The 144,179-nt window shown below is 37.3% G+C and overlaps 2 protein-coding genes across 3 annotated transcripts; one reads left to right on the top strand and one right to left on the bottom strand.

The window, feature by feature from the left end:
- Nucleotides 1-50,251: 50,251 nt before the first annotated feature.
- On the top strand, nucleotides 50,252-62,166 carry TTC14 (tetratricopeptide repeat domain 14). 2 transcript variants are annotated; one of them, XM_088838871.1, is made up of 12 exons: nucleotides 50,253-50,575; nucleotides 51,025-51,149; nucleotides 51,249-51,448; nucleotides 52,357-52,441; nucleotides 52,532-52,661; nucleotides 52,960-53,115; nucleotides 53,539-53,610; nucleotides 54,014-54,133; nucleotides 54,239-54,361; nucleotides 56,577-56,694; nucleotides 57,608-57,717; nucleotides 58,532-62,166. In XM_088838871.1, the coding sequence occupies exons 1-12, from the start codon at nucleotides 50,415-50,417 to the stop codon at nucleotides 59,445-59,447; spliced, it is 2,316 nt and encodes a 771-aa protein (XP_088694997.1). In that variant the 5' UTR covers nucleotides 50,253-50,414; the 3' UTR covers nucleotides 59,448-62,166. The 2 variants fall into 2 exon arrangements, 1 of the variants encoding a protein (XP_088694997.1); XR_016038066.1 differs by lacking the exon at nucleotides 58,532-62,166 and having other exon boundaries at nucleotides 50,252-50,575; nucleotides 56,577-57,164.
- Nucleotides 62,166-119,425, bottom strand: CCDC39 (coiled-coil domain 39 molecular ruler complex subunit). Its single transcript, XM_088838869.1, has 20 exons — nucleotides 119,216-119,425; nucleotides 113,496-113,615; nucleotides 110,006-110,152; nucleotides 108,156-108,314; nucleotides 107,272-107,364; nucleotides 107,047-107,175; nucleotides 104,356-104,547; nucleotides 91,850-91,953; nucleotides 91,405-91,537; nucleotides 88,760-88,954; nucleotides 87,758-87,922; nucleotides 84,834-84,971; nucleotides 81,017-81,225; nucleotides 76,875-76,998; nucleotides 68,356-68,515; nucleotides 67,806-67,912; nucleotides 65,938-66,078; nucleotides 65,618-65,797; nucleotides 65,391-65,476; nucleotides 62,166-62,421 (listed from the first exon to the last, which is right to left on the bottom strand). Exons 1-20 carry the CDS (start codon nucleotides 119,303-119,305, stop codon nucleotides 62,268-62,270), a joined length of 2,826 nt encoding a protein of 941 aa, XP_088694995.1. The 5' UTR covers nucleotides 119,306-119,425; the 3' UTR covers nucleotides 62,166-62,267.
- Nucleotides 119,426-144,179: the final 24,754 nt, after the last annotated feature.

Raw genomic sequence — 144,179 nt, 5'->3', positions numbered from 1 at the left:
GATAGTATATTAAAAAGCAGAGACATTACTTTGCCAACAAAGGTCCGTCTAGTCAAGGCTATGGTTTTTCCCGTGGTCATATATGGATGTGAGAGTTGAACTGTGAAGAAAGCTGATCACCGAAGAATTGATGCTTTTGAACTGTGGTGATGGAGAAGACTCTTGAGAGTCCCTTGGACTCCAAGGAGATCCAACCAGTCCATTCTAAAGGAGATCAATCCTGGGTGTTCATTGGAAGGACTGATGCTAAAGCTGAAACTGCAATACTTTGGCCACCTCATGCAACGAGTTGACTCACTGGAAAAGACTCTGATGCTGGGAAAGGTTGGGGGTGGGAGGAGAAGGGGACGACTGAGAGTGAGATGGCTGGATGGCATCATCGACTCTGTGGACATGAGTTTGGGTGAACTCCGGGAGTTGGTGATAGACAGGGAGGCCTGGCGTGCTGTGATTCATGGGGTCGCAGAGAGTCGGACACGACTGAACTGAACTGAACTGAACCTTAACCCTGTATAGGAGACTGCAAAAGAGACATAGGTGTATAGAACAGTCTTTGGAACTCTGTGGGAGAGGGTGAAGTTGGGATGACTGGGGAGAACGGCATTGTAGCATGTATATTATCATATGTGAAATGAATCACCAGTCCAGGTTCGACGCATGATACAGGATGTTTGGGGCTGGTGCACGAGGATGACCTGGAGGGAGGATATGGGGAAGAGGGAGGTGGGAGGCGGATTCAAGAAAGGGAACACATGTACACCCGGGGCGGATTCGTGTCAATGTATGGCAAAGCCAACCAATATATTAATGTAAGGTAATTTGCCTTCAATAAAATAAATTTTTAAAAAAATGGTATTCTACAATAGAAAATAGGAATTAATATGCACAGGCAACTTAGGAAAGGGAACACATTTTCTTAAATTAATTAAGCCAGTATTGCTGACAGTATGATCTTACAGCTCCTTGTATTACAACCAGAGAACCTATTAAAATTCTTATTCTAGATGTACTGAATCAGCATCTTTGGGACTGGTGACTTCTAACCTGCATTTTAAATTAGCTCCTCTAAGTTAAATTAATGTACACTGAAGTCTGAGCAGAAGTCTGAGAACCAGTAAACTAAAACAAAAGTAAATAATACCAATATCGGGAGTATATCTCCTTAGTCAAGCAGGTGTGAATCTGAACAGAGGGTAGAAACATGAGACTCTGTATACTGAAATCAAAATTACAATATCTTTATCTGTACTCACTGATTCTTCAACTATGATAGACAACATTAGAATGATGTCACAGATTTAAATAACAAAACAACAAAGAAGCAAAGACTTTCTTAGGGAGTTACAAGGAAGGGAACAGTTTGTTTTTTTGAAGTGTTTTATAGAACTTAAAAGCCTGGTGTGTCCTGTGTGTAAAAATGAATAAAACAGAAACCGCAACTAAGAGTCAGGAAGACAGAAGGGGGAGCTATGACAATAGAGACCAAGAGAAAGATGACTCTCATCTTGCCTGGCAAGAGGTCAGTAAATGAGTTACTGTCACAGCTCAATTAAAAGCCACTATACTTTGAACTTTCAATTCCTCTGATGGACTCACTGTTTACTACAGCCCTCCCAACTTCCTTTATCCCCTCTTTGAGATGGTTATCTCTTTGTTGTACAGGGATTTGCACTGTGGTTCCCCATGGAAATTGCAATTCTTTGTTGATCCCAAATAAACCCATTTTGCTGAAAAAATATCTGGCAGTCTATTTGGGCACAGTCCCTTGGCATTTCCATCTTTGATCAGTCAGTCCGAACTCAGAAATAACTTTGCATTATTATACAGTGCTTATATTTAATTTGAATTGCTAAGTAACTTCTAACCAGGGCCACTCAAGATATTTATGCTTTTCTTCCCTGAAGATTTTTGTCTTATGTCTTTGAGAATGTAGAGTGTCTTCCTATGGACCAAAAAAAAAAAAAAAAAGCTGTATATGTAGAAAGTGTCAAAAGAATTAAAAGAATGCATGAAATAATTTTTGTCTCTCTAGGAACTATATTTCTGTCAAAAAATAAAAAGGAGAGGAGGAAAGAAGGCTTATAATTGAAAGCAACAAAATATTAAATAGTTTAAAATATTGTCAGTAATGCAAAAGGCTTAGTATTTACAAAGTCTTTTCCACAGCCCCAATATATATCCTGTAAAAAGGATTCCATAACACTATGATTCTAATATGTTTCATAGTCAATGTGGCTTGAGTGATAAGGTTGATTTCTCTCTTCTTCCACTTCTCTAATGTCTATAGTATGCTTTCATCCTGTCTTTTCTGCCTATATGTCTACATTTAACTCTTTACGTCCAAATAAAGAACGCTGACTCTGATTGGAACTAAGAAGAACAGTTCCTTTTTCAAAAAAATTCTAGTTTCATAGATAAACTATAAAATGATATCTGTTAGCACCTTTTTAAGTACTGTGAATAAATCTCTTTGGAGTAATTATCTAGGAAATGATTATTATCACTACCTACTCCAGCCCTGGGTGTTTCATACGCATGCCATATTCCCAGGTTCTCTGGGTTCAGAAAGAAGCAGCTGCCTGAGAAGTATGGGAGTACAGTCATCTGTAGCACCAGACGGAAGGAATGGATACAAGAAAATCCATGAGGGAAAAAGAGCTTTCTGGTCTTCCTGGCTGAATGGATAGGAGAGGTTAGGGAGAGGTGGAAGGGTACAACTTGAATCAGAGGTTTCAAGCTGGGTGATAAAGAAATTCATGACACCACCAGCAGAAATAGAAAAAATAAGAATCGGTTTTGAGAGAAAAATATTTCAGTTCACTTGAGACAGAATCTTAAAACTGATGACTGTATATTAAAATAGAAATGTCTAGCAGAAAACTGCTGATACATTACAGTTAAACAGGGGGCAGGCCCAGAGAGGGTGATTTATCATTTTCATTTATGCAGTGGTTATGGCATTAAAATGGATGAAACATCTCAAGAGATGGAATAAAGAAACATAAGCAAAGCACATGGATGGAACTTTAAGATATGAAGAAAAGAAGCCAGTGAAAGGGACAAAAGAATAGTAAACAAGGGAACTGGATAAGAATTTTCATGACTCAGAGTTACAGAGGTCAAGGAAGGAAGAAAAGCAAGAAAGTGGGGATCTCAGTTTTGTGTTACACAAGAAGAAAGACCAATGACCATAGAAAGATAATATGCACATATATAATTTAAAATTTTCTAGTAGCCACATTTTTAAAAAGTAAAAAGAAATATATGAAATTAATTTTAAGAATATATTATTTATCCCAATTTCAAAAGTAAATTGGAAAATGTCAATACATGATATAAAAATTATTGAGAATTTAACACTCTTATCTTTTGCCATCTTTTAAATTTATTGTGTATTTTACACTTGCAACACATCTCAATTTGGTTGCTATATTTCAAGTGCTTAATAGCCATACATGAATACTGGCTTCCTTACTGGACAACTCAGGGTCAGAGAATGTAAATATGCTCCAGGCAACACAGTGAAGACAGGAATGGGTTATGGAAGCCAGTAACCAAACGTGCAAGTGGAGATAAGATAACCTATAGGATTATCTGAACCTCAGATAAAAAGTGGGATAAGAGTGGCAGTTAAAGGTCCTAGAAATTGGGGAGTAAGGAGCATATCTCTGTCATGTCTAATACACTAGGAGGAAAATGAGAAATGAGGATGAGGCCACTGAAAGAGGGTCAAGGGGAAGGTAGTCCTATTGGGATAGTTATATTTGAGTCATGTTGAAGGAAATATTTGATTATGAGGAACAGTGCTGCTGCTGCTGCTACTAAATCACTTCAGTCGTGTCCGACTCTGTGAGACCCCATAGAAGGCAGCCCAGCAGGCTCCTCCATCCCTGGGATTCTCCAGGCAAGAATAGTGGAGTGGGTTGCCATTTCCTTCTCCAGTGCATGTATGCATGCTAAGTTGCTTCAGTCTGTCTGACTCTATGTGACCCTATGGACAGCAACCAACCCGGCTCCTCTGTCCACAGGATTCTCCAGGCAAGAATACTGAAGTGGGTTGCCATTTCTTTCTCCAATGAGGAACAGTAGTGTGGAAATAAAGATCAACCAAATTAAAACAAGCAAAGGCTATTTATGCAGAACCTGCTATAAAAAAGGCCACTATCACTTGCATTTTGGCAGAAACTCAAAGCAGGCAAAGGAGTGGGGAAAGTGTTGCAGTGGAAAAAAGGAAAGGTTTCAGGTGTTCCTTAAATGGAGGCTGTTAGTGTGGAGAAGTTGAAGATTGGCTAACTAGAAGTGGGACATCCTATGCAATTAGTTAGAAGTACATATCTGGTTGGTCCTAAATGGGAATCAGGGATAAAAATTAGGGAAGCTGTTAATTATTAATTAAGTTCTAGGCATTTGGAGCAAATTGTAACAGGGTTATTATTTGGTTTTTTTTTTTTTTTTTTAATTGTTACTAGATGTAGACCCCTGACTTCCTACCAGTCAGATTTATAGCAAGCTGGATTCCTCAGCTGCTTACTATAGACAATGAGTCAGTCTCCTGGGTAAGTTGCTGCAAACTGTGGGCCAGAGTTCGATTCATATATATGGCCTGGCCATTATCCATTTGTATATTTTGTCTCTCACTAGTCTTGCTTCTGTTATTCATTGTAAAACTGTACTTTTGAATTTAGTGTAGCTCAGGAATGTCACATGTTAGATGTCAAAAAACCTGAGTCATTATCTCCATTCTTTCACAATTAGTAGTGTGACCCTAAACTCATCATTAAACTTTTCTTTACCTCAAATTTTCTTATCCACAACTGAAGAGAAATCAAAAGTTTTCAGCTGCAAAAAATACAAAGAGAAGACAGAAAGAAAAAATGAAGGAAGATGGCAACCGCAGAACAGAGAAAATTAACAACGTTTCCATATAAATAAAATGTAATTAGACAATAAATTATAGATATAAAAATATTAAAACTCAATCTAGAAGTGAACAAGGAACAGAGAAATGCGAAGTCATAATTAACCAAACAATGGGAGAAATTAGAAAAAAAGTATGTCAACAATTAAGACTAAATTACAAAATGTCTACATACCAACACAGGGAATAGGTGAGAATCAAACAATGTCATCTGAAAGTCATAAACTAAACAAAGGCCTAAGTAAGAAAAAGTGGTACTGAAGGGTATTATATAAAGGAAATTATTAGAATTAGTATAAAGATAACCACTGGAATAAAAATACAAACCTTTCTAAAGCAATATTAAAAAGGACAAAGGAAACATAATAAATGTGAATGATAAAGACCAAAAATTATCAATAATATTAACTAGCTCAAACTCATATATTACAAGAAAAAGTCACTTTAGCTTATAGAGTACAACCCCCCTAACCCCCCTCTATACCATATATAAGAGAAACCCCTAAAACAAAATTATTCAGAAAGTTTAAATATAAAGAGATGGACGAAGGTATACCAACATAAAAACAAACAAAAAGAAGGAAGGAGTAGTGATCTTAATACCTGACAAACTAGAATTCAGTACTTTAAGCATTAAAATAAATGACATGTCATTATACAAAATAATATGAATATATAATAATGTTGAATACTTATGTGCTATCACCTCATAAAGCAGAAACTACAAGAAATATAGGGACTTCCCTGATGTCTCAGACAGTAAAGAATCTGCCTGCAATGCAGAAGACCAGGGTTCAATCCCTGGATCTGAAAGATCCCCTGGAGAAGGGGATGGCTACCCACTCCAGTATTCTTGCCTGGAGAAGTCCATGGACAGAGTAGACTGCCAGGCTAGAGTCCATGGGGTCACAAAGAGTCAGATACAACTGAGCAATACAAGAAATGTAAGGAAAAATAGCCAGAAACACACAGTAATGCACAATTTTAATATTCCACTCTCAGTCCAAGATACTTGACAAAAAATAGAGGTATAGAAACCCTAAACAACATAAGCAATAAAGTAAATTAAATGAATATATATCAAACTTTGCATGCCAAATATATCTTCAAGATCCCATAAACATTCATGAAGACAGTCAATATATTATGGTTCAGAGAAAATCTCAATGAGCATAACAAAGTAGAAATTATACAAAAATAATTATCTCATATTAAAAACACAGAAATCAACAACAAAATTAAAACATAAGTAGACCTTTCCATATAAAGTTAAGTAATGATTAAATAACTCAAGGCAAGGAGGAACTGAAATTTCAGAATTATTTATAAATAAAAATAATAGAAATGAAGTATTATTTATCAGTACCTATGAGATACAATCAAAGTGAAGATCGGAGAAAAAATCATAGCTTTAAATGGTTATACAGAAAAAAATGAAAGGATGGCAATAAATAAATATCCACTTGAATTGATAGACATTTCTTGTTCTTAAATAGGACTCATTTAATACAGAGATGTCAATTCTTCACCAGTATATACAATTTCACTTGGGAGTAATTAAAAATAAACAGAAAATGAAAAAAGGCAATATTAGAAATAATGGCAAAATAATGAGTTATAAATATAAAAAAGAATAAATTAAAATGTTCAGTTTTAGAAAATATTAGCAAAATAAGAATCAGCTAGCTAATTAATCAAGCAAAAAAGGAACACAAATATACAAAATAAGATGATAAGAAAGTAACCATTAAACAGAAACTTTTTTAAAAAAATCATAAGACATTGCATGGTACAACTCTGCTAATAAATTGTAAAACCTAGATGAACTATATACATTCAGAATATTAACCCTAGTGTATATAAAATGTCCAACAAACTAATTTTCATAAAAGAAATAAATATACTTTTTCACAACAGTAGCCCACAGAAAGCACAAGGCCAAAATGGTTTCACGAGGGAATTCTAGCAAACGTCCAAAAATCTGCCTATCCTCCTCCTGCTGCTGCTGCTGCTGCTAAGTCGCTTCAGTCGTGTCTGACTCTGTGCGACCCCATAGACGGCAGCCCACCAGGCTCCCCTATCCCTGGGATTCTCCAGGCAAGAACACTGGAGTGGGTTGCCATTTCCTTCTCCAATCCTCCTCCTAAATACCTCTTTAATTATGATCCATGCCCAGTACCATTCATTGCCTGAGCTCAGAGCTTCATAATCTTTTTCCTGGATGGTCCATTCTTTTTCCTCCATTTTTTTCCTATAATCTGATGCTGAAGTACTATTTTTGAAAATGAAAATATGATCACAATTTTATTTACTTTTTCAACTTTAATGTACTGGTAATTGAAGTCATAGGTGTGAAAATTACAATGGGGCAAATTCTGTCATCATCTCAAACACACTCTAATAAATCTTATTATCAATATACTTTCTGAGTATGTGGGCTTAAGGTACCTTTGGTACATTCAGATTGTTTCTTTGGAAGACATTAATAGTAAATAATCCACCTGCAATGCAGGAGATGCAGGAGACGTGGGTCAGCCCCTGGCCTGAGAAGATCCCCTGGAGGAAAAAAAGGCAACCCACTCCAGTATTCTTGCCTGGAGAATCCCATGGACAGAGGAGCCTGGCAGCTACGCTCCATGGGGTCTCAAAGAGTCGTACACAACTGAGCGACTGAGCACACTCACAGAATTGAAAACACAGGTAAAGATGGAGTTCTAGATAATATATCAAAGGAAACTAAAGGAGAAAAAAGGGGGATTTAGTAGGGAAAAGTTGAGGGCATAAGACACATCTTTCTAGTGATTTTATGGCAGTCAGGTAAGTAACCATTTCAATCTTAAGAACCTTGTCTCAGGATATTTAGTCAGGGTCATGTAACTAGAATATGCTATAGCCAGGACTAAGGCCCAGATTGCAGCCATAGCCAGCATTCTGTAAATACTGTCTTGGACTGTGAAGAAAGCTGATCGCCGAAGAATTGATGCTTTTGAACTGTGGTGCTGGAGAAGACTCTTGAGAGTCCCTTGGACTGCAAGGAGATCCAACCAGTCCATTCTCAAGGAGATCAATCCAGGGTGTTCATTGGAAGGACTGATGCTAAAGCTGAAACTCCAATACTTTGGCCACCTCATGCGTCGAGTTGACTCACTGGAAAAGAGTCTGCTACTAGGAAGGACTGGGGGTGGGAGGAGACAGGGACGACAGAGAATGAGATGGCTGGATGGCATCACCGACTCTGTGGACATGAGTTTGAGTGTACTCCGGGAGTTGGTGATGGACAGGGAGGCCTGGCGTGCTGTGATTCATGGGGTCGCAAAGAGTTGGACACGACTGAGCGACTGAACTGAACTGAATAGTCCTCCACATATCTATTCTTTGAAATGTCAAGATTTTTTATACTACCTATATAAAAAGTATACTTTTTATACTTTTGATAACTCACTTCTCTTAAATTTTATTCTCCTTAAGCAAGAAACATATTTTATGGTACCCTTTAATCAACAAGGGTGCTTAGCATAGTGAAGCACTAATTCATGCTGCTTAATTCTTATATATTATTAACTATTATTAAAAAACGTATTTTCTTAAATCTTTTAGATTTCTGTGAAGACTGGTACATGCTTTTAATACAGTTTTGAAAATGTCAAACAGTAATCAGTATTGATGCTGCAAAAAACAAAGAGCTTTATTTGGGGGTCTTAGGAATTGCAATTTGGGGACTTCCCTTGTTGTGCAGTGGAAAAGAATTCTCCTGCCAATGCAGAGGACATGGCTCAATCCCTGGTCCGGGAAGATTCCACATGCTATGGAGCAACTAACGCCCATGTACCGTAATTACTGAGTCTGAGCTCTAGAGTCCATGAGCTGCAACTACTGAACCTGTGTGCCACAACTACTAAAGCCCGAACACCATAGAGCCTGTGCTCTGCAATGAGAAGCCACCACAATAAGCCTGCGCACCGCTATGAAAAACAGCTTCTGCTTGTCACACATAGAGAAAGCAACAGCAACAAAGACCCAGCACAGCCAAAAATAAATTAATTAAAAAAAAAAAAAACATTTTAAAGAATTGTAATTTGGGAGACACAGATTCAGGTGAAACCAAAAGACTGCTCTTTCTCGAGTTAGGAGTTTAAAAAGACAAAAACCAGAAGGATGTTAAATTGTGAGAGAATTGTGATTGACTCTGATGCAAATAGATGGTGAAACAATGGAAACAGTGAAAGATTTTATTTTCTTGGGCTCCAAAATCACTGCAGATGGTGACTGCAGCCATGAAATTAAAAGATGCTTGCTCCTTGAAAGAAAAGCTATGACCAAACTAGATAGCATATTAAAAAGCAGAGACATTACTTTTCCAACAAAGTTCCACCTAGTCAAAGCTTTGGTTTTTCTAGTAGTCATGTATGGATGTGAGAGTTGGACTATAAAGAAAGCTGGGTGCTGAAGAATTGATGCTTTTGAACTGTGGTTTTGGAGAAGACGTCTTCTGCAAGGAGATCCAACTGCAAGGAGATCCAACCAGTCAATCCTAAAGGAAATCAGTCCTGATTATTCATTGGAAGAACTGATGCTGAAGCTGAAACTCCAATACTTCAGCCACCTGATGTGAAGAATTGACTCATTGAAAAAGACCCTGATGCTGGGAAAGATTGAAGGCAGAAGGAGAAGGGGATAACAGAGGATGAGACAGTAGGATGGCATCACCAACTCCTTGCACATGAGTTTGAGTAAGCTTTGGGAGTTGGTGATGGACAGGGAAGCCTGGCATGCTGCAGTCCATCCGGGTTGCAAAGAGTGGACACGACTTAGTGACTGAACTGAACTGAACTGATGCAAGTCAGGGGATATTTGTCCTTAAGGAATCACGAGTTGTTTTAGGGTAAGGATTCAGTAAGTAGATAGGCTGTCACAAGTTTATATTAGGGTACATGATGGATAAGTATCTTGGGTAGGATGAAAAGAATTCAAAAGGTCAGATTCCATCTGGACTGAGAGGTATATAAGTCAATTTCCTCAGTGGCTTCTCAGTCTCCATTTTAGAAAGCTCTCTTAGCTTTCTTAAGTCAGTCTTAGCAATACTGACTCTATTTTGATTTTCCTTTCACAAAAGAGATTAAGAGGAAATGTGTCATGCATAAAACACTGTACACATAGCAATCGTATGGCTTAGATTTTTTTTCCTTAAACCAGGGACAATTTCAAATATTTTTGGTCCATTATCACAATAAAAAGTTCCAAAAAATATAGCAGCCATATATTTATTATTAGTTTGAACTGCTGTTGAGTGTAAAAATTGTGCTGTAAATGAAGTCAGGAAAATCTAGATGACGTGGAAAAATATCTTGATTGATTTAATAAAGTATTCTCAACTTAATATGTAAATAATATTTTTCTTAATCTTGACTACTGAATATACTTCACACCCTCAGGCTAATACTGAATATCTGAAAGAAGTGTGAAAGTATTAGTTACTCAGTCATGTCCAACTCTTTGCAACCCCATGGACTAAAACCCACAAGGCTCCTCTCTGCATGAGATTTTCCAGGCAAGAATACTAAACGGGGTTGCCATTTTCTTTGCCAGGGGATCTTCCCGACCAAGGGATTGAATTCAAGTCTCCCACATTGCAGGCTGAGCCACCAGCTATTAATCCATTATATACATTCAATAAGGTTAATTTTTTAATATTATATCAGGAAAAATGCTCATCAGTGCTCATCATTCAGACTAACTAAAGAAAAGGTTAATGTGGTAAAAAAGTTTGAGAGATGTATTAAAGTAAACTTACTACTTAAAATATACACAATAAATACATGATACCTAGCAGCAGCAGTAAACAAACTGCTTCAGTCAATACTTGGAAATTAGCATATTTACAACTGTGTCTTTCTGAAGTATAAAAGACCCACGGAAAGTTTGTTCTCTTAAGTAATTTTTAACATAAACACGCAAATTTTATTAACATTGTTAATTTTCTTAGGAAATCCTTTTTACATAGATGGTACAAGACAATTTTAAGCAAATCATGAGTGTAAATTCACTAGATGTAAATGAATATTTATGTGCATATAGATTGCTGCCATTTAATTTGGTGTGCATTTCTAGATTATTTCTTTATTCATTTTTATTCAAAGAAATTCAAGTACCCTTCTTTTTACGACCTGAAGAAGTGAAAATGTAAGTTTGTGAGAGCATTGTGATGCTTACTTAGAGCTACTATGGATAACAAAGAAGGCTCCCATCGTGGCTGCACTAAAAGGTAGTTTCTAGAAGTGACAGACTAGAAAAGAATCCAAAAAATCTTAAATAAGCCCCAGCTAATATAGATGCCAACAAACTTGGAAAATTCTGAAAGAGATGGGAATACCAGACCACCTGACCTGCCCTCTTGAGAAACCTATATGCAGGTCAGGAAGCAACAGTTAGAACTGGACATGGAACAACAGACTGGTTCCAAATAGGAAAAGGAGTGCGTCAAGGCTGTATACTGTCACCCTGCTTATTTAACTTATATTCAGAGTACATCATGAGAAACGCTGGGCTGGAAGAAGCACAAGCTGCAATCAAGATTGCCGGGAGAAATATCAATAACCTCAGATATGCAGATGACACCACGCTTATGGCAGAAAGTGAAGAGGAACTAAAAAGCCTCTGGATGAAAGTGAAAGAGGAGAGTGAAAAGGTTGGCTTGAAGCTCAACATTCAGAAAACTAAGATCATGTCATCTGGTCTCATCACTTCATGGCAAATAGATGGAGAAACAGTGGAAACAGTGTCAGACTTTATTTTGGGGGGGTTCCAAAATCACTGCAGATGCTGGCTGCAGCCATGAAATTAAAAGATGCTTACTCCTTGGAAGGGAAGTTATGACCAACCTGGACAGCATATTAAAAAGCAGAGACATTACTTTGCCAACCAAGGTCCATCTAGTCAAGTCTATGGTATTTCCAGTGGTCATGTATGGATGTGAGAGTTGAACTGTGAAGAAAGCTGAGTGCTGAAGAATTGATGCTTTTGAACTGTGGTGTTGGAGAAGACTCTTGAGAGTCCCTTGGACTGCAAGGAGATCCAACCAGTCCATTCTAAAGGAGATCAATCCTGGGTGTTCATTGGAAGGACTGATGCTAAAGCTGAAAGTCCAATACTTTGGCCACCTTATGCGAAGAGTTGACTCACTGGAAAAGACTCTGATCCTGGGAGGGATTGAGGGCAGGAGGAGTAGGGGACGACAGAGGATGAGATGACTGGATGGCATCACTGACTCGATGGACATGAGATTGAGTGAACTCTGGGAGCTGGTGATGGATAGGGAGTCCTGGCGTGCTGTGATTCATGGGTTTGCAGAGTCAGACACGACTGAGTGACTGAAGTGAACTGAAACATGATGTCCTATACTGAATCACATGCCTATTCTTAGACTCAATAGTGTAAGCCACACAAAGCCTAAGGACAGAGGCTTTGGGAAAAGGTGGGTAGTGTTACCAAAACTAGTAAAAAGATAGGCATCCGAAAGACAGCAAATGACCACAGAGGCCTATTTGATAATCTAGTTCACATCTCAGTTCTAATTATTATGACATTCAGGACTATATGAATCCACCAGTGTAGGCTGACCATTGAGCATAAGAAAAATACGGTAAAAACTTTCACTTTTATTTCTACATCTGATGCCAATAAAGCCATGGCACACTTATTAATATGTATATATTTATGTATACATATATGTAGATATTGCTATATATAAATATGTATATAAAACTTTTCACTTTGGCAATAATTTGAATTGTTGTGGTATTAAACATTTATATTAGCTTTCTGGATGTATAAGCAGTGTGCACACATAAGCATTCTCTTTAGGACACCAATTCTTTTTTTTTTTTTTAAGCTACTTTGATGTAGATTTTATTTATTTATTTATTTATTTTTTCATCCCACCCTCACCCTCTCCCACAAAGTCCCAAAGACTGTTCGATACAACTGTGTCTCTTTTGCTGTCTCATATACAGGGTTATATTTCCATCTTTCTAAATTCCATATATATATGTTAGTATACTGTATTGGTGCGTTTCTTTCTGTCTTACTTCACTCTATATAATAGGCTCCAGTTTCATCCACCTCATTAGAACTGATTCAAATGCATTCTTTTTAATGGCTGAGTAAAACTCCATTGTGTATATGTACCAAAGCTTTCTTATCCATTCGTCTGCAGATGGACATCTAGGTTGCTTCCATGTCCTCGCTATTATAAACAGTGCTGCAATGAACATTGGAGTACATGTGTCTCTTTCAATTCTGGTTTCCTCGGTGTGTATGCCCAGAAGTGCGATTGCTGGATCATATGGCAGTTCTATCTCCAGTTTTTTGAGGAATCTCCACACTGTTCTCCATAGTGGCTGTACTAGTTTGCATTCCCACCAACAGTGTAAGAGGGTTCCCTTCTCTCCACACCCTCTCCAGCATTTATTGCATGTAGACTTTTGGATAGCAGCCATTCTGACTGGTGTGAAATGGTATCTCATTGTGGCTTTGATTTGCATTTCTCTGATTATGAGGGATGTTGAGCATTTTTTCATGTGTTTGTTAGCCATCTTTATGTCTTCTTTGGAGAAATGTCTGTTTAGTTCTTTGGCCCATTTTTTGATTGGGTCATTTATTTTTCTGGAATTGAGCTGCAGGAGCTGCTTGTATATTTTGGAGATTAATCCTTTATCCGTTGCTTCATTTGCTATTATTTTCTCCCATTCTGAAGGCTGTCATTTCACCTTACTTATAGCTTCCTTTGCTGTGCAGAAGCTTTTGATTTTAATTAGGTCCCATTCATTTATTTTTGCTTTTATTTCCAATATTCTGGGTCTTGGAGGATCCTGCTGTGATTTATGTTGGAGAGAGGACATCAATTCTTGAAAAAAAAAAAGGAGCCATTTCTTTTTTAGCTAGTGTCACTTCTTTGCAAACTATTGGCATAGAAAGATGAATTAATGAGTCAATTTGGGGCTAATAATGATAAAATTACACTTTGGGATAATTTTCTCTGAAAAGGAAACATCTTTACTTTCAAACATAAAGCACACTGTCACAGAAATTTAAAGCTGGAAAGGCCTGGATTATTTTAGAAACTGAGAACCAAACAAGTTTAAAGTGACCTAAAAACTAGGTAACATTTTAAAATCAAATATTGAAGAAAGGAAATTCTGTGTCCTATATAAATTAACCAGGGACACTATATGAACTTGCTGTCCACAGTAAATTAAACCATGTGAGTGGCAAGTGACTATTAAGGCTGAGCCTGGATGTATATTCCCCTTAAATCAACCTGTTTAATGAAGAAAAGCTCAAACTAGGTAGACACAGAATTTAGTTCTCTCAGATCACATTTATAGGGTAAATGGAGTTTTTTTTACTGCAGCTGTGTATTTGCTGATAAGACAAAGTAAAGAATGCAAGTACTAATCATCACATCTTGAAAATGATACAGAAAACCATCTATTTTTAGCTGTATACTGTGCTTTTTAACCTTTCCTCTTAATAATGTATCTACATATTGTTTTGAAATTGCTTACCTACACAAAGCACATAGCTTCTTATAGGTTTATAGGCTGCTGCTGTTTATAGGCTGGCTTCATGTTTATTCCTCTACAGAAAGATCACATCTCTAAAATTATCCAGTAACAAATCTAAAGCTAGATGATTAGAAAAGCAACTGGAAAGCAGGAAATCATTTTCTTTTAGCCTGTTTAACAATAAACAAACTAAGATGTATCAAAATGAAGACTCATTCCTATTTAAGACTGCTTTCCCTTTCTCCTCTTCCTCCTCCCTGTTGAGCTGGGGGACTTAAATATGCCACAATGATATCTGGGTACAAGGGCTATCCATTTTGCATTTTAATCAGTCTCATTTTTGGAAAATGGTATCCTTGGAGATCATGTTTCACCATTGTGTTGTTGATAATCCATTGAGATGTGGCACCACCCTCTTATCCTCTCCCATCTCCCTAGGGTTCTTCTTACCCAGGCTGAGAGACTGGTAAACCTCCTGCCAAGTCTGCTGAGTCTTTCCTTCTCACTTATATTCTGGGCCCTTTCTTGTGAATACAGAGAAATGTTCACTGTTTGTTCATACATCTCTTGGACCACAAAGGTTCCATGGTTGCAGCAGGCACTTGCTGTGACATACCATCTCTAGAGAACGCTCTGTTCCGTAATGTTCTCTTGTTGTCATAGTGTGGTAAACCTCAGCAAGTCTACCAAAGTCCCAGAGAGAAACAGTGATTCACAGAGAAACCCATCAAAGTAAGAGGGGGAGGATTCATGACCATTCTCTCCTCTCCCTATGCGTGCCCCAGAATTTATTCCAAGGGAATTCATTTCATTTACATAGAAAATAACAGTTATTTTTTCTCTATCTCCATTACCATTCTAAATCTTTATATATATTTATAATAACTGCTTTAAAAGTCCTTGTCTATTAATTCCATCATCTCTTCATTTCTTGGTCTATTTCTATTGATGGATTATTTTTTCACCTGGCTATGGGTCACAGTTTCATGATTCTCCATGTGTCTAGCAATTTTTTAATGAATGTTTAATATGAAGAATTTTATTGTTGAATGACTTTTGTGTTTCATTAAAGAGAGCTGAGTTTTGTTCTGGTAAGTAATTAATTTACAGGCATACCTTGTTTTACAGCATCTCACTTTATTGTGCTTCATAGATACTGTGGTTTGTTACCATTTGCATTGTCAGGTGATGGTAAACATTTTTTTCAGGAATATTTTTAATTAAGGTATGTCATTTTTAAGGGTTTTTCAGATTGCATACTTTATAACAGACTTCAGTATAGTATAAACATAACTTTCACATGCATTGGAAAACCCCAAAATGCATGTGACTCAATTTATTGTGATATTCACTTTAGTGCAGGGGTCTAGAATGGAACCCATAATATCTCTGAGGTATGCCTACACCTGAACTATAACATGATTATTTTGAAGCATCTATTTTAACTTTATTAAGGTTAGTCTAGAACAGATTTTACTCTAGAGATAGTTTTAGCCCTTCTTCTTAGAAGTAAAATGAATGTCATATCTATTTGGGGATCTTTATTGAATTCCCTGAGCATGAACAGGCCTTTCCACCCAATTGGTCAGAACTCAAACATCTACCAACCCTGTGAAACTCTGATGTTTTTTCAGTTTATAGCTTTCTTATAGTTGCTCCTGTGCTGGTAGTCATTTGTCTTGTGGAGTTGCACCTCATATATGTACAACTTGTGGAGTTCTTGTGGAGTCTCACTTCATATATGTACAGCTTAGTATTCAATCAAAAGGCTCAAAGGGACATCCATACAAATTTCTGGAGATCTTTCCCTACCTCCCTCCCTTGATTTTGGCCCTCTGCCCCAAACATTACAGTTTTCTAAGAGTCTGATGCTAGGAGGGATTGGGGGTGGGAGGAAACGGGGACGACAGAGAATGAGATGGCTAGATGGCATCACAGACTCGATGGACATGAGTTTGAGTGAACTCCGGGAGTTGGAGATGGACAGGGAGGCCTGGCGTGCTGTGATTCATGGGGTCGCAAAGAGTCGGACACGACTCAGCGACTGAACTGGACTGAACTGAACTGAAAGCCTCTCTGACTCTGTTATTTGTCTCTTCAGTTTAGAAAGGCTGCCATGTTTTGTCTGTGTACCACTTCTCTTCACCACTGTCTGTCTGTGAAGTGCTTCCAGCCAGAAAACTGGGAACTGTAGTACTAATCTAGCTTGATTTCCTTCTCTCAGACACTGTAGTTTTGTACTGCCTGTTGTACGATCTCTGAAAATAGCTGTTTCATAAGGTTAGTTGCCCAGTTTTCTTTTATTTATTTATTTATTGTGGAAGGATGAGTCAAGGCTTGTGATCATCTCATTTATACAAATATTATTGACAACCCCTAAAATAATGGATATCCTTCTATGTAGGTGCCAACCAAGAAGAGGCTCACCATTTAATCATTTATGCCAGGAAAAAAATCAATTAATAATTTATAAATCATACTATTGCAACCAACTCTAAATTTCAATAGGTATATAAAATAGATTGTATAGTCAAATTTTATTATTACTGTAATAACTATAATTTAGATATACCATGTAGAGAGATCAGCTAGTAGATTTATTCATAAAACAGAACAAAAGAGAAGTTACTAGAAGCGAAGAATATGAGAATTAAAAATGACTTCCTGGAGAACAAAGGAAAAGCAATTTCCTAAGGAACAAAGGAGGGATTAAGTTCTCCTCTTTTCTAATAAAATTGAAAAGTTTCAGAATTTAATAATATGAGTTTGAAGTAAATGACAGGATAGAGAACAGATGTTTGTTCACTGCATGGCCTTGGGATAATAAAACATAACCCATTAGAAGAGGGCAAATAGGAACTTAAGTAAGGAATATCTAAGAGGATTTTCATGGTCCCCTCAAAAACCGAAAATGTGATAAGTTCAGACTAGCCTTAGAGCAGACATTTTGGAAAACTGGGAGAGTGTATGACCTAAATGACGGAGAAGGCAATGGCAAGCCACTCCAGTACTATTGCCTAGAAAATCCCATGGATGGAGGAGCCTGGTAGGCTGCAGTCCGTGGGGTCGCTAAGGGTCGGACACAACTGAGCGACTTCACTTTCACTTTTCACTTTCCACTTTCACACATTGGAGAAGGAAATGACAACCCACTCCAGTGTTCTTGCCTGGAGAATCCCAGGGACAGGGGAACCTGGTGGGCTTCTGTCTATGGGGTCACACAGAGTCGGACAGGACTGAAGTGACTTAGCAGCAGCAGCAGCAGCATGACCTAAATGAAGCAGAAATAGATGTTTTTCTGGAATTCTCTTGCTTTTTCCATGATCCAGCAGATGTTGGCAATTTGATCTCTGGTTCCTCTGCCTTTTCTAAAACCTGCTTGAACATCTGGAAGTTCATGGTTCACATATTGCTGAAGCCTGACTTGGAGAATTTTGAGCATGACTTTACTAGCGTGTGAGATGAGTGCAACTGTGCAGTAGTTTGAGCATTCTTTGGCATTGCCTTTCTTTGGGATTGGAATGAAGACTGATCTTTTCCAGACCTGGGACCACTGCTGAGTTTTCCAAATTTGCTGGCATATTGAGTGAAGCACTTTCACAGCATCATCTTTCAGGATTTGAAATAGCTCAACTGGAATTCCTTCACCTCCACTAGCTTTGTGCGTAGTGAGGCTTTCTAAGGCCCACTTGACTTCACATTCCAAGATGTCTGGCTCTAGGTGAGTGATGACACCATCGTGATTATCTTGGTCATGAAGATCTTTTTTGAACAGTTCTTCTGTGTATTCTTGCCATCTGTTCTTAATATCTTCTGCTTCTGTTAGGTCCATACCATTTCTGTCCTTTATTGAGCCCATCTTTGCATGAAACGTTCCCTTGGTATCTCCAATTTTCTTGAAGAGATCTCTTGTCTTTCCTATTCTGTTGTTTTCCTCTATTCCTTTGCATTGATCACTGAGGAAGGCTTTCTTATCTCTCCTTGCTATTCTTTGGAACTCTGCATTCAGACGTCTATATCTTTCCTTTTCTCCTTTGCTTTTCGCTTCTCTTCTTTTCACAGCTATTTGTAAGGCCTCCGCAGACAGCCATTTTGCTTTTTTGCATTTCTTTTCCATGGGGATGGTCTTGGTCCCTGTCTCCTGTACAATGTCACGAACCTCCGTCCAGAGTTCATCAGGCACTCTATCAGATCTAGTCCTTTAAATCTATTTCTCACTTTCACTGTATAATCATAAGGGATTTGATTTAGGTCATACATGAATGGTCTAGTGGTTTTCCCTACTTTCTTCAATTTAAGTCTGAATTTGGCAATAAGGAGTTCATGATCTGAGCCACATTCAGCTCCTGGTCTTGTTTTTGCTGACCATATAGAACTTCTCCATCTTTGGCTGCAAAGAATATAATTAATCTGATTTTGGTGTTGACCATCTGGTGATGTCCATGTGTAGAGTCTTCTCTTGTGCTGTTGAAAGAGGGTGTTTGCTATGACCAGTGTGTTCTCTTGGCAAAACTGCTTCATTGACTATGCCAAAGCCTTTGACTGTGTGGATCACAATAAACTGTGGAACATTCTGAAAGAGATGGGAATACCAGACCACCTGACCTGCCTCTTGAGAAACCTATATGTAGGTCAGGAAGCAACAGTTAGAACTGGACATGGAACAACAGACTGGTTCCAAATAGGGAAAGGAGTACGTCAAGGCTGTATATTGTCACCCTGCTTATTTAACTTATATGCAGAGTACATCATGAGGAATGCTGGACTAGAAGAAGCACAAGCTACAATCAAGATTGCTGGGAGAAATATCAATAACCTCAGATATGCAGATGACACCACCCTTATGGCAGAACGTGAAGAGGAACTAAAATGCCTCTGGATGAAAGTGAAAGAGGAGAGTGAAAAAAGTTGGCTTGAAGCTCAACATTCGGAAAACTAAGATCATGGCATCTGGTCCCATCACTTCATGGGAAATAGATGGGGAAACAGTGAAAACAGTGTCAGACTTTATTTTGGGGGGCTCCAAAATCACTGCAGATGCTGACTGCAGCAATGAAATTAAAAGACGCTTACTCCTTGGAAGGAAAGTTATGACCAACCTAGATAGCATATTAAAAAGCAGAGACATTACTTTGCCAACCAAGGTCCATCTAGTCAAGGCTATGGTTTTTCCCGTGGTCATGTATGGATGTGAGAGTTGAACTGTGAAGAAAGCTGAGTGCCGAAGAATTGATGCTTTTGAACGGTGGTGTTGGCGAAGACTCTTGAGAGTCCCTTGGACTGCAAGGAGATCCAACCAGTCCATTCTAGAGGAGATCAATCCTGGGTGTTCATTGGAAGGATGGATGCTAAAGCTGAAACTCCAATACTTTGGCCACCTCATGCAAAGAGTTGACTCACTGGAAAAAGACTCTGATGCTGGGAGGGATTGAGGGCAGGAGGAGAAGGGGACGACAGAGAATGAGATGGCTAGATGGCATCACCAACTCGATGGACATGAATTTGAGTGAACTCCGGGAGTTGGTGATGGACAAGGAGGCCTGGCGTGCTGTGATTCATGGGGTCGCAAAGAGTCAGACACGACTGAGCGACTGAACTGAACTTATGACCTAAATAGGACAAGCATGCCAAAAAGACGTGTACCCCAATGTTCATTGCAGCACTGTTTATAATAGCCAGGATATGGAAGCAATCTAGATGTCCATCAGCAAATGAATGGATAAGAAAGCTGTGGTACATATACACAATGGAATATTACTCAGCCATTGAAAAGAATACATTTGAATCAGTTCTAATGAGGTGGATGAAACTGGAGCCTATTATAGAGTGCAGTAAGGCAGAAAGAAAAACACTAATACAGTATACTAACGCATGTATATGGAATTTAGAAAGAAGGTAACGATAACCCTGTATGTGAGACAGTAAAAAAGACAGAGATGTATTGAACAGTGTTTTGGACTCTGTGGAAGAGGGCGAGGGTGGGATGATATGGGAGAATGGGATTGTAACATGTAAAATATCATATGTGAAACAAATCACCAGTCCAGGTTTGATGGGTACTCGGGGCTGGTTCACTGGGATGACCCAGAGGGTTGGGATGGGGAGGGAGGTGGGAGGGGGGTTCAGGATGGGGGACACATGTACACTCATGGCAGATACAAGTCAATGTATGGCAAAACCAATACAATATTGTAAAGTAAAATAAATTAATTTTAAAAATAAATTTAAAAAAAGAAGAGGTAAGGCATCAATGGTTGGAAAAAAAAAAAAAGTTGGCTTGTAAATAATGAGATTGCCCAGAAAATTTCAGCATTTACATGCTATTAATTCACTTAGTATTTCTTATACAAAGTGCAATTGTGTTTAATCATTTTAAATAGAATCTGTCATAAGAACACTTGCTCACAATTCCACATTCTCTCTCTCCACGAATGCTGGGAAAGGGGATTATGTCAATTCAGAATATTCCATAAAATAAATTTCCTAGTAAATGGTATAAAAATTTCAATTCCAATAATTCAGTTCTTATTCCACTAATTCCAAGGATCCTACAGATACTCTTTTGCTATATAGTTCAGGAAATGAATTATCCTTAATTTAATAAGAGCCAATGACAAAGACTTGGAAATATTTTAATTATACAGAGATAATCATTATAATGGCATGTTACTGTGAAATCATACCATACTATTGTGAGTTTTATTCATCTCTAAATCTTAAAATTTTAACAAGAGTGCTAGTCCTTTTATTCTGTATAACTGATAAGACCTATAGAAATAATTCACTTTTGTACCCAGATCCATAGGTTTAGAATTAAGGAAGATTCATCAGGATGAAAGCAAATAATTAGCAATAACCATTCATGCTATCTCTTTCAAATATGATATTTCTATGACTTGTTCATCATTGAATTCCCAGCACCTCGAGATGCTTGGCACAAGTAGATATTTAGTAAACACTAGGTGAATGAATGAATAAATTACAACTCTTATACCTATACTACTCACCATGATGCCAATAATGAATATGATAAATTCATTCAATACAAAAAATGAATACATTAAATTCTGGACCAACAACGAATAAAAAGTCTAAGTGTCACAGAAAAACAACCAAAAAAAAACAAAACAAAATCAAAGACCTTTCCTAACATAATGGTTCTCGGTTTTGTTTATTATTTCTGGGGATGGGGTTGAAAGTGCCCACAGAAATGAACATGAGACAGTTTATAGTTAAGGTTGTTACAATAAGAAGAGATGTTTTATTGCTGCAAAGGGAATCACCTGGGGTCAATGATTCCCAGGCAGGGAATCAAAAGGCAGAAATATTTTTTATGCAAAAAGCAGAAAATGTTTTACTCAAGGCTCAACATGGAAGTTATTTTGCAGAAATCAGAAGACTGAATTAGAACTTCTTAAGTTCTAGATCTTGGAAATAGCAAAATAAAAAACTACAAGCGTAGAAATTTTGTTGATAAAAGCACTTAACTGAAATTGAAGCAATTTCAAGCCAAAGAACAGTGAAATGTCTACAACTCATACTATAACTCTGGTATAAGACGTGATGATTCAACTCAGAAAGATACTGGGTATAAATAAGTGTGGAACCCAGTAGGCCAAACAACGCAGAATTTCTAAACAACCCCTGTCCCTTCAGTTGTTCTTCACATGACATTGTGAATAGCACAATAGACTGACTTCCCTCAAGCAAGAGAGAATTCTGCATTTATACTTGAACTGCAACATCAGAGCTTCCTGGATCTCCAGCCTGATGGCCTTCAGACTTGAACCGTAGCATCAGCTCTTTCTGCCTGCAAACCCTGCAGATTTTGGACTTGTCAGACTCTATAATCACATGAAGCAATTCCTTTATATATATACATATATATATATATAAGTATATATTTATTTATAAATTTATATGTAAATCTCTCTATATATATAAATAGAGAGAGATTAACACAGAATATTGCAAAGAGATTATTCCTAGTCACTCTCACCTCAGAGAGATCAGATCAGATCAGTCGCTCAGTCGTGTCCGACTCTCCGCAACCCCATGAATCACAGCACGCCAGGCCTCCCTGTCCATCACCAACTCCCGGAGCACACCCAAACTCATGTCCACAGAGTCGGTGATGCCATCCAGCCATCTCATTCTCCGTCGTCCCCTTCTCCTCCCGCCCCCAACCTTTCCCAGCATCAGAGTCTTTTCCAGTGAGTCAACTCGTCGCATGAGGTGGCCAAAGTATTGCAGCTTCAGCTTTAGCATCAGTCCCTCCAATGAACATCCAGGATTGATCTCCTCTAGAATGGACTGGTTGGATCTCCTTGCAGTATAAGGGACTCTCAAGAGTCTTCTCCAACACCACAGTTCAAAAGCATCGATTCTTCTGCGATCAGCCTTCTTCACAGTCCAACTCTCACATCCATATATGACCACGGGAAAATCCATTGCCTTGACTAGACGGACCTTGGTTGGCAAAGTAATGTCTCTGCTTTTTAATATACTATCAAGGTTGGTCATAACTTTCCTTCCAAGGAGTAAGCGTCTTTTAATTTCATGGCTGCAGTCAGCATCTGCAGTGATTTTGGAGCCCAAAAAAATAAAGTCTGACACTGTTTTCACTGTTTTTCCATCTATTTCCCACGAAGTGATGGGACCAGATGCCATGAGGACAACCCTTAATCACAGATAAAATGAAATCAACAAAGATTAATACAAGATAAAGAACAACAACCAAATGTAAACCAGGAGGAAGAGAAAAAATTACATTTGCTCTTTTAGTTATCACACCTTTTAACTCATAATTGAGCTAAAGGGGGAAAAAAATCTCCTTTAAAGTTTTTTAAAAATAAATCAACCCATCTGCTTCTGGAGTATCCAGTTACCATGCTCCTCTCACCTTTCCAGAAAGTACTTTTTTATTCCACATTAAATCAATAATGTGTATCACTTTTTTGAAATACCATCTTTTCTTTGTTGCTATAACTTTCAGATGACATGTTTTGTTTGCCATGGCTACCTTGCAAGTCAAGAGGTGGTATCATGGCCCATAATGTGAAATTATTTCCAGGTCCTCTTCATGGTTAATTAAGCCTAACTCAACCATATATGTGACATATATGACATGCTGTGTCCTATCACTTACTCTGAGTGGGTGTGATATCTACATGTAAATATTTGTTTATTGTTATTCATTCACTCAAACATATTTCTTTAGTACCTTATATGGGCCAGACACTGAGCTAACTATTGAGTACAAAGTCCTGAACAAGGGAAGGTTCAAACTACTGCACAATTGTACTCATCTCCCATGCTAGTAAAGTAATGCTCAAAATTCTCCAAGCCAGGCTTCAGCAATACATGAACCGTGAATTTCCAGATGTTCAATCTTGTTTTAAAAAGGCAGAGGAACTAGAGATCAAATTGCCAACATCTGCTGAATCATCGAAAAAGCAAGAGAGTTCCAGAAAAATATCTATTTCTGCTTTCTTGACTATGCCAAAGCCTTTGACTGTGTGGATCACAATCAACTGTGGAAAATTCTGAAAGAGATGGGAATACCAGACCACCTGACCTGCCTCTTGAGAAACCTGTATGCAGGTCAGGAAGCAACAGTTAGAACTGGACATGGAACAACAGACTGGTTCCAAATAGGAAAAGGAGTACGCCAAGGTTGTATATTGTCACCCTGCTTATTTAACTTATATGCAGAGTACATCATGAGAAACGCTGGGCTGGAGGAAGCACAAGCTACAATCAAGATTGCTGGGAGAAATATGAATAACCTCAGATATGCAGATGACACCACCCTTATGACAGAAAGTGAAGAACTAAAGAGCCTCTAGATGAAAATGAAAGAGGAGAGTGAAAAAGTTGGCTTAAAGCTCAACATTCAGAAAACTAAGATCATGGCATCCGGTCCCATCACTTCATGGCAAATAGATGGGGAAACAGTGGAGACAGTGGCTGACTTTACTTTCTGGGGCTCCAAAATCACTGCAGATGGTGACTGCAGCCAAGAAATTAAAAGACTCTTGCTCCTTGGAAGGAAAGTTATGACCAACCTAGACAGCATATTAAAAACTAGAGACATTACTTTGTCAACAAATGTCTGTCTAGTCAAGGTTATGGTTTTTGCAGTGGTCATGTATGGATGTGAGAGTTGGACTATAAAGAAAACTGAGTGCCAAAGAATTGATGCTTTTGAACTGTGGTGTTGGAGAAGACTCTTTAGAGTCCCTTGGACTGCTAGCAGATCCAACCAGTCCACCCTAAAGGAGATCAGTCCTGGGCGTTCATTGGAAGGACTGATGTCGAAGCTGAAGCTCCAATACTTCAGCCACCTGATGTGAAGAGCTGACTCATTTGAAAAGACCTTGATACTGGGAAAGATTGAGGGCAGGAGGAGAATGGGATGACAGAGGATGAGATGCTTGGATGGCATTACCGACTTGATGTACATGGATTTGGGTAGACTCTGGCAGTTAGCGATGGATAGGGAGGCCTGGCGTGCTGTGGTTCATGGGCTCGCAAAGAGTTGGACACTACTGAGCGACTGAACTGAACTGAACTGTCTTCCTGGATCTTATATTGTAGTGGGGAAGACAGATAATCAATAAGAAAATAAATTAGGATTAAGATGGAAATAAATGGAGACAGAATAGGTCACCTTTAAACTAAGATCCGAATATTTAAAGAAATAATATTTTATTTTTTTTTTATTTTTTATTTTTGGTAATTAATTTATTTTTTATTGGAGGCAAATTATTTTACAATATTATATTGGTTGGTTTTGCCATACATTGACATGAATTCGCCCTGGGTTTACATAAGTTCCCCCTCCTGAACCCCCCTCCCACCTCCCTCCTCCCTTTATCCTCCCTCTGGGTCATCCCCTCATGCCAGCCCCGAGCATGCTATAACATGCATTGACCCTGAACTAGTGATTCGTTTCACATATGATAACATACATGTTTCAATGCCATTCTCCCAAATCATTCCACCCTCACCCTCTCCCATAGAGTCCCAAAGACTGTTCTATACATCTGTGTCTTTTTTGCTGTCTCGTATACAGGGTTATCATTTGCAACTTTCTAAATTCCATATATATGCGTTAGTATACTGTATTGGTGTTTTTCTTTCTGGCTTACTTCACTCTGTATAATAGGTTCCAGTTTCATCCACCTCATTAGAACTGATTCAAATGTATTATTTTTAATGGCTGAATAATACTCCATTGTGTAAATGTACCAAAGCTTTCTTATCCATTCGTCTGCAGATGGACATCTAGGTTGCTTCCATATCCTGGCTATTATAAACAGTGCTGCAATGAACATTGGAGTACATGTGTCTCTTTCAATTCTGGTTTCCTCGGTGTGTATGCCCAGGAGTGCGATTGCTGGATCATATGGCAGTTCTATCTCCAGTTTTTTGAGGAGTCTCCACACTGTTCTCCATAGTGGCTGTACTAGTTTGCATTCCCACCAACAGTGTAAGAGGGTTCCTTTCTCTCCACATCCTCTCCAGCATTTATTGCATGTAGACTTTTGGATAGCAGCCATTCTGACTGGTGTGAAATGGTATCTCATTGTGATTTTGATTTGCATTTCTCTGATTATGAGGGATGTTGAGCATTTTTTCATGTGTTTGTTAGCCATCTGTATGTCTTCTTTGGAGAAATGTCTGTTTAGTTCTTTGGCCCATTTTTTGATTGGGTCATTTATTTTTCTGGAATTGAGCTGCAGGAGCTGCTTGTATATTTTGGAGATTAATCCTTTATCCGTTGCTTCATTTGCTATTATTTTCTCCCATTCTGAAGGCTGTCTTTTCAGCTTACTTATAGTTTCCTTTGCTGTGCAGAAGCTTTTGATTTTAATTAGGTCCCATTTGTTTATTTTTGCTTTTATTTCCAATATTCTGGGAGGTGGGTCGTGGAGGATCCTGCTGTGATTTATGTCGGAGAGTGTTTTGCCTATGTTCTCCTCTAGGAGTTTTATAGTTTCTGGTCTTACATTTAGCTCTCTAATCCATTTTGAATTTATTTTTGTGTATGGTGTTAGGAAGTGTTCTAGTTTCATTCTTTTACAGGTGGCTGACCAGTTTTCCCAGCACCACTTGTTAAAGAGACTGTCTTTTCTCCATTTTATATTCTTGCCTCCTTTGTCAAAGATGAGGTGTCCATAGGTGCGTGGATTTATCTCTGGGCTTTCTATTTTGTTCCATTGATCTATATTTCTGTCTTTATGCCAGTACCATACTGTCTTGATGATTGTGGCTTTGTAGTAGAGCCTGAAGTCTGGCAGGTTAATTCCCCCAGTTCCATTTTTCTTCCTCAAGATTGCTTTGGCTATTCAAGGTTTTTTTGTATTTCCATATAAATTGTGAGATTATTTGTTCTAGTTCTGTGAAAAATATCGTTGGTAGCTTGATAGGGATTGCATTGAATGTATAAATTACTTTGGGTAGTATACTCATTTTTACAATATTTATTCTTCCAATCCATGAACATGGTATATTTCTCCATCTATTAGTGTCCTCTTTGATTGCTTTCAGTAGTGTTTTATAGTTTTCTATGTACAAGTCTTTTGTTTCCTTAGGTAGATATATTCCTAAGTATTTAATTCTTTTCGTTGCAACAGTGAATGGAATAGTTTCCTTAATTTCTCTATTTTCTCATTATTAGTGTATAGGAATGAAAGGGATTTCTGTGTGTTGATTTTATATCCTGCAACATTACTATAATCATTGATTAGCTCTAGTAGTTTTCTGGTAGAGTCTCTAGGGTTTTCTGTGTAGAGGATCATGTCATCAGTGAACAGTGAAAGTTTTACTTCTTCTTTTCCAATTTGGATTCCTTTTATGTCTTTTTCTGCTCTGATTGCTGTGGCCAAAACTTCCAGAACTATGTTGAAGAGTAGTGGTGAGAGTGGGCACCCTTGTCTTATTCCTGGCTTTAGGGGAAATGATTTCAGTTTTTCACCATTGAGGATAATGTTTGCTGTGGGTTTGTCATATATAGCTTTTATTATGTTGAGGTATGTCCCTTCTATTCCCACTTTCTGGAGGGTTTTTATCATAAATGGATGTTGTATTTTGTCGAAGGCTTTCTCTGCATCTATTGAGATAATCATATGATTTTTATTTTTCAGTTTGTTAATGTGGTGTATTACGTTGATTGATTTGCGGATATTGAAGAATCCTTGCATTCCTGGGATAAAGCCCACTTGGTCATGATGTATGATCTTCTTAATATGTTGTTGGATTCTGATTGCTAGAATTTTGTTAAGGATTTTTGCATCTATGTTCATCAGTGATATTGGCCTGTAGTTTTCTTTTTTTGTGGGGTCTTTACCAGGTTTTGGGATTAGGGTGATGGTGGCCTCATAGAATGAGTTTGGAAGTTTCCCTTCCTCAGCAATTTTCTGGAAGAGTTTGAGTAGAATACGTGTTAGCTCTTCTCTAAATTTTTGGTAGAATTCCGCTGTGAAGCCGTCTGGACCTGGGCTTTTGTTTGCTGGAAGATTCTTGATTACAGCCTCTAGTTCCATGCTTGTGATGGGTCTGTTCAGATTTTCTATTTCTTCCTGGTTCAGTTTTGGAAAGTTGTACTTTTCTAGGAATTTGTCCATTTCTTCCAGGTTATTCATTTTATTGCCATATAATTGCTGATAGTATTCTCTAATAATCCTTTGTATTTCTGTGTTGTCTGTTGTGATCTCTCCATTTTCATTTCTAATTTTATTGATTTGGTTCTTCTCCCTTTGTTTCTTGATAAGTCTGGCTAGTGGTTTGTCAATTTTATTTACCTTCTCGAAGAACCAACTTTTAGCTTTGTTGATTTTTGCTATAGTCTCTTTTGTTTCTTTTGCATTTATCTCGGCCCTAATTTTTACGATTTCTTTCCTTCTACTGACCCTGGGGTTCTTCATTTCTTCCTTTTCTAGTTGCTTTAGATGTAGAGTTAGGTTATTTAGTTGACTTTTTTCTTGTTTCTTGAGGTGTGCCTGTATTGTTAGAAACTTTCCCCTTAGCACTGCTTTTACAGTGTCCCAGAGGTTTTGGGTTGTTGTGTTTTCATTTTCATTCATTTCTATGCATATTTTGATTTCTCTTTTGATTTCTTCTATGATTTGTTCCTTATTCAGCAGCGTGTTTTTCAGCCTCCATATGTTGGCATTTTTAATAGTTTTTCTCCCGTAATTGAGATCTAATCTTACTGCATTGTGGTCAGAAAAGATGCATGGAATGATTTCAACTTTTTTGAATTTACCAAGGCTAGATTTATGGCCCAGGATGTGATCTATCCTGGAAAAGGTTCCGTGTGCACTTGAGAAAAAGGTGAAATTCATTGTTTTGGGGTGAAATGTCCTATAGATATCTATTAGGTCTAACTGGTCTATTGTATCATTTAAAGTTTGTGTTTCCTTGTTAATTTTCTGTTTAGTTGATCTATCCATAGATGTTAGTGGGGTATTAAAATCTCCCACTGTTATTGCATTGCTGTTAATTTCCCCTTTCATACTTGTTAGTAATTGTCTTACATATTGCGGTGCTCCTATGTTGGGTGCATAAATATTTATAATTGTTATATCTTCTTCTTGGATTGATCCTTTGATCATTATGTAGTTTCCCTCTTTGTCTCTTTTCACAGCCTTTGTTTTAAAGTCTATTTTATCTGATATGAGTATTGCTACTCCTACTTTCTTTTGGTCTCTATTTGCATGGAATATCTTTTTCCAGCCCTTCACTTTCAGTCTGTGTGTGTCCCTCGTTTAGAGGAGGGTCTCTTGTAGACAACATATATGGGGGTCTTGTTTTTGTATCCATTCAGCCAGCCTTTGTCTTTTGGTTGGGGCATTCAACCCATTTACGTTTAAGGTAATTATTGATAAGTACGATCCCGTAACCATTTTCTTTATTGCCTTGGGTTCGAGTTTATACACCCTTTCTGTGTTTCCTGTCTAGAAAAGATCCTTTAGCATTTGTTGGAGAGCTGGTTTGGTAATGCTGAATTCTCTCAGCTTTTGCTTGTCTGTAAAGCTTTTGATTTCTCCTTCATATTTGAATGAGATCCTTGCTGGGTACAGTAGTCTGGGCTGTAGGTTATTTTCTTTCATCACTTTAAGTATGTCTTGCCATTCCCTCCTGGCCTGAAGAGTTTCTGTTGAAAGATCGGCTGTTATCCTTATGGGAATCCCCTTGTGTGTTATTTGCTGTTTTTCCCTTGCTGCTTTTAATATTTGTTCTTTGTGTTTGATCTTTGTTAATTTGATTAATATGTGTCTTGGAGTATTTCGCCTTGGGTTTATCCTGTTGGGGACTCTCTGGATTTCTTGGACTTGGGTGATTATTTCTTTCCCTATTTTAGGGAAGTTTTCAACTATTATCTCCTCAAGTATTCTTTCATGGTCTTTCTTTTTGTCTTCTCCTTATGGGACTCCTATGATTCGAATGTTGGAGTGTTTAACATTGTCCCAGAGGTCTCTAATATTGTTCTCATTTCTTTTAATTTGTTTTTCTTTTTTCCTCTCTGTTTCATTTATTTCTACAATTCTATCTTCTAGCTCGCTTATCCTGTCTTCTGCCTCTGTTATTCTACTGTTTGTTCCCTCCAGAGTGTTTCTGATCTCATTTATTGCATTATTCATTGTATATTGACTCTTTTTTATTTCCTCTAAGTCCTTCTTAAACCTTTCTTCCATCTTCTCCATCCTTTTCTCCAGGTTATTTATCTGTAACTCCATTTTGCTTTCAAGATTTTGAATCATTTTCACCATCAAAATTCGAAATTCTTTATCAGGTAGATTCCCTATATCTTCCTCTTTTGTTTGTGTTGGTGGGCATTTATCTTGTTCCTTTATTGCTGGGTATTTCTCTGCCTCTTCATTTTGCTTATAATGCTTTGCTTGGGGTGGCCTTTCCCTCTTCTGGCCGTTTGTGGAGATCTCTTTATTATGTAGTTTCCTCTCTGTGTGTGGGGTTGGACAGGTGACTTGTCAAAGTTCCCTGGTTATGGAAGCTTGTGTCGGTGTTCTGGTGGGTGCAGCTGGATTTGCTCTCTCTGGAGTGCAATGAAGTGTCCAGGAATGAGTTATGAGATGTCAGTGGGTTTGGAGTGACTTTGGGCAGCCTGCATATTGAATCTCAGGGCTAGTTTCCTGTGTTACTGGAGAATTTGCCTGGTATGTCTTGCTCTGGAACTTGTTGACCCTTGGGTGGTGCTTGGTTTTAGTGTAGGTATGGAGACGTTTGATGAGCTCATATCGATTAATGTTCCCTGGAGTCAGGAGTTCTCTGGTGTTCTCAGGATTCGGCCTTAAGCCTCTTGCCTCTGGTTTTTGGTCTTATTCTTGGAGTAGCCTCTAGACGTCTCTATCTGTCATTTCCAAGGTGGTTCCCTCTGTTTTAGCTTCTGTTTGCTGGTCTCTTCAGTGTCAAATTTCCGCCCTGATACCAGGGGGTGGGTGGACACTTTTTAAGGCTCAGTTGTTCAGTCCTGTTCTGGGAAGGGAGGAACGCTGCAGTCGAATATCTCTGGCGTCTGTGGGGAGTGCTCGCAGTGTCTCGGCCACACTGGGTTTGCCCCCGCTCACAGCACGTGTGCTGTCCCAGTCTACACTGCACAGACTCTAGGTTGCTCTGCCGGGAACTGTCCGAGGCCAACGCAGGGTTGTATGCACTTCCCAGGTCTGAGCAGCTCAAGTTCAGGTTCTCAGGTACTCCACAAAGGCGCAGACTTGGTTGGGCCTGCGTTTTGTGCCTTCCCCGGTCCGAGCAGCTCAGGGGACCAGGTGTTTGGTGAGCGCGGTCTCTGCGACTTATCGCCTCCCCAGTCGCCGCCACTCAGTTTTCTGGGTGTACAACCGGCGCACCTTCTCAGGGGGATATCAACCGGCCCGAGCCCATGAAGTCCTGAATAGTAACAAGCCTGTCTGCAATTTGTATCAGATGCCTTTCTGGGGCCGCGGTTGCCCGCTCTGGCTCTGGCTGCACTCCCTGTCTGTCTCAGCGGGGGATGGGGGATGGGCCAGCCACAGCCGGCTCACTCTGCTCAGTCCTTTATTCTGTGAGCGGGGCTGGCCGAGTCTTAGGTTAGAGCTTTCCGCCTTTTCGTGGGGAAGCTATCCCACAGTCTGCTTTGCTCTCCCCAGTTCTCTCAAATTGTTCTCACGGCATTCAAGCCCAGTCCTCTCTCTAAGCAGTTCAGCCGTCTCCTCCCTGCCCAGCCCCCGCTTGCTAATGGAGTATGCAGGCGTCTGCGCTGCTTCTCCGCTGGGAGTTACTGTTTGGTGGGTAATCTGTGGGTTTTTAAAAAATCTTAAAAAAAAAGAGGGTTATGTGGCCCTCTGAGCTTCCAAGGCTCGCCACAGATTCGCCAGTGAGAGTGTTTCCTGGTGTTTGAAAAGTTCTCTCTTTTTAAAGCCTCCCTTCCCGGGACGGAGCTCTGTCCTTCTTTTGTCTCGCTTTTTATCTTTTATGTTTTTTCCTACCTCCTTTCGAAGACAATGGGCTGCTTTTCTGGGTGCCTGACGTCCTCTGCCAGCATTCAGAGGTTGTTTTGTGGACTTTACTCAGCGTTCAAATGTTCTTTTGATGAACTTGTTGGGGAGAGAGTGGTCTCGCCATCCTATTCCTCCGCCATCTTGTTCCTTCACCAAGAAATAATATTTTAAAAGTAATGGAAGAATGTTTCAGAAAATAGCAAGTACAAAAGCTCTGAATTGGGAAAAACTTAAGAGTACTTGGAAAATATCTGAAAATCCATGTGGCTGAATCTTGATAATGGACAAGATTGAAAATGAGATAGGATACATAGAGACCAAATTATAAACAGCTTCTTAGTAAACTTATTAGGGCAAAGAATGGAGCTCTCCTTAACTTGGAAACCAGGTTATCCGCTCAGGAAAAATCAAAGCACAATGCACAAGAATCACCATCTGTGGAAGTGGCTACAAGCAGAAGAGACATGTGTGTGTGTGACTGGAGAGTTTGAGAAATCTATAATCCCAGAGTGACTACAGTATAGATACAGAGAATAATGATTAGAATATGATTGTAACTTAAGCTGAAACATAATCAATGATATTGAACCCTGCTGAAGGAGTTATCTGTTAACAAGTCTGAGATATTGCTTAAAATTGCCTCTCCAGCCATGGCAGGGCAGGGAGATATTTCAGAGGTATTAATATGTTGTTCAATATCTTCCTGTCAATGTTCCAACAAAGTTCTGTTGTTATCTGCTTTACACGTTGGGCTTCCATTTCAAAAAAGGTAAAAAAAAAAAAAAAAAATCTTTGAAAACTTCTTCACAAACAGAAACTATAATTTTATATGTATATATAATACATGTATGCAGACTATAACTAATATATTATATATATGGAAACTACAACTATATATACATATATATGTGCATGTGGCAAGAAGAAAGAGAGGAGAGAGAAAGTGAGAGGTGAGAGAGAGTGGAGGAGAGAAAAAGAGAAAAAAGGGAGAGACAGAGGAGGTGCCTAGGTGACCACAGTATCTGATAGCCTTAGCAGAAACACTCATATAGAGAAAATGTATAAGATTATGTGAAAGTGAAAGTGATGTCGCTCAGTCGTGTCCAACTCTTTATGACCCCATGGACTATAGCCTACCACGCTCCTCCGTCCATGGGATTTTCCAGGCAAGAGTACTGGAGTGGGTTGCAATTTCCTTCTGCAGAGGATCTTCCCGACCCAGGGATTGAATTCATGTCTTCTGCATTGTAGGCAGACGCTTTACCATCTGAGCTATTTGATGGAATTAGTCATTAACATCACGCAACAGACTGCTTTTGCTCTGATTCCAGGCTCACAAACAAGCTTCTTCGGACTCAAGTTGGTCTCTCATGGAAAAATATATTGATACTCCATGAGTTTCTGGTGCACATGACATTTATATTTCACCATTAAGCATCCTCAATGTTGTTTCTAAATCAATGTCTAAATAGTTTGGTTAGTGTGTATCGTTCTATCAAGCCTGACTTGAATTTATGCATTGAAAAACAGGATCCCACAGTGCAATAACTACCTCATGGAACTGTCACACTCAGACTTCCTGAGAATGACCAGTCAATGTCTCTCTGTGATTTCTGTGGCTGGTCTCTTTTCTATCCATAACCAATTGGAACTAGAGAATCCATTTAAAGAGACTATCCACAGTAGGAACCTACACTTGCCAGCAATGCAATATGATAGAAAAGAACTTCCTACTTACTTCATAGAAAAAGAAGCATAGTGGGTTAAAGAGAGGTATGCAGCTTTAGCATTTGGACTGGCTTGTTTTTTGCTTTTTATCATAGAACAGATAATGTTAAAGGTTAGCTATGAAAGCTCTTGTATCCAACCTCTTACTTTACAGGTGACAAGAAGATTGAGAGATTAGATGGTCTGCTCCCAAAACACAACCAGGGCTCCTAGGCTAAACTGTTTCCACTATGATAACTCCCTACTTCATGGTAATAGTTGCTCATACATTTAACCTTCCTGTAACCATTAAAACTTCATATTCTCATTCTATGCAATGATGGGTAAATTTTAAAATAAAATTATATTTTCTAAGAAACAAAAGATAGTCTTCTATAAAACTTTTTCCTTTCCATTATAAGCAATACGTTTTTAGTTAACTCCAGCCTATATGGCAGCCAAAGTGATCCTTTCATAATGAAAGTCATAATGTGCCTTTCTGCTTAAAACCCTGAAGCAACTCCTATTCCATGAAGAGTAAATGTCAGTTCCTCCAATAGCCTACAAATCCTGCACCTCTGTGCTCATCCTGTTCCTGCCACACTGTCCTCCTTGCTGTTCCCAATACATCAAGTACCTACCTATCCTAGGACCTTTGTACTGGATGTTCCTTCTGCATGGAACTCTTTTCTCCCAAAAAAGCTGAATGACTAATTCCTTCATCTTCAAGTCTTTGTTCAAATGTCATCTTCTCAATGAGACCTGCTCTGATCATTCTATTTAAAAGTACTACACGTACTCCTCTGTACTTCCAATGCTCCTAACCCTGATTTACTTCCTTTTCTGATAGGACTTACCACCTTCTTGGAAGGAAAGTTATGACCAACCTAGACAGCATAATAAAAAGCAGAGAAACTGCTTTGTCAACAAAGGTACATCTAGTCAAGGATATTGTTTTTTCCAGTTCAGTTCAGTTCAGTCTCTAAGTGGTGTCTGACTCTTTGCGACCCCATGAAACGCAGCACGCCAGGCCTCCCTGCCCATCACCAACTCCAGGAGTTCACCCAAACCCATGTCCATTGAGTCGGTGATGCAATCCAACCATCTCATCTTCTGTTGTCCCCTTCTCCTTCTGCCCTCAATCTTTCCCAGCATCAGGGTTTTTTCAAATGAGTCAGCTCTTCCCATCAGGTGGCCAAGTACTGGAGTTTCAGCTTCAGCATCAGTGCTTCCAATGAATATTCAGGACTGATTTCCTTTAGGATGGACTGGTTGGATCTCCTTGCAGTACAAAGGACTCTTAAGAGTCTGCTCCAATCAATTCTTCAGCACTCAGCTTTCTTTATAGTCCAACTCTCACATACATACATGACCACTGCAAAAACCATAGCCTTGACTACATGGACCTTTGCTGACAAAGTAATGTTTCTGCTTTTCAATATGCTATCTATGTTGGTCATAACTTTCCTTCCAAGGAGTAAGCGTCTTTTAATTTCATGGCTGCAGTCACCATTTGCAGTGATTTTGGAGCCCCCAAAAATAAAGTCAGCCACTGTCTCCACTGTTTCCCCATCTATTTGCCACAAAGTGATGGGACTGGATGCCATGATCTTAGTTTTCTGAATGTTGAGCTTTAAGCCAACTTTTTCACTCTCTTCTTACACTTTCACCAAGAGGCTCTTTAGTTTTTCTTCACTTTCTGCCATAAGGGTGATGTCATCTGCATATCTGAGGTTATTCATATTTCTCCCGGCAATCTTGATTCGAGCCTGTACTTCCTCCAGCTCAGTGTTTCTCATGATGTACCCTGCATATAAGTTAAATAAACAGGGTGACAATATACAGCCTTGATGTACTTCTTTTCCTATTTGGAACCAGTCTGTTGTTCCATGTCCAGTTCTAACTGTTGCTTCCTGACTTGCATACAGGTTTCTCAAGAGGCAGGTCAGGTGGTCTGGTATTCCCATTTCTTTCAGAATTTTCCACAGTTTATTGTGATCCATATAGTCAAAGGCTTTGGCATAGTCAATAAAGCAGAAATAGATGTTTTTCTGGAACTCTCTTGCTTTTTCGATGATCCAGCAGATGTTGGCAATTTGATCTCTCGTTCCTCTGCCTTTTCTAAAACAAGATTGAACATCTGGAAATTCACGGTTCATGTATTGCTGAAGCCTGGCTTGGAGAATTTTGAGGATTACTTTACTTGCATGTGAGATGAGTACAATTGTGTGGTAGTTTGAGCATTCTTTGGCACTGCCTTTCTTTGGGATTGGAATGAAAACTGACCTTTTCCAGTCCTGTGGCTACTGCTGAGTTTTCTGAATTCGATGGCATACTGAGTGCAGCACTTTCACAGCATCATCTTCCAGGATTTGAAATAGCTCAACTGTAATTCCATCACCTTCACTAGCTTAGTTCATACTGATGCTTCCTAAGGCCCATTTGACTTCACATTCCAGGATCTCTGGCTATAGGTGAATGATCACACGTCGTGATTATCTGGGTCGTGAAGATCTTATTTGTACAGTTCTTCTGTGTATTCTGGCCACCTCTTCTTAATATCTTCTGCTTCTGTTAGGTCCCTACCATTTCTGTCCTTTATTGAGCCCATCTTTGCCTGAAATATTTCCTTGGTATCTCTAGTCTTTCCCATTCTATTGTTTTCCTCTATTTCTTTGCATTGATTGCTGAGGAAGGCTTTCTTATCTCTCCTTGCTATTCTCTGGAACTCTGCATTCAAGTGGGTATATCTTTCCTTTTCTCCTTTGCTTTTTGCTTCTCTTCTTTTCACAGCTATTTGCTTTTGAACTGTGGTGTTGGAGAGGACTCTTGAGATTCCCTTGGACTGCAAGGACATCTAACCAGTTCATCCTAAAGGAAATCAGTCCTGGGTGTTCATTGGAAGGACTAATGTTGAAGCTGAGACTCCAATATTTTGGCCACCTGATGCAAAGAGCTGACTCATTTGAAAAGAGTTTCCCTGATGTTGGGAAAGATTGAAGGCAGGAGGAGAAGGGGACAACAGAGGATGAGATGGTTAGATGACATCATTGACTCAACGGACATGAGTTTGGGTGAACTCCAGGAGTTGGTGATGGACAGGGAGGCCTAGCGTGCTGCAGTTCATGGGGTCACAAAGAGTTGGACAAAACTGAGCAACTGAACAGAACTGAACTACCACCTTCTACCATATTTCATTATTTACTTATTATGTTTATTGCTCTGTCTCCCTTCACCAGAATGTGAGCTCCATGAAAGCAGGAATCTTGGTGTATCTTTCCACTATTATATCCCTAATATCTGAAACACTGCCTAATTCTTAACAAATATCTGCTGGATGAATTAAATCATTCATTCAATTAACTGAATTTGAAAATTTGACCACTTTATGTCTACCAATAATTAAATGTCACATTTAAACTGAGTAGAATCAAAATTGAATCTTTACCAAGATATGCTGGCTCTTCCAACAAATTCCATTAAGCAGGGAATATCCGAAAGCAATAATACATTTCTAGTCTCTGAAATTATTCTGCAGTGTTGCCATCAATAAAATAAAGAGTTACTATTTAAAAATTAAAAGATGATCATAACAAGGATTAACTGTACAGCACAAGGAACTATATTCAATATTTTGTAAAAATCTATTCAATATAAAAGAATATGGTGCTGTACACCTGAAACTAACACAATATTGTAAATGAAATACAGTTAATAATGTTTTTTAGAAAGATGATAAATTACTTTTTTTTCAAAGAGACGTCAAAATTGCATTAAAATTAAGTATCAAACCAACCCAGAATGTACTGACAAGAGGTACTGTTTATTTAGCTTCAATTAAACTGTCAATTTTTCTTGGTTATAACCTTGACATGTTCTCTTGCATAGTATTCTGAGAAACTGCCACAAAATGAGATTCCAAGAAGTGTATGTGTGTGTGTGTTGGCATCTTAATAAGCAGTCATGACAAATTACACAAAGCTAACTATACTGATATGTCCATTGCATGTAAGTATTGCACACATGTTTCAACTGGATTGTTTTTTCAACAGTCATAACGGATTTGTTCTTAAATATCCTCATTCTATTTCCAAGTACTTTTTGTAAACAAACATGGATAAATGGCTCGCTGAGAACAGCCCTGCAGGTGGCCACTGTGTGCGGTCAAGCATTACACATCTCTGGGAGTGTCACGTGTATCATACATGGACTATGATGCTAATGCATTACCACCACCCTTCTGGAGTTTCACAGTATTTACATATGGGTCTGTTTAGTCTAACTGGCCCAGAGTGGAACTAAACTCAATGACCTTTTCTCTCACTGCTGTTCAATCACTCAGTCATGTACAACTCTTTGCCACCGCATGAACAGCAGCATGCCAGGCTTCCCTATCCTTCACCAACTCCCAGAGCTTGCTCAAACTCATGTCCATTGAGTCAGAAAAAGTAATTCAAAATTACTGAGTTAATCAATCCTAGACAATAAGATAAGAACTGATTTACATTAAAATAATATCCCCAAAACATTTCAGTTCAGTTCAGTTCAGTCCTTCCAATGAACATCCAGGACTGATCTCCTGTAGAGTACCTAAAAAAGAGAAGGTGTTAGAGACACAACTATATTAAAATGACTTTATATGACAGGTCACAGTTTCCCATTCCTGAATTTTCATTTAATTGGCAGTTGGTTTTCTGGTAAAGGATAGAGAATTTGATACTCATGATGATCTTATAGCACCCTCAAGTGGCAATGCTTTTCTTAGATGTATTAGCTTTAATAGAAAAAATGAAAAAAGAAAGTGGTAGAAACAAAGAATTCTGAATGAATGAAGACATATGAACCCTTATCACAAGGGCTTGTAGTCTCAGAAGCTTATGCAGCTCAACACCAGAAAAACAAACAACCCAATCAAAAAGTGGCCATAAGACTGAAATAGGCACTTCTCCAAAGAAGACATTTAGATGGCTAATAAATACATGAAAAGATGCTCAACATCACCAGTCCATCCTAAAGGAGATTAGTCCTGGGTGTTCATTGGAAGGATTGATGTTGAAGCTGAAACTCCAATACTTTGGTCACCTGATGCAGAGAGCTGACTCATTTTAAAAGACCCTGATGCTGGGAAAGATTGAGGGCAGGAGAAGGGGATGACAGAGGATGAGATGGTTGGAAGGCATCACTGACTCAATGGACATGGGTTTGGGTGGACTCCGGGAGTTGGTGATGAACAGGGAGGCCTGGCGTGCTGTGGTTCATGGGGTCACAAACAGTTAGACATAACTGAGTGACTGAATTGAACTGAACTGATCACTCATTATTAGAGAAATGCAAATCAAGACATGATGTGGTATTACCTCACACTGGTTAGAATGGCGATCATCAAAAAATCCACAAAAAACAAATACTGGAGGGGGTGTGGAGAAAAGGGAGTCCTCCTGCACTGTTGGTAGTGTCAGGGGAGTTTGCAATTTCCTCGGTTCTGTCTCGTCACATCAAAAATCTGAAGCAATGGACGGACCAGTATTACAGACCTCAGACGGACCAGTGTTACAACCCTTGAATGGACCAGTGTTACAGCTCCGTGTTATAGCTTAGTTTTGGGGTTTTTTTTTTAATTATTTATTTTAATTGGAGGCTAGTTACTTTACAATATTGTAGTGGTTTTTGCCATACGTTGACATGAATCAGCCATGGGTGCACATGTGTCCCCCATCCTGAACCCCCATCCCACCTCCCTCCCCATCCCATCCCTCAGGATTATCCCAGTGCACTGGCCCTGAGCACCCTGTCTCATGCATCAAACCTGGACTGGCAATCTATTTCACATATGATAATACACATGTTTTGCTGGAAGCCAGCACGCGAGATCCCACCCATGACAAGGTCATAAGGAGAAGACCTGACAAGCAAGGCAGATCAGGACTTCAGGGATTTCAAAAAGCTGCCCCGGCGCTCACCTTAAAGATGGTATCTGTCTTTCTGATGCTTATCTTTCTGACTGCTGTCTTTTGACTGCTCCTTAATTTCTGTGACACAGGCAGAAGACCTTCCCCCATCTCTTTCCAAATAAAATCAACTTGTTTATGCCCTTGGCACTAACGCACATGACTGCTCACAACACCTTAATCATAAATAGCATAAAGAACCTGATCACACAAAAAGCCCTAATAGATAGAGCCCTTTGGGGGGTGAAGAAGCCCTATTAGAGAATATAAAAAATATTATTCTAGAAGTTGTTACTGAATCAACGTTTGCTAGCTGTTTTCTGCTCTTGATGTAGAAATTATTGTTACTATAGTTAGAATTTAGAATAATAAGAGTTTAGCCCTAGTGTAGAAACCATAAGACAACTGAGGCTTTTAACCAGGAATGCGAGGCAGAGGCTGCCTCACCGGAGCCACAGAGTCTTTGTGTAGTAACTAAAAAGAACTGACCATTGTGTTAAATTTCTAATATGCTGCAACCTGCTGAACCTTTACCCTATGAGATTATAACTTTTCTGTTTTCTGTTTAGCTCAAGGCAAGTGGAAAAATACGAATAGCTTACAAAAAACAGCTTTGCATTCACCTAGCTTGTAAGAAAAGGTCATAAGATGTTAATAGGCCCCAAGGCCAGAAGATAATGTATTAATATCTACTATAAAAAAGACTCTTGTAAACAGAGAAGTATGCGGAAAGCATTCTGGTTTTGTAAAGGGCAAACTGACATAATGTTAAGCTGACTTTGTTTACTCCCCTTTAGAATTGTACTGGTTTAGGGTATATAAACACTGATGTAAAAAAATAAAATAGTCTTGATTCAGCACTCAACCAAGACTCGACTCGCTTTGTTTTCTTCCTTTTCTCACCAACGCCACTCATCCTGAAGGTATCCCTGGACTCAACCGAAGCGGGACTTCGGTAATGTTTCAGTGCTATTCTCTCAAATCATCCCACCCTTGCCTTCTCTCACAGAGTCCAAAAGACTGTTCTATACATCTGTGTCTCTTTTGCTGTCTTTCATATAGGGTCATCGTTACCATCTTTCTAAATTCCATATATATGCGCTAATATACTGTATTGGTGTTTTTCTTTCTGATTTACTTCACTCTGTATAATAGGCTCCAGTTTCATCCACCTCATTAGAACTGATTCAAATGCATTCTTTTTAATAGCTCAGTAATATTCCATTGTGTATATGTACCACAGTCTTCTTAGTTTTATTAAGAAAGTAAAAGAAAATATATCCTCGAGGTATGAGAGCATGCCAACCCAAAAGACGTGAAGGGAAGAGAGGCACCCCACCCCCGGCCCAATTTTGGCTCCTCTTTTTATATGTTTTTTCTCCTTCCCTTGGACCTGCCCTACGTAAACTGGGCTAGCCAGGAGAGCTGTTTGTTTTACCTGAGGTCCTCACTCCAGTCCTCAGACCTTCCTTTGTTCTATTTTCTTGGGCTTTTCCCTTCCTTGTCTTTTAGCCACTGCCATTCTAGACTTCTTTTTCCTATTCTAACTACCTAACAGTAGGAATCTAAATTGATACAGCCACTATATAAGACAGTATGGAGATTCCTTTAAAAACTAGGAATAAAACTAACAAACGACCCAGAAATCCAAATACTAGGTTATACCCTGAGCAAACCAAAATTGAAAAAGACACACGTACCCCAACATTAGAATTGATGCTTTTGAACTGTGGTGCTGGAGAAGACTCTTGAGAGTCCCTTGGACTGCAAGGAGATCCAACATAACTGAGTGACTGAATTGAACTGAACTGATCACTCATTATTAGAGAAATGCAAATCCATTTGCATCCTTTAGTCCATTCTAAAGGAGATCAATCCTGGGTGTTCATTGGAAGGACTGATACTAAAGCTGAAACTCCAATACTTTGGCCACCTCATGAAACGAGTTGACTCACTGGAAAAGAGTCTGATGCTAGGAGGGATTGGGGGTGGGAGCAGACAGGGACGACAGAGAATGAGATGCCTGGATGGCATCACCGACTCGATGGACATGAGTTTGAGTGAACTCCGGGAGTTGGTGATGGACAGGGAGGCCTGGTGTGCTGTGATTCACAGGATCGCAAAGAGTCGGACACGACTGAGTGACTGAACTGAACTGAACTGAACCCCAACATTCACTGTAGCACTATTTACAGTAGCTAGGACATGGAAGCAATCTATATATCCATTGACAGATGAATGGATAAAGAAGTTTTGGTACATATAGACAATGGAATATTATTCAGCCATAAAAGGAATGAATTTGAGTCAGTTCTATGAGGTGGATGAACCTAGAGCCAATTATTATACAGGGTGAAGTAAGTCAGAAAAACAAATATTGTATATTAATGCATATATATATGAAATCTAGAAAGATGATACTGATGAACCTATTTCTAGGGCAGTCAGACACAACTGCAGTGACTTAGCATGCAATGGAGATGCAGCATAGAGAAAAGACTTATGGACATGGGAGGGGGGAGGAAGGAGAGGGTGGCACAAATGAAGAGAGTAGCATGGAAATATATACACTACCATATGTAAAATAGATAGCCAATGGGAATTTGCTGTATAATTCAGGGAACTCAAACCAGGCTCTGTGACAACCTAGAGGGGGAGATGAGGTGTAAGGTGGGAGGGAGGTTCAAGAGCGAGTGGACATATGTATACCTACGGCTTATTTATGTTGATGTATGGCAGAAACCAACACAATATTGTGAAGCAATTATCCTCCAACTAAAAATAAATAAATAAATAAACAGCTTGTAGTTTGAATTATTTCTTTAATAATGAGAATGGATTTTGGCTGGTCTAATCATACTTTCTATTTATTTATTTATTTTTTTGAACAGAGGAAAATTTATGCGTCGAACCTGGACTGGTCACTTATGATAATATACATGCTACAATTCCATTCTCTCCAATCATTCCACCTTCACCCTCTCCCACAGAGTCCCAAAGACTGTTCTAAATGCCTATGTCTCTTTTGCAGTCTCTTATACAGGGTTCAGGTTACCATTTTTCTAAATTCCATATATATGCGTTAATATACGGTATTGATGTTCTTCTTTCTGACATATGTATACCTACGGCTTATTTATGTTGATGTATGGCAGAAACCAACACAATATTGTGAAGCAATTATCCTCCAACTAAAAATAAATAAATAAATAAACAGCTTGTAGTTTGAATTATTTCTTTAATAATGAGAATGGATTTTGGCTGGTCTAATCATACTTTCTATTTAATATTCTTCACTTTTTCTAGAGTCAATTTAGGAGGACTTTGAATAGAACTATGAATAGAACAAAGCTACCCTATATGGTAAATTGTTAGTCACTCAGTCATGTCTGACTCTTTGTGACCCCATGGACTGTAGCCCACCAGGCTCCTCTATCCACGGAATCTTCCAGGCAAAAATACTGGAGTGGGTTGCCATTCCCTTCTCCTGGGGATCTTCCTGGCCCAGGGATCGAATCCAGGTCTCCTGCATTGCAGGTGATTCTTTACTGTCTGAGCCACCAGGGAAGCCCATATGGTAACAAGTCATAATCTAAACCTCTTATACCACATGCTTTTGAATGAAACCAAGTGTCCTCGTTACAGGAAAAAATGTTCAAGATTCTCTTTAGATGTTAAGATACTAGACCTTACATAAAATAAGTTCGATACATATATACTTATAAATTACATCCTTAAGGAGCGTAATTTCTGCCGACCCTATAAACTTCATGGCACGGTAGAAAGAGTACCAGATATACAGTAAAATAATGTGTATTCTAAAATTATTTTTTGAACAAATTATTAACCTCTCCATATCTGTTTCTTCACACACACACACAAAAAGAAATTAAGAGTAGAAACCAGAGCAGAGAGTAGTTGTAGTTCTTCGTGTATTAGTCAAAGTTCTTCTGGTTCCAAACCCTAAATTTACTCAAGCTGGCTTAGGCAATAAAAAAGAACTTTTTTAACAAAAAAAATAAAGAGAGAGAGAGATGCTGAAAAATTAAAGGGAGGAGTAGTAACACATCAGTCAGTTCGGTCGCTCAGTCGTGTCCAACTCTGCGACCCCATGAATCACTAGGATCTTATTCAGTTCTACTCACTCATTTTTGATATACACATCCCAACCTTGACCCCAGATGAGGAATAGCTTTGCTGAAATTGTTTACATGAGTTCAAGAACCAGAAAGAACCTGTCTACAAATATTTCTTATAAAAGTCATAGATTAATCTCTGTACATCTTTTCCAAATGGTAATATACAACTTTCTGAGATCCAAACAGACCTTATCTGTGGCATACAGTGTTACCAGCAACCACACATGTTATTTTGGGAAAATTGGGGGATCTAAGAAAAGCTATTTTGTAATATGCTGTTTCCTCCCCTACTTCATGTGGCTGCCTTTTATCAGCTAAGTTTTTGTGTTCTTTGCTAAATAAATCAGGCATTTAATCTGAGAGTTTGTGTGTGAGCATTCACACAGAGACAGAGGATCTCTTACCACCAATCTATAACTTCCTGAAAAGATACTTAAATAATCAAAATGTCCATTATTAAAATAAAAATAAAATATCCCTAATTCAATTTCAATCTTGCAATCACCAGAAAGTATTTTGGTTTTATACATCTCTACTCCTTTAGTTATATTGTTCCTCATCCTAAAATACACATACTTGCCTCCTCCTCTCCTCTCTTATCTTCATCAATTCCCACTACCTCATCCCTCAGACGGAGAAGGCAATGGCAAGCCACTCCAGTACTCTTGCCTAGAAAATCCCATGGATGGAGGAGCCTGGTAGGCTGCAGTCCGTGGGGTCGCTAAGGGTCGGACACGACTGAGCGACTTCACTTTCACTTTTCACTTTCACACATTGGAGAAGGAAATGGCAACCCACTCCAGTGTTCTTGCCTGGAGAATCCCAGGGAAGGGGGAGCCTGGTGGGCTTCCGTCTATGGGGTCACACAGAGTCGGACACGACTGAAGTGACTTAGCAGCAGCAGCAGCAGCATCCCTCAGAAACAGAAGGGAAAACTAAGCAGATGCATAGCAGGTGTTCACAACAATATTACTTACCATTGTGCCATATTTGTTTCTTTTTGTGTTTATTCCTCTGTTGAATGGTGTGCCAGAAAAGAGCCAAATGGGCTTTTTTTCATATTTAAATATCCAGAGTCTAGAGAACATTTATTAAAATCTGTAAATATGTATTTATTTAGAAATAGAATTTGACATTAAAATATGCCCAGATTGAAGAAACCAAAGATCTAGTTATCTTTAATGCTCTGCCCTCTCTTACCTCCCATATATTCATGTAATCACTCATACTGCTGAGTGTGGAAAAATTACTTTGAAAATATTTTTAATGGTCAAACCTAAAACCAAACAAATTAATTCAAGAAATGAAAAAAAGGGTCAACTTTCTATGCCCAACTTGAAAAGCCCCATATGCAGGACTAGTTTCTCCTAGAAGCAAAACTAGTTTCCCCATTTTCTCTCCTCACTTCCTCCAGTCCTACTTCAAAGATCCGGTATTTGGTACCCTTCAAAGCCAAAAGCATCCATCCCAGCAGAAAATGAATTGGAATACACTTGTAACTGTCAAAGGCTCAAACCCCTGCTGTGGGAGTGTTATTTGGAAACTGAAGAACAATGTTGCCTCTACATTTAACTATTACTATCACTACTCCATTCAAGGCACTAACCAAAGATGGAAAACCCCAGCCTGAGCTTCGATTACCCCTGCTTGAAATTTATTAGCATTTGATAAATGGCACTCTTGACAACATTGCTTATCCTCTAAAAGCAGTTACTTTTTTCCTATTTTCATGGCCATATCACAGCAGTTTTAGATGTTCAAAATATGGGGTAGTAATTCTGATGGAATTAGGAAGAGGAGTGTTGCTATTTAGTTGCTAAGTCATATCCAACTCCTCTGCAACCCCATGGACTGTAGCCTGCCAGGCTCCTCTGTCCATGGAATTTCCCAGGCAAGAATACTGGAGTGGGTTGTTTCATCCTTCTCCAGGAGCTCTTCCCCAGCCAGGGATCGAACTCATGTGTCCTGCACTGGCAGGGAGATTTTTTTACCACTGAGACACCAGGGAAGCCCAAGAAGAGTAGCAAGATCCAACTGCAATGTTACTCAAGAATGGCTTTATAAGGGGACATTCTCAGAGTAGGTGCCACATCTGCTTCTTAGCCACTAGCTTCTCAGTCCCTCCAGAGATAATTAGATCCTTAATAACAGATCAACTCTAACTAAAATCACATACCTTATTTATCATAATGTCCATATAGTTTCTTTTTAGAAATCAGTTTTCCTTTTCAGTGACAGCACCCCCTTTCCTAAAAATAGCCATTGTCTGAAGTTGTAGCTATTTGTAAGGCCTCCTCAGGCAGCCATTTTGCTTTTTTGCATTTCTTTTCCATGGGGATGGTCTTGGTCCCTGTCTCCTGTACAATGTCACGAACCTCCGTCCAGAGTTCATCAGGCACTCTATCTATCAGATCTAGTCCCTTAAATCTATTCCTCACTTCCACTGTATAATCATAAGGGATTTGATTTAGGTCATATCTGAAAGGTCTAGTGGTTTTCCCTACTTTCTTCAATTTAAGTCTGAATTTGGCAATAAGGAGTTCATGATCTGAGCCACAGTCAGCTCCTGGTCTTGTTTTTGCTAACTGTATACAGCTTCTCCATCTTTGGCTGCAAAGAATATAATCAATCTGATTTCAGTGTTGACCATCTGGTGATGTCCATGTGTAGAGTCTTCTCTTGTGTTGTTGGAAGAGGGTGTTTGCTATGACCAGTGCGTTCTCTTGGCAAAACTCTATTAGCCTTTGCCCTGCTTCATTTCGTGCTCCAAGGCCAAATTTGCCTGTTACTCCAGGTGTTTCTTGACTTCCTACTTTTGCATTCCAGTCCCCTAGAATGAAAAGGACATCTTTTTTGTGTGTTAGTTCTAAAAGGTCTTGTAGGTCTTCATAGAACTGTTCAACTTCAGCTTCTTCAGCATTACTGGTTGGGGCATAGACTTGGATTACTGTAATATTGAATGGTTTGCCTTGGAAACGAACAGAGATCATTCTGTCGTTTTTGAGATTGCATCCAAGTACTGCATTTTGGACTCTTTTGTTGACCATGATGGCTACTCCATTTCTTCTAAGGGATTCCTGCCCACAGTAGTAGATATAATGATCATCTGAGTTAAATTCACCCATTCCAGTCCATTTTAGTTCACTGATTCGTAGAATGTCGACGTTCACTCTTGTCATCTCCTGTTTGACCACTTCCACTTTGCCTTGATTCATGGACCTAACATTCCGGGTTCCTATGCAATATTGCTTTTTACAGCATTGGACCTTACTTCTATCACCAGTCACATCCACAACTGGGTATTTGTTTCGCTTTGGCTCCATCCCTTCATTCTTTCTGGAGTTATTTCTCCACTGATCTCCAGTAGCATACTGGGCACCTACCGACCTGGGGAATTCCTCATTCAGTATCCTATCATTTTGCCTTTTGATACTGCTCACGGGGTTCTCAAGGCAAGTATACTGAAGTGGTTTGCCATTCCCTTCTCCAGTGGACCACATTCTGTCAGACCTCTCCACCATGACCCGTCCGTCTTGGGTGGCCCCACATGTCATGGCTTAGTTTCATTGAGTTAGACAGGGCTGTGGTCCATATGATCAGATCAACTAGTTTTCTGTGATTATGATTTCAGTGTGTCTGCCCTCTGATGCCCCCTCGCGAAACCTACCGTCTTATTTGGGTTTCTCTTACCTTGGTCGTGAAAAATCTCTTCACAGCTGCTTCAGCAAAGTGCAGCCACTGTACCTTACCTTGGACGAGGGGTATCTCCTCAAGGCCGCCCCTCCTGACCTTGAACATGGAGTAGCTCCTTTCGGCCCTCCTTTGCCCGCGCAGCCACCTCCTCTTGGATGTGGGACAGCTCCTCTCGGCCACCGTCCTGACCACCTGACCTGCCTCTTGAGAAACCTGTATGCAGATCAGAAAGCAACAGTTAGAACTGGACATGGAACAACAGACTGGTTCCAAATAGGAAAAGCAGTATGTCTAGGTTGTATATTGTCACCCTGCTTATTTAACTTATATGCAGAGTACATCATGAGGAACGCTGGGCTGGAAGAAGCACAAGCTGGAATCAAGATTGCTGGGAGAAATATCAATAACCTCAGATATGCAGATGACACCACCCTTATGGCAGAAAGTGAAGAGGAACTAAAAAGCCTCTTGATAAAAGTGAAAGAGAAGACTGAAAAGTTTGGCTTGAAGCTCAACATTCAGAAAATGAAGATCATGGCATCTGGTCCCATCACTTCATGGGAAATAGATGGGGAAACAGTGGAAATAGTGTCAGACTTTATTTTTTTGGGCTCCAAAATCACTGCAGATGCTGATTGCAGCCAGGAAATTAAAAGACGCTTACTCCTTGGAAGGAAAGTTATGACCAACCTAGATAGCATATTAAAAAGCAGAGACATTACTCTGCAAACCAAGGTCCGTATAGTCAAGGCTATGGTTTTTCCCGTGGTCATGTATGGATGTGAGAGTTGGACTGTGAAGAAAGCTGAGCGCCGAAGAATTGATGCTTTTGAACTGTGGTGCTGGAGAAGACTCTTGAGAGTCCCTTGGACTGCACGAGATCCAACCAGTCCATTCTAAGGGAGATCAAGCCTGGGTGTTCATTGGAAGGACTGATGCTAAAGCTGAAACTCCAATACTTTGGCCACCTCATGGGACGAGTTGACTCACTGGAAAAGAGTCTGATGCTAGGAGGGATTGGGGGTAGGAGGAGACGGGGACGACAGAGAATGAGATGGCTGGATGGCATCACCTACTCGATGGACATGAGTTTGAGTGAACTCCGGGAGTTGGTGATGGACAAGGAGGCCTGGCATGCTGTGATTCATGGGGTCGCAAAGAGTCGGACACGACTGAGCGACTGAACTGAAGTTGTAGCTTAACACAAGTCAGTCTGTACCACTGATTATAAACTTTCCTGATGTGCTCCTCAGTGGCTTGAAAGTTATTATCTTTTAAAGGTACATTCATTGTTTCATTTTCTGAAGTTTCAATAAACTGTTTACCTATTTGCCTGGGATTTTACCAAAATAGTGTGGAGGCATTCACTATATTCTGAGTGGATCTTCTATCCAGGTGGTGAGAGGGCAAACTAATTTTCCAAATATACAAAGCTGAAGATGTGGCAGAATAACCACTGCTATTTATTTTTGTTCAAGAGCACCATACTAAACTACACGATTTAAGTAGTAGAGAAGTTGATATATTTTAATAAAACAAAGTCACATTATTTTAATATTAAAGACAGGCCTTCTATACGATAAAAAATACTTTCTCCAGCAACTCTGCTGGTGAAGATCTATTCAGTGGTTGGTTGAAATTCTAACTCTAGCATTTTGCCAGCTGGTGATATTGAGCAATATACTGAGAGTCTCTGGGCTTGTTTCCTCAGTACAGCGGCTAGGATCCAAAATCAGTAAGTGTGGGGGAGGGGGTGAGAGCCTGTCGTAATTATCTTCGAAAAATCACTTGAACTACACAGTAAACCTTATGGGCACTAAATTTTGAGAAAACAGTTAAACCAAAACAAATAAAAAGGAATGTATATATACATTTGGGGCTTCCCAAGTAGCTGCGGCTGCTGCACCTAAGTCGCTTCAGTCGTGTCCGACTCTGTGCGATCCCATAGACGGCAGCCCACCAGGCTCCCCCTTCCCTGGGATTCTCCAGGCAAGAACACTGGAGTGGGTTGCCATTTCCTTCTCCAATGCATGAAAGTGAAAGTGAAGTCGCTCAGTCGTGTCCGAATCTGTGCGCTAGTGGGTAAAAAAATCCGCCTGCCAACACAGGAGAGGGGGTTCGACCCCTGCGTGGGGAAGATCCCTGAAGAAGGAAATCGCAACCCACTCCAGTATTCTTGCCTGGAAAATTCCATGGCCAGAGGAGCCCGGAGGGCTACAGTCCCTTGGGTCGCAAAAAAAGTCCGACACGACTTAAAAACTAAAGAACAAAACAAAATATGCATTATGTCTAGGCACTAAGGACATTCTGGTTTTAACTCTAAAATCACTAATAGTGAACAGGGTACGGCTAGAAAACACAACTCCAGTGTTTAATAAATGTTAATGTTCTTCCTTTCTTCTGCCCTACAGCCAGCCTAATAGGACGTCTCCAAGAGCAGTCGTTTTAATGCGGTGATGTCTGAGGCATACTTATCCAGCGATAACTCCAAGGTAAGAAACTTTGTAACCGTTCAGGGTTCTCTGCCTGACACTGGCACTTAGAAGCGCCTCGCTAAACACAAGGATGAATTATTATTTACCACAGATTAGAGCTTGGGCCATTTCAATGTAATAACACCTCAGAAATTTTAAAACGAAAATTTGTTACACACTTCACTACCTCAGAGCCACAGCCTGCCCTTAGCTCCGTAAAAGCGTGCCCCAATCCTCCCGGCTTCCGTAATCTCGCTCAATTTCGCGATACCAAAACTGCGCTCCGCAGCACCGCCGCTGGGGGCGGTTCCAGAACACTTCCGGGAGGCCACTCTGGAGGTGTCTGTGATGTGTGCTTCCGGCGGCTTCCAGGCCGCTTTCTCAGCTTCCACGACAACGGCCTGAAGTAGTGGGCACCGAACCGGGGGCTGGCAGCCCACTGACCTTTGGTCACGACAGTCTCTAGTCATGGACCGAGACCTCTTGCGGCAGTCACTAAATTTCCACGGCCCGTCTTTGCTCTCCCTGCTCCGGAGCGAACAGCAGGACAACCCGCACTTCCGGAGCCTCCTGGGGTCGGTGGCCGACCCTGCCCGGGGTCCGCCGGGCCAGCAGCAGTTACCGGGCAGGTAATGGGACCGCGGCGCCGCTGCGAGACGGGACAGGGGACGCAGCTCCGCAGTCCGGCTGCTGAGCCGAGGCTGTGAGCACGTGAGGACTGCGGCGCCGGTTTCAAGGGCAGGATGGAGGAGGGTACCTTCTCCCTGGTGTGGGCAATGCGGGTTGTGGGTTGAACTTTTAAATCTAGTACTGCCAGCAGAGGCGCGGATTCTTTGGCTAAAATCCTTTGGGCTTGTGTATATCTGGAACAGCGCGGCTGTTTTTAAGTTTCCGCGCCCTCCATCTACAGACTGGCGTATGAGGGGATCCCTGGTTAATACTTTTTTCGGAGGATGTGTGGCCAAGAGCTTAGAATAGTCACTCACGGTTGGGCGATGAAAGCAGAGCGCAGAAGCTTGTACGTACTAAAAAGTTTTGCGGAAAAACCAGTTTTCATAAATTTTGTTTTCTTTTTAAGAAAAGAGAGGAGAGTTGACAACATTGAAATACAAAAATTCATTTCCAAAAAAGCGGATCTGCTTTTTGCACTTTCCTGGAAATCAGATGCACCTACAACTGCTGAAGTTAGTGAAGACAATGATGGTGTGTTTAGTCTTAACATTGTTGCGTTTTGGTTTAACAGCACTTTGATGAAGCAGTACACAGAGCTGTTGTTAGTAATTTTGTTACTTATTTTTTCAGATTATTATGCAGTCATGCCACCGTTAGAGCAATTCATGGAGATACCTAGTATGGACCGGAGAGAGCTGTTTTTTCGAGATATTGAGCGTGGTGATATAGTTATTGGAAGAATTAGTTCCATTCGGGAATTTGGGTTTTTCATGGTGTTGATTTGTTTAGGCAGTGGCATTATGAGAGATATATCCCACTTAGAAATCACAGTAAGTTACTCACCTTTTAGTTATTTGATTGTTTTTGATAAAAATGTCATCTCAGTGCAAAAATTATATCTTTTCATCCAGCTGTAATTAAGTGTACTCTGCAGACCTAGTTTTGAGAATTAATTTTTTATAGAAAAATTAAGTACTTTTTTTACTTTAAAAAAATTATTAGCAGTAATAGAATTACAGTTTCTGCCACTGTTTCTAGTTTGGGGGGTTTGGTCCTTTGGCTGGCAGAAGTGGGGTCCTTTTTTAAATGCTCAGATATTAGTGGACCTGGTGAGATTAGTTAGTAGCCTGGGTTATTTCTTCTAGCTGAAAAGTCTTTAATTATTTGTATTCAGCATTAGATACTTGCGTGTGGATAATTTAGAAACAAATTCCTGTCTTATGTGTATATTTCCAATAATTAAGTGATTTGTACATCATGATATTTTGCCCAAGGTGAATAGATCTAAATTTGAAATACACTAAGTTGCTTTAATTTGAAAGGTTTGATATTGTCTATTAAGGCAGATAGGGAAGAAAACCAGAAGATACCGCAAACTCGATAACACACCTAAACCTAGAAGAATTCACATTTCATTTTCTTTGGAAGTCTCCTACTTTCTGGATACATTTTAGTTTTATATTTAATAAGCAAAAACTATCTTTTTGTTTCATCATGCATACTTATATTCAGTTTCTAAAACTAATTGCAAGTTTCATGAGAGTTTAGCTTTGACTTGAACCAGAAAACTTTTTATTTATGTTTGGGCACAGAAATTTAAATTTAGACTCTAGGGTGCTAGTTATTTTCTTAATATTCCTGTCAAGTCTTAGCTGTTTACACTGAACTGCTAGAATAAAAGAAGACACTCTCTCTGAAGAATAGAATGTCTAGTATTTTACAGTGCTTCTCATTGCAGGCTCTATGTCCAGTAAGAGAGGTGCCGTCAATCAGTAGCCATGGGGATCCTTTATCATATTACCAAACTGGTGACATCATTCGAGGTGATCAGTTTCCTCATGTTAGTAACTGTGGTCATGTTTATGTTAGTTTGCATTGCTTTGCTAATCAACTTAATTTTCTTATTTTTTAAGCTGGAATCAAGGATATTGACAGATACCATGAAAAGCTTGCAGTGTCTCTATATAGCTCATCTCTTCCACCACACCTATCTGGTATTAAATTAGGTGTAATTAGTTCTGAAGAACTTCCTTTGTACTACAGGTAATTTTATCTACATTGTCTCAACAAATTAATTGCAAAACAGTTTCTTGGCTAAAAAATTGCAAATTTTGCCCAACTTCTAACAAGAAAGTAGAATTCTAATTTCTCTTATTTCAAAATACTCTAATTTTATTTTTTTAACCCATAAATTTTATTTTTTTAACCCAAAAATGGTCTGAGTATTTAAATCCCATATAATAATGTTATTTCCATAATGAAAACGGGACACGCTGTTTAATTGTGTTAATCGTCTTAATCATCTTTATATTTTGTGATTTTTTTTTTTTTTTTTTTTAAGGAAAAGCGTTGAACTAAATAGCAATTCTTTGGAATCCTATGAGAATATCATGCAGAGTTCTTTGGGATTTGTTAATCCAGGAGTAGTTGAATTCCTTTTAGGAAAACTAGGAATAGATGAATCTAATCCACCATCTTTAATGAGAGGCCTTCAAAGGTATAGTAAATCAGTATTGTTCTGTTAAGTGGTGAGGTCTGTGGTGCTGATGTGACAAGCTGCATAACTGAAGAATATAGTTGATTATCCTAAGCTTGGTGGCAGCAATATGCCAAAGTTTGAATGAACTAGGCTGACCCCTTCTCCTTCTAGAGTGGAGTCTTATCAGTGATTGATGTCTGCCGTGTGACCAGGTAGATACAGAAAAAATTTATAAGTTGCAGAAAATTTGTAAGAATTTTACATATATGCTAAAGGAAAATACTTTTTAATAATAATAGTCATTCCTGAGAGTTCAAAAATTTTGCATTATAAATGGGAATACAAATTTCTTGCTTGAGATTCAGTTTTTATCTGTCAGGTAAAGTGAGATGTAGTTACCCAAAAAAGTATTTACAGTTTGACTTTTATTTTCTTCAATAGCAAAAATTTCTCTGAGGATGATTTTGCTTCTGCATTAAGAAAGAAGCAGTCTGCATCATGGGCTTTAAAATGGTATGAGATTTTTGTCACTCAACAATTGCATTTAACCTAACAGGTTAAGTTAAGGCAAGCATGCTTATGTCATCTTTAAGACACAATTTGTTTATAAATGAATTTAAGTGATACCTTTTTGAGATTAGCTTTTTTATAGATATAAATGCTACTATGTTGTAAACTTTAAAGATTTACATTTTAGCCAATATTTTTTTAATTTTGTTAAAAAGGAATTAATATATTGATATCTGGATTTCACAAATATTTGTTATGAAATGATCTAAAGACTGTTTCTTAGTTATACTGAGAATATTGAAGACTAGTAACTAATTTGGTTTGCTTTAAAATTTTATTTATGTTAACATTTTGTTTGGATATTCTATGAAATATTTGTTATGTATGCTTTAAAATATATTTTTAGTGTGAAGATTGGAGTTGATTATTTTAAGGTTGGACGCCATGTGGATGCTATGAATGAATACAATAAGGCTCTGGAAATAGACAAACAAAATGTGGAAGCTTTGGTAGCTCGTGGAGCATTGTAAGTGGATCATGGGTTTTGAGGAATATTGACAAGATAAATGTATATAAGATTTATGAATAGCTCACAAGATAAATTCCTCTTAATTTTGTCTCATATCTATAGATATGCAACAAAAGGAAGTCTGAACAAAGCAATAGAAGATTTTGAACTTGCACTGGAAAACTGTCCAACTCACAGAAATGCAAGAAAATACCTCTGCCAGACACTTGTAGAAAGAGGAGGGCAGTAAGTCTCAGATTTGTTTAATAGTAGAAATCTAATATTTAATAGCCAACTACTATAAAATCTTGAACTTAAAGAAATAGCATCTTTGACTTAGTTCAGATATCTCTTAGTTTCAGTTTTGATTGAAAATGTTTTTTAAATATAGTCCTTTTTACATTTTCTGGTCCTTTTATCCTTCCTATTACTTACTTTCTTCATGATTGGAGATATTTTAGTGTCTTGAGTTCACTGTTCTGATTATGTATTTTAATACATAGAAAGTTAATAGGTAAATCTTATCCTGGACACACACCAAAAGTTTTTATTTAATAGAGAGAAATTTCTAACTCATTTCATCATTCTAGTAATTATAATGCCAGAAATATAAATTGAGAACTCTGTAGTTCATTGTACATAAGATTTCCCTGTTGTAGTCAACTTATTGCTCTACTTTGTCTAATAAAATCCATGAACTTAGATTAAAATGAAGAGCAAAACATTAAGAACAAACCCTGTAACCTATATTATACTGTCTTGAGATACTGGCATAGTACTTGGCGTAATGACTAACAGACTAGTCTAATTTATAAAATATTTTGAAGGAATATAATACTTTTAATATAAATAACTTGGTAACAGCCTGCTTTAATAATTAAGGGCGAGCATCTTTTTTGCTATCATTTTTTCTTAAATAGAATCATTCCTTTTCTGCTTCATGAATTTGCCCGATCATTACAGTTTGTATGATCATTTCAGAACTCCATATAAATGAAATTTTGCAGTGTTTGTTTTTAACTGATAAGAACTTCTGCTTGGACTCAAGTGATTGGAGCAGCTTTTTTCTTTCTTACATAGCTATAACTGTGCTTAGTCATTCAGTTGTGTCCAACTCTTTGCAACCTTATGGATTGTAGCCTGCCAAACTCCTCTGCCCATGGGGATTCTCCAGGCAAGAATACTGGTGTGGGTTGCCATGCCCTGCTCCAAGGGATCTTCCCAACCCAGGGATCAGACCCAGGTCTCCTGCATTGCTGGCAGATTCTTTACTGTCTGAGCCACCAGGGAAGCCCCTAGGTACATAGCTAGTGCCTACTTACATGTGGTTGTCCTACTATTCACATACTCGTGATTTTTAGCTCTGTGAACGGCAACACCATCTATTTGGTAATCCAGTCCAGAAATCTTGATCGTCTTTAGCTGTTCCTTCCTCCCCTCATCCTATCTGACACAGAAGTGATTGCATTGAAACCACTGGGTTTATTCATTTGTTTTACAGTGAATACCTTTTCCTGCTTTCTAAAAACTGAAAATATTGTGCAAAATCCTTTCACTGATCTGTGTCTAAACTTTCTAATTCTGATATTTCACAACATAGACTTGTGAGCATCATCTAATAATGATGATTATTATCCTTTCTGCAGGCTGGTTGTGATATTTGTGCCTTGGTATTTGTGATTTTAACAATGAATTTTCTGGGAAAATTTTTCTGTAGAAAGGAAAACTCTTCATAAACTACTAGGAAAAGCCAGTCTACATAATTCTGTGCTAAAGTTCAAGATCATACTAAATTTCAGAGGATATCAATTGATAGTGTGTTTTCACAAATTATATTAAAATGCCACTGCTTGACCTGCAATATGGCTTTAGTTATCAGTAATGAATTCCTGTTTGTTTTTTGTTTAATTGAGATATAGTTGACACATAACTTTATGTTAGCTTCAGGTTATGTTCAACATAGGATTCAATTTATGTATATATTGTGAAGAGTTGACCGTTGTGTCTGCTAACATTCATCATCACACAGTTATGTTTTTTTTTTCTTGTGATGAGAACTTTTAAGATGTACTCTTTTTGCAACTTTCGAATATACAGTATGGTACTAACTATAATCACCATGCTGTATATTACATCCTCAGGTTTTTATTTTATGCCTGGAAGTTTATAAAATGAATCATTTTCACCCATTTTACCAACCCCACCTCCAGCAACCACCAGTCTGTTCTCTGTATCTTTGAGTTCAGTTTCTCTGATTTGTTTTATATGGTTTTATATTGTCTTTTACAACAATACTAACAAAAAAATAGCAGAAGCACAGTATTTAAGTATTGTTCAGTTTGGAAAATAATTTGCTAAATATAGTTTTTCCCTAATGAACTCACATAAGCTTCTGCCCTATATGCATATTTGAGAACTTCTAATTTTTACCAAAAAAGCTAAATTTTCCTTTCGAATTTAGGTTAGAAGAAGAAGAAAAGTTTTTAAATGCTGAAAGTTACTATAAGAAAGCTTTGGCTTTGGATGAAACTTTCAAAGATGCAGAGGATGCTTTGCAGAAGCTTCATATATATATGCAGGTGATTCTTTATTTCCTCTTAGAAATGTAGTCATTTTTAAGATTAATGCCCAAACTTAGCTTTCTTCTAGGGAAACTATTCTAAATCACTTAATTATGGCATGAAAAGTTTTTTAGATACAGCTTTTCTTAATTGCATTTGACATTACTTCATAGTTTTGTTGAGAAAATTCCCATTGCCTGTTTGGTATGCAGTTGTCCTTGTAGAATTGTCCTTGTAGTGAGCTTTCCTGATGGTTACAAAATTCAGTATTATTACTGTAATTGAACTAATTATAAAAACCATTCTGAAAAATATTTTAAACTGTCTTTTCCTGTAATACTGATGATGATGTTTTCTCATGCATTTTCTTCTGAATTGGACCATTGCTGCTGTGTCTGACATCTGGTGCTGCTCATCCCCATCCTCAAACTGGAAAATGATTTCTTATGTAACCATGCATCCAACTGGGCTGTGCTATTTTTTAAATGGTTTGTATTTGAACATGGTGATTCCCCTCTCAACTCACCATATTGGGATTTCTTCCTTTGAATTTTATTTATAAAATTTGTGTCCTGTTTCAATTTTTAATGGTTTTTTTTTAAATATATATATATTTTTTTTCATGTATTTTATTTTTTCTGTTTCTTGGACTCTGGGTCATGGGTATCAATGCGATGGCTTCCCTTTTTTTTCATGGAATACCAACTGCAATATGGTCCTCAATACTGTTCTGGCTGTTCAATGATTAATGCCAAATACCTGTGATTAATTTTTATATGTTAAAAATGCTTTTTCAATGCTGGATATATGGTGATTTGGGTATACCACATTTGGTTTCTGGTTGGGGGGTGGGTTGGTCTTTTGAAAACTGAATTTTATATATTCTGCTATTTTTAACGTGTGGTTTTTTCCGATATCTGGGTTCTAAAAGAAATCTTTGGAATTAAGAGAAAAACAAGCTGAAAAGGAAGAAAAGCAGAAAACAAAGAAAATAGAAACAAGTGCAGAAAAGTTGCGTAAGCTCTTAAAAGAGGAGAAAAGGTAAACTATAATATTCAGTATTTTTAAACTTAAAGCAAGTACTCAGTTGAACCAAAGTGCCATTTGGGAGATAAAGTAAGTAAAAAATTAAAGTGTTTCAAGTCATAATCAATGATTTTTAGCAAGTATGTGTACCATAAATTTTTCTGTAAAAGAGATAAAGCAAAGTAGAATGGATGGCTAGAAATCTGCCCAAAAAATACAAAAACAAAAAAATAGAATTAAAATGTTATTTTAATTATCTATATTTTAGGGAGAAATGTTTCAGAATTAGAGCAGTAGTTCTCAACTGTGTGTTGTTTCCCATGGAACATTTTTGGTTTTCATAACTGGTAGGTGCTACTGGCATCTAGTGAACAGAGGTCAGAGATGCTGCTAAACTTAAACAGTGATATAGAATTTCCCCACTACCACCCTACCCTCCCAGCAAAGAGTTATTTGGCCAAAAATGTTAATAGTCCTGAGGTGGTAAAACCATGACCTAGACGTAGCCAAATGTAAAACTTCAGTTTTCTCCTTTATGTATTCAGATGGTCTTAAATTTTTAAGGTAACTTTAGAAATGTCACTGTGTATTTCAAAAATGATGGATTTGCTTACGGTGACAATTGTCTACACAAGTATTTTTTCCCAAAAGTCACAAATAATGGTAAAATTGGATATTGTAGTAAAAACTAAACTTATTGCTATAATTCTTATATAAGCCGCAAACTTTTCTGAAATCTTTAAAGAGAATAAAATAGAACTAAAATCTTTATGGGTAATTAAACATTTTTATACTCAACATATCTGATGAGTTAACTACATTTTTTTAGGCTAAAGAAAAAAAGAAGAAAATCAACTTCTTCTTCGAGTGTTTCTTCTGCTGATGAATCAGTTTCTTCTTCATCATCCTCTTCATCTTATGGTCACAAAAGGCATAAGAAACATAAGAGGAACCGCTCAGAGTCTTCTCGAAGTTCTAAAAGGCATTCAGCTAAGGCATCCTCAAATCAGATAGATCAGAATAAGAAAGATGAGTGCTTCCCAGTTCCAGCTAATCCGTCAGCGTCTTTTCTTAACCAAAAACAAGAAGTGGAAAAACTATTGGAAAAGCAGGATAGGTTACCATATCAAAAGAAACAGGTAAAAGAAAAAGATAAATGTTCTTTCTCATCATCTTCTGTTGAAATTCCGGATGATTTTGGAGGTAGGTCTGAAGATCCAAGAGATTTTTATGATAGCTATAAAACTCAGGCAGGTAGTAGTAGAACAGAAAAGCCATATAAATCAGAAAGACATTTTTCCAGTAGAAGAGATTCCTCAGATTCTTTTTATAGGAATTCAGAGGATAAGGTAAAAATGTATGGTTATAGAAGATTGGAAAAAGATACAGAAGGAAGAAAAGAGCACTATAGAAAGTGGGAGCCAGGTTCCACGAGACATGCTACTTCACCAGCAAGCTCAGACTACTCTTGGAAGTCAGGAGAAAAATATAAGAAATCCACTTACTCTGGATCACGAGATCTAAGTAGACATGAGCAAAGATATCAATTAAATAAAAATCAAGGAGAGTGTGAAAGAGAGGGTAATTACGAGGAGGATATTAAAACAGAGGTTCAGGGAGAGGGACTCAATAGCAAAGACCATTCAGAAGGTGGAGTTAAAAAAAATTTACCTCAAAATTTACTCAATATATTTAATCAGATAGCTGCATTTGAAAAAGAAAAAGGAAATAAGCCAAAAAACTAATATGCCAAGGTTATCCTCAACATTACACTAAAGACTTTTAATAAAATATTTGGATCTTTTAGTAATACAGTCCAGTGCAGAAATCTCTGCTCCCATGGTTATTTTATTTGTAGACATTATGGAAATCAGTTGCTTTTTATAGCAGTTCTCAAGGTATATTTGTTTCAGTTATAGGTCTCCTTTTCATAGCTTGATTTTTTTTTTAATGTGTGTATGTTATGTACAGTTATTTCTTATTCTGATGATTTAAACTTCTTCACCTAAAGATAACTCTCAAAGTATTGTCTCTTCATTGTACTATGGTATGTTAGAATTCCTCAGGTTCACCTTATCCTGCTGTTTGAGAAAATATTAAATTTGTGCATTGGAACACTTGGATCATTTTTATCAAAAATTATTTCATTCTGTTAAAAGCTCTTGACTTTCTAAAGAGATTATTTGAATGTTAAATACCAGTTTATAATCATTAATTGTTTAAAGGTGAATTTTCTTGCATAACATTTTTAAATGGTAGACAGATATGTGTCTTGTCTAATTGACCTCTAAAGCCTGATTTAATTAAAATGATTTATGTACCAGATGTTTAAAAGTACTTTAGGAATAAAGCCATGAAAGTTGAATAGGGGCCCATTTTGCTCATCTCTCTTTTTTTTCTTTCTTGCTTGCAGTATAGCCCTAAGAAATTTCTTTAAATATTGACAAGACCATACATTCCAGGCAAGAATAGATCAGAGTAGGAAAGAGTCCTCTTAGCACCAGCAGCAGTGGCAAGTGAAGCACACTATAAATCTGGTCTTCCACTAAGGGAAAGGAGGTTAGGAAACTGTCCTAGTATTGCAAATGTCCAGTTGAGTGTCTTTTTTGATAGCCTAGAGCTGGCTTGCATTTCTGCTTTTCTTCCTAAGAGTCTGAATAAATGATTCAGCTGACAGAACCTGGACTTACTCAGAATTAATTTCAGCAACTAGAGCTGAAGAAGGAAGGAACTTGGATCATAATAATTCTTCCCAAATTATTAAAAACAGTATAGATGAGAATAGAGATGGGTATACATAGGAGTCATAGGTGTTTAGAATCTCATAGGCTTTAGAATCTTTCCAATTCATGATGACACTGGATGGGTGCGTTGAAGGGTAGCGAGTATCCCCCTTACAAATGTCTAAGTAACAGAATGCTAGCAGAAGAAGACACTTAGTTCTTGTTCTGTCTCAATTCTTGTCAGCAATAAAATACCAAAACTTAATATAACTTAACCATTCCACAAATACTGTGCTAGGCTTTGGTTGATGGCTCAATAATCGGTAGGAGCTACTGTACAATTCCAGGGCTTCCCTGATAGCTCAGTTAGTAAAGAATCCGCCTGCAATACAGGAGACTCCAGTTCAATTCCTGGGTAGGAAAGATCTGCTGGAGAAGGGATAGGCTACCCACTACACTATTCTTGGCCTGGAGAATTCCATGGACTGACTCTTTGTCAATGGGGTCACAAAGAGTCAGACATGACTGAGCGACTTTTCATTTTCACTATGCACTTGTGTGTTGGGCCCTGTGCCTTTATATAAATTACCTGATTTCAATTAACATAGATAACTTTTACTGTCTCTATATTATACATGAGAAAAAAAGCATAGAGAAGTAACTTTTCTAAGGTCACAGTACTAGTCTCTGCCTGCTTGGAATACAGTGTTTTAATACTTCAACTTCCAGGTAATTCTCTTGCAAAGTAAAATAGGGCGAAGAATGAGAATTTTGGTGAACATTCGAAGTGATGGTAAGATTAATCAGTTTTTATATTTCACAAATCTCACTGGAATAATGTTTTACAAAAAAACAAAAAAATCAGCTTTTTACCCATCTTATTTATTGGACTTAGCTGTGCCTTTTGATGCCTATTACAAGAAATGACAATAACTACTCCAGTGATCCAGAGAAACAGTTTTACTACCATTACTGCCTTTCAGAAGGAATTGCAAGTGACAGTTCTAAACAATGACAGTTTTTGTAAGAAATACTTTTTCCCAAGATTTGAAGGAGTACTCATTTAAGTATATATATTATGATACATTTATTTGAAAACTAGTTTTATAACATAGTCATACTTCACCCTCTATTCCAAAGTTCAAAGTGTTGGGCACAGGTTATGATAAAGAACTGACAGAAATAACTAATTGTTAATCTGGTAGTCTACCTTTACTGGAAATTTACAGAATTCCTATTGCAAATCTAATTACACCTGGCTTGCTTTAAATTGTTTATTAAATCAAGGAAATCTTGAAAACATATTCTTCGTTGCATCTTGAGAGCAGAATCTTCAAGATGTTTGACTTCTTTCAAGGTCAAGGTGGCCTACTTCCTAGAAATTTAAGCTCCACTGTTGTTGATAAATAGTGGTTCTCTTCCTATCAGCTGTTTTCTTGGTGGAGGGAGGGGGAGAGGTAATGCTAAAAGAAGAAACTAACAGATTTCTTCTCCCAAAGTCTGAGAAATATGTTTCTTTTAATAAATAAAACCTAATTTCAGGATCATCTAGGCTAAAATAATTTTAATAGTGTTATAAACTATATAGTACAGTAAATCTTTACAGATTTCTTCCTAAAAGATTGTTACATTAGAAGTGAGTAGTTTCATGGCTAGCATGAAGTTTTTACATTTTTCACTGGATAAAACTTTTCTCTGGTCATTTTGTATTTCTAACACTTAATCTCAGTAGGCCTCTATATCAGTATAAGGCACCCAAAAGCATAGGGTGTGATATACTATTTTAAACTTAGGAGACTTTTGGTTTTGTGTTTACAACTTGTTCAAGAGAGATTTAAAATTTTATTTTTTGGTCTTTCTGCTTTTACCAGTACTGGAGGCACTGCTAGCACTAGTTGGTCTGGAAGTGCTGCCAGTTAGTGGAGAGGCTGGGAAGTTCAGCTCTAATACTTTGATCGAAGTCTGAGAAGCAGAAGTGCTTGTACTCTTAGATGACCTAGAATAAAACCAGAATTACTGTAATGTAATTCAGAATTTTTATTTTAGTAGAGACCCCCTCATTAATTGCAAAAATGCAATAATCCCACAAGTACTTAAAGATCAAGAAAGATATACTGTTAAGAGTGCTAATAATGAATTTTAAAAGATGACCATTAATAGTATTAGGAAATTAGTTTAAAAAGAAAAAGATGATAAACATAAAGTTTCAAATCAGTAGAAAAATAGTTCTGCAAATATATTTCTATTTTAAAAATGTTTCAACTATAATTTAGAATCATTAGGTATTAAAAGTTTGCCAAAATCATTCAACAAAAGGTAAGAAAAGAGGCAAGAAAATTTGAGTGCTGGCAAGATTAAAATGATAGGTTGTATAATTTGAGCCAAAAAGAAGAAAGTGAGGAACATATTGATAGGAAAAAGTGGTGGGGTCATTTGAAAAGCATAACTATTCTGAATGATAAGTTTTGAAAGTATGCTTTTATGAAAGTACTAGGGTGGAATGGGTGAATTTAACTCAGATGACCATTACATCTACTACTGTGGGCAGGAATCCCTTAGAAATGGAGTAGCTATCGTAGTCAACAGGAGTCCGAAACGCAGTGCATGGATGCAATCTCAAAAACGACAGAATGATCTCTTCATTTCCAAGGCAAACCATTCAATATCACAGTAACCCAAGTCTATGCCCTGACCAGTAACACTGAAGAAGCTGAACCGTTCTGTGAAGACATACAAGACCTTTTAGAACACCCAAAAAAGATGTCCTTTTCATTATAGGGGACTGGAATGCAAAAGTAGGAAGTCAAGAAACACCTGGACTAACAGGCAAATTTGGCCTTGGAGTACAGAATGAAGCAGGGCAAAGGCTAATAGAGTTTTGCCAAGAGAACGCACTGGTCATAGCAAACACCCTTTTCCAACAACACAAGAGAAGACCCTACACATGGACATCACCAGATGGCTAACACCGAAATCAGATTGATTATATTCTTTACAGCCAAAGATGAAGAAGCTCTATACAGTTAGCAAAAACAAGACCGGGAGTTGCTCAGATCATGAACTCCTTACTGCCAAATTCAGACTGAAATTGAAGAAAGTGGGAAAAATCACTAAACCATTCAGGTATGACCTAAATCAAATCCCATATGATTATACAGTGGAAGTGAGAAATAGATTTAAGGGACTAGATCTGATAGAGTGAAACGAACTATGGACGGAGGTTCATGACATTGTACAGGAGACAGGAATCAAGACCATCCCCAAGAAAAAGAAATGCAAAAAAGCAAAATGGCTGTCTGAGGAGGCCTTACAAATAGCTGAAAAGAAGTGAAAAGCAAAGGAAAAAAGGAAAGATATAAGTATCTGAATGCAGAGTTCCAAAGAATAGCAAGGAGAGATAAGAAAGCCTGCCTCAGTGATCACTGCAAAGAAATAGAGGAAAACAATAGAATGGGAAAGTCTAGAGATCTCCTCAAGAAAATGAGAGATACCAAGGGAACACTTCATGCAAAGATGGGCTCAATAAAGGACAGAAATGATATGGACCTGACAGAAGCAGAAGATATTAAGAAGAGGTGGCAAGAATACACAGAACTGTACAAAAAAGATCTTCACGACCAAGATAATCATGATGGTGTGATCACTCACCTAGAGCCAGACATCCTGGAATGTGAAGTCAAGTGGGCCTTAGGAAGCATCACTATGAACAAAGCTAGTGGAGGTGATGGAATTCCAGTTGAGCTATTTCAAATCCTAAAATATGATGCTGTGAAAGTGCTGCACTCGATATGTCAACAAATTTGGAAAACTCAGCAGTGGCCACAGATTGGAAAAGGTCAGTTTTCACTCCAATCCCAAAGAAAGACAATGCCAAACAATGCTCAAACTACTGCACAATTGCACTCATCTCACACACTAGTAAAGTAATGCTCAAAATTCTCCAAGCCAGGCTTATACAATACGTGAACTGTGAACTTCCAGATGTTCAATCTGGTTTTAGAAAAGGCAGAGGAACCAGAGATCAAATTGCCAACATCCAGTGGATCATTTGGAAAGACCCTGATGCTGGGAAAGATTGAGGGCAGGAGGATAAGGGGACGACAGAGGATGAGATGGTTGGATGGCATCACTGACTCAATGAACATGAGTTTGGGTGAACTCCAGGAGATGATGATGGACAGGGATGCCTGGCGTGCTGCTGTTCATGGGGTCACATAGAGTCAGACACAACTGAGCAACTGAACTGAACTGAGGGTGTTCAAGTAGGTGCTCACCATGTTTACATAGAAAGTGTTTGTTTTGTTTTACTTAAAAATCTTTTAGGAAATCCTTTCATGACATCTTGCTGTGGAGTAATGAAAAGTAACATGGTGCTGAATGTGGCAGATTGGGAATTTTAAGATGAGGATCATCTTTAATATTAATAATTATTATTTTGTCAGCAAGGCACAGGAATGTTGACTAAATGTCTACCTGATAGAATTCTGGATAAAACCAAATTGCAGAAGTAAAGAATAATTTCCTTTTTAGCAAAACAAAGCAGCATAAATAAAATTCTGACTCCTTAGATTTTACAGTGCATTTTAATCTTATAAATCTTACTCAATATGTATGTACAGCTAAGTGGTCCTTTTATGGTTTAATCAGTTCTTCCCACACTCAGGGATAACCTATGTGTATCATCCAAATTTTCACCCTGCTTTATCCTGCTGAAATAGCTGATAGTCACAAAGCACTATATGTCAAACTGAAAATGATAACACCAGACAGAAGCCAGAAGGGAAGTCTTGTGCTGCTAGCTGGTTTCTGCCTCTGACACAAACATCAGAAGGTAGGGAAAGTGGAGGAGAGTACTAGCAGTGCACTGGCAGGTCCAACAGCTATGGCATATGGAAGTGACCGAATGCTTGGGTTAGAAGCTGTAACCAAGTGAATCAGGAGATGGTGTTTTATCCTTCCACTTACCTTGCTGATAACAGTGAAGTCTGGGAAGGAGATCTAGAACTGTGACGACTACCTTTAGTACTACTTGTAGGTAGTTCTAAACCGCTCTGGAAAAATATTCAAGAGCAGTCATTAGTACCACTGCATTTCAGAATATTTTTCAGTAGATTTCATTTTATGTTTAATACCATAAATTTTTCTTCATGACATGTTTAAGAAATACTTGACTAGAAGATAACTCTTATTACCTGTTGAAAGTATGTTTGAAGGATAACACTGATCTCAGCATTTTCTTGGATGATATCAACTAACATTTCATCAATGATCTTGTGAAGCTGTTTCACTTCACGAAGTTTGATATCTTGTTCTTCTAGTGTTTCATCTTTTGTATCTTTCAAAAGACGGACTTCCTTGATGAGTTTTGCACACTGTTGGTCAACAGCAGTCAGTTATTTAAACCTATTTTCTAGAACTTAGTATTTTTTAATAGATGAAGGAAGATGTGAGGTTACTATTTGGAACTCCAAAACATAAATATGACAGGTCAGTTTTTTAAAGTTTCCGATACCTGTTTAGTTACTCTTTCTAATTTTGGCTTCTGTTCCTCAGTTTCTTTGTTTAATTGAAGTACATAAGCTTGCTTCTCTGTTACTTTTTCTTTGACATTATTTGTTAAGTGTTCTATAACTGTTAAAGTATTTTCCATGCTCTGCATAAAATAAATATTAACAAATTTATTGGTTAGGATCAGAAATAACTTTTATAATTGCCACTTGTCAAGTATTTAATTCTGATTCCTTTGTTTTTGTATATATATGCTCAGTTGCTCAGTCGTGGCCAACTCTGCATATATAATGTACATTCTTTTGGTAGATAATAAGTATAATGGTTTTATGGATTAAGTTTTATATATAATTCCACTGGAAGGTTATTTTTATGGTATTTGGGAGAAAAACAATTCAAACAATAACTATTGAAAGCACACAGTTTTCAAAGATTCCCAACTCATATAATCTATTTCTTTAATAAAAAAAAAAAAAAAACTCTGTAAGTTCACTCAGTCATGTCCAGCTCTGTGACCCTTTCAGCTGTAGGCTGCCAGGCTCGTCTGTTCATGGGATTTTTCAGGAAAGAATACTGGAGTGGGTTGCCATTTCCTCCTCCAGTGGATCTTCCCAACCCAGGGATTGCACCCCTGTCTCTTGTGTCTGCTGCATTGGCAGGTGGATTCTTTACCACTGAGCCATCAGGGAAGCCCTTAAATGTTTATATAGAGCCTGCTTATTACCAAGCACATTGTTTTCTCATCTTTCAAATTTTTAAGGAACAGTCTTTTAAGGTGATTTTAAAGGATTTAACTGAAATAAAGATTAGTGGATAGATCATAGCTAGCTATAATTTATCAACTGATTACCAAGTAATTGTCAGGGCTTAGCACTTGAATTTTATTTATTTTTTTAAGGGTGAATTGCAATTTTTTTTAATTGCTAATAATTCCGTAAATTACATAAAAGTAACATATTCCCCAAGAAGAAAGGAAGAAATCCACAGTTTTACCACAGCAAAAAGTAATTGATTCTTCATTAACAAGTTTTCTCTTTTAGTCTTTACTCATTTATATATAATATTCTCTTCTTATAATCATAGTAACAGTTTTGCTTTTTCAATTAACATTAAATATAGACATAATCTTTTATTTTTATTGGAGGCTAATTATTTTACAATATTATATTGGTTGGTTTTGCCATACATTGACATGAATCCGCCCCGGGTGTACATGAGTTCCCCTTCCTGAACCCCCCTCCCACTTCCCTCCTCCCCTTATCCTCCCCTCTGGGTCATCCCCACATACCAGCCCTGAGCATCCTGTAACATGCATCAACCCTGAACTGGCGATTCGTTTCACATATGATAATATACACGTTTCAATGCCATTCTCCCAAACCATCTCACCCTCACCCTCTCCCACAGAGTCCCAAAGACTGTTCTATACATCTGTGTCTCTTTTGCTGTCTCATATACAGGGTTATCATTTGCATCTTTCTAAATTCCATATATATGCGTTAGTATACTGTATTGGTGTTTTTCTTTCTGGCTTAGTTCACTCTGTATAATAGGCTCTAGTTTCATCGACCTCATTAGAACTGATTCAAATGCATTCTTTTTAATGGCTGAGTAATACTCCATTGTGTATATATATGTACCAAAGCTTTCTTATCCATTCGTCTGCAGATGGACATCTAGGTTGCTTCCATGTCCTTGCTATTATAAACAAGCACTTGAATTTTAACTAGTTAATACTTTGATCACTTTTTTCTCATTTAAGTGAGATATCTCTGCTTCTCTAAAAAATTGTATATTAACAAGAGTAGAATAATTATAATAGTGATAGTTAACTTTTACTAAGGGCTTATTATTAAAGCCTATAGAATTTACCTGGATATCTTCCTGTAGTTCTCTGATTTGTCTTTGTTTGTATCTGTATTTTTCATCAACAGCTCTTTTTTGTTCTTCTAGTTGAATTTTTACCTCATACTCAGCACCTAGAATTTAAAAGAATTTTTGCTTTAAATTTTTAACATGCTGTGTAGAAAGCAACTTTAAAATATTACATAATTTAAACTTCTAACATTTTTCATTATGAAAGATCAACTTCCATATGTCTAATTTTTGAAAAATAGGGTGTGAAATAACTATTCTTATTTTGTCAACATAGAGCACCCAGTATGCTATTTTTTTCAAATTTGAAATGAACTTCATAGAGGAGTAATATGCCACATCACTACAACTAGTTACAGGTGGAATTAACACCTTAGCACTTATTTTAAGTGGGGGAGGAAAGGGGGGTTGTGGTGATTAGGTTTTCCAGCTGAATCAAACATGGTGCACTTGTTTTACTTATCGCATAGTGATCCTCTATTTAAAATAACTATGCAGCTTTCATTGTATGTACATTCCTTTAAAAGTTTCAATAATTTCTACATACTAGATGGAGTCACTTTCTGAAAAGATTGTTTGTAATTGTTGTTGCAGCTGTTCAGCACTTGCAGGGTGTTTCCTAGAGCATAGATTTCTTTTTCGGCTTTGTTGATCTTAGCATCCAAACTGTCACCTTCCCTTTGAAGTTCTTCTTTTTCTTGAGCAGCCTATTTAAAACAGAATAGAATAGATTGGTTAAAAGTATTTTTCATGGTGGGAGGGCAGAAAAATATCTGTGATCAGGGCAGGAAGTACTTAACTCACAACAATCCCAATTTGCCTTGGGACCTACATGCAGCACCAAACATTTATTTCTTGCACTTGATTTACCAAATCCTAAAGGCCTTCCAAATAATAGCACTTAGGATACAAAACCATGATGGGAGTTAACTAAAACTTACATGAAGACTCTCGAACAAAAATGACCAAAAAATTAAGCAAGTATAAACTTTACTGAGAAAAGAAAAGGTTAAATAGAAGAGGTTTCAAACTAGATATTAAATAAAAGGAATATATGTTTCTTGCCTGGAAGAGGCTGGTACACTTTGTCATTTTAAATCTTAGGAGTAAAAGAGGTTAGCAAGCTATACCCGTGAAAGTGTTAGTTGCTCAGTTGTGTCCAACTCTGCAACCCCATGGACTATAACCCACCAGGCTCCTCTGTCTATGGAATTCTCCAGGAAGAATTTTGGAATGGCTTGCCATTTCACTCTCTAGGGAATCTTCCTACCCCAGGGATTGAATATTTTTAAGAGAAAAAATACTGCATGATTCTACTTACATGAGGTACCTAGAGTAGTCAGATTCACAAAAGCAAAGTAGATTGGTGGTTGCATGAGGTACCTAGAGTAGTCAGATTCACAAAAGCAAAGTAGATTGGTGGTTGCCAGGGATTTCAGGGAGGGAGAAATGGGGAGTTACTGTTTAACAGGTACAGTTTCAGTTCTGAAAGATAAAGTTCTGGAGACAGCTGTTGTGTTGACTGCACAACAATATGAATATACTTAATACTACTGAACTGTTCACTTAAAAACTATTAAAACAGCAAGTTTTAAGCCCAATTTCATATATATATATTCCTAGAGAAGAAAATGTTAACCCACTCCAGTATCCTTGCCTGGAAAATCCTGTGGACAAAGGAGCCCGGTTGGCTACAGTCTACGGGGTTGCAAAGAGTCAGACAGAAGTGAGCAACTAACACTTCACTTCATGTATATATTATCATATTTTAAAACAGCTTTAATTAAAGATAGTTATGATAAATGTGGCCAGGAACAAGTGAAGTCTATAAACTGCTGAAAACCAAAAATTCCTCAGTGAGTAGTCAGTGGACTTCTGGGCTAGGCCTTCTAGAGTTGTACCCAAACAGTTCCAAAGCACTTCTCCAATTAAAGATTGAGAGTGATAGTATGCATATATATTTTAAAATGCCCCCATGAAAAGATGCTCCTCATCACTAATCATTACAGAAATTTAAAACTACAGTGAGATACCACCTTACACCAGTCAGAACAGCCATCATTATAAAGTTTAACACATGCTAGAGGAGGTGTGAAGAAATGGGAATCTTCCTACACTGTTGGTGGGAATGTAAATTGGTGCTGCCACTATGGAAGACCTGTAGGAAGGTTCCTGAAAAAACTAGAGTTGCCATATGATCCAACAATCCTCCTCCTGGGCATATATTCATATAAAATGATAACTCAGAAAAGATACATGGACCTCTCTGTTTACAACATTATTCACAAAATATGGAAACAACTTATATGTCCATGGACAGATTAATGGATAGATGTGGTACATATATACAATGGAATATTAACTCAGCTGTAGAAAAGAATGAAATAATGCAATTTGCAGCAACATGGTGGACCTAGAGGTTATCATACTAAGTGAAGTAAGAGACAAATATATGATATCAATTACATGTAGACTCTAAAATAAGCCTATCTGTGAAACAGTCCCACAGACATATTAAACAGACTTGAAGTTGCAAAGGGTGGGGTAGAGGAGGAAAAGAGTGGGAGTTTTGGATTAGCAGATGCAAATTTAACCACTGGCCTACCAGGGGAGTCCAGAAGACTGTTGGTTTTTAATGACTAATATGGTAAAAGCAGGGTTCAGGAATCAAACCTCTACTTTTCATTTATTCTAAGCAAGCAAAAAGTTCTCACAATCAACATTACTGCCTCTTTCAAACCTGATCAAATTTTACATAACTTAAGATCTACAGTTTTTAAAGTCCTTCTCAGGTTCACTATTGTGAAATTAACTATATTTTAGTTATCTTTCCTAAAGTGTTAAGATATTACAATTGACTCAATTACTGAAGCAAATTTGTGATAAAATGTATTTCTAAAAATAAACTGATTGACATAGAGAACAGACATGTGGTCACCAAGGGAGAGGAGGTGGGGAAGGGATGGGAGTTTGACATTAGCAGATGCCAACTAATATATACAGGCTGGATAAACAACAAGATCCTATTGAATAAGCCATAATGGGAAAGAATATTGGAAAAAGAATATATGTATGTATAACTGAATCACCTTGCTGTACAGCAGAAATTTAACACTAAACAAATCAACTATAATAAAGGTTAAAAAAAAAAGTACAGAAACCTATTTTTAGTCAAAATCAACTAATAAAATTTATTTGGTAAAATTACTCAATCCCAAGTATCTATCTTTAAATCAGAATGTGATCACTGGAAAAGTTTTGGTAACATTTCAATTCTTAACATTTTCACTGTTTATTGTTTTATTATGCCTCAAGATATACATTTTATATCAAATAGTATGTAATAAAAAGCTTAGCAAAAAAAAAAATTCTGAGATAAATTACATCTAATTCTTTCAAGTGGAGTCTAGAATTAGAAAACATTTCATTTAAAATATAGTGTAGTGGGAAAAAGAGCTAGAATAAGTAGATTTTAGTTGTAGATTTCCCACTAGTAAGCTGAATAGCATTAGATAATTTACTTCACTACAAGTTCAGTTTATCAAATAAAGGCACTGGATTTGTTCATTTATACAAATTCCTGATCTAATTCCATATATACCTTAAATTTCTAAACCATTATGGTCCCATTTGCCTCTAAATCACCAATTATATAATGTTTACCTTTTATCCTGGATTAGAAGAGCAGTTATTTGGAAGAAATGTTTATACCTTTCTGTCAACATTTTAAAGTAATTTTATTGGACTGTTTCATTAAATTCTGATCAGAATTGAACTGTTTCCTTATAAAGATAAAAGGGAACTTGGAAATGTGATTTGAAAGATGCCAGACCTTCAATGATTGCTGATTATATTTTTTCTGACTCTTTGTAAGAGTCAGATATAGAAGCTGCTAAGGTGGGAAAGATTGAAAGCATGAGAAGAAAGGGACGGCGGGACAAGATGGTTGGATAGCATCACCAACTCAATGGACATGAGTTTGAGCAAGCTCCAGGAGATGGTGAAGGACAGGGAAGTCTGGTGTGCTGTAATCCATGGGGTTGCAAAGATTCAGACATGACTGAGTGACTGAACAATACAAGGTGGGTAAAAGGGAACTCGACTATGTGTGTAACATAGACCAGAGGATACTTGCAGGACCAAAATGAGGACTGTGGGTTGAACTGTTAACCTAAAGAAAATACAAGAAGTCCCAACCCTCAGTACCTCAGAATGTGACCATATATCGAAATAGGGTCTTTGTAGATGTAGTCAAGGTAAGATGAACTCATTAGGGTAGGCCCTAGTCCACTATCCCTAGTGTCCTTACAAAAACGGGAAATTTGAACACAAACACAGACAAAGGAAAGGCTGAAGAGATACAAGAAGAATGCCATGTGAAGATGAAGGCAGAACTAATGATGCTTCCATAAGCTAAGGAATTCCAAAAACTTCCAGCAAACCACCAAAAACTAAGAGAGACCCTTAGAAAGAACCAATCCAACCCTTAGAACCAATCTGCTGACACCTTCATCTTGGACTTCCAGCCACTACAACTGTGAGATGTCTATAGTATAAGCTACCTAATTGTGACACTTTGTTACAGCAGCTCTAACAAATTAATACAAGGGGTCAGCAAATAATATGGGAAAGAGTAAATATTTTAGGCTTTATAGGCCAGTCTCTAAACCACTAGTACTTAATACCACTGCTATTGTAGCATGAAACAGCCAGAGACAATACATAAATGAATGAGTTTATGTATTGTATGGTTCAGCACTTATTTATAAAATGGTAGTGGGCAGCATTTAGCCCAGAGTCCATGGTTTGCTTACCCCTGAAATAGAGTATGGAGAAAATAAAAGAGTGGTTTGCTCTATAACCAAACTCCTCTCCCCCAGTGCTATAAACATACATATATGTGCCTATCAGGAAAGGCCACCTTCAGGAGGAGTGAAAAGGATATAAGGAAGGGAAAGGAACCTGAGTTGAGTGAATTTACATCCTAAGTCTACCACATTCAAAACTAGAAATGATGTTTAGCTTCCAAGTTTTCTCCAGCATTGAAACTGCTGAAATAGTATTTTCAAAAATATGCTCATGTGAACATAACACAAACATGTTCAAAGATTTTGTCCAATTCATTAGTGAAGGAACCAGTAAGACATTTAGACAAGTTCAAAAAGAGAATTAGAACAGATTTTATATACATACAGAGTCAGAAATGCTGAAATTAATTTTCTTATAAAACTGGCTAGTACCTTTAGGGGAATAAAATATAATGCTTGGGTTATCTTTCCTACAAGCATAAGTGAGTTGTATTACACTGGGCAAAATTCATTTGCATTGTTATGAATGTGAATCATATGCATTACCATCATTTTTCCATAAGATAATGTCTATCCCTCTAGAGAATGGTAAAATACATTAGTCAACAGAAAATCAGTCAGAGGGGTGCATTCCTGTAGAATCAGATAATTCCTGGAGGGCGTGCTAGAAAATGGCAAGCCTTCTCTGTCACCATGCAGTGGCATCATTGCACACCCACTGATTGCTTTTCCCCATTTTCAGACCATGGATGATTTTTCTCAACATAAACCAGACTGACTTTAGTTATTAAAGAAAGTTTCAGTTTTATACGTCTGGCACACATGAGGTATAATGAGTAAAACATTTAAATGTGCTGTAAACAAAACATGTAAATAACTGTGTGGCAAGCTAGGAACCCTGGAGAAGATGGAAAGTGGAATGTGGCATCAGCAAATTGAGAACAACTGATTGCCTTGATTAATGTCACATTTAGTTATTTTGGCACAAAGGAATACTCCTCCTCATATGACCTGCCTGTGCATACTTCCCATCAACATCATCATCCTAACAGCAATAACAATAATTTCAGCTAATATTCATTGAGAGTTCATTTTGTTCCAGGCACTGCTTTAAGGGCTTTATGTATATTTTCTCATTTACTTCTTACAACAAAAGTAACAGTATCCTAATTTTGCAAGTGAGGACACTGAGGCCCCAAATGGTTAAGTAACTTATTCAAGGTCACCCACCTAATCAGTGATATTAAAGACTGGGACGAAAGCACTCTAACACCAGTGCTTTTTATGTAACTCTCATCAGAGCCCTTGTTGGGAGAGAAACTTCACTGCAATTGTAGCATCTATCTACTTCCAACAATTAACAGAATAGAGCCTCCAATTCACCCCTTGGGAACCTTCAAAACCTGAGAAGAGGAAAATACTGTTAATAGTGGGCAGAAGCCTGAGGTACTAAAGACTGATAAGCATTTGAGAGTTGGAACTCATTTCTCATATAGGTTGGATGGAATTTCCTGAGGCAAAGTGGCAGACATATCACACAGTGTAGTATGTGTTCAGGGCAGCCTAAAAGAAGGGCTACAGAAGGAAACTTAGAAGAGTAAGTAGAAGTCAAATGGAGGGTGCATCCACAGGGGCCATCCTCTAAAAATATGAACCAGAGATCTCCTCCCCACTGCTATTCATGTATGATACAGTAAAAAATGTGCTAATGTTACAATTTCCATTCCTTCTTTGAACTGTTTTGAGTAACTTCCAGACCTCTCTGCAAAGGAAATTATACCTGTTCAGGGTATTTTCTACATGGGAAAATGAACATAGAAGCACTCAGGAAGGAAACTGCATCTAATTCCTGATTACTTCTAAATTTCCCTTAGGGTTACAAGGTAAAGATAACCACAAGATGGCAGTCAACTCTCAAAACATCAGAAAAAACAGTAAGTTCATTTGATCTGTTTGTCTCCTAATATTAAGGCAAAGGATATCTGCCATACCAGGACAGCAATGGTAAACTGGAGTGTAAGATTCAGAGGTGGTGGAGCTCCAGGAGACAAAGTCTAGGTTGTGGTCATATGAGTGGATACAGTGAAGTAAAGCTTTGAGCCTAAAGTGCTGAATAGGTTGTCACAAGCATATGACACTGAGAGTGATAGTAGGTTTTAGAGTAAAAGAGTTTATGAACTTTGAATAAATGAGGGAACATAACATGACACAGTTACGAAGAACTGACTCACTAGGAAAGACCCTGATGCTGGGAAAGATTGAAGGCAGGAGGAGAGGAGGACGACAGAGGATGAGATGGTTGGATGGATCACTGACTCAATGGACATGAGTTTGAGTAAACTCCAGGAGTTGATGGACAGGGAAGCCTGGCAGGCTGCAGTCCATGGGGTTGCCAAGAGACGGACATGACTGAGTGACTGAAATGAAGTGAACTGAACTGAATGTGACACAAATGATAGCCAAAAAAAAAAAAAAAAACCTGTGTCAGAATGGTCTAGGCTTTTCTTTGACCTCATGTGTATAAAACTAATAGTCCTTCAGTACCTCCATCTAGCAACTCCGGTTCTATGACCTTAATTATGAGCAATAGCTACTGGAGTGCTATGAAATTTGAAATTCCATGGCAAAAAAAAATGCCATTTTGGTTGTTAACAAAGAGCTTGGGATTAACTCCAATCCCAAAGAAAGGGAATGCCAAAGAATGCTCAAACTACCATACAATTGCACTCATCTCACAGGCTAGCAAAGTCATGCTCAAAATTCTCCAAGCCAGGCTTTAGCAATATGTGAACTGTGAACTTCGAGATGTTCAAGCTGGTTTAGAAATGGCAGAGGAACCAGAGATCAAATTGCCAACATCCGCTATATCATCAAAAAAGCAAGAGAGTTCCAGAAAAACATCTATTTCTGCTTTATTGACTATGCCAAAGCCTTTGACTATGTGGATCACAATAAACTGTGGAAAATTCTGAAAGAGATGGGAATACCAGACCACCTGACCTGCCTCTTGAGAACCTGTATGCAGGTCAGGAAGCAACAGTTAGAACTGGTCATGGAACAACAGACTGGTTCCAAATAGGAAAAGGAGTATGTCAAGGCTGTATATTGTCACCCTGCTTATTTAACTTATATGCAGAGTACATCATGAGGAACACTGGGCTGGAAGAAGCACAAGCTGGAATCAAGATTGCCGGGAGAAATATCAATAACCTCAGATATGCAGATGACACCACCCTTATGGCAGAAAGTGAAGAACTAAAGAGTCTCTTGATGAAAGTAAAAGAAGAGTGAAAAAGTTGGCTTAAAGCTCAACATTCAGAAAACTAAGATCATGGCATCTGGTCCCATCACTTCATGGGAAATAGATGGGGAAACAGTGGAGACAGTGGCTGACTTTGTTTTTCTAGGCTCCAGAATCACTGCAGATGGTGATTGAAGCCATGAAATTAAGACACTTACCCCTTGGAAGGAAAGTTAGGACCAACCTAGACAGCATATTGAAAAGCAGAGACATTACTTTGTCAACTAAGGTCCATCTAGTCAAGGCTATGGTTTTTGCAGTGATCATGTATGGATGTGAGAGTTGGACTATAAATAAAACTGAGCACTGAAGATTTGATGTTTTTGAACAGTGGTGTTGGAGAAGACTCTTGAGAGTAACTTGGACAGCAAGGAGATCCAACCAGTCCATCCTAAAGGAAATCAGTCCTGAATATTCATTGGAAGGACTGATGTTGAAGCTGAAACTCCAATACTTTGGCCACCTGATGCGAAGAGCTGACTGATTTGAAAAGACCCTGATGCTGGGAAAGATTGAAGGCAGGAGGAGAAGGGGACGACAGAGGATGAAATGGTTGGATGGCATCACCGACTCAATGGACATGAGTTTGGGTGAACTCCAGGAGTTGGTGATGGACAGGGAGGCCTGGCATGCTGCGTTTCATGGGGTCGCAGAGTCAGACACAACTGAGTGACTGAATTGAACTGAACTGAATGAATACTTCATTTTACTACAACTGTAAATCCATTAGAAGTGGAAGCGTGAGTCACTCAGTCATATCCAACTCTTTGAGACTCACTGTAGCCCACCAGGCTCCTCTGTCTGTGGAATCCTCCAGGCAAGAAAATTGGAGTGGATAGCCATTCTCTTCTCCAGAGGATCTTCCCAACCCAGGGATCAAAGCCTGGTCTCCTGCATTGCAGATGGATAATTTACCATCTGGGCCACCAGAGAAGCCCATATATCCATTAAGCTTACCTTTATTACATAGTAGGCCTGTGTTTTCTCCTCTTCTCCTTCAGGAGGCAGCATAACAACAGTAAGAATTTCATATCTGTTCTTCAGCTTATCAATTTTACTTAGCCGCTCATTAAACTCAGCACTAACATGAAAAGAAAAATTAAACACTGAAAAACAAACAATATACTTTTTTTAAGGGACTATACTGTTCTTAGAGAAGACACCTGTATTTGTGTTACTACTGAAACAGTTTAAATAGGTTCTCACTTTGCAGTTTTACACTTCAGTTTGAAAATAGGAAATCAGTCCTGAATATTTCATTGGAAGGACTGATGCTAAAGCTGAAACTCCAATACTTTGACCACCTGATGTGAAGAACCAACTCATTGGCAAAGACCCTGATGCTGGGAAAGATTGCAGGTGAGAGGAGAAGGGGATGATAGAGGATGAGATGGCTGGATGGCATCACCAACTCCTTGTATGAGTTTGAGTAGGCTCCAGGAGTTGGTGATGGACAGGGAAGTCTGGTGTGCTGCAGTCCATGGGGTCACAAAGAATCGGACACAACTGAGCAACTGAACTGAACTGAACTGTGAAAAGTCTCAGATTTTACCCTATTTGAAAGCTACCAAGTTAGTCTGCACTTTCATGGATGCTGGCAGGAAACAAGATATCTGGGTCACAGAGAAAGGACTTTACCACTCATTGGCATACCAAGTAGCATGGGCTGCCTATTTGCATTGGTTCCCCTTGCTCTTGAAGTCACATGCAAGTGAGGAGGGGCTCAAATGGATGTTGCACATACAGTAGGTTTATGTCACAGCTGAAGAACTGCTAATCCAAATATTTCATAATGGGAAATAAGCAAACATACCTAACCTTTGCTCCAGAGGGATATACTATCTCTAGCTCCCAAGGCTATTCACTATCCAAATATCCTTTAAAAGATAGTCCAATGCAAATCAAAACCACAATAAGATATTACCTCACACCCGCGAGAATGGCTACTATCAAAAAGACCAAAAAAATAACAAAGTATTGGTGAGGGTGTAGAGAAACTGAACCTTTAAGAACTCTTGGTGGGACAGTACAATGGTGCAACCACTATGAACAATATGGCAGTTCCTCAAAAAAATAAAAAAGCCGTATGATCCAGTCATCCTACTTCTGGGTATATATCCTAAAGAACTGAAAACAATTTTCAAAGACATGTCTGCACATCGATGTTCATATATTATTCACAATAGTTCACAATAGCCAAGAAGTGGAAGCAAGCCAAATGTCCATTGGCAGATGAATGGATAAAATGTGATACATACATACAATGAAGTATTATTCAACCTTACAGAGAAAATCTGTCACATGCTACATGGGTGAGTCTTGCAGACATTATGCTAAATAAAATAAGCCAGTCACAAAAAGACAAATATCAATACTACATGATCCACTTATGTGAGGCATCTCGTGTAATCAAATTCATATAGGTAGAAAAAAATAGTGGCTATCAAAGGCTAGGGGAAGGGGAAAATGCAAAGCTAATATTTAATGGGTATAGAGTTTCAGTTTTACAAGAAGAAAAAGTTCTAGAGATTTGTTGCTCAAAAATGTGAAAATACTAATACTACTAACTGTACATTTTTAAGTGGTTAAGATAAATTTTCAGTGTTTTTCACCAAAAATTTTTTAAAATATGGTCCAGAACAGGATAGTTATTGCCTCTCCTTGCAAGGTATGCAGAAATATGAGAAATCTTTGGAGAATTATCTCCTGAGATTTACAGCCTTAAAATTGCTGGTTACTTTCTTCATTTTATTCCAGTAAATTTATATTTTTAAATCATTTTTAATAATGCTAATATATGTACAGCAACATGGAGACTCATTTGCCTGCTACAGCTTCATGAAAATAAGCCTTCCAACCATAGTGAAAAGAAATCTTCAACATACCAGGTTCCTACTCCTGAAGAAAGTTGATGGTAAAATATAGTAAGTATCAGAAGTTATAGCTTTGATTATTTTTAAGTATTAATATTGTTTCATCAGAAAATATTTACTCATCCTTTATGTGATTGTAAAAGACAAGCCTTGTTGGCCTTTCAACTTAAGATGGTGGACTAAGCACAAACATATGTCTCCTCCTTCCTAAAACAGAAAATATTAAAAGGAAAAAAAACCTACCACAGCTCTGGAAACAAGAAAGATAATTTTCTTTATGAATGAAAAAATGGAAAACAAACATGATATGATTGAGAGGAGGAAAAAAAGGAGATACAGAAGATTACGCAGAAATAAGAGCCACTTTTCATGAAAGAAGTCTGTAGAAATTTTTTTCTAGAGAAAAATCAGAAATTTACTAAAACAGATGCAAGAAAAAATACAAGATCCACACTGTCCCATAACCAATAAATAAACTGAACCAATAGTTCAACTGAACTAAATCTTCCTCAAAAAACTCCAAATATCCAAAGGCTTTACCGGTGAGGTGTTCGAAAATTCAAGATGTAATTCTGCTCTTTTACAAACTTACCTAGAGTATAGGAAAAAAAAGAAACACAAAAATCATTTTATAAAAGGAGATGTAACCTTAATAACCTGATAATTTGACAAGGACAGGAGAGAAAGAACTATAAGCATAGAATGTAAAAATTATATAAAAATATTAACAAACAAAATCTAGATGTATACAAAATATGTGACAGTTACATTTACTACAGGAAGGTAAGTTAAACTTTGAAAAAGCCATCAATATACAGGTTTCAATTATACTAACAGATTGAAGAAGCTATAACATATCAATGACTGAAAAAAAATCACATAATAAAATTCAACACTCATTTCTGATTAAACAAATTAAAACAACCTCTTAGCAAAGAATGAAAATAGATGAGATCTCTCTTAATATTGTAAAAATAATCTCAAAAAACACTATAGTAAACTTGATACTTAAAACAATGAACACTTTCCGTTTGAGATCAAGCACCTGCAAGACAAGGGTACCTGCAATCACCATTACTATTCAGCATTGAACTGAAGGTTAAATAGCAAGGACAATAAAGCAAGAACAAGAAAAGTTATAGAGGTTGAAAAGGAAGACACAAAGCTATTGTTTGCAAATGATGTCAATTAAATACCTGGAAGGCAGAATCTACAGATCAACTGTTAGAATTAACAAAAGTTTAAGCAAGGTTGCTGAATACTTAATATATAGAAACCAACTGCATTTCTACATACCAGCAACAAATCAAATATGAAATGCTTTAAAAAGAGATAACATTGACAGTAACACTTAAAACGTAGCATGTATCCAGAAATAAATCTTATACAAGATAGGTGAAATCTCTAGGGGAAAATTGCTTAAATAAATGCAGCTATTGGGTATACATAAGGGAAAGCATGTTATTGGACCCCCGGGCATGCATGCATACTCAGTTGCTTCAGTCATGATCGACTGTGTGACCCCACAGCCATAGCCCAATAGGCTTCTCTGTCCGTGGGATTTTTCTGGAAAGAATACTTGAGTGGGTTGTCATGTTCTTTTCCAGGGGAGCCTCTCAACCCAGGGGGGATCTTGGGTCCCCCTGCAGGATCCTGAACCCGCATCTCCTGCATTGCAGGCAGATCCATAAGGGAAAAAATGTTATTGAACCCTTGCCACAAACTATATACAAAAATCAATTGCAAGGGGATTGGTGATCTTAACATGATAAATCTGCAGAACAAGGAGTTAGCCTAAGGAAAGACAGAGGCAGAGAAAAGCATAGATTTGCTGCTAAAATATGGCCTGTGTATTATATTAATCTTCCCTGGTAAAGATTAACATAAAGATATTGCCTTTATACAGTAAAGATTCTGCCTGCAATGCTGGAGACCCAGGTTCAATCCCTAGGTCGAGAAGATCCCCTGGAGAAGGAAATGGCTACCCACTCCAGTATTCTTGCCTGGAGAATTCCATGGACAGAGGAGCCTGGGAGGCTACAGTCTATGGCATGGCAAAAGAGTCAAATACGACTGAGCACACATACACACATTATATTAATTGCCTTTTCGAACAAATAAGAAAAAGATGGACATCCAAGGTGGTGGAGAGAGCAGTCAGTTCTTCTAACATTACTCTTATGTTTTCAAAATTCATTAGCAGTATTTTAAAATTCTAATTATTACCTTATATTTTGCCGTTCTTGATCAACATATCTTATCTGTGATGCAAGCATTGTTTTGTGAACCTTAATTTCTTCAGTCCGTTCTTCCATAGCTGTGTGTAATTGTTGTTTTCTTTTTTCCAGAGAAAGAACTTCTTCTGCCTTACTGTGAAGCAGTTCTCGAGTACGTTTAACCTCAAGTTTTAAAAGATTGTCTTCTATCATCAAATCCTATCAACATAACAAATCATCAAATATTGAAATAATTATTGTATAACCAATCCAAAATATGTTTCTTTTTTATTGCTAGAAAAGTCAAACTTGAAAATAGAATTTTTTTTAATTTGACCATTTTCCAAGATATTAATTAGGGTTAAGTTTAGATTGCTCTGAGTCATAACTCTGCTTTTTCCTTTTATTTTAAGAGACGGGTTTATGACTATTCCAACTTTTATTATAATGTAATTGTAAATTCAAGTTTTACTATTAATAAAAAACAAGAAGTTATTCCTAAAATTGAAAGTTACAATATCCAGAAAATATATGATGCCCTGTGGATAAGTATTTTATATTTTAAACTAATTCTTACAAGATAATGTGTAAATATATTTTTATTTTAAAATAGTTCAATCATAAGTAGAATACTGAAGGAGAGTCGTGAGTAGAATAGAGTACAGAAGCAGAAGAGATTAAGAAGAGGTGGCAGGAATACAAAGAACTGTACAAAAAAATATCTTAATGACCCGAATAACCACAATGTTGTGGTCACTCACCTAGACTTGGACATCCTGAAGTGTGACGTGGGCCTTAGGAAGCACTACTATGAACAAAGCTAGTGGAGGTGACTGAATTCCAGCTGAGCTATTTCAAATCCTAAAAGATTAAGACTTTTAAAGTACTGCACTCAATATGCCAGCAAATTTGAAAAACTTAGAAGTGACCACAGGACTGGAAAAGTCAGTTTTCATTGGAATCCCAAAGAAGGGCAATGCCAAAGAATGTTTAAACTACCATACAGTTGTACTCATTTCATATGCTATCAAAGCTATGCTCAAAATCCCTCAAGATAGGCATTAATAGTATGTGAACCAAGAACGTCTAGATGTGCAAGCTGGGTTTCAAAGAGGCAGAGGAACCAAAGATCAAATTGCCAATATGTCTTGAATCATGGAGAAAGAAAAGGAGTTCAAAAAAAAAAAAAAATCTGCTTCATTAACTACGCTAAAACTTACTGCATGGTTCAAAACAAACTGTGGAAAATTCTTAAAGAGATGGGAGTACCAGACCACCTTACCTGCCTCTGAGAAACCTGGTATGCAGGTCAAGAAGCAACAGTTAGAACCAGACATGAAACAACTGACTGGTTCAAAATTGGAAAAGGAGTATGACAAGGCTGTATATTGTCACCCTGCTTATTTAACCTATATGCAGAGTACATCATGTGAAACGCTGGGCTGGATGAATCACAAGCTGGAATCAAGATTGCTGGGAGAAATATCAACAACCTGATATACAGATGATACTACTCTAATGGCAGAAAGTGAAGAGGAACTGAAGAGCCTCTTGATGATGTGAAAGAGGAGAGTGAAAAAGCCAGCTTGAAACTCAACATTCAAAAATGTAAAATCATGGCATCTGGTCCCATCACTTCATGGCAAATAGAGGTGGAAAAAATGGAAGCAGTGACGGATCAGATTTTCTTAGGCTCCAAAATCACTGCAGACAGTGACTGCAGCCATGAAATTAAAAGGGAAGTTACCTGGTGACTGAGTGGTAAAGAATCTGCCTGCCAGTACAAGAGATGTAAGTTCAATCTCTGGGTTGAGAAGATCCCCTGGAGAAGAAAATAGCATAGCAACCTGCTCCGGTTCATGCCTGGGAAATCCCATGGACAGAGGAGCCTAGTAGGCTATAGTCCATGGAGTCACAAAGAGTCAGACATGACTTAGTAACTAAACAACAACAATGACAAACCTAGACAGAAACACTGCTTTGCCAACAAAGGTCCATATAGTTAAAGCTGTGGTTTTTCTAGTAGTCATTATGGATATGAGAGTTGGACCATTAAAGAAGGTTGAGAGCCGAAGAATTGATGCTTTCGAACTGTGGTATTGGAGAAGACTCTTGAGAGTCCCTTGGACTGCAAGGAGATCAAACCAGTCAATTCTAAAGGAAATCAACCCTGAATATTCATTGGTAGGACTAATGCTGAAGCTGAAGCTCTAATACTTTCACCACATGATGCAAAGAGCCAACTTATTGGAAAAGACTTTGATGCTGGGAAAGACTGAAGGCAGGAGAAGCGGATGACAGAGGATGAGACAGTGAGATAGCATCACCAACCAATGGACATGAGTTTGAGCAAACTCCAGAAGTTGGTGATGTACAAGGAAGCCTGACTTGCCATAATCCATGGGGTCGCAAAGAGTCAGACATGGCTTAGTGACTGAACAACAACAGAGTACTGACACAACATCACACTTAATAGATCAATTTTCAAAAGAGAAAACCCAGAAAAAATACTCCAGAATGTAAGAGTTTACTATTTCAAGACAAAGCTTCTTATTTAGAGCAAGATTAAACCCCCATATCTCATATGTACCAGAAATAAATTCCAGATGAATGAAAGAACTTAATATAAGAGAGAGATGAAACCAAATGCAGCCACTAGAAACAGTAAATATTTTTAGTGTGACTAAAAAGTTTCTAAGCATAAAAATTATACAGGGAAAAACACTTAAACATATGATGTTTAAAAAAAGTTTCATGGGAAAAAACTGAATAGAAGTTTAAAGACAATGGGACAAATACTTATGAGTTAATACATGAAGATCTTTTGCCAAGTATTTTAAAAATATAAACCACCTGATGGAAATATATGCAAGAAAATGAACTAGAAATCCAAAAGAAAAATTATAGAAAATAACATAGCAGAAAAAAATGCTTAAACATTTTCAATGAAACATAAATATTTTAAATTTTATGCTTAAAATGTTTTAAAATGTCACTAACTTTAAAATGTAGGCTTCCCTGGTGGCTCAGATGGTAAAGCGTCTGCCTGCAATGTGGGAGACCCGGGTTCGATCCCTGGGTCAGGAAGATCCCCTAGAGAAAGAAATGTCAACCCCCTCCAGTACTCTTGCCTGGAAAATTTCATGGACGGAGGAGCCTGATAGGCTACAGTCCGTGAGGTTGCAGAGAGTCAGACAGGACTGAGCAACTTCACTTCACTCACAACTTTAAAATGCAGACTAAAAACAATGAAATACCATGTTTGCCCATCAAACTAACAGTAATTTTATACATTATATTATCCAGCCCTGGTGGTGGTATATAAAATAGAATGCTTATACATTGCTGGTGGGAGTATTAATTGAACCTTCTAGAAGGCAAATGTCTTGAAAATAGTTTCAAGATACTAGAAGTATACATTCTTTTGAACCATAATTATACAGCTAGAAATTTATCCTAAGGAACTATATGAACAACTGTACAATGAAATATGTGCACAGTACATGAGAATACTATCTATAATAGCCAAACACTGGAAAAAAATACATATCCAAAAATAGATGATCAAATAAATTATAGTAACTTCATGCAATGGGGTGTAGGAAGTCTTTAAAGATACTTAATGTTTAGAAAACATGTATCATATATTTTTAAATTTTCTTTAAAAGACTGAAAGACGATAATATACTATAACACTGCTTATTATCTATACAGTGATTATAGTGACATTTGTTTCCTTTATAATTTGGTATATTTAAAATTTTTTCTACAATTAGCATGAAAATATGTGGATTTTAATATTATATATAAACATGACTTTATTGCACCTGTTTTAAAGCTTTGGCTTTAGTAAGTTCTTTCTCTGATCTGTCATTGAAAAGGGTTAGTTCATTTATTTTGGTCATGAGGGACTGTTTTTCATCATGATATTTACTATTCGACTTCTTGGTAAAGTAAAGATCATTCTGTAAAAAGGAAAAAAGGTACATAAATACATAGTTTAAATAACAATATTAAATGCATGCCACATTGAATTATATGCTCCATTAAATATTTATAATAATCAGATTTTTAAATCTCACCCTCATACTCTGACATCTCTAATAGGATATACATGGATATTCATATAGAAACATTTTCATTTTTGTTATTTGTTGATATTTGGGTTCAGTTTGATTTTAGTAATTCTAGGAAATATCATGTATTATTACCGTTCAAACTGAATTATTAAGTGATTGCCATTTATGGGAAGACATGGGAGGGCAGAGTTCAAGTTTTATTTGAATACAGGGTTAACCTTCTGGATTTCATCATTTGATTCAACCCAAGCCCCAGAAGGTAAAAATGTTAACAGTCTGAGGAAGCATAGGGTTTTGGTTAACTACAAGCTCTGGAATTAGACGGTCTTAATTTCTTATCCGGAGAAGGCAATGGCAACCCACTCCAGTACTCTTGCCTGGAAAATCCTATGGGCGGAGGAGCCTAGTGGGCTGCCATCTATGGGGTCGCACAGAGTCGGACACAACTGAAGCGACTTAGCAGCAGCAGCAGCAGCAATTACTTATCAGCCATCCAACGCCAGTGAGCAACCTATTCTTCCTTAGTTTCCTCATTTCTAAAATGGAGATGATAACAACACCTACCTACCTGGGCTGTTGTGGAGGGTTAAAGAAGTTACTGTAATATGTGCAACAATGTTTGACACGGGGAAATGTTATGATTATTATTATGTATATAATCACATATTGCTGAAGAGAAAAATGCTAGATAAGATCTAATTCCATCGAATGAATGACTGGGTCATACATACTCATCAGCTTTCCAGCTTTATACAAGTTTGCATCCTCCCTCCCACCCAGAACTAGAATGAGGTTTGCTCTCTTTGTCCTCCTTAGTCCCTCTCAGGGGACCTAAAGCAAAAAGTTTCTAGTGCAAGATCTCTCTCCCTTTTCCCTCTCTCTTCCTCTCTCCCTTGCTTCCTCCCTCCCCTACCTTTCTCACTGCCTGGATTTCTCTGAACAATCAGAACCTAAGATTGAAGCAAGACAGTAAGATTTTTTTTTCACATAAAGATATGACTTCAAAAAATTAACTTTTAGAATTAAAATATTAATTCAAGGTATGTTAGAGATAAAGTGGCATGGGAAAGAGAATGTAGAATGACTTTACAATCTAACGCTACTATCGAGAGGAGAAAACCTTCATTAGAAAGTTAACTAGCTTTAATATCTTTTAAAAATTCACTTGTATGTCTATTAATTTATTTACCTCTCTGTCAAAACCAGAGTTGGGATAGGCATAAGTACTAGCCTACTGCATCATGGACAGAGCCCCACAGTAGTTAAAACGGGGAATACTAGAACCACTCTCACACAGCAAAACAGACACAATTGAGTTAGCATCAAAAAACACATCCAAATATGAATGTCATCCTCCTATCATTCTATAGCACTTATATTCTCATATTCTATATAATTAAGACAATACCATTTATTGAGAACCTACTAAAAGCACTGTGTTAAGATACACATTGCTTTTAATTCTCCCAAATGTCCTAAAATAATATCAAATATTGTTTTCCATTTACAAATGAGTAAACTAAGACCCAGAAAAGTTTAAAAAGCAGTACTGTGCTGTGCTACGTCACTTCAGTCGTGTCCAACTCTGTGTGACCCTAAGGACTGCAGCCTTCCGGCTCCTCTGTCCATGGGATTCTCCAGGCAAGAATACTGGAGTGGGTTGCCATGCCTTCCTCCAGGGGATCTTCCCAACCCAGGTAGTTAGGTATAACCTTGACATTCAAAACCAGTTCTGATCCCAAAACATGTGCTCCTACTACTAAACCAAGGAAATAGTCTTTTAAAAATTTAATCAGGCTATAAACCACTCAAAACCAATATTTTGTCATGTTGAATTTTTTTTTTCTTTCCTAATTTAAAAAAGTAATAGCTCCCTTTGACCTTTGTAGCCCTTAAGGAATTCACGGCAATTTTTCATTTAACCACTAGAGGACATTCATCACTAGCCTTTCCAGTTGTTCAACATTTAAAATTGGAGTTCTTCCCCCATTCAGATCCATGCTTTCAGGCCTTCACTCTTGCCAGTTAAACTTTAGCATAGGTTCTATATTACATAGGTTCCCCTAACACAGGTTTTATATTACCATAAACATATTAAAGTACCTAAGGATGAAGAATATTTTTATCGTTATTAACAAAATAAAGTCATATGAAATATATAACTAAGTAAATATTTGAATAACAAAAGAAAACCCATAAAAGAGCAGCTTCTTTTAGATGCCACTTCAGTGACAAAAAGCAATCAAGTTATTATGGGAGACACATAATAGAAACTAGAACTTATCAATTTTTTAAATCATGTACCATTTAAGACTATTTTTAAGTCACATGGACCAAGGATCAAATCCTCGCTGTGAAATCATGAACAAGTTACTTAATCTGTAAAACAGGTAATAATATCTTCCTCACAAGACATTTATAAGGCTTAAATGAAATAAAACACTAAAGACATAAACATAGCATACAGCAAATGCATAATCAATAGTAACGTTATTTTCATATTTCCATATGAGAATATAAGCACAGAAATATGGGCATTAGTTCATACATTTATTACATATGTGGGTAGCTTGGCAATCATCCTATCCAAAGTCAAGTCTTAGGAACATGTTGACATAAAATGACTAATAACTAGGATATTTGAAGCATAAAAAGTATTTTAGCTAAGTTACACGAAGCTTCTTGATCTGTGTTTCCAAAAGGCAGAGTGCAGATTTTTTCTCTTCCAATGTCTTCTGAAGTTCAACAGTTTTTGCTTCAAGGGCTTGTTTTTCTTCTGAATCAATTTCTCCCTTTAAGCGCGACATTCGGCGTTCTACTTGTTGAATGTAAAAATCCTGTTATAGGTTTTAAAGAAAGTTAGTAGGGAGAAACAGTTAAAACCATTTTTGTAGATGCAAACATGCTATAAATATTTTCATGAGTTTGTTCTGATGTCATCATTTACTAAAGTCACTTTAATTCTTTAGTGATGAAGTCCTTCTTATTCCAAGGAGAGAAACAGTAAACTATTCTTCAACAATCAGAGTATATGATAATAACACACAACTAATCTGAAAATATAATAGAGCGGTTAGGTGGGTATTTATCATACTATCATGATAGAACATCAGTAAATCTACTAGATTTACAGGGACATGGATTTTTGAGGGTATTTTTCTACAGAGTACAAAAAAGAGTCACAGATTGTTAGCCATGAAAGGCTCAAATATGATGAACTTTTAAATAATATTTTGAAAATTATACTTCAGCATCTGTAATTCTGAGAAATTAAGAATATATTAGATGCAGAAATTAAGATGTAGAAAGGGTGGACGTTAAGAAATTAACATGGGACAGAATACGTAAAGAGAACCAAAAAGGAACACTTTAAAAATACTTTTAACCTATTGGTCCAGGGACAGGGGTGGGGAGGCTGATGTATGCACAACATACAGTTTTGCGAGGGTTTTAGGAGTTCTTTTCGTTGTTGTTTTTTTGGCTGCACCATGCAGCATGTGAGATCTTAGTTCCCTGGCCAGAGATGGAACCCACACCCGCTGCAGTCTATAGCATCTGTCTACGCCCCCCAACCTCAAGACTTCATAGAAATCTTTTTCTCAGGACACTGCGGTATCTTGACCATCACAATTATGACAAATCAATATGAGGACATTCATAAGAATAACATCTACCTGAGTGTACATAATTTCTTGCTGCTGCAAGGTTTCAAAGTCCAGTTTATGTAACTGACGGTTGAGGTGCTTTAGAGAAGAACGGGTTCCTTCAATTTCAGATACAAGAGCTTTTTCTTTCATTGTTTCAGTCTGTAATTCCTGAACTTTCTTAAATAACACATCTTTCACTATGTTCAACTGAACTTCTACTTCCTGATAATAAGAATAACAATGATTAATGTAATATAATACCTTTAAATATTCAGTTTTACTGAATGAATATTATAATTTAGGGGCTCATCAATGAACCCTCATTTTAGCCCTAGAGAGTATAAAGCCCTTCTTACAATTTCAACACATTCCCAACACTGCTTGTAGTCTATTCTCGTCCACTATTCCTGTATCATATACCTTGATATGTCATTTACCCTATGTCACCTTAGCCTTAGAACTTGACCATTTTTCACTTGGTTTCTTTAGAACATAAAATACACTGAAGACACACAGTTTATAAGTTCCCAAAGTTTACTAAAGTCTTGAAAATGTTAAGGGAAGAACTCTCCCACCTTCTTTTCAGCACTATCCAGTGGTGAGCAGATAAATGCTTAACCACCAGGTTTCTAGTAGATGGGAGGTTAGGAGGAAGAGACTGATTTCCATAATTATTTATATTCCCACTAAGGCCAATTTCAAGTTACTCACTTGATTTCTCTAAATTCAAAGCTGGGAAGAGATATGCAGTTGCAGATCATTATGCAGTATATCTACTATACAGATATAATAGTCTGACACAACTTGGTGATTGAACAACAACACTATACAGATATGATAGATGTTAGTAATTTTAAGTAACCTTAAAAGCACAGACAACAGTAAAGTGTAGAAAACTAATTTAGAAGTGATATGTGCTGAGTACTTTTTACTTTGTTTTTAATATATTTAATTGTGAGTCTATATAATTTGATTTTTAATAGTAGCTACATTAGCTGCTGACTTATAAAATTCCAGAAAATTTAACTATCAGCTTTTGTGAGCTGGTAAGCACTGGCACCAACATACTACTGGCGCTATTCCTTACTTACATCTTGCCTGCAACTGACTTCCCTACCCATGCAGCCCACTAGGAAACATAAACCAGTACCCCATTTTCACTTCTCCTTTCTCAGGAGGCAGGTCTGTCTTGACCTCAAAGTGTTACATTAATGTATTCTAGGCTTCAAATAGATCTCACATGCCAAGATCTATTGAAAGCACTCATTTTAGAATGTTGAAATAATTTCCCTCTGTGCTTTTATACCCAGGTAAGCACATTTCTCTTTGGCCTCCGAACTTCAATATGAAACAAAAGAAGTCTGTGATTGGCACATCTGAATTTTCACAAATGAAGAAACCTAATCTGATATACAAGCTTATAAAATACATTGCTTTTCATATAATAGAAAATTTTCACTGGGTTGAGGACCTTCTCAACAACTGCCTGGCAGAGTTTTAAAGTCAGTGCTTGGTGGTAAATAAGTCAGCAAAACATATAGGGCTGAGATTTTCCCAAAACAAACAAACAGACAAAACCCCAAGAACACAGCCCTGCTCACACATGCGGCCAACCTTACTGTTTATTAATTTAGCTAATTTCTTTTTAAATATCACTAGTTTTTAATTCTTTCTTCAGAAGGTTTATTTCATATAAAATTCATAGTCTTTAAGATTTCTAATAGGTTCCAATACTGTCCCATTTCATGTGCTAACAGAAAATCATGCTTTCTGAGGAGAAAATGTCACAACATTTTTTTTAAATAATGTTGTATGATTTGGACTCAAATACCACTCAAATCAAGACTGTTGCATGATGCTGTTACTCAGGATTTTAAACATGCAACAGCACACTGAGGAAGCTGGATTCTCTCCAAATATAAATGAAACCATACTTGAAACAAGCCTCTGCAAGTGGGAGATTCTACAAGCACCTTGAGCTGCCCTTCCTCTTCCCCCACCAGACAAAAAAGAGGAGAAGCAAGTAGTGCCTACACAGTGCCTATGGTGATAGGTCACACAAATCATTTGGAGTTTTCAAAGAAAAAATGGCAAACTAGCCTTTTCCAGTTCCTCAAAAATTGGCTTTAATGCTACCAGAATGCTGACCAGATTATGGTAGAAAGGGGGTGCCAGTGAAGTTAGTAAGGTGTTAGCATTTATAAGCCCATTTACCAATAATGGTGCCAAACTGGAAGAGGTTAAAGAGACAGCAGATGTTGAGGAAATATAAGTAATGAATGCAGACCACTGGGAGGGAATTTTATCACAAACAAAAAATGATAGGGAAATCAGTTGTAAAACAAGGGCATTTTTCAAGATGCATTTGCAATTTAAGAAAATACACATGGATAGCAAAGAGGGACAAGGACACAGTAGGCGTTGGGAGGACATGGAGTCTCAGAAGATCTACCTTTCAGAGATGACATCAAAGTTAAATGTTGAAAGTGAAGCAAATGGAGAATTAAGAGCTTAAAATAAAAAGAGGTTCAAAAACTCAACAATCTAATTACAAATGTGATGACCCCAGAAATCACAGCTTTATTAAAAGACCTCCTGCTCGTCTGATCTCAAGAGTCTAATTTATTCACTAACTTTGCTGTAATTTTTTAAAAACTGAAAATAAACTTTACCTTCACACTTCTTTCTTCCTCCTTTAGTATGTCTTCCAAGTTGGTAGCTTTCTCCTCTACAGACATAGTTTTCTCAGTTATCTGCTTTAATTTTTTTCTTCCAATCTGATTATGATTTTTAATTTTGCATAACCTATAGAGAATTATGAGGAAAAAGCAGAAAACGTGTCTAAAAAATATTTAATGCAAACAAAGAACAGTTTATCCTAAGATTTCTTCATACGTGAAGCTTCCTTTGCCATAAACCTTTTAATACCAGCATATATTTAGTAGGTCATAAAATATTGCTCCTAAAGCTTTGTATTGAAAAACTCAGGAAAAATTGTGTAAGTTTAATAACTTAGTAGCTATAATTTTATAGTTATTGAACCAAAAAACCAATATTCAATAATTTTTCTAGAAATATTAAAAAACTACAAACATTCTTAAATATCTTTTTTCTTACCTTGCTGTTTCTTCATTAATGTCCATCTTTATTTTGGAAATATTTTTCCTCAGAGCTTCTAAATCACTGGAACTTCTATTCACAGTGGCTTTTAAAGAATCCAGCTATTTATTAGTTAACAGACAGAAATTATATATTTATTCTATATCTTATCATTCCATTTCTGATAATTTTTATTCTAAACACATTCATTTCTAACCTACAAACACCGACAAACATAATAACCATATTTCTGTAACATGTTTAACAATTTTTGTTTTTGATCTGATATTAAATTTCAAATGACTTGTAAGATACTGACAAATTAGAGATCTACATACATGAGTTAAAAGCACATAGGACAAAAGCTTCACAACATTGTATTTGGCAATGATTTCTTGGATATGACACCAAAGGCACAGACAATCAAAGAAAAATAGACAAGTTTGACTTCATTAAACTAAAAATTTTTGTACAGCAAAAGTAATATCAACAAAGAGCAAAAAGCAAAACAAAGAATGAGGGGGAAGTAACTACAAATTATACATCTGATAAGGGACTAATATCCAGGATATATAGGGAACTTCTAAAACTCAACAATAACAAACAAGCCAGACTCAAAAATGGGCAAAGATCTTGAATAGATATTTCTCCAAAGAAGAGATACAAAAGGTAAATAAGCACATGAAAAAATGCTCAACATCATTAATCATTAGATAAAAATCAAAACTACATTGAAATACCATTTCACAACCATTAATATAGCTACCATCAAAAAACCTCAAAATAACAAGTGTGAATGAGGAGGTGGAGAAATTGGAACCCTTGTGCACTGTTAGTCCAAATATCAAATAGTACTACCACTGTATGGTAATTCTTCCAACAATTAAAATGTAATTATTATTTGATCCAGCAATTCTGAGATAATTCTACACCCATGCTCACAGCAGCATTATTCATTGTTGCCAAAACAGGAATGCAATCCAAGGTCATTGACAGGGGAATTGATAAGCAAAATATAGTATGTTCACACAATGGGATAGTATTCAGCCTTAAAAAGGAACAAAATTTTGACATATGCTGTAACATGGATGACCCTTGAGGACATCATGCTAAGAAAAATAAGTGAAATAGGTCAGCCAGAAAAAGACAAGTATTTTATGACTCCATTTATATGAGGTACTTAGAGTAGCTAAAATTATAAAGACAGAATGTAGAATGGTGGTTTCCAGGGGCTGGGAGGACAGGGAAATGGGAAATTATTGTTCAATGGGTACAGAGTTTCTGCTTTACAAGGAAACAGTTATGAAAATGGTTGACAGTGACAGTTGTACAACATTAACGATGTGTTTAACACTAAACTGTACATCTGAAGACAGTTAAGATGGTAAATTGTGTATGTATTTCACCACAATAAAAAAATTTTGAGAAAAAATGAAGTACTTTTACATGTTGCAGCTTGTAAGAACCTTGAAAACATTATGTAAGTAAAAAAAAAAACCCTGACACAAAATGCATCATATTGTATGTCAAAAATAGGCAAATCCACAGAGACAAAATATATCAGGAGTTGCCAGGGCCTGAGTGGGAGGAGGAGAGGGACAGAACGAAAGCCATTGCTAATGGGTATGGTGTTTCTTTTTGAAAGAACAAAATACTCTAAAGTTAGATAGTGATAATGGTTTCACAATTCTGTAAACTACTAAAAAGTATTGAGGGGAGAAGGAACAAGATGGCGGAGGAATAGGACAGTGAGACCACTCTCTCCCCCACAAATTCATCAAAAGAACATTTGAACGCAGAGTAAAGTCCACAAAACAACTTCTGAATGCTGGCAGAGGACATCAGGCACCCAGAAAAGCAGCCCATTGTCTTCGAAAGGAGAAAAAACATAAAAGATAAAAAGAGAGACAAAAGAAGTAAGGACGGAGCTCCGTCCCGGGAAGGGACGCTTTAAAAAGAGAGAAGTTTCCAAACACCAGGAAACACTCTCACTGGTGAATCTGTGGCAAGCCTTGGAAGCTCAGAGGGCCACATCACCAGGAGGAAAAAGAAAGAAATAATTAAAACCCACAGATTACCTGCCAAACGGTAACTCCCAGCGGAGAAGCAGCGCAGACGCCTGCATACACCATTAGCAAGTGGGGGCTGGGCAGGGAGGAGCCAGCTGAACTGCTCAGAGAGAGGACTGGGCTTGAATGCCGCGAGAACAATCTGAGAGAACTAGGGATAGCAAAGCAGACTGGGATAGCTTCCCCACGAAAAGGCGGAAAGCTCTAACCTAAGACTCTGCCAGCTCCACTCACAGAACAAAAGACTGAGCAGAGCAAGCCAGCTGCGGTCGGCCCATCCCCCATCCCCCCCGCTGAGACAGGCAAGGGAGGGCAGCCAGAGCCGGAGGGGGCAATCGCGGCCCCAGAAAGGCATCCGATACCAAACTGCAGGCAGGCTTCGTTGCTAATCAAGACTTCTTGGGCTCGGCTGGTCGATATCCGCCTGAGAAGGTGCGCTGGTTGTACACCAAGAAAACCGAGTGGCAGGGACTGGGGAGGCGATAAGTCATAGCGACTGCACTCGCCAAACACCTGATCACCTGAGCTGCTCAGACCGGGGAAGGCACAAAACGCAGGCCCAACCAAGTCTGCACCTTTGTGGAGTACCCAAGAACCTGAACTTGAGCCGCTCAGACCTGGGAAGTGCATACAAGCCAGCGCCAGCCTTGGACAGTTCCCGGCAGAGCAACCTAAAACCTGTGCAGTGTAGACTGGGACAGCACACGCGCTGTGAGGGGGGGCAAACCCAGTGTGGCCGAGACGCTGCGAGCACTCCCCACAGATGCCAGAGATATTTGTCTGCAGTGTTCCTCCCTTCCCAGAACAGGACTGAACAACTGAACCTTAAAAAGTGTCCACCCTCACCCTAGTGTCAGGGCGGAAATTAGACACTGAAGAGACCAGCAAACAGAAGCTAAAACAGAGGGAACCACCTTGGAAATGACAGATAGAGTAGTCTAGAGGCTACTCCAAGAATAAGACCAAAAACCAGAGGCAAGAGGCTTAAGCCCGAATCCTAAGAACACCAGAGAATTCCTGACTCCAGGGAACATTAATCGATAGGAGCTCATCAAACATCTCCATAACTACACAAAAACCAAGCACCACCCAAGGGTCAACAAGTTCCAGAGCAAGACATACCACACAAATTCTCCAGTAACACAGGAAACTAGCCCTGAGCTTCAATATACAGGCTGCCCAAAGTCACTCCAAACCCACTGACATCTCATAACTCATTACTGGACACTTCAATGCACTCCAGAGAGAAGAAATCCAGCTCTACCCACCAGAACACTGACACAAGCTTCCCTAACCAGGGAACCTTGACAAGTCACCCGTCCAACCCCACACACAGCAAGGAAACTACATAATAAAGAGAACTCCACAAACTGCCAGAAGAGGGAAAGGCCACCCCAAGCAAAGCAATATAAGCAAGATAAAGAGGCAGAGAAATACCCAGCAAGTAAAGGAGATAAATGCCCACAAACACAAACAAAAGAGGAAGATACCTGATAAAGAATTTTGAATTTTGGTGGTGAAAATGATTCAGAATCTTGAAAGCAAAACGGAGTTACAGATAAATAACCTGGAGAAAATGATCGAGAAGATGGAAGAAAGGTTTACTAAGGATTTAGAGGAAATAAAAGAGTCAATATAGAATAAATAATGCAATAGATGAGATCAGAAACACTCTGGAGGGAACAAAAAGTAGAATAACAGAGGCAGAAGACAGGATAAGCGAGCTAGAAGATAGAATTGTAGAAATAAATGAAACAGAGATGGAAAAAGAAAAACGAATTAAAAGAAATGAGGACAATATTAGAGACTTCTGGGACAATGTTAAACGCTGCAATCATAGGAGCGTTTCGATTCATAGGAGTCCCAGAAGAAGAAGACAAAAAGAAAGACCATGAGAGAATACTTGAGGAGATAATAGTTGAAAACTTCCCTAAAATGGGGAAAGAAATAATCATCCAAGTCCAAGAAACCCAGAGAGTCCCCAACAGGATAAACCCAAAGCGAAATACTCCAAGACACATATTAATCAAATTAACAAAGATCAAACACAAAGAACAAATATTAAAAGCAGCAAGGGAAAAGCAGCAAATAACACACAAGAGGATTCCCATAATGATAACAGCCGATCTTTCAACAGAAACTCTTCAGGCCAGGAGGGAATGGCAAGACATACTTAAAGTGATGAAAGAAAATAACCTACAGCCCAGATTACTGTACCCAGCAAGGATCTCATTCAAATATGAAGGAGAAATCAAAAGCTTTATGGACAAGAAAAAGCTGAGAGAATTCAGCATCACCAAATCAACTCTCCAACAAATGCTAAAAGATCTTCTCTAGACAGGAAACACAGAAAGGGTGTATAAACTCAAACCCAAATCAATAAAGAAAATGGCAATGGGATCATACTTATCAATGTAAATGGGTTGAATGCCCCAACCAAAGACTGGCTGAATGAATACAAAAACAAGACCCCCATATATGTTGTCTACAAGAGACCCACCTCAAAATGAGGGACACAAACAGACTGAAAGTGAAGGGCTGGAAAGAGAGATTCCACGCAAATAGAGACCAAAAGAAAGCAGGAGTAGCAATACTCATATCAGATAAAATAGACTTTAAAACAAAGGTTGTGAAAATAGACAAAGAAGGAAACTACATAATGATCAAAGGATCAATCCAAGAAGAAGATATAACAATTATAAATATTTATGCACCCAACATAGGAGCACCACAATATGTAAGACAATAACTAACAAGTATGAAAGGGGAAATTGACAACAATGCAATAATAGTAGGAGATTTTAATGCCCCACTTACATCTATGGATAGATCAACTACACAGAAAATTAACAAGGAAACACAAACGTTAAATGATACAATAGATCAGTTAGACTTAATAGATATCTATAGGACATTTCACCCCAAAACAATGAATTTCACCTTTTTCTCAAGTGCACACGGAACCTTTTCCAGGATAGATCACATCCTGGGCCATAAATCTAGCCTTGGTAAATTCAAAAAAATTGAAATCATTCCAAGCATCTTTTCTGACCACAATGCAGTAAGATTAGATCTCAATTATGGGAGAAAAACTATTAAAAATGCCAACATATGGTGGCTGAACAACACGCTGCTGAATAAGGAACAAATCATAGAAGAAATCAAAAGAGACGTCAAAATATGCATAAAAATGAATGAAAATGAAAACACAACAACCCAAAACCTCTGGGACACTGTAAAAGCAGTGCTAAGGGGGAAGTTCATAGCAATACAGGCACACCTCAAGAAACAAGAAAAAAGTCAACTAAATAACCTAACTCTACATCTAAAGCAACTAGAAAAGGAAGAAATGAAGAACCCCAGGGTCAGTAGAAGGAAAGAAATCGTAAAAATTAAGACAGAGATAAATGTAAAAGAAACAAAAGAGACCACAGCAAAAATCAACAAAGCCAAAAGCTGGTTCTTTGAGAAGGTAAATAAAACTGACAAACCACTAGCCAGATTCATCAAGAAACAAAGGGAGAAGAACCAAATCAATAAAATTAGAAATGAAAATGGAGAGATCACAACTGACAACACAGAAATACAAATTATTAGAGAATACTATCAGCAATTATATGGCAATAAAATGAATAACCTGGAAGAAATGGACAAATTCCTAGAAAAGTGCAACTTTCCAAAACTGAACCAGGAAGAAATAGAAAATCTGAATAGACCCATCACAAGCATGAAACTAGAGGCTGTAATCAGAAATCTTCCAGCAAATAAAAGCCCAGGTCCAGACGGCTTCACAGTCGAATTCTACCAAAAATTTAGAGACGAGCTAACACCTATTCTACTCAAACACTTCCAGAAAATTGCTGAGGAAGGGAAACTTCCAAACTCATTCATCAACATAATACACCACATTAACAAACTGAAACATAAAAATCATATGATTATCTCAATAGATGCAGAAAAAGCCTTCGACAAAATTCAACATCCATTTATGATAAAAACCCTCCAGAAAGTGGGAATAGAAGGGACATACCTCAACATAATAAAAGCTATATATGACAAACCCACAGCAAACATTATTCTCAATGGTGAAAAACTGAAAGCATTTCCCCTAAAGTCAGGAACAAGACAAGGGTGCCCACTCTCACCACTATTATTCAACATAGTTCTGGATGTTTTGGCTACAGCAATCAGAGCAGAAAAAGACATAAAAGGAATACAAACTGGAAAAGAAGAAGTAAAACTTTCACTGTTCGCTGATGACGTGATCCTCTATACAGAAAACCCTAAAGACTCTACCAGAAAACTACTAGAGCTAATCAATGAATACAGTAAAGTTGCAGGATATAAAATCAACACACAGAAATCCCTTGCATTCCTATACACTAATAATGAGAAAATAGAAAGAGAAATTAAGGAAACTATTCCATTCACTGTTGCAACGAAAAGAATTAAATACTTAGGAATATATCTACCTAAGGAAACAAAAGACTTATACATAGAAAACTATAAAACACTAGTGAAAGTAATCAAAGAAGACACTAATACATGGAGAAATATACCGTGTTCGTGGACTGGAAGAATAAATATTGTAAAAATGAATATACTACCCAAAGTAATTTATACATTCAATGCAATCCCTTTCAAGCTACCAACGATATTTTTCTCAGAACTAGAACAAATATCTCACAATTTGTATGGAAATACAAAAAAACTCGAATAGCCAAAGCAATCTTGAGGAAGAAGAATGGAACTGGGGGAATTAACCTGCCGGACTTCAGGCTCTACTACAAAGCCACAGTCATCAAGACAGTATGGTACTGTCATAAAGACAGAAATATAGATCAATAGAACAAAATAGAAAGCACAGAGATAAATCCACGCATCTATGGACACCTCATCTTTGACAAAGGAGGCAAGAATATAAAATGGAGAAAAGACAGTCTCTTTAACAAGTGGTGCTGGGAAAACTGGTCAGCCACTTGTAAAAGAATGAAACTAGAACACTTCCTAACACCATACACCAAAATAAACTCAAAATGGATTAGAGAGCTAAATGTAAGACCAGAAACTATAAAACTCCTAGAGGAGAACGTAGGCAAAACACTCTCCGACATAAATCACAGCAGGATCCTCCAAGACCCACCTCCCAGAATATTGGAAATAAAAGCAAAAATAAACAAATGGGACCTAATTAAAATCAAAAGCTTCTGCACAGCAAAGGAAACTATAAGCAAGGTGAAAAGACAGCCTTCAGAATGGGAGAAAATAATAGCAAATGAAGCAACTGTTAAAGGATTAATCTCCAAAATATACAAGCAACTCCTGCAGCTCAATTCCAGAAAAATAAATGACCCAATCAAAAAATGGGCCAAAGAACTAAACAGACATTTCTCCAAAGAAGACATAAAGATGGCTAACAAACACATGAAAACATGCTCAACATCCCTCATAATCAGAGAGATGCAAATCAAAACCACAATGAGATACCATTTCACACCAGTCAGAATGAATGCTATCCAAAAGTCTACATGCAATAAATGCTGGAGAGGGTGTGGAGAAAAGGGAACCCTCTTACACTATTGGTGGGAATGCAAACTAGTACAGCCACTATGGAGAACAGTGTGGAGATTCCTCAAAAAACTGGAAATAGAACTGCCATATGATCCAGCAATCGCACTCCTGGGCATACACACCGAGGAAACCAGAATTGAAAGAGACACATGTACTCCAATGTTCACTGCAGCACTGTTTATAATAGCGAAGACATGGAAGCAACCTAGATGTCCATCTGCAGATGAATGGATAAGAAAGCTTTGGTACATATACACAATGGAGTATTACTCAGCCATGAAAAAGAATGCATTTGAATCAGTTCTAATGAGGTGGATGAAACTTGAGCCTATTATACAGACTGAAGTAAGCCAGAAAGAAAAACACCAGTACAGTATACTAACGCATATATATGGAATTTAGAAAGATGCAAATGATAACCCTGTATACGAGACAGGAAAAGAGACACAGATGTATAGAACAGTCTTTGGGACTTTGTGGGAGAGGGTGAGGGTGGGATGATTTGGGAAATGGCATTGAAACATGTATGTTGTCATATGTGAAATGAATCACCAGTTCAGGGTCGACGTATGTTATAGGATGCTCGGGGCTGGTGTGCGGGGATGACCCAGAGGGAGGATAAAGGGAGGAGGGAAGTGGGAGGGGGATTCAGGAAGGGGAACTCATGTACACCCGGGGCGGATTCATGTCAATGTATGGCAAAACCAACCAATATAATATTGTAAAACAATTAGCCTCCAATAAAAAAAAAAAGAGAGAGAAATAAATAAAAATTATTGAATTGTATGCTTTAAGAGGGTGTATTTGATATGTGAATTCTATCTCAATAAATAAATTATAAATGAATGAATACTTGCATTCTTTTCTGCAACTGGTTTAAGCTTTAAAATTTTTGAGAATGAGCTGTTAGCAGTGATATTTAATTTATGTAAGAAATTCACTTTTTTGCTTTTGCAAGATCTTACTTATTCTCTTCAGATAGAAAAAAACTTTCCTTCTCTATCATAAATATAAAGTATAACAACTTATAAAATGAAATGCTCTGCAATGTTCCAATTTCCCACCCAAATATCAGTAACTTCAGATAATATGGCCTCAAGTCACAAATTTCTTAAAGATCCCTTTATTGCTACCTATGGGAATTGCTAACTCTAGCTGTGGAATAATCTAGTTGACATGTATGCTCAAAAGAAGAAAAGACCACAAAAATCAACAAAGCCAAAAGCTGGTTCTTTGAGAAGGTAAATAAAATTGACAAACCACTAGCCAGACTTATCAAGAAACAAAGGGAGAAGAACCAAATCAATAAAATTAGAAATGAAAATGGAGAGATCACAACTGACAACACAGAAATACAAAGGATTATTAGAGAATACTATCAGGAATTATATGGCAATAAAATGAATAACCTGGAAGAAATGGACAAATTCCTAGAAAAGTACAACTTTCCAAAACTGAACCAGGAAGAAATAGAAAATCTGAACAGACCCATCACAAGCACGGAAATTGAAACTGTAATCAAAAATCTCCCAGCAAACAAAAGCCCAGGTCCAGACGGCTTCACAGCTGAATTCTACCAAAAATTTAGAGAAGAGCTAACACCTATTCTACTCAAACTCTTCCAGAAAATTGCTGAGGAAGGGAAACTTCCAAACTCATTCTATGAGGCCACCATCACCCTAATCCCAAAACCTGGTAAAGACCCCACAAAAAAAAGAAAACTACAGGCCAATATCACTGATGAACATAGATGCAAAAATCCTTAACAAAATTCTAGCAATCAGAATCCAACAGCATATTAAGAAGATCATACATCATGACCAAGTGGGCTTTATCCCAGGAATGCAAGGATTCTTCAATATCCACAAATCAATCAACGTAATACACCACATTAACAAAGTGAAAAATAAAAATCATATGATTATCTCAATAGATGCAGAAAAAGCCTTCGACAAAATTCAACATCCATTTATGATAAAAACCCTCCAGAAAGTGGGAATAGAAGGGACATACCTCAACATAATAAAAGCTATATATGACAAACCCACAGCAAACATTATCCTCAATGGTGAAAAACTGAAAGCATTTCCCCTAAAGTCAGGAACAAGACAAGGGTGCCCACTCTCACCACTACTATTCAACATAGTTCTGGAAGTTTTGGCTACAGCAATCAGAGCAGAAAAAGACATAAAAGGAATACAAATTGGAAAAGAAGAAGTAAAACTTTCACTATTCGCTGATGACATGATCCTCTACACAGGAAGCCCTAGAGACTCTACCAGAAAACTACTAGAGCTAATCAATGATTACAGTAACGTTGCAGGATATAAAATCAACACACAGAAATCACTTGCATTCCTATACACTAATAATGAGAAAATAGAAAGAGAAATTAAGGAAACTATTCCATTCACTGTTGAAACAAAAAGAATTAAATACTTAGGAATATATATACCTAAGGAAACAAAAGACTTGTACATAGAAAACTATAAAACACTACTGAAAGCAATCAAAGAGGACACTAATAGATGGAGAAATATACCATGTTCATGGATTGGAAGAATAAATATTGTAAAAATGAGTATACTACCCAAAATAATTTATACATTCAATGCAATCCCTATCAAGCTACCAAAGATATTTTTCACAGAATTAGAACAAATAATCTCACAATTTGTATGGAAATACAAAAAACCTCGAATAGCCAAAGCAATCTTGAGGAAGAAAAATGGAACTGGGGGAATTAACCTGCTGGACTTCAGGCTCTACTACAAAGCCACAGTCATCAAGACAGTATGGTACTGGCATAAAGAGAGAAATATAGATCAATGGAACAAAATAGAAAGCACAGAGATAAATCCACGCATCTATGGACACCTCATCTTTGACAAAGGAGGCAAGAATATAAAATGGAGAAAAGACAGTCTCTTTAACAAGTGGTGCTGGGAAAACTGGTCAGCCACTTGTAAAAGAATGAAACTAGAACACTTCCTAACACCATACACCAAAATAAACTCAAAATGGATTAGAGAGCTAAATGTAAGACCAGAAACTATAAAACTCCTAGAGGAGAATGTAGGCAAAACACTCTCCGACATAAATCACAGCAGGATCCTCCAAGACCCACCTCCCAGAATATTGGAAATAAAAGCAAAAATAAACAAATGGGACCTAATTAAAATCAAAAGCTTCTGCACAGCAAAGGAAACTATAAGTAAGGTGAAAAGACAGCCTTCAGAATGGGAGAAAATAATAGCAAATGAAGCAACTGATAAAGGATTAATCTCCAAAATATACAAGCAGCTCCTGCAGCTCAATTCCAGAAAAATAAATGACCCAATCAAAAAATGGGCCAAAGAACTAAACAGACATTTCTCCAAAGAAGACATAAAGATGGCTAACAAACACATGAAAAAATGCTCAACATCCCTCATAATCAGAGAGATGCAAATCAAAACCACAATGAGATACCATTTCACACCAGTCAGAATGGCTGCTATCCAAAAGTCTACATGCAATAAATGCTGGAGAGGATGTGGAGAGAAAGGAACCCTCTTACACTGTTGGTGGGAATGCAAACTAGTATAGCCACTATGGAGAACAGTGTGGAGATTCCTCAAAAAACTGGAAATAGAACTGCCATATGATCCAGCAATCGCACTCCTGGGCATACACACCGAGGAAACCAGAATTGAAAGAGACACGTGTACTCCAATGTTCATTGCAGCACTGTTTATAATAGCCAGGACATGGAAGCAACCTAGATGTCCATCTGCAGACGAATGGATAAGAAAGCTTTGGTACATATACACAATGGAGTATTATTCAGCCATTAAAAAGAATACATTTGAATCAGTTCTAATGAGGTGGATGAAACTGGAGCCTATTATACAGAGTGAAGTAAGCCAGAAAGAAAAACACCAATACAGTATACTAACACATATATATGGAATTTAGAAAGATGCAAATGATAACCCTGTATACGAGACAGCAAAAGAGACACAGATGTATAGAACAGTCTTTGGGACTCTATGGGAGAGGGTGAGGGTGGGATGATTTGGGAGAATGGCATTGAAACACGTATGTTGTCATATGTGAAACGAATCATTAGTTCAGGGTCAATGCATGTTATAGGATGCTCGGGGCTGGCATGCGGGGATGACCCAGAGGGAGGATAAAGGGAGGAGGGAGGTGGGAGGGGGGTTCAGGAGGGGGAACTTATGTAAACCCGGGGCAAATTCATATCAATGTATGGCAAAACCAACCAATATAATATTGTAAAATAATTTGCCTCCAATAAAAAATAAATTAACTACAAAAAAAAAAAAAAGAAGAAAAGACCAAAGCAGGAGATTTTATCCTCTCTCTGTTTAAAGACATTATACCACTATACTGTCCCACTACTACACTGAAATGTTTTCCCTTAACAAAGTAAAACACTGAACTTCAACAGTAGCTCCTGCTAGAATTTGAGTGGCAAAACCACCATATACACGTATCTCTGTAAAGACACTTCAAAATATCACCAATGTCAATAATTCATCTTCACATTTATCCATTTGCTTTTATCTTATGATTTCCAGCCTAGACCTTTCAGAAGTCTTTTGCCTTGAGTTAATAACAAAACACCACTTGTGATAGGCAAGCTGGGCACAGCACAACACCAGGGGAACACTTTATACTACCCATGATGTGAATGACAGCCCCCTGTTGCCTTTATCCAATAAAGGTTTCAATAGTGAATCCTAAAAGTTTAAGTTTCACAACACGAAGGGATGTAACAAAAAGAACCAGAAGGCAGGTCCTTAACAAAGGAAAGCCTTTATGCTTATCTGTACAGTTATTTGTTATAAAAACACAAACCAGTCCTTTTAGTTGACATACCTCATCCTTCAGCTGAATTCTATTAGTTTCATGATGTTGATATTCCGTTCTACATTTTAAAACTTTACGATCAGCAACAGAAATTTTTTTTTCATACTCTGTGTTATTCCCAATCTCACTTTCCAAAAACTTGATTTTTTCCTTAACCAGATTTTCTTTTTCTCTTATTTCCTGCTTTATCCTTGCTAATGCCTAGAATTTGAAATACATGTTAAATACACGTGTAATATGACAAATAAAACTAAAACTAAAAGGAATTCAGTTTTTATAGTACTTATTTTACCAAAATTTAAGGAGAGACTAATTTAAATGAATAAAATATTAGTATGCCACTAGTATCTATAAGCTCATATTTTTAAAGAACTGTGTATTTTATTTCATCCATCTGGTACTTTGCTAAAGGGATAAGACAAATGTCAGTCTTTTATCAACAAAAGGTAACATCTAAAAAATAAAACAGTATTGAATAGTTTTCACATTTCAATGAAATTTTCCAAGACCAGTTTAACATGACCAGTTTTTTTTTTTTCATTTTTTGAAACTGTTATTTTTGTTATGTGTTTCAATAGGAATATCTTCATCACTCAGGCTTGGTGCTGGTCGTAGAGATACAAAATAACTAGAATATGTAAAGTAGTAACTGTGGTGTGGACAAAGTACCATGGGAGCAAGGAGATGATGAAATCTACCCAAGAGAAATCATTAAAAGCATTACCTAAGAGGCTTCATTTGAGTTGGGCCTAAAAAGATAAGTGGGGATGCATAAATACTTTAACGTGTTTAAGGTGTAGGGTGGGAGGGCAAGGATGGAATGGGGGGATGTTAAGAAAGAGTGGATACAGATGACAGAGATGAAGGGTGGAAGGCAGAGGTTAGGGCCAAATGGTGAAGAATTCAACTTTTCAATTGCCATGTTAAGAAGGGTCAACTTTTAAGCAATATGGAATAAAGAACTTAGAGTTGGGGAATAAAAAGATCATATGTGGTTTTCCAGGTGATTCTGATGACAGTATGCTAGATGAGTTGGAGAGAGAAGGAAAATTTACCCTAAGATATATTTCTTTCAAGTTTTCTGAAATAGAGTCTCACCAAACAACTAATCTCAGGAGACTGGGTCAGGGGAGGCTATGTTTCTGAAGTTGGTAAGTTTTAGAAATGCTACATGTAATATTGTACATATTAGCATATTAAACCAATATACACCTGAAATTCACTGCATTTTAAAACACATTATAGATTTGTTTACTCTAGTATTCCCATCTATATAACAATTAACATTCTATCTCTCTACTGTGTCCATTCAACCAAAGGATAGGTTAAAACTTCCTAAATTTGTATGTGTCAAATAATTATTCTAGAATTCCCTGCTTTATATTAATTTTTCTACCACTTACTCAGAAGCTTTAATTCCTACATTACAGGCATTAACAGGGCAATCTATTCACAGCTAAGTTTTAATGTAAGTGATACCATGAATCAAGAGCTAATTGTTAAACACTTAGAGGCATCCCACTACCTATGGAACCACTTCTAAGCACCCTCCCTAGTCTTTTTTCAATACATATAGCCAGGAGATGTCACCCTATGAATAAGGAATCACTGAAGATGTAACCAGAGAGCTGTAGGCTGTGGATTCCACCAAATCAGCAGGCTGAGTAACTTTAGCTACAGGGTTGTATGAGCATTCAGATTATGGATTTGCAGTCTTAGATCTTAGTCCTAGATGTGATCTACACAGAGGAAGTAGTCAGGACTTGATGTTTGAAACCAGTATAAAGCAAGAAAGAGAAACCAACATTAGTAGCAAGAAAAGAGGAAGTCATAGTTAAGATTGGTTATTCTAACTCCCCTCTAAGGAGGCATAAGCCATTTTGTTGATAAAATGATTACTCACAGAAATTTAAAATACAGAAATAACATTTTCATATAAGTTACACATAACAAGTAAACCACATCCAGATATCAGAATTCCAAACTTCCAGTGACCTGAATTGCTTGCCAAATGCTTTTCCATGGAGTATATTCAGAATGGAAGTTTGCACACTTCTCATGTGCCTTCTTTCCTCCTCAATTCCTTCTCCCTCCCCAACTTCCCTAATATTCAATCACCACTATTTCACTCTTTAATGACTTCCCCAAAAAGTTCTCCTAAATTACCTCTGAAAGGAGCAAAAGATAACACTAGACCTGTGTTTAATCAGCATGGTGTTCCTCCCCTTCAGAGCTTTTACTCCATTCTGGATGGTAACTCAGTTTCAAAAAGGACAATTTATTGCAGTCAGGGTTTCTTTCCTGACTCTCCATCCTTCTTTCTTGGCTACCCAAGAGGCTCATTTCCCTACACCTTTTGATTCACACAGAAACAGCACACATGTTAAATCCAATGCATCGTGGACAACCATGTATATAAGATGGCTTTGCTGCAATAAAGTTGTCTGTTGATTTTCTATTGTTTCACATTTCAGAGATGCTAGAATCCAGTCTTCGGCATTATATACCATAAGTAAATAACCTTCATAAAATCACATTTCCAAATAGATATAGAACCAGCTTTAGAAAACATTTACCAAAACTATTGGATCATGCTACAAAAGTGACTTTCAAATAATAGTATGATTTAATTTTAAATGAGTGAAATACAAAAAAAGATAAATACAGCTGAAAGCTGCAAGAACCAAACAACCACTTTACCACGGCACAGTTATTGATGTCTTTATCTCTTTTCTGCATCTGTTCTATTGTGCTCTCCCATTGTAGAATGAGTTTTTGCCTTTCATTATGAATCTTTCGAAAATCTTGGGCGGCTTTATCCAATTCTAACTGTAAAATGAAGACCAAATAATATTTCTGTGAATTTAAGTGCTTTTGTGAACATCATTTTGACAATTAAGAAATAAAAATCTTTACTAAACCAACCTGAACACTTAAAGTCTCTGCAAATTCATTGTCAAGTACCTTTCTTCTCTGATTACGTTCCACAGTCAGTCTTTCTAATTGCAGGGTCAGGGCCTAGAATGTAGTTACATACAAAAATATTCATAATTACCGTTTTACTAACATAAAAGCTGTTAACATATCTCACATTAATATTATATTATGCATATATATATTATATTACACATATTCATTTGACATCTAAAATAACTCCAAATAATATATATATCCTTTATCTTCTAACTTCAATGGAAACCCAATTGTTTCTAAAAAGACTTTTAATACTTTTCAAAATGGGTTAGAAAAAAAGGTTAAACAGTAAATTTTCATTTAAGGTTATTTTAACTAATGCAAGCAGTAGTAACCTGTTAGAAAACAGAATGTTTCATGATACTAATATATCACCAGATTTAATTACAAGTAGATTTTTAAGTAGTGGTTATAATAATTATTATATTACTTAATATATTATAATATTTAAATAATCAATAGCACTATAGTCTCAAATCAGAAAAAATTATCTGTAATATTCAAACTATTACACAAAGTAAGTTAAAATATTAATCCATAGTTCTAGTACAAAACTTTATTTTCTGAAATGCTTTTGAGAAACCTTCTCAATCAGGAGTCTTAACCTGGAGTCCAAAGATCCTTAAATGGTCAAAGGGCTTTAGAGGAGCTGTAAAACTTGCATCAAGATTGTATGAGTATTGGAGTACATTCATTTTTCTAGAGAGAGGATAATTGTCTTTATTAGACCCCAAAATGTTTAAGCACGATTTTAAAATTATAAGTCCAATTTAAATTATAGGTTGCTTTACTACAGATTCAGAGAAAATCTAACACTACAATGTATAACATCTCACCCTAATTTTATTATCATCTTGCTGAGCATACTTCTGAAGAGTGAGAGCATCACTATCTTTATGAGCTGATTCTTCCAGCCAGGCCTCCAATGCTTGCTGGTCCCAGTTCATTTGACATTTCAAACCATCCAATTTTTGAGTAGTTTTAAATATGGAATTCTAATTTCCAAAGAGAGGGAACAGGGAGAAATTACAAAACATTATTTACTATATAAACTAAAATAAAACATAACATTACATATTTAAAAGGAAGAAAAATCATGTCTCTGTCCCCAGTCTCCAGATGTATACAACATATCATATTTAATTATATAACTATCATACTGGTATTTCAATTCTTTAGTTGTGAAATAGAGGGAAGTGATTATCAAATTGAGAACAATAGTTGAGTCAAAGTTTACTTAAAAAGACATTAGGGTATCTCCCCTAGAGCAATCTCATTAGTCACTCTACCAAAACTACCCAGGCAGATATTCAATTATAATAAAAATAATGTGCCTCATATGCTAACTCAAGACAAGTTCTCTTCAGCCCCATTTCCAATCAGATTGCTGTCTCTAAAAGGTCTCTTATACAGAAATTTTTGGAGCACATTTAATTAAAACAAATATAGTAATTAAGGAGATAAAATATTTTTCAATCTATTTAACAAATTTAGATTCATCAAAGAAAACAGATCAATACACAAACAAATACAAATTAACAATGATAAAATAGGTATGTATGTGTATATATAGGATTCCCTGGTGGCTCAGATGGTAAAGAATATGCCTACAATGCAGGAGACCCAGATACCCAGATGTATATATACAAATATATATATATATATACACACACACACACTTCCATATATATTTATATATATGTGCATATACTTATTGTATGTGTATATATTTATGTATAATATTATATTTATTATATATGTATAAGTGCTGGAGAAGACTCTTGAGAGTCCCTTGGACTGCAAGGAGACCCAACCAGTCCATTCTAAAGGAGATCAATCCTGGATGTTCATTGGAAGGACTGATGCTAAAGCTGAAACTCCAATACTTTGGCCACCTCATGCAATGAGTTGACTCACTGGAAAAGAGTCTGATGCTAGGAGGGACTGGGGGTGGGAGGAGAAGGGGACGACAGAGAATGAGATGGCTGGATGGCATCACCAACTCGATGGACATGAGTTTGAGTGAACTCCGGGAGTTGGTGATGGACAGGGAGGCCTGGCGTGCTGAGATTCATGGGGTCGCAAAGAGTCAGACACGACTGAGCAACTGAACTGAACTGAACTGAAGAATATATATATTCCCATATATACAAATAAACAAATACATATATACAAATGCATTTCCATAAGTATATGCATATGTAAAGAGAAGAATTGAATTTGGAAAGTGCTCCCAACCAGGTAACTAAAAGCTAAGGAAAAGAGAAAAAAAGATTATAGTACTTTAATATTAGAGTCACAGGTTGATAATATGAAAGGTAAAAATTTTGACTGAAAAATGAAATTCAAAACTATAAGTGACTCTTTAAATGTATATTTTAAAAATGTAGCACTTATAAATAACTTATGCGCAGTATGGTGTAATAGGCAGACAGCAGGGTACCTCACATATTGTAAGGCTCAATGACTATTTGGGAAGTGAACACTGAGAAAATAAATGTAATATTATATCATTGTTGATTTAAATCACAGCTCCATGTGACTTTCACTGTCCAAAAAACAACATAAGTAAATGTCAGGAAACTAAATGTCTTTCCCATATAGAAAAAAAAAAAAAATCAACATTTATTTGGTGAAGGAAGAAGGAGCAATTGCACAAAATTTTAGGTAACAGTTCAACACATACTTCCTTATCACTTTTTTTTTCCCGTATTGAAGTTATCTCATTTTCCAGTCGTTGAATTTCATCCTTCACTCGTCCCAGTTCTCTTTCAGCAATCATCTTAAAATGTTCTTCACTTTCAATCTCATGATCCCTGGCTTTGCAAAGAGACTACAGAATAACATACAAAACAGAAAGACTTTTCATATTTTAAAATTATAAAATAACACTAAAAATAGACAAAAAATAAAAAGTTCTCACAAAATACTTAGATGACCTACTATTAATTCCACTTCTCTGAAACTTGCACATTAGATTTTGTGATTCAGTGTAGGCAGTGCTGCTTACTAGTTGTGAAAAAGAAAGACAGCTCATTGAATGTGCTAGGAAACAAATGTTTTCAGCAGATTTCAGTTTTGGTCTAGGGAAACTGTTGAAAACCAAGTTTATATACTGAAACTTTAAAAGAGACATTCCATGTTCCTGGGTAGGAATAATCGATATTGTGAAAATGACAATACTACCAAATGCAATTTACAGATTCAATGCAATCCCTATCAAACTATCAATGACATTTTTCACAATTCATATGGAAACACAAAAGACCCCAAACAGCCAAAGCAGTCTTGAGAAAGAAGAATGGAGCTGGAGGAATCAACCTTCCTGACATCAGACTATATATATTAGATAGTTACAGTCATCAAGACAGTATGGTACTGGCACAAATACAGAAATATAGACCAATGAAACAAGACATAGAACCCAGAGATAAACCCATGTACCTATGGGTACCTTATTTTTGACAAGGGAGGCAAGAATATACAATGGAGCAAAGGTAGCCTTTTCAATAAGTGGTTCTGGGAAAACTGGACAGTTATATGCAAAGGAATGAAATTAGAGCACTTCCTAATGCGATACAAAGATTAACTCAAAATGGATTAAAGGCCTAAGTGTAAAATCAGAAACTCTAAAACTCTTAGAGGAAAGCATAGGTAGAACACTGGATGACATAAATCAAAGCAAGATCTTCTATGACCCACCTCCTAGAGTAATTAAATAAAAACAAAAATAAACAAGTGGGACCTAATTAAACTTAAAAGCTTTTGCACAGCAAAGGAAACTACAAACAAAGTAAAAAGACAACCCTCAGAATGGGAGAAAATAATAGCAAATTAAACAACTGATGAATAATTAATTTCCAAAATATACAAGCAACTCATACAACTCAACACCAGAAAAACAAACAGCCCAATTGAAAAGTGCGGAAAAGATCTAAAAAACATTTCTCTAAAGAAGACATACAGGTGGCTAATAAATACAATAAAAGATATGCTCAACATCATTCATTATTAGAGAAATGTAAATCAAAACTATAATGAGATATTACCTCACACCAGTCAGAATGGCCATCATCAAAAACTCTACAAACAATAAATGCTGGAGAGGGTGTGGAGAAAAGGAAACCCACTTGCATTGCTAGTGGGAATGTAAACTGATATAGCCACTATGGAAGACAGTATGGAGATTCCTTAAAAAGCTAGGAATAAAACCACCATATGACCCAGCAATCCCACTCCTATAGGCATATACCCTGAGGAAACCAAAATTGAAAAAGACATATGTACCCTAATGTTCATTTCAGCACTATTTACAACAGCTAGAACATGGAAGCAACCTAGATGTCCATCAACAGATGAATGGATAAGGAGATATATCCAATGGAATACTACTCAGCCATAAAATGGAATGTATTTGATTCAGTTATAATGAAGCAGATGAAACTAGAGCCTATTAAACACAGTGAAGTAGGTCAGAAAGAGAAATACAAATATCATACACTGATGCATATATATGGAATCTAAAAAGATGGTACTGATGAATTTATATTCAGGGCAGCAATGAAGAAACAGACAGAGAGAACAGACCTATGGACACAGGGAGTGGGGAGGAGGGGGAAAAAAAAACTAGACAGAAAATAACAAAGTTCCCACAAAGTGCTTAGATGACCTACTATTAATTCCACCTCTCTGAAACTTGCACATTAGATTTTGTGATTCACTGTAGGCAGTGCTGCTTATTAGTTGTGAGAAAGACAGTTCATGGAATGTGCTAGGGAAAAATGTCAGCAGTTTTCAGTTTTGGTCTAAGGGAAACTGTTTAAAACCAAAGTTTACATACTGAGACTTTAAAAGATATAATTCATTTATTTAAAAATAAGAAATTAAATTAATATTAAAATACTTAGGAAATGGTATGCTTATAAGAATTGACCACATATCCAATTAATAATTTTAAAATAATTATGTAAACAGTGATGGTTGTAAATATGCCTTAGAGTATGTTAACATACAATGATGCCTTGTGTTAAGTTTTACTTAATAAAATCGTATTTGTTGCTTACTGATCTTGTAGGACTTCAAAGTTATCACCAGTGGTATTGTTTTTACATTATTAAGACTGTTAGTGTTGAAGGAAGTTTATTGTCTTTCATCTCTATTAGCCTACTTGAAGTTTGACTATAATGAAATACACCTAAAGAAGATCCCCAGCTCAGTGGTTTAATAACTTGAGGAAAAGATGTTATCCTAAACTGTTTATTAATTACTAAATCACTTCAGGATTCCAAAATCTTGGGATTGTTTTTAAAAGTTCATTAAATTTATTGCTTTCTAATGAGACTTATAAAAACCGATGAAATAGTTACTTATCTATATTAATTATGAATTGGTATTAAAAACATGACTTGTTCAGTTTTAAGAATTACATATTTCTTCACAGAAACATAGATATACTTTTACCAAAAAAAAGAAAGTTTGAGAGAGAAGCTAGTAAATTCTCCAATGCTGCTTTATAGAGCTTTTGGATTTTCTGGGCATCATCAGGGAAAGAGATTCTTCACATGAATAGACTGTCCATTAAACAGATGCTTACTTAATTAATTACCCTGTTTTAATTTTTATTGTTTGTACTAATATTTCTAAAATGCATTGTACTGTCCTTAGTCACCCTAGCTTCCTGAACATAAATTAACTTTTCTATTATCTCAGGATTATAAAATTCAGTCCTTAAACTATGCTAAAATATTGTGTTGACCTTAGGGTTACCGAAGTGTGTTGACAGTTTGCCTCCTCTCAAAATCACTCCAGGAGGTTGTGCTGAAAAATTTAAAACTAAGCAGAAACTCTATTATAAGTTTTATTAGATCTATTTCCACTTAAGGCCATCATTTCTCTGCACTGACGTCACTGCACCCTTCTCATATCATCAGCTGCCTAATGTTATATCAGACTGTCTGAATGACGATATCTCCTGATAAATTAATTGTTCCTTGAATTTGATGGCAGTAGAGTTCCTAAAAATCTTTTTTTCTACCTACGTTCAGGTTTAAGAATCATTTAGTTATGTGAAACTTTCTTATTATATCTCTAAAATCAAATCACAGATGTAAATGCAATGTGAAATGTTCCACGACTACACATGATACAATCAATGTGAATTTCAAACAGTATTATACCTGGGTAAACAAGAACTCTTGCTTAACATTTTTGAAGTGAGAAGTCATAGCATTAATTCGATCTTCATAGTCACGTAGCTGATCTTGCATGCTTGACCTTTCATCTTGCAGCTTTGATAACTGTAAATAATAAATGCTATGATCAACCAAAGTCTTAACTTTTTACCATATTAAAAAATATAAAATCAAAAGAAATTAAATTTTCATTTACTTTTCTTCTTTCAATATCCATTTGAATTTCTAAAATCTACTGATCTTTTAAATGTTATAAAATAGTGTTGTGATTTACAGATAACTGGGAAAATTAGCACCATATTAAAAGAGATTATCAGATTTACAGCGTTAGCAGGTCCACTGATAAAATGTATTTTTCATATCACAAGACTTAAAGGGAGAAATGATATTCTATTCTATAATTAAACTACAAGATAGCTAAGGCAAACAGATAGCAACAAGATGTAACAAAAACATACAGCAAGAAACATAAATTTGAAAAGTAGCTGAACACCCAGCATAATACCTTCTCCCTGAACTCCTATTCAAAACCGATAAACTTAGTCTAAGATCCCCTGGAGAAGGGAAAGGCCGCCCACTCCAGTATTCTCACCTGGAGAATGCCATGAACTATATAGTTCATGGGGTCGCAAAGAGTCTGACACAACTGAGTGACTTTCACTTTCACTTTTCAACAGCACAGAACAGCATTAACTCTCACAGGCTTAAAATCTGTTTCTTAATGAATTTTATATGGCTTTGAATGAGAACCTTGAGTAGAAAAAGATAAAACCATTGCAAATGCAAGCAGACAAACAAATCTTTAGGAAATTACAAGGCAATTTCTCAGGACCACTAGAATGTGTCACCCCTCAAAGCAATATAAAAGCTTAACAAGGCTTAACAAAAACTTAACATATTCCTTAGCATCTTGAGCTATGGCTCCCCATGTCGGGGCAACAATCCAGGAAGTGCACAACACCATCCACTGAAGTATAGAAGAAATATTTGGATTCTCAACTAAATAAGAAAGGTAACACTAATTTACTCATTTTTCATGTCCTATATTTTATTAAACTTAGGGTACAGTTGACCTTTGAACAATCTGGGTCTGATCTGGTGGGTTTACTTATACACAGTTTTTTTTTTTTCAATTAAAAAAAGTAACTATATTTTCATTTTACAGATCTTTAAGTGTGGGGAAAAGTTTGTGTTGGATTAGAGACCACAATATGGGGAATCAAAAGAACTAAGGTTTGAGTCCTGATTCTATCCAAACTGTTCAGCTTCCTGCCCTTCAGTAAATCATTTATCATTTCCTTGTTTTTGAAGCAGAGATAGTACTCAAATTTTCTACAGCTGGCAGGGCAGGTAGCACCCCTAACCCTCACACTGTTCAAGGTCAACTGTAATGATAAACATATATTTTTGCTTTTTATTTCATTAACTTCAGTTTTTATTTTAACTCCCTCTTTTTTAACTGTACTGTTCTTTTAACAAACCTATTAAGAGGAGTTCTTAGTTTATTTATTGTCTTACTGATTTTTATGACCTAAATGTTTACATCACCCCCAAATTCATATACCGAAACTCTAATCCTCAATATGGTGTTACCTGGAGATGGAGTTGTTGGAGGTAAGTAGGTTTAAATTAGGACACAGGGGTAGGACCCCCATGATGGGATTAAGGTTGGAGAAGACTCTTGAGAGTCTCTTGGACAGCAAGGAGATCCAACCAGTCCATCCTAAAGGAAATCAGTCCTGAATATTCATTGGAAGGACTGATGCTGAAGCTGAAACTCCAATACTTTGGCCACCTGATGCAAGAACTGACTCATTTGAAAAGATTCTGATGCTGAAAAAGATTGAAGGCAGGAGAAGAGGACAACAGAGGATAAGATGGTTGGATGGCATCACCGACTCAATGGACTCAATGGACTCAATGAGTTTGAGTAAACTCCAGGAGTTGGTGATAGACGGGGAGACCTAGTGTGCTGCAGTGCATGGGGTAGCAAAGAGTCGGACACGACTGAGCAACAGAACTGAACTGAAGAAGAGGAAGAGAGACCAGAGCTCACTCTCTGTCTGTTAGCCGTGTGAGAACACAGCCAGAAGGCAGCCATCTACAGGCCAGGAAGAGGGCTCTCACCCAATATATTCACCTAATATGGCACCCTGATCTTGACTTCTAGCCTTCAAAAATTTGAGAAATAAATGTCTGTTTTTTAAGTTACTGAGTCTATGTTATTTCAGTATAGCAACCCAAGCTAAGACACTGATTTAAATATAAAGGAATTTAAAGCTACACATTTTCTCTAAGATTTTGGCTGTTTTTCGTTCCATGGACAGAGGAACCTGGTGGGCTACAGTCCATGAGATCCAAAGAGCTGGACATGAATGAGAACACACGGATGTGGTACGAAGTAGTCTCCTTTTACTGTTTTCTAAAAGGTGATTTTTTTTTTCCCTTTCAATTTCTCTTTAATATAAAGCTATCCAGATGCTGAGGGGCAGGGAAGCCTGGCATGCTACAATCCATGGGGTGACAAAGAGTTGGACATGACTGGGTGACTGAACAACAACAATTCAGAATATATTTCTGAGAAACTTGCCTAAGCATTTAAGATGTCTATCTTAGTCAGCTCAGACTGCCATAACAAAAAATCATAGACTGGGTGGCTAAAACAATGGAAGTTTATTTCTCACAATTATGGAGGCTAGGAGGTCCAAGATGAAGGCACCAGTCAATTTGGTTTCAGTGGAATTTTTCTTCCTGACTTACAAATGACTGCCTTCTCACTGTGCCCTCACATGCCTTCCTCATCTTAAAAGAGCACTAATCCCAGTGCAACCCCCTCTACCCTACATCTTGTTGTCATTGTTCAGTGGCTCAGTCATGTCCAACTCTTTGCAACCCCAAGGACGGCAGCATGTCAGGCTTCCCTGTCCTTCACTATCTCCCAGAGTTTGCTCAAACTCAAGTCCATTGAGTTGATGATGCCATCCAACCATCTCATCCTCTGTCGTCCCCTTCTCCTCCTGCCCTCAGTCTTTCCCAGCATCAGGGCATCAGGGTCTTTCCCAGTGAATTGACTCTTTGCATCAGGTGACCAGAGTATTGGCACCCGCCCCCCATCTAGAACTCCCAAAGGCCCCACCTCTAAAGACTACAGTGTCTCTTACTCTTCTGGTTATTCAGTCATCCAGTCATGTCCAGCTGTTTGCTATCCCATGAACTGCAGCACGCCAGGCTTCCCTGTCCCTCACCATCTCCTGGAGTTTGCCCAAGCTCATATTCATTGCATCGGTGATGCCATCCTGCCATTTTACACTCTGATACCCTCTTCTCCTTCTGCCCTCAATCTTTACCAGCAACAGGGACTTTTCCTATGAGCTGTCCATTCACATGAGATGACCAAAATACTGGAGCTTCAGCTTCAGCATCAGTCCTTCCAGTGAATATTCAGGGTTGATCTCCCTTAAGATTGACTGGTTTGATCTCCTTGCAGTCCAAGGGACGTATAAGAGTTTTCTCCAGTACCACAGTTTGAAGGTACCAATTCTTTGGCATTCTGCCTTCTTTATGGTCCAGCTCTCACAATCGTATGTGACCACTGGAAAGACTATGGCCTTGACTATACAGACCTTTGTCGGCAGAGTAATATGTTTTTCAACACTGTCTAGGTTTGTCATTGCTTTCCTGCCAAAAAGCAAATGTATTCTGATTTCATGGCTGCAGTCACTGTCTGCACTGATTTTGGAGCCCAACAAGAGGAAATCTGTCACTACTTCCACATTTTCCCCCTCTATTTGCCACGCAGTAATGGAGCCAGAGATCCAACCAGTCCATTCTAAAGGAGATCAATCCTGGGTGTTCATTGGAAGGACTGATGCTAAAGCTGAAACTCCAATACTTTGGCCACCTCATGTGAAGAGTTGACTCACTGGAAAAGACTCTGATGCTGGGAAGGATTGGGGGTGGGAGGAGAAAGGGACGACAGAGAATGAGATGGCTGGATGGCATCACTGACTCGATGGACATGAGTTTGAGTGAACTCCGGGAGTTGGTGATGGACAGGGAGGCCTGGCGTGCTGTGATTCATGGGGTCGCGGAGAGTCGGACACGACTGAGCGACTGAACTGAACTGAACTGAACTGAGTCACATCTATGGTCAAAAGTGAGTATTCTGGGGAGAGAATATCTTGTATTTTTTATTTTATATATTTCTCTTCTGTTTGAATATGTTAAACTTTCAAGAGTTGCTTTTTTAATATCAGAGTTTATTAGATGACATGATTATGGTCCTCATTATTCTTTAATTGTTCTTTAATATTTTTTAAAATAGCTAATTCAAGTAATAAGTATATAAGATCCTGTAAGACATATTATGGTAATAATACCCAAAACGAACATTTTAATGGAACTTAACCTATATTAATGTCCTTAGAGCAGTATAACAACCTTGTGAAATGATTATTTTACTTATTTCCAATTTACATAAGAAGAAACTGACTCAACGCTGATATACAGGATCTGAACCCAGGACTGGATATTTATTAACATTATTATTCATCAGTATTCAGTGCTAGATCTCTTATATTTCCTAATATAGTTCTTCACTTAAAAAGCAAAATCTGAAACCATCTAATTAGATATAAGTAAATAAGTAACAATATTTTTAAAAAATATTTTCAATAAGCAGAGTGGAGGATTTTCATTTCTTACAGGAGAGAAGACCTTGTCTTCCATTTTCTAAAGCAGTGTAAGCATCATAGTTTCTTCTTGTACTCTTCCACGCAACACATTGCCATGTGATGGAACTTTAGACTGACTGCTCAAGGTCTTTAAAAGTTTCCTGAACTGGTTACAGTTTTTATTTTTAACAACTACCATGTTTTGGTTGCAAGCTGGTTAAAATACTCCTTTGTCGTTGTTTAGCCACTAAGTCCTGTCCGACTCTTTGCTACCCCCATGGTCTACAACCCACCAGGCTTCTCTGTCCACGGAAGGATTTCTCAGGCGAGAATACTGGAGTGGGTTGCTATTGCTTCTCCAGGGGATCTTCTGGACACAGGGATGGAACCGCCTCTCCTCCATTGGCAGGCGAATTCTTAACCGCTGAGCCACCAGGGAATCCCCCAAATACTCCTTGCAACGTAAAATATTTTTATACCGTTCTGTGACAACTTAATCCTCACTTTGAAAACCTGTAAACCGCACACTGTACATACTTACTAGAACATCCGTCTTGAAAACATTTCCTCGAGTCACTTTAAATATCATAGGAAGAAACTCGAAAAGTCAACCATACGTGTTTTGTTTACAAACATCCGCAAATAACTGTTGCTACGCAAACCTCAGAAGTCACTTTGCAAACCGCACTTAATTCTGAGGCAGGAAAAAGCCGGCGCTTTTTTCCTCTACTACTCAGGAGGTTGCAAATGAGCGCAAGAAGTGGAAGAGGAGGGAGTAAAGATTCAGACTTTATAGTCGTGTATACCAATTATCGTTTCAGTTGGATTGATTGATATCAACGCTTAGCAAGTACCGAAAACGGCTAGCAGGTGAGCAAAGAGATGGTACCGAAGAGGAAAACCAAGAAAAGATGGCATGAGGGAAGGAACGAGAGAAATAAAAGGGTCTGGGCATTTCTGCCAACCAAAAAACGTCCCCCCAAAGGCCCCCTCTCCCCTCGCCCGCCCTACCTTGCCTTCACCGACCCTTACCTGCTCTTCCAGTATCTTGTTCTCCTCGTTCGCCACCGGGATAGCGAAACCATCCTCCCAGCGCAGCTCCGCCAGGAATTCACTACTCATGATGACATATAGATAGGGGACCTCAGAAAAAGTGCAGAAGAAAGAGCCACCTTCTCATTTCACCCGTGAGCGGCACCTGAGGCAACCCCAGGAACTCGCAAAGCTCGGGAGTAGCTGCTACCCGAGCTCTAGCAACCGTTTCGCGCCCTTAGTTACCAAACCGGAAGCGCTCAGGTCCTGAGGCAAAGCTTCCGGTCGAGAACACTGTCCCTGAATCCAAGGCAACTTTCTCTTCTTGAGCCCCCAGGGAAGAGAATCAACTTACTCTTCCAGAGGTTCCTTGGGGTTGCTAGGTGCCGGCATAACAGTCCTTCAACGTGCGGCTCGGGATCACCCCTATCTGCGGTCCCGGGGGGTGTAAAATCCGGCGCCTGCGGTCTCCTGGGGGCTGCAAGGCACGGATCCGCACCAGGCGGATCTGTGCCAGGCGGAAGATGAAAGCTAACGAAAAGAATGTTCAAGTGGCGTTTGAGTTTCATTAGTAGGTGAAATCTCGGTAGACTGAAGTAGACAGGGATTTTTGAAGCAGAATTAACTCCCTGGAAACATTGCTGGATGTTTTGATCCTCGTCTGTTTTAACTTCTGGTCTTCCAGCTTACAATCTTAGCTAACCGCAGACGTGAACTGCGCAGAGGTGGCTGACTTGCAGCGAAGAGTTCCTACACCTTTATTTTCTTTACATTTTCATTTGTTAACGTGTAAAATCTTTAATTCTGCACAAAAATTTGTATTTCTTCCTCATCTCAAAAAAGGAGATCTAGAATGGCAAACACGTCAGTTAACCCATTTGGATTACCTACTTGGCACCGGTAGGCGTTTGAGTTTATGCCCTGTGTTGTAGAGCTTCTCAGAACTGGAAAGGACAAAACAGTGAACTAATTTAATCCCTTCAGTTCCTAGACAATAAACTGAAGCTCCCTGAAGTGAAGGGGTAAAGTGGACAGAACCAGAGAGAACCTAAACTAGAATACAGGTCTCAAATTGTGCTTTCTGCAATGGGGGCCTTCTTGGCTGGAATACTCTCTATGTGAAAGTGAAAGTCGCTCAGTTGTATCCAACTCTTTCCTGCCCCATGGACTATATAGACTGTCAGATTACTCTGTCCATGGCATTCCCTAGGCCAGAATACTGGAATGGGTAGCCAGTCCCTTCTCCAGGGGTTCTTCCCAACCTAAGGATCGAACCCAGGTCTCCCGCATTGCAGGCGGATTCTTTACCGAGAGCCACCAGGGAAACCCCTACCATGGCATCCTGAGGATCAATTAATTTTGCTTATCCAATAGTTAACTATCTGTTGCTTTTTGCTCATTTTCTGAGTTTTATTTTAGCTATTCGTAGTTAAACTTTTATAAAAGTTTAAATATATGTCCTCATATACTCAGGAACCAGAGATCAGATTGCCAACATCCACTGGATCATCGAAAAAGCAAGAGAGTTCCAGAAAAACATCTATTACTGCTTTATTGACTATGCCAAAGCCTTTGACTGTGTGGATCACAATAAACTGTGGAACATTCTGAAAGAGATGGGCATACCAGACCACCTGACCTGCCTCTTGAGAAGCCTGTATGCAGGTCAGGAAGCAACAGTTAGAACTGGACATGGAACAACAGACTGGTTCCAAATAGGAAAAGGAGTATGGCAAGGCTGTATATTGTCACCCTGCTTATTTAACTTATATGCAGAGTACATCATGAGAAACGCTGGGCTGGAGGAAGCACAAGCTGGAATCAAGATTGCCAGGAGAAATATCAATAACCTCAGATATGCAGATGACACCACCCTTATGGCAGAAAGTGAAAAGCTAAAGAACCTCTTGATGAAAGTGAAAGAGGAGAATGAAAAAGTTGGCTTAAGCTCAACATTCAGAAAACAAAGATCATGGCATCCGGTCCCATCACTTCATGGGAAATAGATGGGGAAACAGTGGAGACAGTGGCTGACTTTATTTTTCTGGGCTCCAAAATCACTGCAGATGGTGATTGCAGCCATGAAATTAAAAGATGCTTACTCCTTGGAAGGAAAGTTATGACCAACCTAGACAGCATATTGAAAAGCAGAGACATTACTTTGTCAACAAAGGTCCGTCTAATCAAGGCTATGGTTTTTCTAGTGGTCATGTATGGATGTGAGAGTTGGACTATAAAGAAAGTTGAGCGCCAAAGAATTGATGCTTTTGAACTGTGGTGTTGGAGAAGACTCTGGAGAGTCCCTTGGACTGCAAGAAGATCCAACCAGTCCATTCTAAAGGAGATCAGTCCTGGGTGTTCATTGGTAGGTCTGATGTTGAAGCTGAAACGCCACCTGATGCAAAAAACTGACTCATTTGAAAAGACCCTGATGCTGGGAAAGATTGAAGGCAGGAGGAGAAGGGGACAACAGAAGATGAGATGGTTGGATGGCATCACCGACTCAATGGACATGGGTTTGGGTGGACTCCGGGAGTTGGTGATGGACAGGGAGGCCTGGCGTGCTGTGGTTCATGGGGTCACAAAGAGTCAGACACGACTGAGCTACTGACCTGAACTGAACTAACTCATCACCTTAAAACTTTTTTTTTGCCATATTATCTTTCTATATATTTTGCTGAAGCATTTTAAAGTAAGACACAAATCTAACAGTTCACCCGTAACTGCTTGAGTATACATCACCAACATTTAACTTATTAATGTTTTATAACATAAACACAGTATCATCACATCTAATAAAATTAACAGTATCAAAATATCTTCGTGACCAATATCTTTTCACATTCATATTTCCTCAAATGTCTTGAAAATGTTTTTTTCCCTTGGTTTGTCACTATACTTCTGAAATCCTCTTTTGTAGCTTTGGCTCTTTGTGCTCACATGGTTTTCCATATATTTAATCATTCGTACTTAGAAATAGTGACTTCAAAGACTAGAGTTAATAAGGTATTTTAATCTCTATTTCTACAATGTCTAAATTTCCAAAGTGGTTGCGAGAAAACAGCTTGTAAAGGGAATGTTGACCTGTATGACATAATGGACTTTTACAGCTTAAATAATCTTATAAAGATCATCTTTCATTTCACAGTAGCTTAATCATCTGTGCTAACGAAAATGTTAGTATCCAGCCTATATTAAGATGGCATGGTTATTTATACTTGAAAATTGTGTCTTTTTTTAACAATTATTTTAAAATGTGAATACTGAGGCAGCTGCCTTGGCTTGTGCCAATCTGTTGATCCACCCCTCTTAGTGTCAGCTGTAGCTGCCAAATGCATGATTGCAGCTGTCTTTGCTGGGTACTCCTCTAGGCCCAAGGACATAAGAACTTTGGCAGCCAAATCCCTGCAAATAGTCCCATTTCCCATAACTCAAGGCTTCTATTTCCTGAATTTCAGGATGATGATTGTATCCATGTTGAATTTTGGACAAAATATCCATGCATCCTCCAAATTCTACCTTTCCACCTTTAAAAAAATATCTCTGCATCTCCCCTTCATGGCCACAGTATTTCTATCATCCAATTCCCACTTTTATAAATTCTACAGTTTCCAGATTATAACTGTATTCATTTGTATCTAGATTTAGAAACAAAACCCAAAGGTTTACAAGCCTTGTCACTGACCATGAAATAATTTAATTCCCAAATACTAAGGTAGATGTTACCCTTTTACTATTTCATTCCCAAGTAGATAACTTAATTCAAATTAGGTTGTTCAGGCTAAAATATTAAGATATATTTCGTTTTGCAAAAATAATGTGATCTTTGTTTTAAAAAGAAAAATACATATAAGTATGATGTATGCCAATCTCACTCTCAAAAGGTTGCCACATTTTGGTGTTTATCCTACTGGCATTTTTTAAAATGAAGCTATATATATGTATGTATAAATGAAGCTTTCTCTATATATATATAATGAAGCTATATATATAAATTTTTTCTTATAGAAATAAAGCAAAAAACATTCTTTTGCAAGTTCATTTTTCCATTTAACAACAGTGGCCATGCTTTCACATCAGTACATTACATCTTTGGTCTTTTAATGGCAGCTTAAAATTCAGTATTATCAATCAATTTTAACTTTATAAACAATGCTATAATGAATGTCTTTAAAATACTCTAGGTCATCAGTTATAGAGTATAATTATTTTCATATTTTAGTATCTCCAAAATTGGAATGCAATTTCAGTTAGTGTTTTATTTGGTGAATAAGATATAACCTTACACACTTGTGTGTGTCTGCATGACATTTTCTTAGAAGTAAAATTAATGGAAAACAGGTATAAGCAATTTTATTTTTATCGATAGCACTAGATTTATTTCAAAATGTCTTGGATACCCATAGAGTATGACAGTATTCTTGCATACTCTAGATATTATGAAGTATCAAATATTTTACAACCTAAGGAGATAAATATATTATCTAATTGTTTATTGACAATTCAGTAATTATGAGTGACACTGAACATCATATTTCTTCTGCAAAGAATTTCTTCAGCATATCTTTTGCCCATTTTTTCCCGTTAGGTTGTCTTCTCTTATTGAATTATGGCAGTGTTTTTCATGATATAGGTAGTTTCTTTGTGCATGTTTGTGTCTGTGTCTAAGAATATTTTTTCACCTAATCTTTATTGATTTTAAAAAACAATCTTTATTGTTTTTTAAAAAATTGTTTTTAGTGTATTTTGCTGTACACACCACAGACACTGCTCATGTTGCCATCAATATCCTTCATATTCCAATGGTTATGTTCATCATTAACTTCTTTTGCTCTCTGGGCTGCATTCAGTTTGGCTATTCCTTCCCTATTAAAACATCGTCTTCTTTTGGTTTTTATGACTTCTCCCTCCACTGCCACCATTCCAATTTAGACTATCAACATCTCTTACTCCACCACTGTAATTGCATCCTCAACAGTCTGCCCACTTCTACTCTTGTTCCCCTGAAATCCATTCTCCCTCAATAGCTAAGGTAATCTTTTACTTCCAGCATCTAATTCTGAATTACTTCCCATACAGAAAATCTGAAATAATTTTACAGTGAGCACCATTATCCCCCAGATCTAGATGTTTCCTAGGTCCTACCATGAATGTTTGACTATTCTTGTTATCACATCTCTATCTATCCATTTATCAATCCATGTTATTTATTGTTACATTTCAAAGTAAATTGCAGTAATCAATACACTTCTCTACTAAATACTTCACTATGCATATGTTGACTTTTGTTGACATTCTTCCCTCTATAGGTAAATTTATATACAAATACACAAATCTTGAGTTTTGACAGATGCATATACCAGGTTAACCTAGACTTTGCTCAAGAAGTGGAACATTACCACTACTCCAAAAAGTTTCTTATTGCTTTTCCACTCAGTCCCTGCTCTTACCCTCCTCTAACCTCCCAGAGGTAACTTACTGTTCTAGTATTTTCTCTATCATAAGTTAGTTTCCTCTCTTTTAAAACTTCAAATAAATAGAGACTATATCATGCCATATTTGCTATATTGACAATTTATTGCCTCTCAGCTTCAAATTCCATTCCCATTTTGCTGCTCTGTGAAAACAGATATTGGCCGTTAAATTTTTCTCTTTCGACAGTTGGCACACCATCAAGCTTTATCAATTAAGGGCACAGGAGAAACACTGCAGGAGGAGAAAAGCCTTTTCTTTCTTCCTGGTTTCAGTGTACTCACCTGGCAGGTTCTTGCAAGCAAATAGTTTCTTCAGCATCCAGCTTCTGCATCTCAAGCAGTTTTTCCAGCATCAGGTTCCTGCAGTGCTTATGGCTTCTCCAAGTCCCAGCTCCTGCTGTGCACAGTAGCAGCTTTCCTTAGCGTCCACCCCCACCCCAATGTGAGAAACTGGCAACAGAGTGCCCCCAGTGAGACATCACCCCTTTAATAGATTTCCCTGGCCCCAAAGAGAACAGATTTCCAACAAGTTCAACCAGCAAAATGACTTCGCCATTCACTTAGCTGGGAGGGCTGGGTGAGAAGGTTCCTCCCGGGGCTCACTATCTCAGGTTTAAGGATAGTAACTGCTCTTATATCTGCTGTTTCTACATTCTTTACAGTTTTTCTTACTTCTTAACAGCCAGCCTCTTGTTACTCCATCCTCTGTTACAGTTAACAATTCTTTATATTGAGTCTTCTCTATAAAATCACTGTGTGATTTTTTTGCTCTCCTGATTGCACGCTGCTGCTGCTGCTGCTGCTAAGTCACTTCAGTCGTGTCCGACTCTGTGTGACCCCATAGACGGAAGCCCACCAGGCTCCCCTGTCCCTGGGATTCTCCAGACAAGAACACTGGAGCTGGATAAAAATATATACTTTTTGATGTTAGCCTTTTTTTTCACTCAGCTTCATGTTTTCTATATTCATCCGTATTGCAGTATCAAGGGTTCATTTCTTTTTATTGCTGAATAGTATTCCCTTATAATAAATATAACACACTCTGTTTATCTGTTCTCCTAATGATGAACACCTGGACTGTTTTCAGTTTGGGGAAACTATGAATAGCTCTATTATAAACATTCTTCTTTTTTAATACAATTTTTATTTTAATTTTATTTTTTAATTTTTTAACTATTTTATTTTATATTGGAGTACAGTTGATTAACAATGTTGTGATGGTTTCAGGTGTACAAAATGATACAGTTATGCATATACATATATCTATTATTTTTCAAATTCTTTTCCCGTTTAGGTTTTTCCATAATATTGAGCAGAGTTCCCTGTGTTATACAGTAGGCCCTTGTTGATTATCCATTTAATATGCTTTTTACTTCACAGTAACTTTAATTAACAGAAAATTTACAAAGATAATATACCCATATATGCCTCATACAGTTTCGGTTTCCTCTAACATTGTCATCACACATTACCATGGTATGTCTGACAAAAGTAAGAAGCCAAAAAGAAGTGAGAAGTCTATTACTATGAAATAAACTCCAGATTTTCTAGTCTTTCCATTAATGTTCTTTTTCTGATTCAAGGATATAATCTAGCATGCCACACTGAATTTTATTGTCATATCTACTTAGTTTCCTCTGGTCTGTAACGTTTTTAGTTTTCATCTGCTTTTTATAACCTAGACAGTATTGAAAAGTACTGGTCACATATTTTATAGAATGTCTCAGAATGTGTCCTAATGGTTTATCTCTTGGCTTTCTCCTGATTAACCTGGAGTTATGAGCTTGCGGGAGAAAACCACATAGATGAAATACACTTCTCAATACATCATATCAGAGGGCTCATGATGTTATTTATCATGGCATTACTGATTATTTTAACTGTCATCCTTTTGTTAAAATAGCATTTTCCAGGTTTCTTCACTATAAAGCTACTATTTCCCCTCCCATACTCTGAATAATTCACTGAGCTCAGTCTGCCTTCAAGAAGACAGATTACACTCTATCTCCCAAAGAGAGAGTATCTACATATATTATTTGAAATCCTTCTGTAAGTGAGATCATCTCTTCATTTACTTATTCAATTATTAAGTTATATTACCATGGACTCATTTTACACTTTGGATTATAATTCAAACTATGCTATTTTGTTATTCAGTTTGTTCCAGGGGCCATTGGCCCCTATCTCTTTGATATCCTTTCATCTTTTTGTTTTTTGAGTATCTCCTTTCTGGCCTGCAAAATGCTCTAGGTTTTTCTTGTAGTTCTCCTTCCACAACCCAAGAACTAGCATTTCTGAGTAACTCTGATTCTTTTTATTGGAGAATGGTATGTAGAAATCAAAATCTAGGCTCTGGGCCTGTTTGCTGTTGCTGGGTTGTCATTGATTCTGGGCCCTCTCAGCAGACCAAATTAGATATTATATTGATGTCTACTAATCCAGGAATTCATGCATATCTGTAATTGTCTTTGTGTCTATGTATCTGTGTAAGCTAAACACTGGTACAGACTGATGTCTCTGACTCCAATCTAGTCCCACAAGTCCGTTCTTGCCTTCCCTTCTTATTTATTTGAAACTTCCCTTCTAATAGCAAGAAAGCTTGCTCCCACTATGCATCATACATTTGATTATTTGTTCAACTCCAAAGTACATTTAAATTTTTTTCAGAATTATTAATGTGTTCCCTGGTGGCTCAGAGAGTAAAGAAACTACCTGCAACGCAGGAGTTCCAGGTTTGATTCCTGGGTTGGAAAGATCACCTGGAGAAGAGAATGGCAACCCACTCCAGTATTCTTGCCTGGAGAATTCCATGGACAGGAGGGCCTGGCAGCCTACAGTCCATGAGATTGCAAAGAGTCAGACATGACTGAGAAACTAACACTTTGAACTTCTCTTGGTACAAGCCTTTTCAAGGACATATGTTTTTATTTCCCTTGGATAAAAACCAAGGAGTACAATGACTAACCTTAGGATAGGTATGTTTAGTTTAATAAAACATGCCATACCTTTTCCAAAATAGTTATACCATTTTTAGAACATTTTAAAAAATTAAAACAGATTTCTCCCAAGTTAAAACTCTTCAGTGGATTGATTGCTGGTTTAGTTGCAATTAAACCCAAACTTCTAAACCTGGTCTACAAAATCCTATGTGATCTTATCTCAGCTGATTTTTCCCCCAACTTCATCTCTTGGCCTCTTTCCCCTTATTCACCATGCTTTAGCCACCTTGAATTTTTAGTTATTTCCTCAGAGCTTCAGAAACAGCAAGGAGTCTCATAGCCTTTGAGTCTTCATATATGCTGATCCTCCCACCTGGATTATTTTTCCTTCCATAATGTCTAGTTTTAGAGTATTCTTCAAGGCTCCACAGTCTTTAGTTTATATATAAACTTCTTAGAGAGGTCTTCCTTGTCCATTCAACTGATTATGGCTCTTACCAGTTACTCTCTCTTATAGCAGAATCTTCACAGTTAGTAATTAAAATCTGAGATTCACCATAATGAGTACTTATGTTTTTATTTCCTTGTTAACTTATTTGTTTTCTATCATTGCCACTAGACTATAATACATAAGACAGTAGGAACCATATGCATTTTGTTAACCCTATATTAAGAAACTGGAACAATAGCTGCACATGCTCAATAAAAATCTGCTGAGAGAATAAATATATAAATGAAAAGAGGAGTTTTAAGATTTTATGTAGTTAAATCTGTCAGTCCTTTGCCTGATAATATTTACTTTGCATCTCACTAAGGAAATCCTTTCCCAGAGGACTACAGAGATTATCTATTTTGATATATTATTTATATATAAATATTATACATAATATGTATTTTATTTATTAAATGTTTCAGTCAGTTCAGTTCAGTCTCTCCTTCGTGTCCAACTCTTTGCAACCCCATGGACTGCAGCACGCAAGGCCTCCTTGTCCATCACCAACTCCTGGAGTTTACTCAAACTCATGTCCATTGAGTCAATGATGCCATCCAACCATCTTATCCTCTGTCATCCCCTTCTCCTCCTGCTTTCAATCTTTCCCAGCATCAGGGTCTTTTCCAAGGAGTCAGTTCTTCGCATCATGTAGCCAAAGTATTGGAGTTTCAGCTTCAGCGTCAGTCCTTCTGGTGAATATTCAGGACTCATTTCCTTTAGGATGGACTAGTTGGATCTCCTTGCTGTCCAAGGGACTCTCAAGAGTCATCTCCAACACTACAGTTCAAAAGCATCAATTCTTCAGCAATCAGCTTTCTTTATAGTCCAACTCATCAAAATTTAATATCAGTTCAGTTCAGTTCAGTCGCTCAGTCATGACCGACTCTTCGCGATCCCAAGAATCAAAGCATGCCAGGCCTCCCTGTCCATCACCAACTCCTGGAGTTCACTCAAACTCATGTCCATCGAGTCGGTGATGCCATCCAGACATCTCATTCTCTGTCGTCCCCTTCTCCTCCTGCCCCCAATCCCTCCCAGCATCAGAGTCTTTTCCAGTGAGTCAACTCTTCGCATGAAGTGGCCAAAGTATTGGAGTTTCAGCTTTAGCATCAGTCCTTCCAATGAACACCCAGGATTGATCTCCCTTAGAATGGACTGGTTGGATCTCCTTGCAGTCCAAGGGACTCTCAAGAGTCTTCTCCAGCACCACAGTTCAAAAGCATCAAATTTATATTTATATTAAAATCTGACAAACCACTAGCCAGACTCATCAAGAAACAAAGGGAGAAAAATTAAATCAACAAAATTATAAATGAAAATGGAGAGATCACAACAGACAACACAGAAATACAAAGGATCATAAAAGACTACTATCAGCAACTATATGCAAATAAAATGGACAACTTGGAAGAAATGGACAAATTCTTAGAAAAGTACAACTTTCTAAAACTGAACCAGGAAGAAATAGAAAATCTAAACAGACCCATCACAAGCATGGAAATTGAAACTGTAATCAGAAATCTTCCAACAAACAAAAGCCCAGGACCAAATGGCTTCGCAGCTGAATTCTACCAAAAATTTAGAGAACTAACACGTATCCTACTCAAATTCCTCCAGAAAATTGCAGAGGAAGGTGAACTCCCAAACTCATTCTATGAGGCCACCATCACCCTAATACCAAAACCTGACAAAGATGCCACACAAAAGAAAACTACAGGCCAATATCACTGATGAACATAGATGCAAAAATCAATAACAAAATTCTAGCAAACAGAATCCAACAGCATATTAAAAAGGTCATACATCATGACCAAGTGGGCTTTATCCCAGGGATGCAAGGATTCTTCAATATCCGCAAATCATTTAATGTAATACACCACATTAACAAATTGAAAAATAAAAACCATATGATTATCTCAATAGATGCAGAGAAAGCCTTCGACAAAATTCAGCATCCGTTTATGATAAAAACCCTCCAGAAAGCAGGAATAGAAGGAATATACCTCAAAATAATAAAAGCTATATATGACAAACCCTTAGCAAACATTATCCTCAATGATGAAAAATTGAAAGCATTTCCCCTAAAGTTAGGAACAACACAAGGGTGTCCACTCTCACCACTACTATTCAATATAGTTTTGGAAGTTTTGGCCACAGCAATCAGAGCAGAAAAGAAATAAAAGGAATCCAGGCTGGAAAAGAAGTAAAACTCTTGCTGTTTGCAGATGACATGATCCTCTACATAGAAAACCCTAAAGACTCCAGCAGAAAATTACTAGAGCTAATCAATGAATATAGTAAAGTTGCAGGATAGAAAATTAACACACAGAAATCCCTTGCATTCCTGTACACTAACAATGAGAAAACAGAAAGAGAAATTAAGGAAACAATTCCATTCACCATTGCAACGAAAAGAATAAAATACTTAGGGATAAATCTACCTAAAGAAACAAAAGGCCTATATTCAGAAAACTATAAAACACTGATGAAATGAACCAGAGGGATGGGATGGGGAGAGAGGTGGGAGGGGAGTTCAAGATGGGGAACACATACACCCGGGGCAGATTCATGTCATGTATGGCAAAACCAATACAATAATGTAAAGTAATTAGCCTCCAATTAAAATAAATAGATTTTAAAAAAAAGAAATCAAAGAGGACACAAATAGATGGAGAAATATACCATGTTCTTGGATCGGAAGAATCAATATAGTGAAAATGAGTGTACTATCCACAGCAATCTATAGATTCAATGTAATCCCTATAAAGCTACCAATGGTATTTTTCAGAGAACTAGAACCAATAATTTCACAATTTGCATGGAAATACAAAAAACCTCAAATAGCCAAAGCAATCTTGAGAAAGAAGAATGGAAATGGAGGAATCAACGTGCCTGACTTCAGGATCTACTACAAAGCCACAGTCATCAAGACAGTATGGTACTGGCACAAAGACAGAAATATAGATCAATGGAACAAAATAGAAAGCCCAGAGATAAATCCATGCACCTATGGACATCTTATCTTTGACAAAGGAGGCAAGAATATAACAGAGAAAAGACAATCTCTTTAACAAATGGTGCTGGAAAAACTGGTCAGCCACTTGTAAAAGAATGAAACTAGAACACTTTCTAATGCCATACACAAATATTAACTCAAAATGGATTAAAGATCTAAACGTAAGACCAGAAACTATAAAACTCCTAGTGGAAAACATAGGCAAAACACTCTCCGACATAAACCACAGTAGGATCCTCTATGACCCACATCCCAGAATACTGGAAATAAAAACAAAAATAAACAAATGGGACCTAATTAAAATTAAAAGCTTCTGCACAACAAAGGAAACTATAAGCAAGGCGAAAAGACAGCCTTCAGAATGGGAGAAAATAATAGCAAATGAAGCACTGGACAAAGAATTAATCTCAAAAATATACAAGCAACTCCTGCAGTTCAATTCCAGAAAAATAAAAGATCCAATCAAAAAGTGGGCCAAAGAACTAAACAGACATTTCTCCAAAGAAGACATAAAGATGGCTAACAAACACATGAAAAGATGCTCAACAACACTCATTATCAGAGAAATGCAAATCAAAACTACAATGAGGTACCATTTCACGTCAGTCGGAATGGATGCTATCCAAAAGTCTGCAAGCAATAAATGCTGGAGAGGGGTGGAGAAAAAGGAACCCTCTTACACTGTTGGTGGGAATGCAAACTAGTACAGCCACTATGGAGAACAGTGTGGAGATTGCTTAAAAAACTGGAAATAGAACTGCCATATGACCCAGCAAGCCCACTGCTGGGCATTCACACTGAAGAAACAAGAATCAAAAGAGACATGTGTACCCCAATGTTTTTTGCAGCACTGCTTATAATAGCCAGGACACGGAAGCAACCTAGATGTCCATCAGCAGATGAATGGATAAGAAACTGTGGTACACATACACAATGGAATATTACTCAACCATTAAAAAGAATGCATTTGAATCAGTTCTAATGAGGTGGATGAAACTGGAGCCTATTATACAGAGTGAAGTAAGCCAGAAAGAAAAACACCAGTACAATATACTAACACATATATACGGAATTTAGAAAGAAGGTAACGATAACCCTGTATGCAAAACAGCAAAAGAGACACAGATGTATTGAATAGTCTTTTGGACTCTGTGGGAGAAGGCGAGGGCGGGATGATATGGGAGAATGGCATTGAAACATGTAAAATATCATATGTGAAACGAATCACCAGTCCAGGTTTGATGCATGATACAGGGTGCTCGGGGCTAGTGCACTGGCATGACCCAGAGGGATGGGATGGGGAGGGAGGTGGGAAGGGGTTTCAGGATGGGGAACACATGTACACTCATGGTGGATTCAAGTCAAAATATGGCAAAACCAATACAATATTGTAACGTAAAATAAATTAATTAATTTTAAAAATAAAATAAATAAATAAAATTTTTAGAAAGTAATCAATTCTTTGGCATTCAGCTTTTTTTATAGTTCAACTCATATTAAAATTTAATATATTTAATATTAAATTTATATTAATATTAAATTTAATATTTAGTCATTAAAGTGTATCATTGATTATACATCATTTATATATTTTTCTAGTACTTTTTTCAGCTTCCTGAGAACTTTTTTTAATTGAAATATATTTAATTTAAAATGTTATGTTAATTTCTGTTGTACAGCAAAGTGATTCTGTTATACATACATATACATTCTTTTTTTATATATATTCTTTTCCATTATGGTTTACCATTAATATTGAATATAGTTCCATGTGCTATGCAATGAGACCTTGTTGTTTATTCTATATAAAATAGTCTGTATCTGCTAACCCCAAGTTCCCAAGCAGTTTTATAATTGTGTAATTACTTTTAAAATAATATATTTGACATTAAAATTTTAATGCACATAAAATTTATGTTTATGGATGAGACAAAATAGATTCATAGCTCTTTTCCAAAACAAACAGGAATTTTCCCAACACCGTTTGTTAAATAGTCTATGTTTTGTGGTTTGAAATGTGTCCTTTTTGTATACTAAATTCTCATATACACAATTTACATATTTCTGGATGTCTGGTATTTTATTGATTTATTTATCTATATATACAAAAGTACCAAACTGTTTTGAGTAGCATTACTTCTTACTATGGTAGGGCCAAACACATCATCTATCACCACCATCATAACTATTCTTATTTTCAAACACTTCCTTGCAATCAAGTTATCAATTTCAAAAACAGTTGAAGAACCCTAGGAATTTTCATTGAAATCCTTGAATATACATGACAATTTAAGAAGAAGTTAAACTTATATTGTCTTCATATCCAGAAACATAGTACACATCTCCACTTTCTCAGATTTTCATTTTTGCAATTTGTTCTTAATATAGCTGCACATGACTCGATTCAGAACATTTATATAGCCTCAGAATTAGAAGAAAATTCTAAGATTGTCTTTGGCTACAACATGCACCTCAGCAGCATGCAATGCTTTTGCACTGCTACTGTATTGTTTAGGTATTCACTTCTTCCTGAGGAAATGTATTATTTTTATGAAATAGAAAATGACTTGAATAATGAGATAACAGTCTCATTGGATGTGAGAGTTGGACTGTGAAGAAAGCTGATCGCCAAAGAATTGATGCTTTTGAACTGTGGTGCTGGAGAAGACTCTTGAGAGTCCCTTGTACCGCAAGGAGATCTATTCTAAGGGAGATCGATCCTGGGTGTTCATTGGAGAGACTGATGCTGAAGCTGAAACTGCAATACTTTGGCCACCTCATGCGACGAGTTGACTCACTGGAAAAGACTCTGATGCTGGGAAAGGTTGGGTGCAGGAGGAGAAGGGGACGACAGAGAATGAGATGGCTGGATGGCATCACCGACTCGATGGACATGAGTTTGAGTGAACTCCAGGAGTTGGTGATGGACGGGGAGGCCTGGCGTGCTGTGATTCATGGGGTCTCGGAGAGTCGCGGAGGGTCGGACACGACTGAGCGACTGAACTGAACTGAACTGAGTCTCATTGGAAGAAGGTCAGAGGGCCTTTTAATTGTCCTGTTCCACAGTTTCCCTCCCTATATAATATGTGTTTCTAGTATTGAATATCTTAACCATATCTATAACATTTTGTAAACTTGTACATTTTACAAGGCTCTATTGAATGACTGGCTGCTCAGTTAATGAAACAAATGGATGTAAGTTTTTACAAAAGAACACTTACCTCAGCCAAATGTTATACAATATTACTAAAATTATTGTTCCATTTTTTCAATGTTTTTATCATTGTTACTGAATATAGTAATCCCTTGATTAATACTTGCTGAATCGACAAATGGATCATTTTTAAGGATTTATTTCTCTTCATAATGGAGCCATAGCTATTTTTAAAGAAAACATTTTCTACTGCAGAGAATCAGTAGAAGAAAGACCCCCCTGATTATAGACTTTCTAATACCCTTTTCTGGGAAATTACATTTACAAATTTATTTGCCAATGGAAACCACTGCTTTGTAAAAAAATTGCACAATTTTATTTTTTGATGTGCCTCTGTGTGCTTGTGTGTATACATGAAAAATAAATTGCTGTAGATGGGTAACCTAAAATAATATCTACCAGTTTTTTTGTGACTATTTCCTAGATGCAAGGACAAAGGGGAAAAGAAGGCCCTTTATAGCAAAGTAGTCTCATCTAACAGTAAAACAATCCTCAAAATCAAAAGAACTGGCTAAACCAATACTATAGGCAGCTTTAATATTCATAGTTTCATACTTATGCTAGTGGAAACACTTGTTTTACAGATTTTATTCATTTATTCTAATCCAGTAGATGGTGCTACATGTCTGTCTATGTAAAGTACCACAAATGTCTCTTTTTTTCAATCTTTTCTTTCTTTTAGCTAGAACTCTCATCAAGGTCTACTATTATAATGAAGCTCATTATTCCTGACATCTGAGCCAAATCTCTGGGTGCAGCATTAAGGATGTACTTAAGGGAAAAAAAAAAAAAACCCAGAAATAATTTTGGCCCAAATACCAACCTAACAATCTCTTAACAATTTTTCCCCTCATCTCATTCTCACTCTAAAATGACAAATTCTTTGGTGTCACACCGAACTCTGTGTCATTCCATTTAAAAACGTCCAGATGCAAAAATCACAGTCCATCTTATTCTTCTAAACACTGTTAGTTACTATTATTGTGAAGCAACCATAACGATGATAATAATTAACAATGAAAGGTTAAATGTAAGATCATCATGGATAAATGGACACATAAATTAATCACTTAGAAGATAATGTATACTTAAAAAATTTAGGTATGTGAAATTTTATTAACAAAGTTCGTTGTTGAATCTGATTAAGTGAACCATACAAATTAATGTTTCATTATGAATCATGAAAGGCTGAAAGCTATAGAAAAGTAGGGACTCTAGTTAGGTATTGGCAAAAATAATCCATGTCACCCAGCAATCTACAACTGTTAATTTATGTTACTCATTTACTGGAAACACAATAATGAAACACTATATGATCTGAATCAGAAATCATCAAGTTTTTTGTCTTTTTTATCTTTGTAGATTTGAAATATGTTCTTAGTTCACAGATTTATAATGATTTGAAAGTGTCATTGTATCATAAAATAGGGAGAAGAAGATGTAACTACTAATATAAAAATCAGAACAGTTTTATTATTGCATTAGTTTATTGTATAGAATTTTGATTGAGTTAACTGTGATGTGATTTCACAAAGTCCTTTCACATACTTTGAAAATTCTTTTACACTTTTTCATTGTATCAAAAGAAAAATGAGAGCTGTAATCACTAATTTTAGATGAGTTCTATACATAATATAGGTATTAATAATCTGCTGACCAAAGGCTTAATAAAATGATTTTATTCAGTAAATTATATCACTTCAATGACTAGATTCTAATACAAATACAGGGAAATCAGTAGAAACCTTTCAGATGTCTATTTCATCATTTATACTCTCCTTCATTTTTATCTTCATTAACTCACCAGTCTTTGAATAAACACAAAGAGGCAGAATTGCATAGATTATTCTTGGGTAGATTGTGCAACATGGAAAAGCCATGATCATAATCCAGCCATGACATCTTGATGAAAAAGCAAAAAAAAAAGAATACAATTTAACTGGTCAATTGTAATACAGGCAAGGTAAGGTGAGATAAATCAACTTAGGGATATAAGAGGAGCCACCAGATCAGGGCAGAGTTGCCACTAATCTTTGCGTAAGCAGATTTACCTGGAAGGAATTCAGTTCAGTTCAGTCGCTTAGTCGTGTCCGACTCTTTGCGACCCGGTGGATGCAACACAGCAGGCCTCCTTGTCCATCACCAACTCCTGGAGTTCACTGAGTTGGTGATGCCATCCGACCATCTCAAACTCTGTTGTCCCCTTCTCCTCCCGCCTTCAATCTTTCCCAGCATCAGGGTCTTTTTCAAGGAGTCAGTTCTTCCCATCAGGTGGCCAAGTATTGGAGTTTCAGCTTCAACATCAGTCCTTCCAATGAATATTCAGGGCTGATTTCCTTTAGGATTGACTGGTTGTATCTCCTTCCTGTCCAAGGGACTCTCAAGAGTCTTCTCCAACACCACAGTTCAAAAGCATCTATTCTTTGGCTCTCAGCTTTCTTTATAGTCCAACTCTCACATCCATACATGACTACTGGAAAAACCATAGCCTTGACTAGACGGACCTTAGTTAGCAAAGTAATGTCTCTGCTTTTTAATATGCTGTCTAGGTTGCTCATAACTTTTCTTCCAAGGAGTAAGCGTCTTTTAATTTCCTGACTGCAGTCACCATCTGCAGTGATTTTGCAGCCCCAAAATTTAAAATCTGTAACTGTTTCCACTGTTTCCCCATCTATTCCCCACTAAATCTCCTTTGTGTAACTAGATTACCTGGAGAGAGTTACATTCATCCAAAGACCAGATGAGCCACAAGGGAAATGGCTTTTTAAAAATTTTTTGGCCATATCATGTGCCATGTGTGATCTTAGTTCCCTGAGTATGGATTGAACCCATGGCCCCTGCAGTGCAAGCATGGAATCCTAACCACTGGACCACCAGGGAAGTCCCCAGAAGTAGACATTTATTCATTCATTCATTGTATAGTCACCTATTATGAGCACCTGTTATGTAACATGCTCTCTGTAGTAAGTATAGGGACACATACCATTGAGCAAAACTAGAGTAGGATGCTGCCTTCCAGAACTTTTGTTAACTAAGCTAAAGCATACCAAGTGCACACAGTTTGGCAAAGCTATCAGAACTCATCTGGGAAGCATGTCTGTCTTCAGGTGGGAGAGGATCTGTGGCACAGCTGTCACACTATTAAAATAAGATCTTAAAAGAGAGGGTGGGATGATTCATGTTGATATATGACAGAAACCAACATAATATTGTAAAGCAATTATCCTTCAATTAAAAATAAATAATTTTAATGAGGTCTTATCTCCTAAATTTAAGGCCAAATTCTATAAAACTCTCAGAGGAAAATATAGGCAGAACACTTTGACATAAATTGCAACAAAAATCTTTTTCAATCTGTCTCCCAGAGTAATGAAAATAAAAATAAAAGCAAACAAATGGGGCTTAATTAAACTCAAAAGCTTTTGCACAGAAAAGGAATAATAAACAAAATGAAAAAACAACCCACAAAATGTGAGAGAATATTTGCAAACAATGCAACAAGGGATTAATCTCCAAAATTTATAAACAGCTCATGTGGCTCAATATCAGAAAAACAAACAACCCAATCAAAAAATGTGTGGAAGATCTAAATAGACATTACTCCAAAGAAGACAGAGAGATGGATCAAAGGAACATGAAAAGATGCTTAACATCACTAATTATTAGAGAAATGCAGATCAAAACTACAATGAGGTATCACTTCACACTAGTCACAATGACCATCATTAAAGTCTATAAAGCAATAAAAGCTGGAGAGTGTGTGGAAAAAAGGGAACCCTCCTTTACCACTGGTGGGACTGTAGACTGGTACAGTCCCAATGGAGTACCTACAGAGGTTCCTCCATATGACCCAACAATCCCACTCCTGGGTGTATATCCAGAGAAAACAATGGTTCAAAAAGATGCATGCAGCCCAATGTTCATTGCTGTACTGTTTACAATAGCCAAGATATGGAAGCAACCTAATGAATGAATAAGGAAGATGTGGTATATATATATACAATGGATTATTACTTAGCCTTTAAAAAGAATGAAATAAGTCCATTTGCAGCAGCATAGATGGACCTGAAGATTATCATACTAAATGAACTAAGTCAGATTGAGAAAGATAAATACCATATGATTTTGCTTATATGAGAAATATAAAAAAATAATGCAAATGAATTTATTTGCAAAACAGAAATGTTCACAGGCTTAGAGCATGAATTTATGGTTACTGGGGGAAGTGAGCGGGGAGGAATAGTATGGGAGTTTGGGATTGGCTTGTACACACTATCATACTTAAAGCAGAAAAGCAACAAGGACCTACTATATAGTACAAGGAACTTAGCTCAATATTCTGTATTAACCAAAATAGGAAAAGAATTTGAAAAAGAAAAGAAACTTGTATGGGTATAACTGAATCACTTTGCTGTACACCTGTAACTAACAAATCGTTGCTAATCAACTATACTCCAATATAAAATAAATAATGTAGCCAATGAGAAAACAATAAAGTATATACACTCTATAAAAAAAGAATAAGGTCTTATCTGAAACCTCGAAGATGGGGATACAAAGGTTCCTGGTGAAAAGCTGAGATGAAAGTGTATTCCAGGTAGAGAAAATAATAATAATGTGGAAAATTTTGAGCTTGGGAGGTGGAGAGCAGCAAGCAATTACAAGCAGTTCAGTACTGCTGAATGGGGAAGGGAGTGACTTTTGAGGGTAGCATTTGCTTGGGAGAGTAATATGAGATGAGTTAGAGTTAGTTGATCAGTCATCTCCAACCCTTTGTGACCCCGTGGACGGTAGCCCACCAGGCTCCTCTGTCCATGGAATTCTCCAGACAAGAATACTGGAGTGGGTTGGCATTTCCTTCTCCAAATATGAGATGATGCAGGGAGAACTGAAAGGTACAACATCACAAAAAAATTTTCATATAGACAATAAGGACACACTGAGTAATTTTAAATAGGGGAGATGAACGGAAAAGAGATCAGTAATGAGGATGCAAAATAGGGAAAGAGAAAAACGGCAGAAGACAAGACTCTGTGATTGTTTAAAAGCGGGACCAACCAAGAGGATGGTCCTCTCATTCTGTGGGAAATATTGGGGCCAAGTAGGCTTGGGATAAGAAAAGCTAGTTCCAAAACCTGCCAACAATATTGTGCCACAAATAGAAGTGTTTTCAAAATATCCTTAAGATTATCTTATAGAAGTCTAAATGTGGTTTTGCTTAGCCTTTCAAACCCTCTATATTCTCCCACTTTCTTGACAATACCACTCTACATCATCAGAATACATAGCATCATCTACTGGTACCTGTATGTTTCTGTACATCATCAGAGTGTTCTTACTCTCTTGGTCCATGACAGACACAGAAAAATAGAGAAAAAAAACAAGCAGGAAACAATGTCCTGCGTTTTATGCTATCCTAGTAGTTAATGAAAAACAAAAATTGGTATCAACTTTCTTTGCTTCCAGTACTGCTCTTCAAAACAATACAGAGACTTTTTCATATCCTTCTTCATTCTTTTGTAAAATTTTTCATATTCTGTACAACAAGCCTGAATTATTTTTATGACCAAAAGAAAAATACATTTAACAACAATACCACCCCCAAAACATCCTTGGGAGGTAACAGGGAGTGGTGAAACTGCAAACAAAAATGCCCACCCACCACATAACTACAGTATAGAAAAAAGGTAGGGTAAATATACAAGGAAATGTGTGTTATGATACGTACATGCCATCCATGTGAACAAAATATAAAAGCAAATCTGGTGGGACAGGGCTGTGGCTTCCATGCTGCTACATGGACAAAGCACCATTCCACTAGGCTAAGAAACTTGGCTTTTTTATAGTTGAGGCTTTAAGAAATACCACAGAGTGGTGGCCTGCTTTAATTCAGTGAGCTATAGCTCTCCACATAATATATGGGTAAGTTTACTCAAAGCACATTTTATGAGCTATCAATCTGTTTTCCAGCCTGCATTTGGCTACAGTTCAAGTAGCAAAGGAGAAATTGTTTTATGGTTTTTGCGCTAGGGGAAATAACTGTTACCCATTACTTTAGTGAATTGTATGTGAAGTAATTGCTGTTCTCCTGCTGTGTTTTGTATTATTATTCACGTAAATCTCATGTAAAGCTAGGTCTGTATGCCATCTACTCCATTTAGTCAAAAGTGGATGTCTGTATACATGTGCCTGGATAGTTGGAAGTGCCAGTTTTGTCATCTCATGTTGAGACATTGGTGAAGGTATATTGAGTCCTTCCTCTTGAAATCTGTTCAGTGTGTCTACCCACACTATAAGAAATTAGTGCCATCATTGTTTTTCTTCTCTACACATTGAATGACTATTTCATGTTAGTCCTCTAGCATTACCTTACTCCAAAGTCTTTTGTGAATGAGTTTCTTAAGTTTCAGTGAGGATGCTGAAAATACAAACTATTCTACCCTCTTTTCTCATCTTCTTTTAACTCTCTCACTGAGGTTCATGTAAGTGTAGCTAGTAACAGGAGGAGAGAGAGAATGAAAGAGAGATAGGTGGGGAAGAGAGGGAAAAAGATGCACACATTAACAAACAGTTTTCTTTTATGAACAAGAAAATTGGTCATTTTCCTATTAGCATATGAGGAACCTAAGAATGTCCCTTGTTGTCAAGGCAACAGCTGTTTCTTGGCTAGCTGCAATAGAAAAGAAGTGAGAGCAATTTTTATAGGATCAAGTCTTTTTTATCATCAAATCATAGAAAGGAAACTTGAGAGTGTACCCAGCCTATTCTCCTGCCTTTAGTTAAGACCTACTAAAATAATTTGAAACTAATACAAAAAAAGTCTAAATTTAAATAATTCTACAAATGTTGAATAGTATTAATTAGTAATCATTTGCAATGTTTTACAGTTCACATTACTTAGTTTTTTTTTAATCATCCTAACTTAAATCTTCTGTGCTGCAGTTTGAAAGCCACTTCCTATTATTCTAATATCAGTGGAAATAAACAACTGTACACTTTCCTCTCTAAGAGAATCTTGCCTGTACTGGGAAAAAAAAAGTCACAAGTTCCTCAAAGTAAATAACATTAAGTTCTTTCATCTTTTCAGCCATTTGTATTATAGGTCTCCCCTGATGACATCCTATACTCTGTAAGACCATACCTATTCAGGGAACCCACTCCTACCTTGTTACTTATCTGAAAGCCTGATCAGTGGTGCCCAAAAGAGTAAGACACCACCCAGTTCTCAGTCAATCTATTCAAGTCTTTTGGGTTACGGTAATCTGTAGAATTACATTCATCATACATTGTTTTGCACAGACTAGTTAATACAGCTTTTGTGTCTTGGTTTGATTATATTCATTCCTCACCAGGTACTTGGGCTACTGACTTTCCTTCTTCAAATAGACTACTATCACTTTTCCTGGTAGAAGCATATTTTCTTGCTTCTTTCTTTCAAGGAGAAGATCATGCTCTCCCTCCCTCACGCTGGCAAGCTTAATAAGCATATTTTTTGTGCCACAGTCTAGGTTACCAATTAATATATGCTGAGCACTAGCCACAGGAAAGCATCATGGAAGCGTATTCTAAAAGATACCCACATTGTTCAGTTGCACAAAAAATTTATCACCTAGAACCATAATATCCTCCTCACTGTATTTCCTGTATTATTTTTGCTTATGGGATTAGTTCTTCAGCCATAGAAGACATACTTTCTGGCCCTAATTTTTCTTATCTTTAAAATGGAGGGACTGCAAATACAGACTAATAGTTATCATTTATTGATCCCTTTATGAGAGCCTCTATTGTGAATCATCTCATTTCAGTTTCACAGCAATCTAAAATGTAGATATTTGTATTGTCATTCCTATTTTATACAAAGCCAAAGTGAAGCTTAGCATGGTCAAGACACTTTTTCAAAATAACATGGCTATCAGACGATGGGGCCAGAATTTGGCCTGACCTTTCATAGCTCAGTTGGTAAAGAATTCGCCTGCAATGCAGAAGACCCTGGTTTGATTCCTGGGTCAGGAAGATCCCCTGGAGAAGGGAAAGGCTACCAACTCCAGTATTCTTGGGCTTCCATTGTGGCTCAGCTGGTAAAGAATCTGCCTGCAGTACAGGAGACCTGGGTTCAATCCCTGAGTTGGGAAGATCCCCTGGAGAAGGGAAAGGCTGCCAACTCCAGCATTCTGGCCTGGAGAATTCCATGGACTGTATAATCCACGGACTCACAAAGAGTTGGACACAACTAAGCAACTTTCACTTCACTTCACTTCCAATACTTTTAACTAGTCTGCCATGGGAGCAGGAAAATGGGTACTTCACTCACATGCTGCTTTAATTGGTAGAATCTTTCTGAAAGGTAACTTGATAATATCCGAATCCTTTAAGATGTGCATCCTTTTCTCTGGGATTTATTTTTTATTTAACAAAGATCTATATAATACTTACTATCTGCCATTAACTGCCCTAAGCACTTTTTCACATAGTAAAAATAAACTGTTATGCCAACTTTATAATATCTCTATTTTACAGAAAAGCAAATTGAGGTACTTGGAAACTAAACAATTTTCCTAAAGTTTCACAGCTTATAAGATGTGAAGCTGGGTTGTGGCTAGCTCCTGAATCATATATTGATAAGAAAAGAGAGCAAATGAAACACTATTATGGTATATCTAATTTTTATTTAGAAAATAGACATTTATATTCATATATGGACACATGAAAAGCTAGAATATAAGAACAAAATTAAAGTGATGAGGCTATATATGGGTGATTTTTTCTTGAATATATCTATGTTTTTCTTCTTTATGCATCTATATTTCATATAGATATATTAAAGTGAAAGTGTTAGTCACTTAGTCATGTCTGATTCTTTTCAATCCCATGCACTGTAGTCCGTCAGGCTCCTCTGTCCATGAAATTCTCCAGGCAAGAATATTGGAGTGGGTTGCCATTCCCTTCTCCAGGGTATCTTCCCAACCCAGGGACTGAACCTGGATCTCTTGCATTGCAAGCAGATTCTTTACTGTTTGAGCCATCAGGGAAGCCCATATACATAGCAACTCTTAGTTTAAAAGTAAGCTAAAGAGATTGTAACAATGTTTCTCTGGAGTATTTTTGGCAGTGTATGATGCTTATATTTTACAAATTTATGTGATCAGCCATGCTTGGAACAAACTTTGACTGGAAATCTATCTCGGTAGTCCATCCTTTATTAACATCAGCCTTCCTAGCAAGGAGGATTATTTTATTTGCTTTAATTAATTTATGTGATCTAGTGAACAACCCTAATTTATGAATTTGGAAAACCTCATCCTAGATCCATCAATAAGACAAACTATTTAACTCCTCTTGCTACATCTCTGGGTTATGTTGAAGTTATTTGTGGTTCTGGGATAGAGTGATTGTTAAGAGCCAGTTCAGAGGGCTCTAGTTCCATTCCTAATTCCACCACATATTTTAGCTATGTGAACTTGAACTCTATAGGATTCATTTCCCTTATCAATAAAATGAGGATACTAATAGCATTGAGCATTAAACCTTAAGGCTTTTAAGGTATTAATTGAGATAATCTGTGTAAAATACCACTATGTCAGGTACAGAGTAGTAACTCAGTATAGGATAGCTGTTTTATTATAACTGCTTATTATTGCTTAATGTTCATTTTTAAAGTACTTTTGAGATTCTCTAGTAAAAGTTACCATGCACTTTCTTCAGGTATATTCATCTGAGGGATTTAAATTTTTCTTTAGTAAGGCGATGAGAAAAACCAAGGCATCATCTATGATCTGATCTACTTAACCACTTGTTAAACTTCAATATTTTAAATGATCCCTATGGTTT

This window comes from Moschus berezovskii, chromosome 1 (genome assembly GCF_049115385.1).
Source record: "Moschus berezovskii isolate FMDL1 chromosome 1, NW_MosBer_1.0, whole genome shotgun sequence".
Classification (NCBI taxonomy): Eukaryota; Metazoa; Chordata; class Mammalia; order Artiodactyla; family Moschidae; genus Moschus; species Moschus berezovskii.
This window is presented reverse-complemented; position numbering and strand designations above follow the sequence as displayed.

Coding starts and splice junctions, on each gene's coding strand:
- TTC14 (XM_088838871.1), top strand. CDS start 50,415: ATGGACCGAGACCTCTTGCGGCAGTCACTAAATTTCCACGGCCCGTCT. Junction 51,449..52,356: donor TATCCCACTTAGAAATCACA/GTAAGTTACTCA, acceptor TTCTCATTGCAG/GCTCTATGTCCAGTAAGAGA. Junction 54,134..54,238: donor TTGGTAGCTCGTGGAGCATT/GTAAGTGGATCA, acceptor TCATATCTATAG/ATATGCAACAAAAGGAAGTC.
- CCDC39 (XM_088838869.1), bottom strand. CDS start 119,305: ATGAGTAGTGAATTCCTGGCGGAGCTGCGCTGGGAGGATGGTTTCGCT. Junction 104,548..107,046: donor ACATCAATAACTGTGCCGTG/GTAAAGTGGTTG, acceptor TTCAAATTCTAG/GCATTAGCAAGGATAAAGCA. Junction 87,923..88,759: donor AAGAAATTATGTACACTCAG/GTAGATGTTATT, acceptor AACCTATAACAG/GATTTTTACATTCAACAAGT.